The 123432-nt window shown below is 43.3% G+C and overlaps 2 protein-coding genes and 3 pseudogenes across 6 annotated transcripts; all 5 read right to left on the bottom strand.

Annotated features, from left to right (window-relative positions):
• Window positions 1–11927: 11927 nt before the first annotated feature.
• On the bottom strand, window positions 11928–63293 carry Nxpe3 (neurexophilin and PC-esterase domain family member 3). 4 transcript variants are annotated; one of them, XM_029470553.2, is made up of 6 exons: window positions 63155–63293; window positions 57699–57928; window positions 32917–33671; window positions 27878–27951; window positions 18370–18576; window positions 11928–13441 (listed from the first exon to the last, which is right to left on the bottom strand). In XM_029470553.2, exons 2-6 carry the CDS (start codon window positions 57789–57791, stop codon window positions 12891–12893), a joined length of 1680 nt encoding a protein of 559 aa, XP_029326413.1. In that variant the 5' UTR covers window positions 57792–57928; window positions 63155–63293; the 3' UTR covers window positions 11928–12890. The 4 variants fall into 4 exon arrangements, with proteins under 4 accessions (XP_029326413.1, XP_085688333.1, XP_085688334.1 ...); XM_085832207.1 differs by lacking the exon at window positions 63155–63293 and adding an exon at window positions 62795–63129; XM_085832208.1 differs by lacking the exon at window positions 63155–63293 and adding an exon at window positions 61975–62318.
• Window positions 49050–49757, bottom strand: LOC115029572 (inhibitor of nuclear factor kappa-B kinase subunit alpha pseudogene; annotated as a pseudogene).
• LOC147000658 (inhibitor of nuclear factor kappa-B kinase subunit alpha pseudogene) lies at window positions 49983–51339 on the bottom strand (annotated as a pseudogene).
• Window positions 63294–67978: 4685 nt separating the features above from the next.
• Window positions 67979–102896, bottom strand: Cep97 (centrosomal protein 97). 2 transcript variants are annotated; one of them, XM_021184899.3, is made up of 11 exons: window positions 102684–102896; window positions 98374–98516; window positions 95550–95708; window positions 92914–93015; window positions 90895–91008; window positions 90036–90202; window positions 87179–87343; window positions 86322–86446; window positions 82441–83215; window positions 79933–80008; window positions 67979–74315 (listed from the first exon to the last, which is right to left on the bottom strand). In XM_021184899.3, exons 1-11 carry the CDS (start codon window positions 102724–102726, stop codon window positions 73620–73622), a joined length of 2565 nt encoding a protein of 854 aa, XP_021040558.1. In that variant the 5' UTR covers window positions 102727–102896; the 3' UTR covers window positions 67979–73619. The 2 variants fall into 2 exon arrangements, with proteins under 2 accessions (XP_021040558.1, XP_085688260.1); XM_085832134.1 differs by having other exon boundaries at window positions 101998–102742.
• Window positions 102897–108685: 5789 nt separating this feature from the next.
• LOC110311981 (large ribosomal subunit protein uL5 pseudogene) lies at window positions 108686–109213 on the bottom strand (annotated as a pseudogene).
• Between the last annotated feature and the right edge of the window lie 14219 nt (window positions 109214–123432).

The following is a 123432-nucleotide window of genomic DNA, read 5'->3' on the forward strand; positions in this document are numbered from 1 at the left end:
TGATTGATGAAGACCCCTGTCCTCACAAGCAAATGACCAGACAGACAAAACTAGTTGAAAGTTTTGGAAGGCAGTTCTCCCACTAGGCTGCCAGACCCAATGACAGAGTCTAGATCAAACCAGTCCCTAAGCCTGATTCCACATCTTCTAAAGGGTGGGCCTACCAAACCAGCTATCGATTCCGTTACAGTCTGAACTGCCTCCCCATCGACACAGAATTCCTATGTTGATGCCCTACAGTGTGGGACTTCAAAATAAGACTATATTTGGAGACAGGCTTTTGCAGAGATGAGATAAAGTGAGGTCAAAAGGAGCCCTATACCAATTAATGTAAAGAGTGTCTTAAAAGACAACAGGGATGTGCACAAACCAAAGGCCCTGGGCAGGGGCCCTGTGCACACATATGGAGAAGGTTCCATGTGCATTGAGCAAAGAAGCCTCAGGCCAACTCAAACAAGCCTCAAGACAAGTCAAACTTGCTGAGCCTAACTCTGCACTTCCTGTTTCCAGAACAGTGTGGGAATGAACCTATGGGATTTTGTTCTCGTCGGTTGGTTGGTCGGGTTTTGTTGTCATTGCTGTTTTTGTTTTTGTTTTTGGGGGTGTGTATGTGTGTGTACATGTATAAGTGTACCTATGTATGTAGTATGAGTGGAGGCCAGTGTATCAGTCTTGGGTGTCATATCTCAGGCACCATACACCTGGGGTTGTGTTGTGTTGTGTTGTGTAAAGGATCTCTCTTTGGCCTAGAGCTCACAGAGTGGACTAGGCTAGTTGACCAGCAAGCCCCTTGGACCACTGTCCCTGCCTCTTCGTGATAGGATTATAATCATGACGGCCATGCCTGGCATTTTTTTTTTTTAAGATGGATTCTGGAGACCAAACTTGGGTCTGCATTGTTATGTAGCAAGCATTTTACCAACTGACCTTCTGTGGAACACTAAATTTCTGTTTGTTTGAACAGCTAAGTCTGGGAATGCTTCACTGTAACAGCTCTGGTAACGAAGCCCCAATTCCAGTCTATTTATATCCTCATGATACACATTAGACAATGGCACATTGATTCTTGCTACAAGCTTTTATCCAAGCTAAAGTTCTTGTCTATAATATTTTCCAACCTTTGGTTGAAATCATAGGGTTTTCGAGTAAAGCAGACTTTGGTCCAAATCCCATCCAGTCACTTACTAACCACCTACTTTTCTCATCCTTAAAATGGATATTCAACTACTTTTGGTCAGTGTATCTGTTAAATGAGGTCGTATATATGATATGCTTAGCACACCAATGATGTTTTTTGTCATTATTATTATTTTTCAAATCTGTGTTTAATACTTGATAGTTAAATATTCTGATGTCTTTGGCTCACTGGCCCAACTTGAAGAAAACCTAAGAAAAGGGGACAATCTTGAAATCAGGTTCGGAGTCCCTTCCCACAGGGCTTCGGCTCAGTGAAAATGGTGGAAAGTTGGTGTGGTAAGCCATGGGGAGCCATTCAGAATTTCTGAGCAAAGTGGGAACAACAGAAGTAGCCGCTGAATGCAGGTAGGTAAGTGGGACACTGTAACAGTCAGAGCCATGAACTGGGCTCCTACCCACAGAACTGGAAAGAGGATGCTCTTCAGGGAAGTGAACCAGAGGTGCAATCCATGGGGCTGACAATGGACTGAATAACACAGAACAGAGTCAGGCCCCGGCAAGGCTGACAGTGTACCATGGACAGAAATAAGGAAGCCACCTTATTTTATTTGTGCTTCCCGTTCTGCCTCTGGCCTGCATCTCACCTCTTCTCTGCAATGGATCAGAGCAGTCACTGTCCCACCAATTTCAAGAAGGCCTCTCACAGTCAGTACGTAGCCTACACAGGAACTTTTACAAAAGGCTACTAACATTTTAAAAGAGAGGCTGAATTCATAGCTGGACCGGTAGATTTGATAGGACCATACCTGAGAGGATGTGAAACCAGGCTTTGGAACTGGTTTAATCTGGATTCTGTCAGTGGAACCAGCAGTTGAGCAGGAGAAATATTTTCCAAATTTTTCAATGATTTTTTTGTCTATCTAATTATTTATTTGAATGGAGGGGTGTCTTCTTCAATAAGTTCACCTTATATGCACAAATTTTGGGCTACCAAAAACTTTGGAGCTTAGACAAACAGTATATTGAAAGTGGTCCATGAATGTTGCTACCACATGGTACCTCCTGCATTACAAGCCAACTGTAATCTGTCACTGTGCCCTAGATATTTAATTAGCGTTGCGTGTAAGAATCTCTCTTATCTTAATTCTGGATTCTGTTCAACGCCACAAGTAAAAAAAAAAAACAAAAATGTTTTCCTTGGTTGTTGAAGAGCTATCAAACTTTGGCACAGGATGACAAGCCTGGAAGGCCCTGATCCAACCCCGCCTCTGCGATCAAGTTTGATCTGACATGACACTAGCGATTTCAAGGGTCAATTCAGCAGCCTGACCCAGAAAACTGGATTTTCAGATTCCTCTAACCCTTGTCTCCCATCTCATATTGAACCCACCTTCTTTGTCCTTAGCAGAGGTAAAAAACAAAAAGCCATCACAGGTTGCTGAGTGCTGGCCATGGGCAGCTATTCTAACTAGAAAATGAGCCATTTTCACTGTTTCTCGAATTATGGAGGATTCGTGAGAGAGAAACTCATGGACCATCTCTGTGTTATGAATGTGTAGATGAGGAAATGGGGGAGTAAGAAAGGAGATGGAGTGAAGTCAGAGACACCCAATTCCCACACTCTGGGTTCTCTCCATTCACCTGCAGATACAGGCCTAGCCACTTGCATCCATGAGTTGCCCTGTAGCTCTGGCCCCTTTAAATCTCTGGGAAACCTCCCAGGATTTCTTTTGAATTTGGTATTCTGGTGACAAGCGGTCCAAATGTTTAAAAGGATCCAGTGTATATGGAATCCAGCACTTTAGCCCAGTGGTTTTCTTTGGTACAATTTCCAGCCGTCCACTTGGTTCTACAGTGCGGGTAGACTTTAAGGAAGGTTTTATGTCTCAATCATTGTGGGGCTGAATGCAGAATCACTGGGCAGAGTCTCTATTCTTAACTCAGCTATCAATCGTTGACTTACACTCACGATGCGCATTAACTATTGCTTCACTCCACTCAGTCAAGCACTGCAAAATGAGTTAAGAAGAAATAGGCAGGGCTGGCCAGACAGCTCTGTGGGCAAAGGCACTTGCCACCAAGTCTAAGGACATCATTTGGAGCCCCAGAACCCACATGGTAGAAGGAGAACCCCAGAGCCTACAGGGTGCCCTCAAACTCACACACACACACACACATACACACACACACACACACACACACACACACTAAATATAAGTGTGGATATATACACATATATGTTATATACCTATAGCTATATATATATGTATATGTATATATATGTGTATATATATATATATATATGTTATAAAAAATTTTAAAGAAGAAAATGATCATGGCATAGGCACTTTGAAAACGATATGGCAAAGCTTTAACAAGTTATACACAGACCCAGAAAAATGGCTCAGTGGGTAAATCACTTGCTTCAGTGAGTTCAAATCCCCAAAACTCATAGTGAAAGGGGAGAGAGCTGTCCTCTGAATGTTGTCATCTGGCTTCCACTGTAGCATGTGCACACTCAGACAATAATAATCATTTAAGGCCGGGCAGTGGTGGCGCACGCCTTTAATCCCAGCACTAGGGAGGCAGAGGCAGGCAGATTTCTGAGTTCGAGGCCAGCCTGGTCTACAGAGTGAGTTCCAGGACAGCCAGGGCTACACAGAGAAACCCTGTCTCGGAAAAAACCAAAGGGGGGAAAATAATCATTCAAATCAGCGTCAAGAGTTATATACAAGATTACCACATGATCTGGCAATTTGGTTTCTGGGTATCCAGCCAGAAGCACTTAAACAGATACTTGTCAACACAGGCTCCCAGCATAAAGCTCATCACTTGCATGTCATGTATAATTTTACCATAATTTTTTAGATATTTTGAAATATTTAAAGATAGACGGCAAGAAAACTTGAGTAGAATCGAAACAGTCCCTTCCTTGGCAGCCAGTACTTTTAAAACTCTTGACAAAAGATGGAGACAGAAGAGAGTACAAAGAGACAAGCAACCAGAGAAAAGTCTCGAATGTCACTTGAGTAAGCACATAGACCACTTACAGCGGGGCATCTTGCTGTTGTTTTTGTACTCTTGCATGCCCTATATGTGTTCCTTACACATTCCTTTCCTGAACACGCCTCATGAGCGTTTAATACTGCAGATGATCTGATGGAGCATCTGCAAGCCCTGGCTGCCTGCAGGGCAAACAGAGGATGCCCACTGTAACAACTTAAGGTTTTTCCCTTAAGAAGGCCCAAAAGGTCACAAAGTATGAACCCCTCTCCATGGGTGCTATTCAAGATGCCAAACTTAGCCAAAATAATCAGGGGGACTGAGAGTGGTCGTAAATCACGCCATGCTTCGTGTTCTTAGCTATCCAAGTAGACTCGTTCATTCCTCCCACTTAAGTGATAGCACTGAGTCTGGAGGGAATGCAGTCTGTGAGACATTTCTGCAAAATAACCCGGTTAGCCAATATGTAAACGCTCTTCCTTATAGCCTCATGGAGGCTACCTATGAAAACAGATCACTCAGTCAGCTTATTAGCTCACTCTGAAACATCAGGGATGGTGCAGACACACACGTGGGTGGGGTTACCCAAGGCTCCCTTCTTCATAGGGAGCAGCAGTGGATGCTGTACTAGGGGGAGGCAGAATGTCCTCCCAACGTTGGAGAAGAAAAGGTCCTGAGAGGGGCAAAAGGAAATTGGTGACAGGATAGCTACTCTACAACCTCTGTTATTGTTTCCAAAAAGAACACAGAAAGTAAATGGCCAGCTCTTATCAACTCCTGAGGGCAGGCAGCCACTCTCCTGTGGCTCCACTCTCTGAGGTATAAAACACTTCCCTGTGGTCTCCTTCATATGTGAATTATCATGGTGGTTATCAAGAAGAACTCCATCAGTTAACTGTGAACAGAGAGTATGTGGTAGCCAAGACTCAGCAAAGAAGTAGAAGAGTTCTTGGGGAAAAGCTGCCTGCTCCTAATTGACATATTTGTGTAACTGGCCTGGTGGCAAATCTAGGTTCTGAATTCTATCTGGGGGACACTGAGCCAACAGCTCAGTTCTCCTGGGTCTAGGAAATATAGCTGAGTACACTGTACCTCAAATGGTAATGTGAGGGAAAGCTGAGCTCTTGCAAGTTCAGCTCCTAAAACAAGTGTTTACAAATATTCAAGTCCAGTATTTGCTCCATGAGACACTTGGGGGTGGGGGGGGGGGGCTCACAGTTCCAAACTGAAGGGACAGAAAGTGCTTTGATCAGAAACCACAGATGTGAGCTCAAATGAGTTTCTTCACCCACCCACCATTCAGACGTGATGCTCTCTGAGCCTGTGAAAGATCTCATAATCCTGAAACTGTCAGTCAGCTGAGGGCTGGATTCCCCTCTTAGATGTGCTCATGGCCGCCTCCCATAAAAACAGTGGAAATTCAAATATTTGTTTAAAAAGAAAAACACCAAAAACGTTTAGTTCATAAATCATAATTAACTGCTTGTAAGTAAACTTCAAAAATTGGTTAAATTAAGAGCTTTGCAAACCTTAGAACTCTCCAAAAAAAAAACATCCATTTCCCATACTGACAATACCACCCAAGACAGAAGGAATGCTTAGATCCCACTTAGAAACATTCACCCGCTCACCCTCGGGACTTCAGCATCGAGCCAACGTCAAAAGGTGAAGTTCAGCATGGGCCTCGGGATCTTCTTGGGAAGCTGAGGGCAAGAGACCAAGAGGCCACCAGATCAGTGTCAGTCCATAGCCAAAGGGAAACAGACTTCAGGAGTGATTAATACGTGGTCTCTGAACAGTCAGAAAGCATCCCTAGAGATCAGGGTCCACGGAGACTGCAGCTTCTAGGAAGGTTACTGTCTGTGTTCTAAGAACGGGATCTTTGTCAGGACAAAGGGGAAAAAAAGGGACAGGTTTGTCCCCTTTTCCTTCATAAGCCAAAAAGGTCAGTATCTTAATAGCAATTATGCTGACCCTGGCCCTGCCTGTACCCTAGGCAGAATGCCACCAAGTGCATGATTGTGCACTGACTTCCAACGGGGACTCATCCTAGATTGACTTCTGTCTCTTCAGGGCTTGTCACCTGTACCCTGACCAGCTGTGTCCCTAACCTGCAAAATGTTAGAGAGGTGCTGGAGGGAGTAGAAAACACATTGTATTCTCAAGTCAAATAAAAACATGTTTCCATGAGATGTTGCTTAAGCTTTTCTGTATCAGGGATAACTACTGTAGTGAATGGGCGCTGGACATTTTTTTCTATTTTGTTATCCAAACAACCTATTGTCCAACAGTGGCTCTCAACGCTCCTAATACCGTGACCCTTTAGTACACTTCCTCAAGTTGTGGTGACCCGGGACCATAAAATTATTTTTGTTGCTACTCCATAACTGTAATTTTGTTACTGTTATGAATGGTAATGTAAATATCTGATATGTCAGATATCTGATAAGTGACCCCTTCAATAAGGTCATTCAACCCCTCCTAAGGAGTTGCCACCCACAGGTAGAGAACCATTATACTAAGAGAAACAAACAAACAAACAAACCATTCCACCCGACCAGGTACTTGTTTCTTTAGAAGCCAGATTCAAATTAAGAGTGTAATGCCAAGTTCTTAAAATTTACATAATAAATGTCACATCCTCTCTGGGCCAGCCCCTTTGCCTGATACAGTCAGTTCACTAGGGCCAGCAGCGTAGAGAACCTCTAATCCATCCCATCTAGAAATGTGCATTCACGTGGACAAATCTCTTAAACTTTTCAGATCAATTGTTACGAAGCTATAGGTTCTGCCAAGCCGTCCTCAGCTCAATGGTTTCTCTCATTCATAAAACGGTCATTCATAAATTTTAGTTTTATAGAGTAGATATGAGAACTACCTAGGATATGCTATCAAATACTTCAACCTACTCAAGATATATTTTTCCATAAAGAGGCAGTTTCGTTTGTTTTGTTGTTTTTTGGGGGGGTTTTGTTTGGTTTGGTTTGGTTTTTTTTAAACAAGGTTTCTCTGTATAGCCCTGGCTGTCCTGGAACTCACGCTGTAGACCAGGCTGGCCTCGAACCCAGAAATCTGCCCGCCTCTGCGTGTGCCACCACCACCTGGCAAGAGGCAGTTTCATAAAGCCAAGTGTGGCGGCGCATGCCGTTAATCCCAGCACTCAGGAGGTAGAAGCAGGAGGATATATGAGTTCGAGGCGAGCCTGATCTACAGAGTGAGTTCCAGAACAGCCCAGGCTACACAGAGAAACCCTGTCAAAAACAAAACAAAACAAAAACAAAAACAAAGCAAAACAAACAAACAAAATAAAAGCCATACACAAAACAAAACCTGTAGCTTCATGTTTACCTTTATGAGAAAGTATACCTTTAAACCCACCCATCAAACCTCCCGGAAAGCTTCCACCTTAGGGTAACCACCATTTTCCATCACCAGCTAAAGGTAAATTCATACATCAGATATACAAAGTCAAGAATCTTCATCACCCATCACATGTACCCTCCACTGGTATCCTAATTCTTCCTGGGCCTTTAAAGGCAAACAGATACAACTCAAGCTATTACCAAAATATCAAAGCATCCGGCGGCATCCCCAAAACAACAAACAAACCACTGCCCCACAATATTTTGCCACAAAGCAAATGTTACTACTTTATAAAACAGCAGACATCTAGCTCCCAAGGAAAGAGCATGGGAAAGGAACCGGTTGAGGGCAGCTTAGCTCTTTAGATCCCTTTTCATATTGAACATCAAATAATAAAAGTATACCTTTGTATTTGAAGATTCAAGTCACACAAATACGTAAAAGCAATTCAACTGTTTTCAGCTGTAAGCAGCGATAATGCCCCCCAAGTACGTGAGAGCATCAGAAGACTGATGGGTTTCCTTTTGAGGTTACATGATAAAGAACAGTTAAGCAGCCTCTTTCTCTAGAGCTCGCCGTCTGACCTCGTGGCTGGAGGAGGCCAGTCCTTGGCTCTGGCCTCCTTTATAGCGCTGGCTTTCTTTTTTGCCAGCTAAGTGGGCAGAGGGGGCGGGGAAGCCCAGCACGCCTAAAATACACCCTATGCTCATCCTCGGGTTCGATCGGGGGTGCGTGGGCACCGAGAAGGGCCGGAGGAGGCGAGGCGGGCAGCGAGGACTAAGTTTGTGGACTTTTTCCACACGCTGGAAATTCCCAGGCCAAAAAGACACCGACCCGAGTCCCGGACATTCCCCGCCAGGGCCGTCCCCAAGACCCGGACTGGAGCCGCGCGGAGGACTGCGGCCCCGCAGGGCTGTTTTCAGGACTCCTGTCCCAGTGTCCCGGGAATCTAGGGGATTAGGCCTCCTCGTTAGAGTCGCCTCAGGAACTTTCATGTTTTCATTGTGGCCTCAAAGGCCTGGAAACGGACCGGTCTGGAGGATTACTTCCCCGGGTTGAGTTTGGTGGGCATGGCAAAGCGGCATCTCTGTTGTGTGTTCCTAATCTGCACCATAAATGAAGCAGGGCTCCTTAACTGAATGACTGCAGGCAAAGGTGATGGGGAAAGTGGTCCTAACTGCTGGCGAGCCATTGCACAACACTGAAGGGGTTTCTCCTGACAGCATGCAGTTTCGCTGCTCGGTTTTGGAACCCTCATTACAGTGATTTCAGAACCGTTTTTCTTCTTTTCTTTCATCATGTCCAGGCATTCGTTGTCACAGTCTAGTTTTGTGATTATGTAGGAAACACCCCCTGTCCTATTGGGGCAGCAAGAATGTTGTGTTCGTCTACATCATCAGTTCAGATCCCTAAAGCTCAAGAGACCTGACTACCTCTCGTTTGATTAATTAAATAATAATAATAATAATAATGGAAATTCTGTATGTGTGTAATGCATCTCAGATAGAATATTTTAAATATCCTAAAATGAGTTTCTGGCTATGTAAGTAGATGTTATACTTCATTGATTATTATCACATAGAGAACGATGTGTTAAAAGTCTGTACAGGTTTAGTACAGGTGCAATATTTTCCCAAATGTTTGCATCAGAAGCTGGCTGAAGCCAGTGATATGGAGCCTAGAGAAAAGAGGATCAATTGCAGATGGTTAAAAACAAAACAAAACAAAAACCAGAAAGAAAGCCTATCAAAATGCCAATATTCACTGTACTTGGCTAGACTGTATCCTTAATTAAACCTGTGTAGCTTTTTTTAAAATTATGAGTCCCTTTTTATTTTTTATAAGAAATATGTATTTAAACACTTTTATCTGGCATGCTGACATTCACAAGCATATGGGACTAAATAATCTATAAAAATTTTTTCATAAGTTTCAGAAGCCCTTATCTGAAGTCCATGAGTCCAGAACTGTAAGATTTTAAATTATTTTAGGCTCAGGAATATTTATGTATGTATATGTATGTGTGTGTATACATATATGTGTGTATATATATACATATATATGCATGTGTGTACATGTGTGTATGTATGTATACATGTATAGATTCACATGCACATATATGTATATAACTCATTAATGCATAACAAGCTTAAGTAGGAAATGTATGCCTTATATATACTTTACATATATAAACTGAAGAAAATCTTATATAACATTTAGTATGTCTGGCTTCTGAAAATTATTTTTAAGGTTTTTTTTTAATCCTTATTGCATGTATTTGGGTGTTTTGTTTTGTTTTTGTTTTAAGACAGTGTCCCACCAAGAAACTCTTGGTTAGTATAGAACTATACAGACAAGGCTGGCCTTGAGTCCACAGAGATCTGCCAGCCTCTACCTCCCAAGTCCTGGGATAAAAAGCATATGCTACACCTGACCTTTATTCTTTGTGTATTTCTGTGTGTGAGTGAATGCCACATGGATGCAGGTACACTGAGGCTCTGGATCCATCTAGAGTGTCAAGTACTGGTGGTCTTAAGCCACTTGGCTTCGGGGCTGGGAATCAGACTTAGTCCTCTGGAAACTCAGCAAGCACCCTGAACTCCGGGCCATGTCCCCATCCCCACGGCTGTCTTCGGAGTGCGACCCATCCTGTAAGGTGAGGTGAAGCTTCTCTTACCTGTGATGTCAAGTACTCAAAAAACTTTAGATTTGGGAGGAATTGGGGTTTTCAGATGAGAGACGCACAACCTGCGTCTAACTGCTCTGGGAAATATTTAAGTAACGTTTTAACTTCTATCAAAATTTCCACACTGGAGTGTAAAAGGCCAAAGAGAGATAAAGGTGGCTGAAAGGACTTCAGGAGACCGTGCTATCAAATTGTCAAGACCTTGTGCAACCAAGCGGAAAGGCAAATACTGAAAAAGGTCACGAGGAATCAGCCATGGAGACCCATCGCTGTGAACCAATGGTGGGCGGTGCTTGAAATTCCACTGGGAAAGTAACCCTTGCGGTTCTGCCTCCCAAAAAGCCGCCCACGGAAGTGCTGAGAAGTCTCAAAACCCAGCACATCCTTACACAAGTCAAAGCACTTGTAACCAGGCAGGGCACAGACTCTCTGTACCTGAGTTCAATTCCGACTTGAGTTCTTCCGGTACAGAAATGGAGCTAGTATCCCCTAAACTATCAAATCACCGCCAGCGTTAAGCGCTTGATAAAGCCTTGGAGTAATAGATAAGCAACGTTACTTCTCTAGATCGATCTTTTCGTTGTCACTGTTTCTCAAAGTGTGGAGCCCTACAACTGCACTAGAATCTCTTGGCATTTGTCACGAAGGTGATTAATTCCATAATCCCTGGAGGTATGGTCCCTAACTCATTTTTATCAAATACTGCAAACTTGAGGACCATTTAAAATAGCTTTTTTGTTTGTTTTTTGTTTTGTTTTTCGAGACAGGGTTTCTCTGTGTAGCCCTGGCTGTCCTGGAACTCAGTCTGTAGACAAAGCTAGCCTCAAACTCAGAGACCCACCTGCCTCAGCCTTCCAAGTGCTGTTATTAAAGGTGTGTGCCACCACGCCTGACTTAAAATGAGCTATTTAACCAGGCTGATTGCACAGCCTTATAGGTCCAGTTACTGGAGAGGCTAAGGTAGGAAGGAGGAAAATTCAAAGCCTGTGTAGGCAGCAAAGCAAATCAAGACCAGTTTATGAACTTTTAGAGACCTTCCCTTAAAATTTTAAAAGTTTAAGAGACAAAAGGATGGAAGGAAGGACGGACAGACGGATGGGCTGGAGGTTTAGCTCAGTGGTACACTCCATATCTAGCACAGTGCCCCAGTAGGATCAAGCTTCAGTATTGCAAAAACTAAGCTAGCATAATACATTTAACTTCACTGGTCCTAAACACCAAAAACAATTATATTTTATACACTTAAAACAAAATAGTTTATAAACTTAACGGTCCCCAAGAGAAGGAAAGGGATAACTTAAGTCCTTTGCATTAAAAGCCCAAACTATCCATTTCTGAAGGGTGTGTATTTTTCTTGCTTTAGCATCTGTCTTCATTTCCCAAGCAGGCCCAGTGTTTATACAGGTCTGTTCAAAGAAAGCAAAAGTAACTTATAACCTCTCATAATGCAAAAACTACTTATTAGATGATCCTAAATTTAATTTAAAACCACTTAATATTAATAAGACAAAGTCCAATAAAATGACCAATCTTGTAATCTTGGGGGTATCCAGAAATGGGCTAGGAATGTAATTCAGTTGGTAGAGCAACTTCCTAGTGTGCACAAGGCCCTAGGCTTGAACCACAGTCCAAAAAGCCAGAAGGAATAGCAGCTAGCTCAATAGTGGCTCCTTACATGCAAGCATGAGACAGACGATGGGTATGCAGACTTTATGCCCAAGTCAAGAAATACTTGTCATGAGTTTTAATATCTAATTTTATTAACTTCTGATCTGGTTTCACGTCTGATTTCGGCATATATTTCATGACAGCCAAAAAGCAAAGGGAAACAGCTGGAACTGCTGAGGGCAGAAACCCTGACGACTTTCTGAGAGTGAGCAGCATTCTTAACGTAAAAGTCAGTTCTGAAAACCCACAAGCTTCAGGACATAAAAATAAACTTCTATTTACACAGTCGCTTCCAAAAGTGGTTATTCCAGAGTAAGAATTCATCACATAAAACTCAGCTGAATCAAGTAAGAAATAATTCTCCAGTGCCCATACCAATCCAAAGCAGAGCCTGGGTGCTCTTTCATTGAACTTCTTTCGAGATAAAAGCAGGAACTTGATAATATCCTCATATAAAATTCTGACCACACACATTGGCCTTTACAAGTAATTGAGAAAATAAATAAGTCAATAGAAACTCCTGAGATACAACAGTCTTCATTGTGGCCACAGGAACCTCTAGCAAGAATCCCTCTCTATTCCTGAGGAGGGCACATTCATGAAGAATGCCCCTCAAATGCCCTTTATCGAGTAAGTGGCAAACATAGCACTGCCAACCAAATCTATCCCTTCTGTTTACATCAAAGCATCTCTTAACTGGCATCAGCATGGTCATCTTCACCCCCCAGAAGAAGCCAGTTCTTAACCACTCATTAGCATCTTTGGTTACAAGGGCAGTAATACCGTGTGCAGATGCAGTAAGTTAGATCTCTAGGATGGCTAAGTCGAGACGGAAAAATCCTATAGGTAGCTACAAACGCAGCCTACACTGCCTAAGTTCATTACCAGTCATTATGCAAAGGACAGCTCTTTTCTGAAATGGCAAACAAGTTGAGAGTATCCATTTCGCAATGGAGTTGATCACAGATTTTCTATGCTGCAGGTCAATTGGAAAGGTCACTGAACGTGATTGCTCCAGTGTCCTTGAGGACAGCTAGGTCTCCAAGGGGCATACGTAAGATAAGAACATGTCCAGCTGGTTCTTCACGATCACTTCATCTGGATGCAGTTTGTGGGGTAGGTGATGAGCCAAGGTCATCTCCCAGGCATCAACAAGGTAGACTCCGACCCCTGAAAACATCCTCCGAAGGACAGTGTCCAGCTGAAAGTTGTACCAGTCACTGTTGTAAAGGCTCACCTCAGGCCCCAGCTCTTGGGCATTGCCTGTCCGGATGACAACCACTGTCTTAGGACTTCGGTCCAGGAGTTGGACCACTGCCCGCCTGATGTTCCTGAGCCTCCGGATGTAGACTTCCAAGGGGAATGTGCTAAAGTGAGACCATACGGCTATGGCCACCACTGTGTTCTTCCCTCCCACGATCCTGTTCAGTTCATTTGCCACATAATGGAGCTCATTACTGAAGACGCTCGTGAAGCGGATGGGTGGACCATGACAGCGGTATCTGAGCAAGATGTTGTGTTTCTGGTCCACTGCAAGGAAGGGACCAACGTTCTTGGGACTGCCCAAATTGAACTCCACTAAATCTGAAACAAGGAAAAAATATCAAATTCATGAAAACATTCCATCTAAACACGTTCATTCTAAATATCCAAGTGGTTTTGCAAACAGTTTTAAAGATAGAAATATGACAAAGAAGCTCAGGGGGCGTTTAAGAGGAATACCTATTGCCTGTATCCCATTGTGAATCAATGGATCTTTAGTCTAGTGCCATAATTATTCAAATCACGCCAAAGCATCCCATAATAAGCAATATTATCAGTGACAGTCTACACATGTCTTAAGATGATTACCTCCATTAAGCCAAGAAATCTTGCTATTTGCATGGATGACTGAATATTTATTTAAGAGTGCAGTTGGCACTCATATTTTATCCTCCTAACCGATGAGTAGTTTATCTTCTAAGACAGGGTCTGTAACTTCTGTTTTATGAGCACATTTCAGGAACCACACATATCTTTTTGAAAATGCTGCCATTTCATATACCCAGAAGAAATTCCAACTGGTAATAAGAACACATGCTCCACTATGTTCATAGCAGCCTTATTTATAATAGCCAGAAGCTGGAAAGAACCCAGATGCCCCTCAATAGAAGAATGGATACAGAAAAATGTGGTACATTTACATAATGGAGTACTACTCAGCTATTAAAAACAATGGATTTATGAAATTCTTGGACAAATGGATGTATCTGGAGGATATCATCCTTAATGAGGTAACCCAATCATAAAAGAAGTCATTAGATATGCACTCACTGGTAAGTGGATATTAGCCCAGAAACATAGAACACCCAAGATACAATTTGCAAAACACAAGAAAATCAAGAAGAGGGAAGACCAACGGGTGGATACTTCATTCCTCCTTAGAATAGGGAACAAAATACCGACGAAAGGAGTTACAGAGACAAAGTTTGGGGCTAAGACAAAAGGATGGACTATCTAGAGAATACCCCACTCAGGGATACATCCCATAATCAGCCACCAAACCCAGACACTATTGCATATGCCAGCAAGATTTTGCTGAAGGGACCTTGTTATAGCTGTCTCACATGAGGCTACGCCAGTGCCTGGCAAATACAGAAGTGGATGCCTACAGTTATCTATAAGATGGAACACAGGGCCCCCAATGGAGAAGCTAGAGAAAGTACCCAAAGAGCTGAAGGGGTCTGCAACCCTATAGGTGGAACAACAATATGAACTAACCAGTACCCCGAGAGCTCGTGTCTCTAGCTGCATATGTAGCAGAAGATGGCCTAGTCAGCCATCACAGGGAAGAGAGGCCCCTTGGTATTGCAAACTTTATATGCCCCAGTACAGGGGAAACACCAGGGCCAAGAAGTGGGAGTGGGTGGGTAGGGGAACAGGGTCGGGGGGGAGGGTATAGGGGACTTTTGGGATAGCATTTGAAATGTACATAAAGAAAATATCTAATTAAAAAATAAATAAATAAATAAATAAATAAAAGAAAATGCTGCCATTTGCAATAGCATGAATAGGCTCAGAAGGATGCCATGCTAAGTGAGATAAGCTCAGCATAGGAAGAAAAACACACCACAGCCTCTCTTCTGTGTAGTAACTGTTAAGAGTTTAACACTCAAAGAGTAGAAACTCACCAAAAGCTAGGGAGCTTGAGAAGCAAAGGGAGAAGTCAATCAAAGATACCTATGCTAATGAGGAAGGCCCAGGCTGTGAGACCTAGCACCCTGAGCTACACCTCGAGTCACAGCAGAGTGGCCGTGGTTAATAATAACATACTTCAGACTCTCCCAAAGGCATCCCAAACGTTGTCACTGCCAATAAATAAGTATATGAAGTTACAGATATGTAGTTAGCTTAATAAATCATTCTATCCACAGGTCCCAAGGTACCCTCTAAATACATGTACTTATTTATCAATTAAAACAAATTTTTAACCCAAGAATGATAGCATATGTCTGTAATACCAGCACTTGGGAGGCTAAGGCAGGGGAATTACTGAGTTTAAAGCTTCCCAGGGCTACAATGAGAGATCTCACCTCAAAATAGGTAAACAAATAATTTTTTTTAGAAAGTAAAATAATCTAAATTATACTCCTGAATTAAAAAAAAAAAAATCAAGAAAGCAAATTCCTTGTTTTTCTAATAAGAAAAAGAAAAAAAGTGGTTCTGTTTCTTATGACTATTAAGTTTACCCCCATAGTGAAAACCTTACAAGAAAACTTGTCTAACATAAGAAATAACAAAGTTAAGTGTGTGTGTGTGGGGGGGGGTGTGATGGCACATACCCTGAGCCTTGCACCAGTAAGGCAGAGACAGATGTATCACTAGGATCATGAGGCCAGCCTGGTCTACACAGTGAATTCCAGGCTAGCCAGATAATGATAGCATATCTCAGATAAAAGAAAAGAAAGCAAAGTGTGTGTTTGGGGGCAGGAGGGGTCAGCAGCACAAATTAGAAATCTTTTCACTCCCTCCCCTTAAGTTGTGTTTCATGGCCCAGTTCCTACAAAATCCACACTTACCCGGGAAGCTGAGGCAGGAGGATTCCTCACAAGCAGAGGCAGGCTGATATATAAAGCAACCTGCAGGCTAGCAGGAGTACACAGCAAAGCTTGTCTCAAACTAATTGCATAAATACAGACATACAGACAGACATACAGACAGACATGCATACATACACAGTAAATGTTGATAATGCAGTTCTGTTCACACTTCCTTCCAAGTCTACTGTGGTCAGTTCCCTTCCACGGGTACCATAAATCAGCCAAGACTTACAGGCAATTCTGAAAAGGACACATCAGACTAGACTATTCCTATATTCCCGTTAAGGGTTAAGGCGGGCTTCACTCTTTCCTCTCTGGCATGCCAAGCTGCTCCTCTAGACTCTTCCGCTTGACTGACTCACTACTATTTTGCCTCCAAAGTTGAAGTGAATAAAAGTTCACACTATCGTTTACTTTTGATAAAGATCAGGCACCCACACAAGGCTTTATTTTATCAAATGAACATCTGTCTGTCAAGGGTCTTGTGGAAAATGATCAAAACAATCCATGTGATCATTGCTATTAATGGAAATATCAAGCTACGTCATCAGAAATTATGAAGAGGCGACTGCAGAGGCCTGGAAGACCTGCGAGGTCAGCACCAAGGCTTAGCCAGCATCGTGCCACACACTGCTTCCTCCAACAGATTTGTAGTTTAGCCTTCACTAACTAGAACTCAACCATATCTGCTTCCATGAAAAAAAAAAAAAAAAAAAAAAAAGCCAGAACTGACTTTCTACCTTTGGGGGTAAAAAATCGACTTCCTTTTCTTTAAAAAAAAAAAAAAAAGTAAATTAAAGGGCTAGAGAGATGACTCAGCCGTTAAGAGCACTGGCTGCTTGCTCTTCCAGAGGTCCTGAGTTCAATTCCCAGCAACTACATGGTGGCTCACAACTATCTGTAATGGGATCTGATGCCCTCTTCTGGTGTGTCTGAAGACAGCTACAGTGGAGCCATAAATAAAATAAATAAATGTTTAAAAAAATGATTTTTTTTAAAAAAGTAAATTAGAAATGATGAAAAGAGCATCCTAAGCAACTCACACACAAAACAATGAGAGTTTATATTAGAATAAAATAAATAAATAAATAAATAACCTCTTTTTACAGGGCTGGAGGGATGGCTCAATGATAAAAGCACTCACTGCTGTTCCAAAGATCCTTAGTTCAATTCCCAGCACCCACCTGGCAGCTCATGACTGTCCGATGCCATTTTCTGGTGTGCAGACATACAAGCCAAGTATTTGTATACATAAATAAATAGATCTTTTTAAAAATTTATATATATCTATATATGATATATATAGATATATATAGATATATATATCATATATATATAAATATAGATATAAATATATATATTTATATATAATATATATATAATATATAATATTATATATATTATATATAATATATTATATATATAATAAATATATAAAATATATATATATAAAATATATATATATATCCCCACACAGGCTGAGGAGATAGCTCAATCAATCAGTGCTTTCCCTACAAGCACAGAGACCTGAGGCGAATCCCGGAGGCGAATCGGGAAGGCGGCGCACATGCGCATATCCACGGAGCAGGGAGGAGCCGGGGAGGTTGCGTCAGCCAGGTCTCTCAGGCCAGTGAGAGGCTGTCTCACAAAACGAGCTGGACAGAGCCAGAGAACAACACTCAAGGCTGACCTTGGCCTCCATACTCATTCCTTCACACACACCCACTTCCGCCCATACGCATCTACACAAAAACATACAAATAGTTCCCACAACAGCATCTGATCCTTAACAGGTAAGGACACACACTTAGGGAAAGAAGACAGTGCCTCCTGTGGCTGAGTGGTAGGACTCCAACCAGTACTGTCTTACTCTGGATCTGGAGGGTGGATCTCAGAGCTAGGCTAAGAATGCTGGGCCTTGCCCACAGTCTCCAAACAGCAGCCATCTCTTTCTCAGTGAGAGGCCCCAGGGATGCCTTTGCTACAGATACACATTTGGCTGCTTCCTTCCAGTAAACTCCTGTACAGACCTAGAATTGAGCCACATGGAACTGGGAAAGAGACAAGCAGTCGTGGCCGACCAGAAGATTAGCGGTAAAGGACACCTGTGAGGCGGCACGGTGCTGTTCTGCTGTCCACTCTGACACAGAGAAGGAAGCCCTGGGGAGTGCGTGCCTCGTCCAAGGTCAGAGAGAGTCAACAGTGTGAACCTCGTGACAACGACAACATGGTGCCTCCACCAAAGCAAGACTCTGCGGGCACCCAGACGCTGTCTGTCACACATCTCTCAGGGAGACAGGAGACGCTTCTTTACGGAGAGATCGCCTCCTCACCTGACTCCTCTCTTCAGGCTCAAAAAATTGAGTCTGTTCATTCCCAGTACGATTTCCCACATACTGGGGACAGTCATGAAACCAGAAGCAGAGTACCCACCTGGAACAAATGCAGTGAGGTATTCAAACCACTGCCTGATTGTCGAGTCACCGAACAAATACACCATTTTTCCTTGCAAGCATTCCGTAATGTTGTCGGGGTCATTAAAGTGGCGCATCTTGAACCTCCTGGGCCTCCACTGGTTTTTGTAGAAATATCCGGAAGGAAAAATTCCTGAGCCTTGAGATACTTCTAGGTCATCAGTTTCTACAAAGAAAAAGTGGGGAGGGGGAAGGGATCTATCATAAGATTCTGAAATTCATCTCCAAAAACAGATACGAAAATGTTTCCAAAAAAGAAAAAAAAGAGAGAGAGAACTATACCCACATATTTGCTGGCCTGGAAGCTTTAGAGACAGGACTTCCTGTTGTCATAGCTTGAAGAAATCCCAGGCTTTCCCCCCTACATACTAAAATGGGAAGATGAGCAGTGGATGTGGGGGCAGTGGAGGGCACCGAGGACAGCAAAGAACACTTAAGGCATTCCCTCTGTGTACGGGTGTGTTCAGTGAAGTTCAAAATAAAGGAAGGCAAAACCCAAGGAAATGCAAGCAAGCATTTACACAGTGTTATCTCATAACGGAAGCAGTTTTTAATCCCAATGCCTGAAAACCAAATGATAACTTAATCTCACACACACATATATATTATATATGTTATATTTATATGTATGTATATATGATACACACACACATATATATACAAATTTTAATATAGCAATATTAACACAATGCCTTCTGCTCCATTAAATGTTCTAAATACAAATTTTAATTCGGAGAACCACCATTGTCAAATACAGAGAAACCAGTGCCATGTAATGGATGGATGGACCATGTTCCACAAATGGTTCAGGTCTCTAGGAATCAGAGGCAGCACTAAAAAGCATCAGCAACAGTGAACTCACATTGTAGCTCAGCTGCACATTGTAACACCAGCAGAAGAACACCTTTGGAGAGAGGCACTATCTCTCCACCTTTACACCTCCCTTGGGAGATGCCACCCTGGACGTAAATGCACCCTGGTTTCAAATCACATGGTAATAGCTAGTGTGCCTTACAAGTTAACTCTATTCTGGGCTCTGTCTGAGGAGCTCACACACATGATCTGATGTAGGCTCTTGCAACCTCCTTAAAGTTCCTATCAGTGCCCTGGCTGCTCAAAGGAGGCAGCTTAAGCAAGGGCCCTGAGCAGAGGTCATGAAGAGATGCCGTCAGAACCAGAACCCAGCAGTTGAGCCCCACACCCAGCTTCCAATTACCACTTCAAGGCATTTGAAAAGAAACGTGCTCAGAAAGGCCAGCCATTTCTTTCAGCTTTTCCCTGAGGACATAAAACTTATTCCTTTTCTAATAACTCAAATGTGTTGTAATCTCCAAGTAACACCAATCATTTCGCGACATTTCCTTACACACCCCGGGGTTCGGCACCACTCACAATGCAATCATTTCAGTCATCAGTGAAGCCACAATCGGAATGCCAATGCTGTAGCAAATATGATTAGAAAGGCAAATAATAAACATTTATTTGACTTATTCAGGAGTAATTTCCTCGGCTAGAAATAGCAGGGTATACTCGGGAGTTACAGCTCCAAAACTCAGGAGGCTGAGGCAGGAGGATGGCTTGCTCTCAGAAGTTCAAGACCAATTTAGGCACACAGCATGACTCCATGTCAGAAGGATGCCAAAAGAATCCCAGTGAGAAAATAAAACCCCAACATGATGTCAAGTGTTGATTCGCCTCCAGCTCTCAACTCCTTTGTTTCATTATATTATTATTGCATTCAGTGTGTACACATGTGCGCATGCGTGCCACAGAGAGAGTGTATGTGTGTCTGTGTGTGTGTGTCTGTGTGTGTGTCTGTGTGTGTCTGTGTGTGTGTGTCTGTGTGTGTGTGTCTGTGTGTGTGTGTCTGTGTGTGTCTGTGTGTGTGTGTCTGTGTGTGTGTCTGTGTGTGTGTGTGTCTGTGTGTGTGTGTGTGTGTGTCTGTGTGTGTGTGTCTGTGTGTGTGTGTCTGTGTGTGTGTGTATGTGTGTATGTGTCTGTGTGTGTGTCTGTGTGTGTGTGTCTGTGTGTCTCTGTGTGTGTGTGTGTGTGTGTGTGTGTGTGTGTGTGTGTTTTACAGGAGTAGGTTCTCTCCTTCTGCTGTGCAGAAGCCAAGGGATCAAACTCAGGTCATCAGGCTAGACCGTCAGGGCTTTTCCAGCTGAGCTGTCTCGCCTGCCCTCCTTGATTTAATGTATCAAAGCTGCATAGCCAGAGACCTGCAGAGAACGCACCTGGGGCACAAAGAAAATATTTACTGGAGTGAGAATTAAAAGTGATTTTGAAGTTACAATTTTACCCCTGGTAATTTGGCAGATTCAGTTATTTTGTGTCAAATACATGTTAAAAAGAAAAGTATATATCACACAGGAAGCAATTACCATTTCCATGAGAATGTTAATTATATTTACTACCAGAGTTTAGTCAAGCAAAGCAAATCAATTACTGAACCTGACATTCATTCTTTAAATGTAGGATGCTGTTTAGGAGCGAAACGCACGTGCCTCTAGTGCCCCCTTGCGGTCAATTTGTACAAAAGTGTCTCCTGACTCATTTCAAATGATCGGAAGGTGCTTTAAAAGTGTTATTTTGGGGTTTCCCATGTACTACGGGTATTTCCTCCATAGGGGGCACTAATCAATATCTATCCCCCACACACAACAGTCCCAAAGACAAACTAAGATTCGACTCTATCAAAGTTCACCCTGCGCAACCAATGAGTTTACTGGGTCTACTTAAAGACCGTGGATGAGGGGTTACTGACAGGAGTGTGTGTGACCCTGAGGCACCACACTGGAATGTCTTCACCCAGCGACAGGAACTGGCTTCCCAGTAGCAACCGATGGAGTCCAGTTGTTCTCATCGTCTTCCCCAGCCTACGTACTCTAGCCCCACCAGAGACCCCAAAGGTCACTGGCAGCTAAGGCAAATGGCAAAGAGAACTAGCTGGTGGCTCAGGTGAGTTTCCAAAGACGCTCCCAATCAATCCCTCCTCCTGTGAGAGAATGCCAACAAACTCGGCTGCAGTGACCTTATGCAAACATATGATGATGGTAATTTCTTGGGGTGGGGGGAACAGCGCCATACAACTCTACATCATCCAGTACCCTAATGAGGGTTATGTGGACCAAAAACAGAACAAAAATAAGAGGGATCAAGGCTGAGAAATTTTCCTCAATAACCTATAAAGATGAAAGGATGGCAGCGATACCATGAGAATTAAGGGCAGAAATTTGGGTACCATCTCATCAAGATAAGCAAGTTCCTGCATAAAGGAATGAGTTCAATTTGCAACAAGGGTGGGATCCATCAAAGACCCTGCGTCATTTAGCTGTGAGTGTGTAGGGACCACAGCACAGAGCCTAGTAACGATTCATCAGTCATTCTAACACTGGGGACATCTGCCCTCCACCAGACTCTTGCCTTTGATAAGCAGGTCTACTCTGACTAAAAACAGTTTCTTGCTTTTGACTAAAATGACAGCATTTGAGTGTTGGTAGCAGGGCAGTCTCGGGCCATACACTGCATTCTAAATATGGGGAAATGAATTAGCTTATATATAAGTAGTAAAACTTGTAGGAAAGAAAGCTTCAAAATATAGAAGTCATAGAAAAACAAGAAAGGGGCAAAGGTTATGAATTCTTTCACATCGGTCTAAAACTCTTCCCTGACGATGTCATTCGGAGTCTGGTACAAAGTGATTATGTGCTGTTGCCCTGTTTAGATGTGTGTGTGTGTGTGTGTGTGTGTCTGTGTCTGTGTCTGTGTGTCTGTGTCTGTGTGTGTGAGCACGAGTGTGTGTGTGTGTCTGTGTGTGAACATGAGTGTGTGTGTATGTGTCTGTGTGTGTGTGTGAGCACGAGTGTGTGTGTGTGTGTCTGTGTGTGAGCATGAGTGTGTGTGTCTGTGTGTGAGCATGAGTGTGTGTGTCTGTGTGTCTGTGTCTGTGTGTGAGCATGAGTGTGTGTGTGTGTGTGTGCTGTGCATGCTCATTCACACTGATCTCTTAAGGCTGGGGTGGGGAGGATACAAAGTGAGCCTATGACATCTTATGGAGTCAGAAAGAAAGGAAGTGCTTGATAAGAGATGAGCATAGCAGCGATTAAAACAATGAATTTGTGAAATTCCTAGGCAAATGGATGGATCTGGAGGGCATCATCCTGAGTGAGGTAACCCAGTCACAAAAGAACACACATGATATGTACTCACTGATAAGTGGATATTAGCGAGGAAGCTCAGAATACCCAAGATACAATTCACAACCCACATGAAGCTCAAGAAGAAGGAAGACCAAAGTGTGGATTCTTCTTAGAATGATGAACACAATACCCATAGAAGGAGTTACAGAAACAAAGTTCGGAGTTGAGACAGGAGGAAGGACCATCCAGAGACTGCCCCACCAAGGGATCCATCCCATATACAACCACCAAACCCAGACACTACTGCAGATGCCAACAAGAGCTTGCTGATAGGAGCCTGATATAGCTGTCTCCTGAGAGGATCTGCCAGTGCCTGACAAATACAGAAGTGGATACTCACAGCTATTCATTGAACTGAGCACAGGGTCCCCAATGGAGGAGCTAGAGAAAGGACCCAAGGAGCTGAAGGGGTTTTCAGCCCCCTAGGAGGCACAACAATAAGAACTAACCAGTACCCCCAGAGCTCCCTGGGACTAAATCACCAATCAAAACACACGGAGAGACTCATGGCTCTAGCTGCATATGTAACAGAGGATGGCCTAGTAGGACATCAATGGGAGGAGAGACCCTTGGTCATGTGAAGGTTCTATGCCCCAGTATAGGGAAATGCCAGGGCCAGGAAGCAGGAGTGGGTGAGTTGGGGAGCAGGGGGAGGGGGGGAGTTTTCAGAGGGTGTCTTAGTCAGGGTTTCTATTCCTGCACAAACATGATGACCAAGAAGCAAGTTGGGGAGGAAAGGGTTTATTCAGCTTACACTTCCATGCTGCTGTTCATCACCAAAGGAAGTCAGGACTGGAACTCAAGCAGGTCACGGGGCAGGAGCTGATACAGAGGCCATGGAGAAATGTTCTTTACTGGCTTGCCTCCCTTGACTTGCTCAGCTTGCTTTCTTATAGAACCCAAGACTATGAGCCCAGAGATGGTCTCACCCACAAGGGGCCTTTCCCCCTTGATCTCTAATTGAGAAAATGCCTTACAGTTGGATCTCATGGAGGCATTTCCTCAACTGAAGCTCCTTTCTCTGTGATAACTCCAGCTGTGTCAAGTTGACACAAAACTAGCCAGTACAGAGGGGAAACCAGGAAAGGGGATAACATCTAAAATGTAAATAAAGAAACATCTAATAAAAAAAGGTAATTAAAAGAGAGGGAGGGAGGGAGAGAGAGAGAGAGAAGCATAGATCAAAGGGATGAGGAACAATGGCACAGGCTGGAAATCCTGGCGGCAGCGGGGAGGCGGAGGCAGGCAAATTTCATATTTGAGGCCAGTGTGGGTTTACAGAAACCAAACCGAAAAGGTTTTCAATTGTCAAATTAGGAACAATTTTTGGCACATACATATACACACAGAGAGAGAAATAGTGACTGAGTTTAACTGAGTCTTATCTTAAAAACAAAGTAGCTGAGCACAGTGATGCACACCTTTGGTCTCAGCACTTTCTGTGAGTCTGAGTCCAGCCTCTTCTACATATCAAGTTCCATGAAAGCCAGGGCTACATAATAAAACTCTGTCTCAAAGAAAGGAAGGGAGGGAGGGAGGGAGGGAGGGAGGAAGGGAGGAAGGAAGGAAGGAAGGAAGGAAGGAAGGAAGGAAGGAAGGAAGGAAGGAAGGCAGGCAGGAAGGCAGGAAGGCAATTAAATTACAAACAAATATAATGGCAAGTACACAGTGCTGTAGACAGGAAAAAGGATTATCCTTCTTCACACCAGCGTTCCAATCAACACATCTCGAAAGGAATGTCATAGAAACCATTGCTACAGTTAAATCCAACAGAAGCTGACGTGAACAGGTGTGGTGATTTGAATATGCTTGGCCCAGGGAGTGGCACTATTAGGAGGTGTGGCCTTGTTGGAGGAAGTGTGGGCTTGAAGCCCCTCCTCCTGCTTCCTGGAAGCCAGTCTGCTCCTGGCTTCCTTTAGATGAAGATGTAGAACTCTCAGTTCCTCCTGTGCCATGCCTGTGCCGTGCTTCCACCTTGATGATAACAGACTGAACCTCTGAACCTGCAAGCCAGCCCCAGTTAACTGGTTTTCCTTTATAAGAGTTGCCTCCGTCATGGTGTCTCTTCACAGCAATGGAAATTCTAACTAAGACAGTAGGGAAAAGTTTAAGTAGAAACAGAATGTTCGCATAGAAAGAAAAACAGAGACTCTCAATAGGGTCTTACAGTGCCACCTCTGGACGTTGTGGACCAATGGGAAGGTCTCTCTCAGTCTGAGCTCCTTGGATACACAAAGCAATTTTTTTCCTAATTATATACCTGCTACAGTATGACTTTCTTACTCAAAGCCAGACTAGCCTGTACCTGGTAATTCTGAGTTTCTTTCTCCCACCACCAACAACAACAACAAAAAAAAACTTCCCCTGCTAATTTAATCTGTCTTCTCTCTACCCAAAATCGTACATCACAAACCCATACCACTTTCTGGCTGACCTGGAACCTGTTGATTAGAGGCAAACTATAAAACCTCTGCCTGATTGGCTTCAGAATAAAGTAAATGGGACACGTGGGTAGATATGAAGCAATGCAGCCATGAGCCCCTCAGTACTGAAGCCGAGCTACGTTTGACTGGATCCTGAAATCTTTGTGCATGTTCTGTCCACACTGGATAAGGAATCTCCCATTATTAAAATTTTGAAGAATGGGGGGAGAGGGGGAGATCTGGAAAGATAGCTCAATGGTTAAAGAGTACTGGCTGCTCTTCCAGAAGTCCTTAAGTTCAATTCCCAGTAACCACCTGGTGGCTCACAACCATCTGGAATGGGATCCGATGTCCTCTTCTGGCTTGCAGGTGTACACGGAAACAGAGTACTCATATGCATAAAGCAAACAAATCTATGAAACAAGCAAAACAACTGATTGTCAAGAATGGGGCTGGGTGTTGGTGGTCAACGCTTTTAATCCCACCCCTCGGGCAGCAAAGACAGGTGGATCTCTGAGTTCAAGGACAGCCTGGTCTACAGAGCAAGTTCTAGGACAGCCAGGGCTATACAGAGAAGGCCTATCTCAAACCTCCCTTCCCCCCCCCCCCAATTTTTTTGAAGAACAAAAAGCTCCTCCTAGTAATCACCCTACAGACACCTGGGAACACACGCACCAGGCCGGCTTGGAAGGAGAGAAGGATGGGTTCATTTGTAAGTAAGCGTTTGAAGTGCGGTGTTCCTGAGAAATACCACGTGCACTACACACACACCCCTACAACTGGCAAGCCATCCGGCTCAAGCAGGAAGCACACTCATCAGGAGACTAAGGCTTCTCACATCTGCCAGTGGAAGCCGGACTGCATATGGTTTACGAATTTTATCTATATCATATAATTTCTTCATGAATTCTGAACTAGATGCCAGTGTTTTAAAACATATAACTATCACATTTTAAAACTCAGATCCTTTGGGGGGTGGGGGGAACAAAACAAAACCAAAACAAACAAGCAAAAAGCCTTAAGATGCAGTGAAGAAAATCTACGGGTGTGGCCGCAGTGGGTTTGTTTGTCAGGAAACGAAGGACCACACTGCCCCCTTGAGGTCGTCCTGGCTCTTGGATTCTTTCTGCACAGCTTACATCTATCTAATAGCCTTCCACTGGGTGCATGAGTATACTACACCCAGTTCCTGTGGCAAAGAGGATGGCAATTTATGCAGTGTGGGAGACAGTTGCTCTCAATAACAACAAAGCTCTCTCTCCCACCCACACAGTGTCTCCTAGCTCTCTAAATTTACTACAGCCAAAGGCTCTGCACTCCTCCGAGTTTCGCTCTATGGTTTTGGTGCTTTGAGACAGAGTCTCACTCTGTAGCCAAGGCTAGCCTGCAAGTCATGCTTATAGTGCAGGCTAGCCTTGAACTCAAAGCAGTTCCCCTCCCTCATCCTCCCAAGAAGGGCAGATGTAAGCCGATGCTCCCAGCTTACTCTTCTGTCAGTACCTGAGCCAGTAGATCAGAACCACATCAACTTGTGATTTGTTTGTGCTTGTGTGTCAGTGCTCACCACAGACTGAGCCCTCGGCCATGGGCATGCTAAAATTGGACACTAACCTACTGAGTCAGAAGCCCACTCTCTACTCAAGTGCTTAACACTTTCCAAGACAATCTACATACATGTCATGATTATCCATAGAACACCGCCCGTCAACAGAACTTTTTATATACTGCCGAATATGATGAAGTTGCTCTGTGTGTGATTCTAAAAGCTGAGGGTGGTGGGTTTTGTTCTTAATTTCAAGTCATTTCTGGTTTTTTGTTTTGTGGGTTTTGTGGGTTTTTTGTGTGTGTCTGTGTTTTTTTGTTGTTGTTTTTTGTTTGTTTGTTTGTTTGGGTTTTTTTGTTTGTTTTTTTGAGACAGGGTTTCTCTGTATAGTCCTGGCTGTCCTGGAACTCACTTTGTAGACCAGGCTGGCCTCGAACTCAGAAATCCGCCTGCCTCTGCCTCCCAAGTGATGGGATTAAAGGTGTGCGCCACCACCACCCCGCTCATTTCTATTTTAATAGCCACAAAAGACTAGGAGTTTCCACAATGGATAACACAGCTCTAGAACAGTGGTTCTCAACCTTCCTAATGCGGTGACCCTCATGTTCTGGTGAGCTCAAACCATACCCTTATCTCATTGCTACTTCACAACTGTAATTTTGCTACTTTGTGAATCATAATGTAAATATCTGGGTTTTTCAATGGCCTTGGACAAAACCCCTGTGAAAGTCATTTGGCCCCCAAAGGGGTCGAGACCCACAGGTTGAGAGCCACTATTCTAGGGACTGACTCCTGAAGAGACAAATATAGAGTGTTTAATGGAAGCAAAAGAAGAGAGCTTTCACATTAGCATACATAGCAAAACCCAGAATTAAGGACACACGCTCTAGCTGATTTTTTTTTAATTAAGCTTTTAATAGTTCCAGATTATACTCAGAAGTACCCATGGCACATGAATGGGTTTTATATATATATATATATATATATATATATATATATATATATATTGTACAACAATCCCCTTAACAAAAATGCAACATTGGGCATGTCCAGTCCATTGGGCTGGAGAGATGACTCAGCAGTTAAGAGGCCTTGCTGCTCCTGCAGGGACAAAGACAGGGTTCCTAGCAGCCACATAGCTGACAGCCCAGCTCCAGGAGATCTGGCAGGCTTGCTACTTACCTGCCTCCTGAGGGAACTGCATCCCTGTTCGTACACATGCAGAACGTGCAGGGGAAACACTCGGGACACAAGGACTTTATTAAAGAAAGGGGAAATGACATCAAGCTCGTTTGTCTTTACCTTTCATTCGCCTGGAAATCACAGTCACCCAGTCAGGCCCACTGGAGTTGATTGGCATCTTGATATTCACACCACTTTAGAAGGAATTAAAAAAAAAAAAAGCACATGCTTAGACTGAGATTCAGGGACATTTGTCAGCAGTTGTGTGTCTTTACCTGTAAGTGAAAAACTACATATGCTTTCACCGAACATTACCCAACATGACTAATAGTTAATAAACTATGGCTCTTGAGTGAAGTTATATAAACTGAAGATGGATTTACTAAGTATGCATTCACTGCTGTAAACACACACATGTATAAATAATTGATAGAGATAGATAGGTAGGTAGGTAGGTAGGTAGGTAGGTAGATAGATAGATAGATAGATATCCAAAATTACTAACTTCAGATTGAATAACTCCTTTTTCCCTTTGGGATCAGAGAATGTCTAATTTGTGACCACGTTTTTGAGGCCACAAGTCCACAATGAACTAAGTCACCTGTTATACTTCTTAGATGTGCCCAGAACTGAGAGAAGTCCCTTGGAGATGACTGCCCTGAAACAGGACACAAACAGTACTTTCTTCGATTGCAGACTCCTTGGTGTCTGTTCCCCTTACTGTAACATAGATCCCTCAAGGGCATGAGTGGGGCTTCTCTACGTCACCTTCCTACCTTTAGACCATGGACCAGAGTCTATGCTCAGTAACTTCTTTTAAGGAACTGCATGGGAAACTGCGGAACAACAAAAGCCAGCAGCAATGAATGGAACTCCAGAAACACTTATTCCAGAGCCATTGTCAGGACTCTCAGACCCATTCAAAGCAAGCTTTAAAAATGGAGCTTGTTCATTCTATAGAACATTAGTAAGCTTCTTCTATATTCTGGGCACCGTTCTAGCCCTGGCTTACGTGGCAAGATTTCCACAATCTCCTTCCTAATTGGAACGGACATTCTAAAGGAGGAGACAGAAAACCAAGTCATAAAGGATCTATCTATTCAGGGATGGCCACACTGGAGGATAACGGAATTTCATATCTTAATAGACACTAGATGACCTTCAAGAGGGCACATATAAACCACTCTGATGAGCTTGAAGTTTATTACACAAAAATAAATGAAAATTTATTCCTCCTTTCATATGAAAATGCCTGAAGGATAGTTTTCTCCATAGTTTTCCTTCAAAAATACTGAACCTCAATTTAGTCAATATTTTAGTCAACATTCTACACAGTATCAGTATTGAAATTGTCCATATCATAAAAAGCAAAAGAGATGAAGAATCTTCCTAGATTTAAAAGGTGACCAAGTATTGCGGTGGTTGGAGTAGGGATGCCCCTCCACCCCCCATAGACTCATGTGTTTCAATGCTTGGCCCACAGAAAGTGGTACTATTAGAAGGTGTGGTTTTTTTGGAGTAGGTGTGGCTTCCTTCTAAGTTGTTATAGTAAGTGAGGTCTCTCAGGCCCAAGCTACCCAGGGCAATACGCAGTCTCCTGGGCCTGTTGTTCAAGATGTAGAACTCTCAGCTCCTTTTCCTGTATCACATCTGCCTGCACACTGCCATGCTCCCTGCCTGCCATGATGATAACAGACTAAACCTCTGAAACTGTAAGCCAGCCCCAATTAAATATTTTCCTTATAGGAATTACTGTGGTCGAAGTGGAGGCTCACAGTCAGCTACTGGATGGATCACAGGGCCCCCAATGGAGGAGCTAGAGAAAGTACCCAAGGAGCTAAAGGGGTCTGGAACCCTATAGGTGGAACAACAATATGAACTAACCAGTACCCCAGAGCTCGTGTCTCTAGCTGCATATGTATCAGTGGAAAGAGAGGCCCATTAGCCGTGCAAACTTTATATGCCTCAGTACAGGGGAATGCCAGGGCCAATAAGTGGGATTGGGGGGGGGGTTATGGGGGACTTTTGGGATAGCATTGGAAATGTAAATGAAATAAATACCTAATAAAAATAACAAAAATTTTTAAAAAAAGAGTTACTGTGGTCATGGAGTCTCTTCATAGGAATAAAACCCTAAAAGACAGTATAGAATGTGATCACAGATTAAATCAACAAAGGAGGTTACTAGGAAAATGTAAACACGAAGTAGGATCGCTGGCCCATAGTGCTGTGTTAATGACAAATGACAAATGTCCCAACTGTGCTAACTGTATTAGGAGCGCATGCTGGACAGTCCATGCTCTAAAGAAAAACAAATATGGAAGTCACTAACAACTGAGAATCTCAAAGAAGGTGGGTAGGTGGTGGTAACATCAAAGTATTCCCAAAGACTTAAGGCAGCTGGAGAGGGTGTTGCTTGCTTACCTTGTGATTGGTTGCTTTGGTTGGCGGGGTTTATGTGCAGGGATGCATGCATGTGTATACGTATGGCAGGAAGGCCAGAGAACAGCTTCTGATAAGATTTCTCGCCATCCTGGGGCTCACCCAGTAGACAAGAGTGGCTGGCTTGAAAGCCCCAGAGCTTGCCTTCGCCACCCCGAAGCTGGGAGTGCACATGCTCACCACCACACACTCAGATATTGGTGCACTCTAAAGACCTAACCTGGATCCTTGTGCCAGCAATCACTTACAGACCAAGCTTTTCTCTGTTGTGTGCTATCTTGTTTGACCCCAGGCTATCCTTGAACTCCCAACCTCTTGCCATGGGCTTCTTGAGTTTGGGTTACAAATATGAGCCACTATGCCCAGGGTTGAAAGAAAAAAAGCATAGATCATGTTAAAATAAAAAGAGAACTTCTCAGTGAGGGTGTCATTTTGAAATTCCTGCCCTTACAATAGAATCTTTAAGGGACAGTTCTTCCCAAGACCGAATTTTCTCTCTCCTGAGGGCAAAAAAACAAAGATTCTATCACCTTAATTGTCGACCTATTATTTGAAGATCCAAATGCCAAAGCTATCCAGGTGAGGTCACTGTCTGTAATTCCATCACTTGGAAAAATGAGAGGATCACCACAAATGTGAAGCCAGCCTGGGGTACATAGTGAATTCCAGGAGAGCTTGGGCTACATAGTGAATTCCGGGACAGCCTGGGCAACAACGAAATCCTATCTCAAAACAAACAAAACAGCAGCAATGCTTTGTAATTATTTTAAAACCTAAACAAGGCTTTGAGCCCAGGACAAAAAACGAATGTGAATACAAACACACTCAGGACACTTAAGGTAGCTCAAAACAGTATGCCCAAAGACCTTTAAGATTGGTTATCTTTTTCTTCGATAGCTTCCTACAATGGTCTACTACTTTAACAGTGTGAACGGTAATGAAATGAAAATTAATCACTGGGTATCCATAAAATGGAAGCTACCTCAAACACTTTCCCAAGCAAACATCCCAGGTCGAGAGTTTTACAGTGATCCTACTACAACCTACAATGTGCTATTAGCCCACCGCTCCCGGGACTGCATAGAAGGGTGGGCATTATTTTTTCTTTCTGTAGTAACAGGTTTTTCCGATCACTAATAGTGGGATTTGGTATTAGGGATATCTCTGAATGTTTCAAGATTCAATTCTCTCTCTCTATCCCTTTTATCCCACTACCTCCCACATGGAACTTGGTCAAATTATAATGCTTCCCTTTGCTCCCTTCTTTGCCCTCCTTCTTCTTCCTCCTCCTCCCTCCTCTTCCTCCTTCTCCTCCTCCTTCTTCTTCACGGGAGCTGCATCAGACAGACTGATGGACACAACTCCAGAGAGGGGCAACTGGATAATCTTCATGTGTAAGTTCATAGAAATGAAACAATCTGCTCTTACTCACTAAAAAATAGCAATCTGTGCATCTAGACACAAGATTTAAAATGTGTAAATACAGTACACATATATTTTTAAAATAAATTTAATTTTAAAAAATTAAAAGAAATAAAACTAAAACCCTTGGAGCTTGGCAAGACTGCACGCCTGTAACTTTGATCATTTACTAGGCTGGGTTGGCAAGATGGGCTTTCTGCCAGTCTCGATTCATATAGTGAGACTCGGTCTTAAAAATAAATAAGTAGGCTGGGCGTGGTGGCACATGCCTTCAATCCCAGCATTCGGGAGGCAGAGGCAGGCGGATTTCTGAGTTCAAGGCCAGCCTGGTCTACAAAGTGAGTTCCAGGACAGCAAGAGAAACCCTGTCTCGAAAAAAACCAAAATAAATAAATAAATAAGTAAATATAAATAAACGTTTAAATTTGTGTGTGTATGTGTGTGTGTTGGGTTCCCCCCCCCCCTTTAGTTTCATTTTCAGTTTTTATTCAGCAATACAAAATACTGGTCTTCTAGAGAATGATCCAGTAAATACATTGAATGGGCTCCCTCTGCTGGCCTGATGAATAAATGCATTGGCGTGAGTTCACTGGCATAGTGACACCTTGTGGCAGAATGACGGGGCCACAAGCTAACTTGTGGAAAAAGGAAAATCAGTTTGAAAAATCTGAGACGCTCCTATACTGCTTCAACATGATATTTCTCCTACCAAAATGAGTGGCCATAAAATGTTAACACTTCAGGATTTCTAATTTAATTCAACAAAAATGGCTCTCTACCGCAATCTTACAAGTAAGCATTTCATATGGAAATAAAAATATTTATAGGGGAAGATCCAGAAGGGGGTGGGAAAGAAGAAAGAATATATATCAACAAAACATTTTGGATTGAAAATTTAGATTTTCAATTTAAAAAAGAAAATATTTACAAAGGCTGGAGGGATGGCTCCGGTTAAGGACACTTGTTGCTGTTACAGAGGACCTGGGTTTGATACCCAGCACCCACAGGGTAGTTCACAACCATCTGTGAGCCTGTCTCCAGGGATCTCATGCCCTCTTCTGACCTTTGTGGGCACCAGGCATGTACATGGTACACATACATACATGCAGGCAAAACACCATACACAAAAAACAGGTCTCTAAAAACATTTTATATATTCTTTCTAAATAATTATCCTTTTTGACCAGGTAGTTTTATGTCAGACTGACAAGAAATGAATACGTACAGGAGGTTCCTAAATGTGGCAGAGACAGTGGGGAGGATCATTACCCGCCAGAAGCAGGAAGGCGTCGTACCTCTGAAAGAAAGCACTTTCGGCAGCTGTGAGAAGGCCCTTCGTGTATCCGCCCTTGAAGTGGTTGATTCTGCTGCTGCAGGGGAGTTTCTTTGGTTTGAAGCAGAACCAGGGCTCTCCGGTGGACAGATCCGTAAAGTTGCACAAGGGAAGACTTCCAGGAAGACACACATTGCACTTCATTGTTTCAGAAATCCTTCCCGATCGGAAGAGACTCTTGAAATAGACCCTGTCTGGTTTCTCTTCCTGCAGGCGCTGAAGGACTCTGATCCCTTCACTGGGGTGAACCAGAGATATGGACACTCTAACTCTGCCTGGCCAGAGCAAAGTAAAAAACACCTTGTAAAATCCATTCTGGTAGTCTACCACGCGGCCCACGGCGCCGGCCTGCAGTTTAGGCGAGTGTATTTTGGCCTGCAGGTAATCTCCGCCATACTTCTTGGGCTTCCCTCGAAAATCTTGCACATGAACCAGCACCTCCAGCCGGCTCCCCACCCTGAAGAAGGTTGCAGAGTTCAAGATGACGAAGTAGCTGGAGGAAGGGTCCGTGCTCCTCACAAACGGGACCAGATCCACATCAGGCACCTTCCACTTGGAGGCAGCAAGCAAGGCATCCTCCTCTAAGCGTTCCTGACTAGACAGGGTCTGGTGCTCATAGCCGCAGTACGCATTCCGACTGAAGTCTGTAGCCTGCGAGGAAACATACTGTCCGCTGCTGTCGATGAACGTCTCTGATAGCGTCTCATGGTCCAAGTACTAAAGAGAAAGACAACAGAAAGCACCGCTACAATACTACAATATTAGGCAAACGCATCTCTGCTTCAGGTTAAATGTGTATAAAATCAACCAATTAGACACTGCTTCAACAACCACAGCCTGCAAGTTTCACAGTGATTGTAACAAAATAAGATTAACGACAATTCATAGAATGGTCTCTATAGTTTCAGAAATATTACCTGTAGTAGCTGTATGTGGGTTCCTACTGTAAATTACCACAGAAAAACTTCCTTGAGCTTCTACCATGGAATGGAGAAAAGAACTTTTTTTGTTTTTGTTTTTTTGTTTGTTTTTTTTTCGAGACAGGGTTTCTCTGTATAGCCCCGGCTGTCCTGGAACTCACTTTGTAGACCAGGCAGGCCTCGAACTCAGAAATCCGCCTGCCTCTGTCTCCCGAGTGCTGAGATTAAAGGCGTGTGCCACCATGCCCGGCAAAAACCATTTTTTTTTAATAATGTAGGTTTGTATTAATCAGATAAGAAACGACTTTTCCAAACCCTAAACCTACCTGGGAAAGGTAAAACCTCCAGCCTGTCCCAGGGATAAGAACCAACTAGTACTAAATAAGCCCACACCAGGGGCAACGTGCTCACCAAAGGACTCAGCTAAATGCAGACTAGCTATGCTCCTCCCCACACACGCTACCAACTGTCCTGCAAGCCCTCAGAGCACGGCTCCTGTCACCAAGCTCATCATGTCTACAATTCAAGGACAAATTGCAAGACAAATTACATTTTTTTAGAATTACAAAAAAGGGGGGCTGGTGAGATGGCTCAGTGGTTAAGAGCACTGACTGCTCTTCCGAAGGTTCTGAGTTCAAATCCCAGCAACCACATGGTGGCTCACAACCATCCGTAATGACTCCCTCTCCTGATGTGTCTGAAGACAGCTACAGTGTACTTACATATAAAATAAATAATAAATAAAATCTTTAAAAAAAAAGAATTACAAAAAAAAAATCAGAATTTGAAGAGCGGCAACCTCAGATCCAACGAGAATGCTATACTTCTCAAACTGGAGCAACAGGGAATGCACAGCGCTCGCCTCCAATGCACAAGGCCCTCACTTCAATGCTTAGCAACACAAAAGCCTAAAACAATAAAATAAAAATTTTAATTAAGCAACTAAGTCTCAGGCCAATGCCTCAGTTAGCCACGCTGACCCGTGGTTACACATGTGGTGGCTCCTAAGGCTGTGCGAGGCTCTGGGGACCTGCAGCAATGGGTAAAATGTGTCATGTCAGCATCTCAGGCTCTGACCACAGCAGCCTGCAGCTGCTGTAAAATGGGATTACAAAAGTGGATGGTGCTCCCTGCTGCTCCCTCCAGATGCCCAAAGCTCTGCTTCTTCACAGAGGTGAGCAAGGTTCCGGGTAAGATCGGAAGACAACGGTAGACGACAATGGGACTGGTGTGAATGTAGAAGAAGCTTGTGAGAGCTACACATTAGGGCAATCCATGATACTGGGGTTGAGGGCAACCCACAACACCATAACATCAGCCTGTGGCCACTAAAATGCCAAAAGATATTATCTGGGCCACTGAGATGGCTCGCAGGGTCAAGGTGCTTGCCACCAAGCCTGATGAACTGAGTTCAATCCTCAGAACCTACATGGTAGAAAGAAGAAGAAGAAAGAAGAAGAAGAAAGAAGAAGAAAAAAGAAGAAGAAGAAGAAAGAAGAAGAAGAAAGAAGAAGAAGAAGAAGGAGGAGGAGGAGGAGGAGAAGGAGGAGGAGGAGGAGGAGGAGGAGGAGAAGGAGAAGGAGAAGGAGAAGGAGAAGGAGAAGGAGAAGGAGAAGGAGAAGGAGAAGGAGAAGGAGAAGGAGAAGGAGAAGGAGAAGGAGAAGGAGAAGGAGAAGGAGAAGGAATGTATAAAGACTAAGATGGCTGGGTGTTTTCAAAATGGGAAAGAAAACTGGGTGCTGTATGTAAGTTATGGAGGTTTGAGTAAGTTACATAGGCACGTAAAAGACAATTCTAGGAGATGATATCAGTAGGATATAAACATTTCTGAGATCAAATTTCAATACACTGATATCAGACCACTCTTAAAGCAGTGCGGTTACTGACCTGCCCTTAGTCATCAGTCACAGGAACTAACTTAACACTAACGGATGTCCCATCAGATACATTTAAAAGTGGTTTCTATCCAAGCTTCTCCACATATTATGTAGCAGCTAAAAGGACCAGACTGGTGTGACTGACAATGTCCCAAGGTACTTAGGGACAGTTCTCAAACTATCCTGTATCCATGCCAAGTCACCTGTCCTCTTCCTCGAGGGAGCCATGGTGACCACACTGGGTGGATTCTGGTCAGTGTCTAGTCAACACAGAGTCAACACACAGAAAAAAAATGTCCTCAGTGTTTCCAAATGACCCTTGGTCACGCAAGGTCTTTGATTCATTCTTCAAACAAGTGAGAAACGGAAGGCTCAAGGAGGGTTGACCGACCCCTTATGGTCCAGATCCTAATGAGATTGACAGTGAGAGAAGAATGAGGTTACTTCTGACACTTGCATTGTCATAAACACTCCAATAGGACAACATAACCAGATGTTAAAATGATACATATGTTTCTCTAATAGTCCAACGGATAGTCCTGAAACAGTAGACTTCAATCAATTTGAGATGTTATTTGAACAACAATTTCTCATTTTTTTCTTTTTAATAAGAAAAAATGGCTACAGGATTTTATCCTGTACAGAGAGATATAGGACATCAGTATTCTTGGCTCAATTTCAACATTACAGTGTCTCTCTGCAGCCACAGAAGGCAGACTCACTACTGTTTCAACCGTAAAACTCAAGGGGCAGATGGGGAAACAGTGGAGCAAGCTCCCAGAGGTAAGACTTGAGTGCCCCTCCTCCACTCCCCACCCTAGCCCGAGACCACCCAGGCCCGGGTGGCCACCTGCCCTGCCCAGTGTAGCCATGATCAAGGCTATCCCCATCTTCAACACCGTGGGTAAGCTGTAGCTTTCCAAGTTCTGCCAGCCCTATAGTGAAGAAACACAGCAGCCAATCATCAAGGGGACTTTGCACTTGGTGTCTCCATGAGATCAAATGGTTGTAATTCCCCAAGAGGACTATTAGCTGGAGGACTTGACAAACGGGTTTATAGACAGTATGCTACACTACATTTTGTCTTCTATGTGGACTCCTCAGAAAGTGAACTTGGCATTTTTAGATCTAATTCAGATATTAGATGGTAGACAAACACTAGACAAATGTTTTGAAAATGCCTGTGACCTGGATTCAATATTCCAGGTAGTTAAGATTCACAATATTCTCGGGGAATTAGTGATGGGGGTGGGGGTGGGGGTGGGGCTGGAGACCAACATGAATGAGGCCGTTACATAAACTGATGCAGCAGATGGGAACCAATACAGAGACTCATAGCCAGACATAACACATAGAGACAGACCTTGGAGAACACAGCTCTAAATGAGATGTCTCCATCAAATCCCTCCCCCTCAGAGCTCAGGAAATCCCCATGAAAAAGGAGGCAGAAAGAGGATGAGAGCCAAAGGAGATGGAGGACACTGAGAAAACAAGGCCATCTAAATCAACATAACGCCCATATGAATTCACAGAGACTGAAGCATCGAGCACAGGGCTCACACAGGTCTGCACAGGGCTCACACAGGTCTGCACCAGGTCTTCTGTGTAGGTCTCTGATTCTTGTGCCCTCTTGTGTGCTTTTTCTTCTGTTTTGACTTTTCCAACTTTAATGTGATACTTTTTGTTCTCTCTATTTTATTTTGTTATATTTTATTTTTTAAAAATGGATGGATGGATGGATGGATGGATGGATGGATGGATGAGGGACAGATCAATGGATGAAAACCTAGCCATTAGGGTAAAAGTTAACAACTGACCTGTCACTTATACCTGCTGGGAGAGGGAAAACTCAAGTTTTTTCCAATGGAGTGACATTGGGTATATCAATCACTCCATTACAGACCTCATGTTCAGGAATAGTTGACCAACATAAGACAGACTCTATAGAGTAGCATGCATGCATTCCTGTCTGCTTCCCTTCCTTTCTTCCTCTCCTGGTGTCTCTACTCCTAGACTCACATGTACATATATACAGTCACACATATACACTTAAGTTTTTAAAAATAAAATATTTTAAAAATTTGTTGAAATGACTGCAGCTGGAATATACTATATCAAGCAAGGCAACCCAGTCTCAGAAAAACAAAGCTCACATGTTCTCTCTCATATGCAGGTCCTAACATTCAGTATTTGTATGTATGGAAATAAGGGATCTTATGGTGAGAGTGGATCTAGACTATGAAACTACCAGAGAACAAGAGGCTTTGGGGACATGAAAGCAGATGGAAGTCTAGTGGGGAGTGAGGGACCAAGGGAGAGAGTGGGGATGGAGAAGAAATGGGAGAAAAAAAAAAAACAGTGGAACCAAATATCATTTGGGAAATGCCACAGTAAAATCTAATGCTTTGTAAGCCAATAAGAAACTAAAAATTTAAAAGCCATATGATTGATATTGTAAAAATACATAAAGTATCTATAAATAAGGCCATGCTCAAATAAGTTTGTTTTTTAAAGATATATTATTATATATAAGTACACTGTAGCTGACTTCAGATGCACCAGAAGAGGGTGTCAGATCTCATTACAGGTGGTAGTGAGCCAGTATGAGGTTACTGGGATTTGAACTCATGACCTTTGGAAGAGCAGTCAGTGCTCTTACCCACTGAGCCATCTTGCCAGCCCTCAAATAAGTTTATCAGAGAAGTAAGTCTCCCTGCACTTCTCAGGGCAGGGAGTTTGCTTTTTCAAGACAGGGTTTCTCTGTGTAGCTTTGGCTGACTTGGAATTCATTAGGTAGACCAGGCTTGACCTCAAACTCAAAGAGATCTGCCATCCCCTGCCTCCTGAGTGCCAGGATCAAAAGTGTGCATCACTACCAACCAACGTCCCTGCACTCTTTCCTTAGGTACCCTGTATATACCACCTCACATTATCTTTTTATTAGGTACCCTGTATATACCACCTCACATTACCTTTTTATTAGGTACCCTGTATATACCACCTCACATTATCTTTTTATTAGGTACCCTGTATATACCATCTCACATTACCTTTTTATTAGGTACCCTGTATATACCACTTCACATTATGTTTTTATTAGGTACCCTGTATATACCTCCTCACATTATGTTTTTATTAGGTACCCTGTATATACCATCTCACATTACCTTTCTAATTAAAGTTGAGCCTGTACATTTTAGATAGTTATTAAATATGTTAACTTCAAGACGAACATAGTCAGGAACAGAAACACAGAACGTTAATGAGATTGAGCATTGGAAGACTGCCAGACTTCAGCGCCTTTGCAGTCTCACCCCACGCTCATCACCAGAAACAGAAGTATTTGAAATTCACAGCAACTCTCTGTCCCGGATCCTGTGACCTCTGCTTTGGACAGGAAGTAGTTTACCCAACTCCACCCAAGCCTCCCTTATTGTTTCCAGCCTGGGAACTGTCTTCCAAGAAACTGTTTCCAAGAAAGCAACAGGGCTAAAAGGGACTTTCCTAACACTCTTTCCTGACTATACTAACCTTATCAGTCTGCTTGCCTGGTTGGCTCTCTCTCTCTCTCTCTCTCTCTCTCTCTCTCTCTCTCTCTCTCTCTCCCTCCCTCCCTCCTTCCCTCTCTCCCTCTCCTCTCTTCCTCATCTATCCAAGATCTATAGACTAGCCGTGTTCTCTATTGTTATGTTCATGCTGTTTGATGTAGTTAAAACCCAACAGGGGTACAAGCATGCCAACATGAAGGTGCTAAAATCTGTTCCTCTCTGCAGTCTTACAGGGTGGGCTCCATCCCACGGTCTCTTCTTTCACTCGTCCATACACAAACCTTCTGGATCCCACCCTCCTTCCACCTTGGCACCCTCTACCTGCTCCAAGAGCATCTATGTTCTATGCTTCTCTCTCTTTCCTCTTCTTCTCCAGTCTTATTTCTTCCCCCTCTTCAGATTGAAGTTTCCCTTCTGTCTCCAAACAGGCTATTAAAAACAGTTAACAGACTGAGTGTCCCACCTGAAGCAACTTTAAACAATAGAGCCAAGATACATTAAATTATGACTTTTGGAGGCATTGAACATGAGACTGTAAAGAAGTACCGTGGTCCTCATAGTTACTTTTTGTTTGCTCCTTGGGAGGTTCCAGGCTGTCGCTCAAGGAGGAAAGGGTGGAAGTGGCTAAGTCAAAAAGATGGAATTGAAGAATGTTGCTTTAAAAGACCAAGCAGAGGCTGAAGAGATGAATCAACGGGTTAAAAACAAAAACAGAAAAAGAAAAAAAGAAAGAAATCACTTGCCACAAAAGCCTAAAGAACCTGAATTTGACCCCCAGAACCCACATAAAAATGTAGTGATAGCAACTGTAAACTCACGGTGGTGAGATGGAATATGGAGATAGAAAAAAAAAAAAAATCTGCCACAAGTTCATTGGCCAACTAGTCAGGAGTCCAGAGAGGGGGACAGAAGCAAGAGAGACCCTGCCTCAAAACAAAGTAGAAAACAGACTCCCAAGCGTTGTTCATTGACCTCATATATACACGCAAATATACACACATGTATACACACACACACATAATTTGAGGCTAGATGACCAGAATTTACAAGACAGAGTAATAGCTTCAGAAAGATAAATATGCCATCCAAAAACTGGAGTATCCAGCAGAGGACAAATGAGCACACATAAGAAACTGAAACACCAGGGCTGGAGATCAGCGGCTATGAGCACTGACTGCTCTTCCAAAGGTCCTGAGTTCAATTCCCAGCAACCACATGGTGGCTCACAACCATCAGTAATGAGATCTGATGCCCTCTTCTGGTGTCTGAAGACAGCTACCATGTACTTAGATATAATAACAGATAAATCTTGAAAAAAAAGAAAAAACTTTCTTTTAAAAAATTTTAAAAAAAAGAAAGAAAGAAACTGTACAGTGGTGGTGGACAATGGTAGTGCATGACTTTAATCCCAACACTCAGGAGGCAGAGGCAGGAGGATCGCTCAGTATGAGGCCAGTCTGATCTACAAAGCAAGTTTCAGGACACACAGGGCTACACAGAGAAACCCTGTCTGGAAAACAAGAAAGGAAGGGAGGGAGGGAGAGAGAAAGAGAGGGAAGGAAGGAAGAGAATGGTGAACGGGGGGAAAAGAGAGAGGGGGAAAGGGAGGGAGGGAGAGAGGGAGAGAAAGCAAGGACTGAAGGAAGGAAGAAGGAAGGAAGTTGCTGCACAAAGAACCACATAGAGGCATAGTGGAGAACACTAACCTAAGCTCACGTGGGGCCAGTAACAAAACTTGTTTCCACCAGCTAGATTGGTAAACCTCTTACTCACAGCTGTGGGCTAGACTGCAAGTCTTAATGGACTCATCATTTTAACACTGGGCAGAGAACTAGAAAAAAAAAAAGCACTCAAAATAATGGCCATAGCCGGGCGTGGTGGTGCACGCCTTTAATCCCAGCACTCGGGAGGCAGAGGCAGGCGGATTTCTGAGTTCGAGGCCAGCCTGGTCTACAAAGTGAGTTCCAGGACAGCCAGGGCTACACAGAGAAACCCTGTCTCGAAAAACCAAAAAAAAAAAAAATAATAATAATAATAATGGCCATGCTGTCACCAGGTTGACCACAGAGGTTCTCATTGAAATCGGGAATGTGCTTCTGGCCAACAAGGTACCCACTGTCCCATATAACGTCACTGATCTGGGCCCAGGAAGAACTCCACCTTTGTGAGCTGCACTAACAAAATGCCACAGACTCAAATGGGCACTTATCTCCCTATAGCTCTGGACGCTTACACTGATATCAGAAGATGGACATGGTTAGGTTCTGGACATTTTCCTCCTTCCAATTTATAGAAGGAGGGGTGCAGTTTATGGGCTCAAGCATTCCATAACTACTCTCTTTTCCTTTCTCTGAAAGAGCATCACAATCCTGGGGTGGGGGTGGGGCAAAGAAGCTCTTGATTCCAGGTCTAGCCATTACCACAAAACCTTCAGAGGCACCACTGAAATTCCAAGAAAATTACAACTGATCAAGACTGGAGAGAGAGCAGAAACGAACGAAGCCACAAGACTGAGAAAGTATATCCCTCTTCACCTTCAGATGGATATTCCAGCAGGTGTATGGCAAGGACAGTACCTACAACATGACATGACATGACATAACAGAACAGAACAGAACATAAGAGTAGACACAGTCCTGCCACAGTATGTCAATGTACTATGACATCAGTATCCTATTTGATCATTAAGAAGAACAAGCTGTCTTGGGATTCAGTAAGTCGAAGAAGAAGAAGAAGAAGAAGAAGAAGAAGAAGAAGAAGAAGAAGAAGAAGAAGAAGAAGAAGAAGAAGAAGAAGAAGAGGAAGAGGAGGAGGAGGAGGAGGAGGAGGAGGAGGAGGAGGAGGATGAGGAGAAGAAGAAGAAGAAGAAGAAGAAGAAGAAGAAGAAGAAGAAGAAGAAGAAGAAGAAGAAGAAGAAGAAGAAGAAGAAGAGGAGGAGGAGGAGGAGGAGGAAGAAGACAAGGAGGAAGAAGAAGAGAGGAAGAAGACAAGGAGGAAGAAGAAGAGGAGGAAGAGGAAGAGAAGAAGGAGGGTCTGTTTACCCTGTGTGGACAGAAAAAAAAAAAAGGTAGCCCATTGCAAGTTAGAAAGGGGGACCTGAACTGGCTGATAACTTGAGTAAGAGCTTCTGGCTCTTAAAACCAAGAGAAATAAATGCTTGTTGTTTTAGGAAAACAAAAACCAAAGAAATCTCATTTCATTTTGTCATCAGAAATAATGCAAGGAAAAAGATGGTAGAGTAACCACTTTAAAGCACGTAAAGGAAAAAAATCATCTGAGAGGCTACACACTGCATTATTCCTATGTCATAGCATCCTGGAAAAGACAACAAAGCGCCAGTCTGCTGTTCAAGAGAGAGAAGATTGAATAAATATATAAACTACTGGGCACTTTTAGGTCAGTAAAACTCTTTACCATACTCTAATGATGAACACACCATTTGCCAAAACTTACAAAATTATATAACAGAGGGTATAACCTGGGCTGAAAAAAAGGCTCAAGAATCAAGAGCACTGGCTGCTATTCCAGAGGACCCAGGTTCAATTCTCAGTACGGCTCTCTGCCATCTTTTACCCCAGTTCCTGGGGATCCATCACCCTCTTCTGGCTTCCAAGATACACACACAATACAGACATATATGCAAGCAAAACTCCCATACAAATAAAATTTAAAAATAAAATAAAATTTGAAAAAGATCTGATGGGGAAAAAAATTGACATTGGCTAGTAATGTGCCCACACTGCTCATCACTGTTACCACTGTTACCAAACGTGAACAGAAGTCCTTTGCCCCACCAGATGCAACTCCAGCCACCAAAACATCAGTCCCCAAACTCCAGAGGAGAATGCCCATCTGGATCAGAGGCCACCCCAGCCATCAGAAGTACAGCCCCCAGTTCACGTGAAGACCCTCCCCCTCTACTCAACCACAAGCCATTCTGGCCAGAGAACCAAACAAGAAACAGAAACCAAGGGACAAAATACCCATCCAATGAAGACAAACTCAGAAATCAGCACCTAGACCTATAATTACTTCAGACCCATATGGCTAGATGGCAGTATAAAAACAGAATCAACAGCCGGGCGTTGGTGGCACATGCCTTTAATCCCAGCACTCGGGAGGCAGAGGCAGGCAGAGTTCGAGGCCAGCGTGGTCTACAGAGTGAGTTCCAGGACAGCCAGGGCTACGCTGAGAAACCCTGTCTTGAAAAACAAAAAACAAAACAAAAAAAAAAAAAAAAAAAAAAAAAAAAACCAACAAAACAAAACAAACAAACAAAAACAGAACAGAATCAACAATAGCCAAGCCAATATGGTACCACCAGAATCCAGATATTCTACTACAGCAAACCCTGAATATTCCAATACAGCTGAAGCACCAGATAATGACCTTAAAACCAACTTTATGGGGCTGGAGAGATGGCTCAGTGGTTAAAAGCACCAACTGCTCTTCCAGAGGTCCTGAGTTCAATTCCCAGAAACCACATGGTGGCTCACAACCATCTGTAATGGGATCTGATGCCCTCTTCTGGTGTGTCTGAAAAGAATGATGGCATATTTGCATACATAAAATAAGTAAATAAATCTTTAAAAAAAAAGCCAACCCAACTTTATGAAAATAATAGAGGTCCTTAAAGAAGTGAATAAATCCTTTGTAGGAATAATGTTTTGTATGCTGTGTAAAGCTTACCCTTGGGTTATTCAAATGCTGATTTCTCTGCCCTCAAATCTTGTTTCAATTCAAACACTGCATTGCTTATACCAAGAATCTCCTGTCTCAAGTTTGGGTGAACAGCTCTTACCATTTATTCCCTGCCTTGTCAATAAATACTGATTAGCCAATGGCTGGGCAGAATAGAGAATAATGTAGGATGTCCACTAGTGAGAGGGAGGGGAGAAGGAGAGCAGATGTTCCTGGAGGATGGAGGAATCAGCTCCATGAGGCCAGGGAGGTGGGGAGGTGGGGAGGAATAATAATATACAAGTATCATGAGATGGGCCTGGGACGTAACCAGATTAGCATAGAGGTGCAGCTTTAAATAAATAAATCTTGGTTTCTCTGTGCAGTTACTGGGGACTAGCATAAGGTAAAGAAAAAGAAATAAAGCCATCAGATTAATTCACTATCCACATTTATATTAAGAATAATTCATTATCAATCCTTTAAAGAAATGGAGGAAAAGACAAATAAAAAATTGGAGGAATTGAATAAATCCCTTAAAGAAAACCAAGAGAAAAAAAAAAGAGAGAGAGAGAGAGAGAAAGGAAATGAATAAAACTGCTCAAGACCTGAAAATGGAAAAACAAAATTAAAGGAATTCGGGAAATGGGAAAGATCTAGGTTAGTGAACAGGAACAACAGACACAAGCATCAGCAGCAGACGGCAAAAGATGGAAAGAGAACCTCAGGTGTCGAGGCTACAACGTGATGGCACTGGCTAAAGAAAATGCTGACTCTAAAAAGTACCTGACACAAAACATCCAGGAAATCTGGGCCACTATGAAAAGACCAAACCTAATAATAGGAATGGAAAAAGAAGAGTCCATCTCAAAGGCAAGAAAATATTTTCAATAAAATCATGGGGGGAAAATGTCCTAATCTAAACAAGGTGATGCCTAAAAACCACAAGAAGCTTACAGAACACTGAATAAACTGAACCAAAAAAGAAAATTCCCCCACTACATAATGATCAAATCTCTAAACATACAGAACAAAGGAAGAATATTAAAAGCTGCAAAGCCAAGTAACATATATCAGGCAGACCTATTAGAATGACACCTGACTTCTCAACTTCTCAAAAGCCTTAAGGACCTGGACAGATATCCTGCAGACTCTAAGGGACAGTAGATGCCAGCATAGACCACTATACCCTGCAAAATATTCAATCATCATAGATGGAGAAAACAAGATATCCCATGATAAAGTCAAATTTAAACATTATCTATAAATCCAGTCCTACAGAAGGTTCTAGTTTTCCTTCTAGTTAGGAAAACTCCAACCCAAGGAGGTTAACTACACACACAAAAACACAGAAAATAGATAATCTCACACAAGCAAAACCAAAAGGGGGACACACACACGCGCACACACACACACACTACCACCACTATCAACAACAACAAAATACCAGGAATTAACATTCATTGGTCATTAACTCTCAACTCCAAGGATTTAATTACCTAATAAAAAGACACAGGCTAACAGAATGGATGCAAAAACAGGATCCATCATCTTTCTGCTGCATACAAGAAACATAATTCAACATCAAAGATAGACATTACCTCAGAGTAAAGGGTTGGAAAAAGATTTTCCAAGCAAATGGACCTAAGAAACAAGCTGGTGTAGCCATTCTAACATCTAACAAAATAGACTTCAAAACAAAATTAAAGTTATTCAAGTTGCCCTGGTGGTGGCAGCACAGATTCTTTGCTACTCAACCCAAAGTCCTGTGTACCCTTAAAAAAGCCACACACAGCCGGGCGGTGGTGGCGCACGCCTTTAATCCTAGCACTTGGGAGGCAGAGGCAGGCGGATTTCTGAGTTCGAGGCCACCCTTTTCTCCAAAGTGAGTTCCAGGACAGCCAGGGCTATAAACCCCGCCCCCCCCCAAAAAACCATACACATACACACACACACACACACACACACACACACACACACACACACACACACACCACACAGCCTTATATTTAATATGTCTTACTCAGCTCAATGGCTGGGCCACTTCAATCCTCCACATGTCTAGCACACACCAATATTCCTGAATTATTACTTACTAAAACCTATATTCCATTATTCCATTCTGGCCTGCAGCCCTCCTGGGCCATCCATGATCGCTGTCTATCTCAGGCCTGGACCTTCTCCTTCCCCAGCATGGCAGTTCTCTCTCTCCTCCCCTCTCCTCCTCTCCTCCTCTCCTCTCTCCTCTCTCCCCTGTCCTCCCCTCTCCTCTCCTCTCTCTCTCTCTCTCTCTCTCTCTCTCTCTCTCTCTCTCTCTCTCTCCCTCCCTCCCTCCATGCTAAGGGGCATGGGCCCTCAGCAACTTACATGCAGATGTGCAGATTCCCATGTAATTTTAGGGACTGAATCAACATAAGTAACATTAGACCCAATCCATAATAAAAAATAAATAAATAAAAATAGATAGGGAAGGACGCCTCATACCCATCCCCCCCCCCAAAAAAAAAAGCCACCAAGATGATGTTTCAGTTCTTAACATCTATCTATGCAGTGGCTCCCAGGTTCATAAAAGAAACACTAATGCTTAAATCACACATCGACCCTCACACATTGATAGTAGAAGACTTCAGAGTCCCTCTCACCAAAGGACAGGTCATCTAGACAAAAATTAAACAAAGAAATATTGGCGCTAACAGATGCAAGGAACCAAATGGACCTAACATATCAACAGAATATTTCACTCAAATACAAAAGAAAATACCTTCTTCTCAGCACCTCATCAAACATTCCCTAAAATTGACCATATATTCAGTCAAAAAGCAAGTGTCAACAGATACAAAAATATTAAATAACCCCCTGCATCCTATCAGATCACCTCGGATTAAAGCCCAATTTCAACAACAAAAAAACTGAACAACTCTCTCTTGCAAGATTCCTCACGACCTCAAACCCAGGATCTCTGGTGACTCATCTCTTCTGCCTCCAATTTCTGTTCTGTTCTCCGCTTCTATTTTCTCTAGTGTTCTTTCCTTTCTTCGGCTGTTCTTTTTCTACAGTGTGCTCAATGTGTAAGAGCCCACTCTGTGATGTCATTTTCTCTCCCAGGTACCCAGGTTACAGGCAAGAAGTATGGTGAACTTTTAGTGAAGGTTTAAACAATGGAGATCTTGCTATTCTGCTAGAGAGTCACCTTGACTTTCTCTCGTTATCCACTCAGTCTAAAACCCTTCCGATCCACTTTCCCCTTTATCCCAAATTCCTCATTCTTGGCTTCCATTTTGGCTACCCGTCTTTAGGCTGTTTCCTCTTATATTTTTCCATGTTCGTTTGAAATTTTTTTAATTTTAAAATCATTTAATATGCACAGTGAAAAACTAGAATATAAAAGCATTTCACATTTTTTAAAACAAAAATAACACCTTCTAAATTATTTAACATAAGGCAGAGATCCACAGTCTTTTATCTGAAACCCTTAAGTCTAGATGTTTCAGAATGAGACATTTTCAGGTTTTTAGAAAGGTAATTCATACTAATCAACCCTCTAAAGAGTCTGTGGCAGCACATCCCAATAATCCAACACAGTAATATTTATGCAGCAGAATCAATGAATATTCACACTAAGTAGGATAAGCAGATCCACTGTCAGACCAGGACAGATCCAGAAGCAAATGAATGTTGTTATCAAGCTTAGGAAAATCTTGTTTTCAGAACTCTTTGGATTTTGAGACTGTAATTACAGATAAAGGAATGCAGACCCTTTGAAACTTGTAATGACAAGACATAAAAGATGGTTTAAACAAGTAACCCGGGAGCTAGAGAGATGGCTCAGAGGTTAAGAGCACTGACTGCTTTTTCAGAGGTCCTGAGTTCAATTCCCAGCAACCACATGGTGGGCTCACAACCATCTGTAATGGGATCCAGTGCCCTCTTCTGGCATGTCTAAGAGAGCGACCGTGTACTCATATACATAAAATAAACAAATAAATCTTTTAAAATAAATAAATAAACAAATAAATACACAAACAAGTAACCCATTTTGACAAATGCAAAAATAATACAACCTTCAAATACACTATAAATTAACAGGCATCTTCTCTTTGATATTATTAAATGTACACCTTAAATACATATAGCACACAACACAATTCATTATGGTCAGCTGATATCAAAGGCACATATGTTCAACCCCTTACATAAGAAAAGGACTCTATTAAATGTGCAATTAAAGATGGGATTCATCTGGGGCTGGAGAGATGGCTCAGTGGTTAAGAGCACTGACTGCTCCTCCGTAAGTCCTGAGTTCAAATCCCAGCAACCACTTGGTGGCTCACAACCATCTGTAATGAGATCTGACACCCTCTTCTGGTGCATATGAAGACAGCTACAGTGTACTTACATATAATAATAAATAAACGTTTAAAAAAATGGGGTTCATCTACTCCATGTGATGCCAAGAAGAGCACTTGCTGAGAGCAACCCAAGGAGGTGGGGCTTAGTCTCCAGGAAGTGCAATTTTACTTGTGAGCGGTCTCTTCCACAGAAACTCCATAGATAAACTTTACTTACAGTGAACACTGGGTGAATTTTTCATCTCTGTATACTAATACCATGTTGGGCCTTATGCCTAAATTTTAGTCCTTTAGAAGATTATCTTCTTCATCATTTTAAACTAGTAGTATTTTTCCAATTTTATAAGATAAGCAGGTCACTAATGATCTCCCTAATTAGCTGCAGTGTCAAAAAGAATAGTTAATTTTACTAATTTATTATAAACTCCTATCTGTTCAGAAATCACAATTATTAAAAAAAAAAAAAAAAAAAGCCAAACACCAAGCTACTGTGCTTGGAAAGTCACTGGTAGTTTCTGATCACAGCCATCTCCTCCACAGACCGGTATGCGAAGATTGGCTTCAGCAAGTAAAGATGACGTTGGCGTAAGTGCAGGAACAGCTTCGTAGGCTCGAGGACGGTGAGCGAGTGTGGAGTCACGCTGCTGACCGACTCCAATCAAGACATCATCCTACCGTTCTGGTCCTCATTGGCTTCACGAATAACAGTACTGAAATTTTCTTCTATCATTTGTGCTAACGTCTCTCTGTCAGAAGATGGTCACCGTCTGCTAATGTAGGAGGCAGCCATGCTGATACTGGAGGGGTTACTGTGCCTTCTAGACTGGATCCTACAAGAGAGCGGGCAGAACTCTGTGGACAGGCAATTTTAAGGAGGTGCCAAACTTCTTTCTGCCTCTTTCCCTGCGTAAACACGACAGTATGGTCAGCTTCTTTGGTGTTGCCGAGGGCCACTTCCACCTCGGGGAGTAGACCAATAGTCTTCCGCTCAAAGCCCAACAACTTGCTCGGGTGACCAAACAGCCCCTTGAGAACACACACAGCCCTGACTCTGCACGGTGTACACAATGATCCTCTCTGGGCTGTCACTGCTGGAGGGATCAGTAGGTCTGTGCTTTAGCTGCTTATAGAGCTCAATTGGCACACTGTTCCAGAGATTCCATCAACATCTTCCCTAGGGCTCTTCTGCAGCTCCATGATTTCAGCGTGCAAAGACATAATTTGATCCTCAAGGTACCCAATGACACCAACCTCAGAAGAGCCAATGGCCTTTGCTTCCATTTCTTCCCATGCTTTCAGCATTTTCTCTGAAGCCTCTGTAAACGAGCCCCCAATTAAACGCTTTCTTTTCTTTTCTTGTTTTGTTTTGTTTTGTTTTGTTTTCTGAGACAGGGTTTCTCTGTATAGCCCTAGCTGTCCTGGAACTCACTTTGTAGACCAGGCTGGCCTCGAACTCAGAAATCTGCCTGCCTGCCTCTGCCTCCCGAGTGCTGGGATTAAAGGCGTGTTCCACCACGCCTGGTGCAAACGCTTTCTTTTATAAGTTGCCTTGTTCAGTATCCCATAAGTCATCTGCTCACTATATCTCTCCAAGTCAAGCCAAATGCTTTTGTGAAAAAAAAAATACAAAACTCCAATTTAGCTTTGAGTTGCTGTGATGCTGAGATCAAAGTATTCTTCATTTTTCTCAAGTTAGCATTATATCTAAGAAGACTTAACACTGCTGCTCTTTGTCCCTGAAAGAGCCTGCTGTAGTCTTCCTTTAGCCCAGATACATACATAGTGCACTGCTTCAGCCCATACTTTCCACAGCTGTATAGTTGGCAGCTGTATTTTGCTATCTTGTACAATATAATTTACACAATCAAATAAACTTCTGGAGGCAAATGGTCCTTCATATACAGTCTTACTTTTACCAAACAAATAAACCATGTAGCTATCACGGCCTCTCACTCCATCTAGCACACACTGAGGGGCTGGTTTCTGTGGATCCAGAGAAATTCCTGTCTCTGACAGAACTCCTTGAGAACCTGTATTTATTCCTGTTTGACGCTCAGTTCGAGACTGTTGTGAAGGAAGACATTCATCCATGGTAACAGAAAAGAAATGATTTTTGCAGAAGTCATAGTTAGGATGTGCACTATCTTTACATTGAGAATGTGATCCATTGATACAAAACATCTTGGCTAATGGGTCCCCCCTCTCTGCTGTAGGTCCCAATTCAGCATCAATTGTAGCCAGCTTTCCACAGGCTCTACCATTAAACTACAAAGTCTGTTTGGCTGAGGTAATGGTTACTAAACAGAACTTCTCCGGTCATTTCACATGCAAATATACACTTTGGATCTTTCTTCGTAATCTTCTTATGCCAGGTAAATGGATGCAGGTGCTGCATAAAGGGCCTATATCCAGCAGTACATTCAGACACCACGGTCGGTCCCAGAGCTCCAATAATCCACAGTGGCTGTGTATGGATTATCTTCAAAGAGCCCTGGGGCCAAATACTGCAATGTTCCCACAAAAGATGTACAGAGACTTCCTTGATCAACATCTTTGGCATAACCCAAATCAATTATTTTATGTATTACCTTCCCACCACCATCCTGAAGAACTGTATTTCCAGGTTTTAGATCTGATGTATAATTTTGTTTTCATGCAAATATCAAATCCCAGGTGCTATGTCACTCAGTAAAGAAAGTATCTGGCTTTCTTTAACTCCACAACAACGTTCTGGTTTGTTGAGTCGCTTCCGGGAGGTCCCCTCCAGAACAGTCCTCCATTGCTAGAAGAGGCACATCGTTAATTAAAAAGTTCAATCCCTCGGGAACATCACAGGCCTTTACAACATTCGCATGGCTCAACTTTTTCAGGATCTGGATTTCATGGCACCATCGCTCTCTGTTTTTGGTACTTAGCTCTAAGTGACAAGACTTAATTGCTTTTTTGAGAGCAAGTTCCTGTGCTGGTACAGACAGTACCAGGCCACTCCCACATCTCCCGGGGCCGCCCATGCCCGGCCACAGCACCGGGGGAGGGGGGCCCTCCATGGGGCAGGCGCAGCAGCTGCCTCCTCTTCTGAATTTTTATTCTGGACTCCTAGCCAGAGACTCCCCAGCAGGTTCTATTCGGGCTCCTACTAATTAGGAGTGCAGAATGATCAACAAGTTTTTGACTTCAGGTTCCCAGTACAAGGAAATAGTCTGAGGATCAATTTGTTCATCCTTATGAGTCACTCTTACCTCCCTTCCACCATGGCAGAGGACTGGAAATTCTCTTTAAGGGTCTAGAGAGGTGAATCAGAGGTTAAGAGCACTGCCTGCTTTTTCAGATGAACCAGATTTGATTCCCAACACTCAAGTGGTGGCTTAGAACTCTGTAACTCCAGTCCCAGGGGATCACACACCCTCTTGTGGCCTCTCTGGGCACCATCCACACACATGGTGTACAAACACAGGCATGCAGGCAAAACATCCATATCAGCATAAAATAAAAATATCTAAATATGTGTGTCTCTATTTCAATGCTATTTCTGTCTGTGATGTCTAATCTTGGTGGTCACCTTGACTACCTCTGGAATCAATTAAAACCCAATGGGCTGAGCACATCTGTGAGGTGTGTTCTTGAGTGGATCATTTGAGGTGGGAAAACCCACCCAATTTGGAGCATTTACTGTCAGGAGACACATACTAAATGTGGGTCATACTTTCTGGTGGCAGCCTACACACAAGAACTTGGAACAAGGAAGCTTTTGGGTTTTGCCTGCTTGCTCTCAATCTCCTGCTGCTTAGGTACTCCTTAGCTGGTGCTAGAATGTTCTTCTTTAGGATTCCAATATAGGCTGAGACATGAGCTAAACAACTACTGACTGGGCTCCTGGCCTTTCTGTTGGGAGATAGCCATTGTTAGACTACACAGGCCACGGCCTATAAAACACTCAAGTAAATCTCCACATATGTAGGCATGGGTATGCGTGTGCGAGTGTGTGTGTTTATGTGTATGGATGCACCTGCGCCACAGTGAGCATGTGGAAGTCAGAGGACAGCTTGTGGGAGCCAGTTCTCTTCTTCAACAATGTCTATTCTGGAAACTAAACTAAACTCAGGCCATGCATATATACATATATATATACACATTACATATTTACATATATAATATATACTCATTCGTTCTATCAGTTCTGTTCCTCTAGGGAATCCTGACTACTACACTGTCCTTGGAAATAACATTCATCAGCTGGATGTTAAAAAACGATGGCATGGCTCTGCAATGAAGCAAAATAGAGCCATGAAGCTCATGTCATAGAGCAGATGTGGTTCAGAGAACATGAAATACAAAGTAACACTTTAAAAAAAAAAAAACCACACTAAATTTTAGTAATATAGAACTGGAATGAGGAAGGGCAACATAGGAACTCTACTCCCAGTCAATTATTTTTCTATAATTCTAAAACTATGTTAAAACTAAAGGTAATAAATATTTAAAGGCTATATAGAATTTTTTTCTAGATTGACCAAAAGTGAACACATTGATCACCAACAAATCTGAGCCACATGTAATGTCAAAGGCAGTCAAAAAGAAAGAAACTGTTAAAAGACTGAAATACAGATCCACAAACAAGATAAATGCTATTAAAAAGGAAAGTTGTTATAAATACTTCATAGTAGGTTTTATTATCCCTAAGGACAACATTAAACCAAAATTTTAAACAATAGGGGGTATATAACATGCAGAGGTAAAGTATGTATCAACAGCACAAAAATCACAGAGGAGAAATGAAAATCAACTGTGACACGGTGCATATTCTACAGGAGGTGGAACACCATTTAACCACAGAGTGTGATTTTAAATATATATTGCAAGCCCTAAAACAATCACTAAAATAACAGGCTTACTCCTAAGAAGCCCACAAAACAATAAAATGGATTAAAATAATTTCTCAATGTGAAACAAAGCATAAAAAGGAAGAGAATAAGGTGAAAATGAACAACAAAATGGTATAACGACATCCTCTCAAAAAAATACATTAAATATAAAGAGTCTAAACATCCCAACTAAAAAGCAGAGGTTGATGGAGCACAGTGGGTCACACCTGTAATTCCAGCATTTGGGAGCCTGGGCCACAAAGATTGCCAGGAGCTTGAAGCCATGTTGGCTGTATAGTGAGTGTCGTGAAAGTTTAGACTGTAGAGTGTGATTCTAGCCAGGAATGGAAATTATGACCCAGCTAACCAGCTGGGGTCTGCCTGTAACTAGCGGGGAGGCAGCTTAGGTTGTGGCTAAGCGAGTAGCGGGGAGGAGAGAGCTCCCATTTCCTCTCTTTTCAGCACATGCACAAGCTCTACCAGTCATTATTACTACACCACACAAGTATAATTATTAGTCATGATTGTAAGAATTCAATATAGATGAATCTTGGAAGACCTGATGCGAACAGAAGCAACCCAGTCACAAAATATCCTATGATCCCATTGTGTGCAGCATCTAGGCTCATCAAATCCATAGAGGCAGACAAATTGATAATTACATGACAGAGGCTGAGGGGGAAGAAGGAATGGGTAACTGTTTAACAGATCCAGACTTTCAGTCTGGGAGGACAAGAATGAAGTTCCAGAGACAGACAGTACAGTAGCTGTACAACGTGAATGTGCTGCAGCCCACTTTGACTGGCTGGAGTCGGGAAGATAGATGGCTCTTGCCATACAAAGTCGAGAACCTAAATTTGAATCCCCAAACCCGAACGAAGCCAGATAAATAGCAGCTGTCTGTAATCTCAGCAATCCTGCAGTGAGATGGAGGTGGAGACAAGAGACTCCTCCTCAGGAGATCACAGACCTGCTAGGCTGGTGTCCACAGACAGCGAAGTACAACAAAAGAGGCCCTGATGCAAACAAAGTGGAAGATGAGGATCAATATCCAATATTGTCCTCTGACATCAGCATGCATGCTGTGGCAAGCAGCATTCACACTCAACACACACACACACACACACACACACACACACACACACACACACAGATTTATCAAGAATAAAAAGGTGTTGTACGTGCCATTATGTTATCACGATACCTAGTTGTATACTTATAACTCGGATGGAAGGCACCGTTGATACAGTGCTGACCCTGCCATTTCTACAGCAAAACATGAGAACAGTGTAAGCAAACGAAAGGAATTAATTCCTAGACATTACGCTTTAACCTTGAACAGAATCAAGATTCTTCGTGTACTTACAAAAAAATAAAACTAAAGGACTCTGTGTCCATTTCACAGTGAGAGTAGGTGTCTTGTTCCCCAACACAAAGCAATTTCCAGCTGAAGAAAGGAAAAAGCCTACGTACAGGCTCAGCCTCTAGAAATCCTTGTGCTGATAACCCAAGTAAGCAAAGAAATGCCTTGCTTGGTTAAGACTTGCATTGTAAAAAGCACCATAAGCAACAGAATAAAAGGGTTAGCATGTTTTCTGTAGAAACTGTGCCACAAATTTGATCCTGCGTGTGTCCAGCAGAGGAAGCTGGAAAGAGGGGGATTCTTAGTGTCTCGGAGACGCTCAGTGAGGGAGGGGCTCAGGAAGACGTGGTCTCTGCCCGTCAGCCATACAGAGGTATTCAAAACAGACTTACCAACTTCCTCCACTCCAACTGTCCTTCAGCTAGTGGCCAGGCCACATGGTCCCCTCCTTCAGGAAGCCAATCTAAAGCAGCCATAAAGTACCCACTCTCCTTGCTCTCCACGGAAAAAGAAGGGTTTCCGATGGTGTGGCTTTTGTCCTGATGCCCCCACCAACGCCACCCCAGTGTCAGGTGCAAGGACGGGTTAGAGCACTTCCCTGTGAGCGAGGACTTAGAAACTGTGGTTTCAGGGTATGGAATGTCAAGCTAACCAGCTGGGGTCTGCCTGTAACTAGGGGGAGGCAGCTTAGGTTGTGGCTAAGCAGGTGGGGGGAGGAGAGACCTCCCATTTCCTATCTTCTCAGCACATTCACAAGCTCTACCAGTCATTATTACTACATCATGCAAGTATGATTTTTATTTATGGTTGTAAGGAACATTTTGCTTTTGCTTTTGCTTTTGCTTTTATTGAAAACAGGCTAAGTAGTGATGGGTCACACCTTTAACCCCAGCACCAGGGAACCAGAAGCAGACACAGACGAATCTCAGTAAATTCAAGGCCAGGCTAGTCTACACAGTGAGTTCCAGGACAGCCATGGATACACAGAGAAACCCTGTCTCAGGAAAACAAACAAAAACAAATGAAAACACCCCCCCCTGCACCCCCCATATAACATATTCCGATTAGTTTCCTGCCAAGGGCCTTCCAGGAAGACCAGCAAAGGGCTTTAGAACTCATGGAATGTGGCACATGCAGCACGGGTGTGTCTCAGATTAGCATGGCCCAAGCACTGTCCTGAGGACTTCATGCTGTTAAGAGTTCTGCTCAGCTGGCTGCCCTCACATCCCTCTTAATCTAAGAACTGTATGAAAACTCTAAGGGGCTTCCAGCCCCTCACTGGACAGTATCTTTTGCACTCACAATAATAATGTTAGATCTCTTCCAGGCAGTGCTACTAATGAATGACTCAGTCACCACCCTATGAAAGAACTTAAAGATATAGATCGTCAGCAATGACCACCACCCTTAGGTGGGAAAAATAAAATTGTAAGTGAAGCTAAGTTGAGATGTAGAAAATCTTAGGGAACAATTTGAAGTTCAGAAAAGAAGACTCTTAATAATCCTTTAAGCAGGCTGGCGAGATGGCTCAGCGGTTAAGAGCACTGACTGTTCTTCCAGAGGTCCTGAGTTCAAATCCCACAACCACATGGTAGCTCACAACCATCTGTAATGAGATCTGACACCCTCTTCTGGTGTGTCTGAAGACCGTGACAGTGTACTTAGCTATAATAATAAATAAATCTTTTAAAAAAAAATCTTTAAGCTAGGGATTTTTTTAATTCAGGGAACAAGATCAACGGCAGCCCTGGCTGACGTGACTCTCACTGAGGCTGGACTGCTGATGACTGACTTCTTGTACCCATTTTTGCCCTCAGTTTCCTGATATGATTTAATAAGAATTGCTGATGAGTAAATATTCATTCTGAGGATTGAAAGTAGATATGACTGATTGTTTTTTTGTTTTTGTTGTTGTTTTTGTTTTTGTTTGTGTTTGGTTTTTTCGAGACAGGGTTTCTCTGTATAGCCCTGGCTGTCCTGGAACTCACTTTGTAGACCAGGCTGGCCTCGAACTCAGAAATCCACCTGCCTCTGCCTCCCGAGTGCTGGGATTAAAGGCGTGCACCACCACACCCGGCACTGACTGATTGTTTTTATATGAAAGTTTAGATTTGTGATTCTTTTAAGATTCTTCTGAGATTACTTTTTTTTTCAAAGTATTTATTCTATGTAAGTACATTGTACCTGTCTTTAGACACCAGAAGAGGGCACCATATGTTACTACGGATGGTTGTGAGCCACCATGTGGTTGCTGGGATTTGAACTCAGGACCTCCTGAAGAGCAGTGCGTGCTCTTACCTGCTGAGCCATCTCACCAGCCCCAAGATTACTTTTAAAGATACATAATAAAGTGATTATTCCTTCCTTTGTAACCAGATATTGCTGTCTGGCAGTAAGAGAAACTGGCTGAGAAAACTCCCTTGCTCGCTCACACTTTGTTAATCTATAACAAGTTGCTTAGTTACGAATGTACATGGGTTCTTGGGAACAATGTGTTTTCTTTATCTGTACTCTGTAATAGTTTCTCACGCAAAGGTATTGGGGAACAGACTGTTGTTTTATAGTCACTCACGAAAAGAAAAATAGAATGTAATCACATTGTAATTTCTATGCTGGTTGAAAGATTTTGCTGGGATACATAAGCTATGGGAGAAAAAATAAAGTATATATTGGAGTTTGCTCCATTCACCAACTATGTGTATGTGTGTGTGTGTGTGTGTGTGTGTGTGTGTGTGTGTGTGTACACGCACACACATATATATACATATGCATGTGTGAAATGCTTGGAGCCTGCTTCTTGGAACTTTGTTCCATCCATTCAATGTGTTAATATGTATGTGTGTGTGTGTGTGTGTGTATGTATCTGTATGTGTGAAGTTACTGGAGCCTGCTTTGTTTCATCCACTCAGTGTGTGTGTGTGTGTGTGTGTGTGTGTGTGTGTGTGTGTGTGTGTGAATTTTCTCTCTTTCCTTTTCTTTCTCCCCAGCCCCTAAAGACTTAGAAAAAAACGTTCAGGGTTTTCCCCACTGGCCAGAGGGAGCGCTGGCCCCAGCGAAACAAGTTTTGCTCCCTCACACAGAGAAAAAGGTCTACTGACTATTCCTCTCCTGGCTGGCTTGCACATGCCCAGATGTGAGCACTCACCTCCACCTGAGTGACATTGACGACCAACACCACCACCATCAGCACCACAAACAGATAGCAGAAGACTCGTAGTTTGAAGAAGTTGGTCCACATTGTCCGGCTGTGTCCTGATGACCCATGGCCGACACCACATTACTTTCGCCGTCAAAGCTCCATGTCTCTGTTCACTCTGAGCCGTGAATGAGCATCCCGTTTAACTTGTGGCCATTCTGCCAGTCCTCTTCAGAGTTCTGTAGAGGAGAGACTGCAACAATTCAAAAGGCATGTTCTGTACAATAAACAAAAGAAATGAAACTCTCACCAACTGCAACAGAAGTTCATTTCCTTTCATCGGCCTTATCCAAGGTCCTGTCACAAAAACAGAGGAAAGGGCCTGGGGACAGTCAGATAGTATCTCCTGGGGACAGTCATATAGTATCTCCTGGGGACCTTAATGCCTCCTCTCTAGATAATTGTTTCAGTTTCCTTTTTCAACTCTACTCAGAGATGGTAATTGTTACTTTATAACTATGTTACTTATAACTTTTAATAGGAAAAAAAAGTTTTCAAACTCAGACACTGTGAAGTAAAAGTAAACATTAAATTTCTAGAGTCTTTTTTAATTGATCCTTTGTGAATTTTTACACCCCAATGATTTTACTTTTATTTTACATGCATTGGTGTTTCGCCACCATGTGAGGGCATCAGATCCCCTGGAACTGGAGTTACAGACAGTTGTGAGCTGCCGTATTGGTGCTGGGAATTGAACCTGGGTTCTGTGGATGAGTAGCCAGTGATCTCAATCAGTAGCCATCTCTCCAGGGCCAACTTTCCAGAGTTTAACTAAGTAAAATCGCCTCACTTCCCTTACAGGTTAAGTTATACACAGTACCATACTCGCAATATGTCAAGAGTGTTAGGAGGAGGCCTCGTGTTAGTCTAAAGAGTTCCAATCAGAACACTCCGCCAACCACCCTGACCCACAGGAAAGCCAGACTACCACAGTCTCCACAGTAAGACAGAAACCAGCCTTTGGTTTACAGGTTCCCACAACAGGTCGTCTCTGTTCTCCTTCATCAGTGACAAGACATAGGAAGAAAGACACTCACCCTGAAGATGTGTGTGTGTGTGTGTGTGTGTGTGTGTGTGTGTGTGTGTGTGTGTGTGGCGTGGGGAGACAGCTTGAAGAATTTGTAAGAGATCCTGATTCTTTGATCACAGATGTTTCTTGGTAAAGGACTGGAGTCTTGTAGCAAATTCAAAATGTTCTCTCAGTGGCTGGTTGTAGGCTGTTTTTCCTGCGGTTGGGTTTGGGGAGTGGGGTATTTCTAATCAGTACTGACTTCAATTATTTCATCACTCTGATAATATCATTTTTATGACATTTATGAGATTATAACTTCTCGTTTTATAGCAGAAACAGATAGCTGCATATCTTATTTTTGTAGAAAAGTAAACAATAATACACAAGTTTTTCCAAAAGGAAAAACCAAAGAACAATTGATCTAAACCCTTCCAAACAATATATAACTATAACTATATATTATATAGCTATATATATTATATATTGTTTATATATATATAAACAATTCACTAGAATATATAGTAATTTCTGTGGAGAATCTTTTTTTTCTTGTAAACCATGGGAATTTCTGATTCCAGAATGGATTAGTTTTTTGTATTAATGTAAGGACATTTTGTTACTTTCTGTAAAACAAAAATTAAAGCATCCACACTGATGACAATGTATACGGCTTTAAACTCCAGCTATGCAGGAACTGGAAGAATGTCAAGCAATTTACTTAGTTATTAAACTTTTCAGGGAAAAAGTCTTAAAGGGCTGCAAGAGTTCTCTCATCTCTAGTCATATAGTCTCTCTCTCTCCCTCCTCCTCCTCCTCCTCCCCCTTCCCCCTCTTCCCCTCCCTCCTCCCCCCTCCCCCCCGCCCCCGCCCCCTGTACATTTCCACCAAAGGACACGTAAAGAGGAAGTAACTGTTTCTGTTTTCGAAACGTGCGTTATAGGGTGAAGGTTCCAGTTAAGGGACACCTTGAATCGCTTTCCAGCTTGGCTTTTGCCGTTGCCCTCTACAAATGAATTCTCTTTATACCTTAGTGAGCCAACACCTCTTCAGTATGTCCACAGCTTAGGCTTGAACTTTGGCGTTGCTTGCTTGGAGACCCTTGTTAATATTTGCAGCCGTCTAAATATGCATGACCCAGAGAGTGGCATTATTGGGAGTGGGGGTGGGCTTTGAGACCCTCCTCCTAGCCACGTGGGAGTCAGTTTTCTCCTATCTGTCTTTGAATCAAGATGCAGAACTGTCAGCTCCTCCAGTCCCATGTCTGCCTAGACTCTGTCATCCTCCCGCCTTGATGATAATAGACTGAACCTCTGAACCTGTAAATTAGCCCCAGTTGAATGTTGTTCTTTATAAGAGTTGCCTAGAGACTGCCATATCCGGGGATTCATCCCATAATCAGCTTCCAAACGCTGACACCATTGCATACACTAGCAAGATTTTGCTCAAAGGACCCAGATATAGCGGTCTCTTGTGAGACTATGCAGGGGCCTAGCAAACACAGAAGTGGATGCTCACAGTCAGCTATTGGATGGATCACAGGGTCCCCAATGGAGGAGCTAGAGAAAGTACCCAAGGAGCTAAAGAGATCTGCAACCCTATAGGTGGAACAACAATATGAACTAACCAGTACCCCCACCCCCTCTGGAGCTCGTGTCTCTAGCTGCATATGAATCAGAAGATGGCCTAGTTGGCCATCAGTGGAAAGAGAGGCCCATTGGTCGTGCAAACTTTATATGCCCCAGTACAGGGGAAAGACAGGGCCAAGAAGTGGGAGTGGGTGGGTGGGGGAGCGTGTGGGGGACTTTTGGGATAGCATTGGAAATGTAAATGAAATAAATACCCAATAAAAAAAAGAACATTAAAAAAAAATGTTGCCTTGGTCAGGGTGTCTCTTCACAGCAACGGAAACCCTAACTAAGACGATGTTTATGTATACACTTTAATCTTCATTTCTTATCATTCTGCACTGAAATGCAGACGAGCTGACATCATCCTCTGAACTTAGAAGGGATTCATCTAAATTATAATCTACTATTTAATTTTTTAATTATTTTTTAAATTATTTTTATAATTTATGTGTATCTGTGTGTCCATGTATACCACAGCGCATACACCTGTGGATGTCAGAGGACAACTTATAATAGTTAGTTCTTTCCTCCCATGGGGGTCCTGGAAACTGAACTGAACTTTCAAGGCAAGAAGGTTTTCCTGCTGGGTAGCCACCTCCAACCCTCTTCTGTTATTTTACTGGGTATTTTCTACACCAGCTACTGTTACTGTTCTTCTCATTCCTCAGTTATTTTGATTTTCCCCTGGAAAGCCTGATCAGATTTACTCTCTTTATTGTTTAGAGGTGGATCAGAAAGAATCCGTTTTTTACAACGCCACTTTCTGCTGCCTCTTCACTGTTCCCTCCCAGACTCCAGCCGAAAGGTTCAGCTCTACACAGACACTGATAGTGGCTCCAGTCTGATAAAGTGTGTGCCAGTGCTGATAAAGGCTTCCTTAAAGTACCTACTGCACCGGGAGCCTTTGGCTGGAAATCAAACACACACTATTATAGACCTTAGTGAGAGACGAGGGTATACATTTAGAAACAGGTAAGACACATTGTTTAGTGTAAGCTGAGGGTAGTTGCTACCTTGTAAAGGTAGGCTCTTCAGTGATTAGAAGTGATAATTCTGTAAAAAGGAGCCAGTGAGGTGACTCAGCAGGTAAAAAGTGCTTTCTGACCAGCCCAGCAGTCTGGTCCCCCAGGAGCCACAAGGTAGAATCTCATTCCAGCGTTTGGCCTTGGCCTTTGCTCTCTGCAAATGAATTTTCTCCTTTTCCAAACTCAAGTCTAAGTGAGTTTGATTTTTTTTTTTTTTTTTTTTTTTTGGTTTTTCGAGACAGGGTTTCTCTGTGTAGCCCTGGCTGTCCTGGAGCTCACTCTGTAGACCAGGCTGGCCTCGAACTCAGAAATCAGCCTGCCTCTGCCTCCCGAGTGCTGGGATTAAAGGCGTGCGCCACCACGCCCGGCTGCAAATGAATTTTCTTTACACCTTAGTAAGCCAACACCTTTGCTGGGTCTGCTCTTCGTATGTCTACACCTTAGGCTTGGATCCTTTGGCATCGCTTACTTTGAAACCCTTGATATCCCTTAGATACAGTATACAGTATACAGTCAAGTAGAAGAACCACTAAATAGAGTGGCCAGGGGGTATTGCTTACTTCAGTTGAGGGCCAGTGGTACTAAAATGAACTTTGAATTGTGCCTTGCCATGGTCTCTCAGGACAACTGGATTCTGGAACACTAGGATCAACCATTCCCTCTTCAGTGACCTTTCTTCAGCTCCTTTCTCAGTAGCAGATTACACACTTGGTCAACCCAGAAGAAATTATGAAAACAACAGACATGGAAAGAAGACAGTAAGCCCAGTCAAAAGGGGACAGAGCCCTCACACTGCTGGGTAAAAGTATGGTGTGCCCTCCCAGAGAGGAATCAAACAGTCAGGAGGGTCCGGGCAACCTGCCAGATTCTAAGACACCCTAATAATCCAAATGACACATAATGCCTACAGGAAGAGAACACAATCACCAGGCAGTGCGGTTCTTTTATCCATTGGGAACACGGCAATAATCTATTGTTGATGAAAAGCACGGGGGGGGGGGGATTACACTTTCATATACATTTTTGCAAAATCCTGCCTCACAACCTCTCTGAGCACCACCGCTCTTCTGAACTTGAGTCAAGCAGGGACAGAACACAAGCCAAGATCTCAACATCCCACAGAGGACTGTCACACACTCGTTCCTCCCTGCATGACTATTCTGATGCCTCCAAAACTGCAGCTCAGTAAAGCCTGGGTAGTCCAAAGTATGACGAGACAACAAGATAAGCAGCTGGCGCCACAGCAGCGATGAGACTGGCGATAGGGACCAAGTGCAGTGTCGCCAAGCTCTCTGCACTGGGAGTGGAAAAAAGAAGAGAAGTAAGGGGTGGGGTGGGGGGGAGGAGAGGGGCCTGATTGCGCTCTCGGGTGCAGGTCACCTGAGGTGCCTGCTACCAGGCGCTGCGGCGCTGCAGCAAGTGGAGAAACTGAGGATGGAGATGTTCAGGCTCGCCCTGCATCCTCTCTGCAGCGGCTCGGATCATCCGGACCTTGGCAGTCGCAGCCCAGGGCTGAAGCTCTGCCTGCGTCTTCGGTCGGGGCCTCGGCTCCCGGGCTCTGGAACGCAGTTGGGACTCCCGGGGCCGCAGCTCCCTACACCGGGCCGGGGACGTTAGGGACCCGAGGTCCGCGCGCGGAACACAGGGCTCTGCAGCTTCGGGGCGCAGGAGGCACGCCGCACCCGGCGCTCTCCGGACAGGCTCCGCCCCGCCGCGCGCTTAGTCGCAGCTCGCACTCACCCGGTCTCCGGTCTCGCTCGCCGCTCGCCCTCCCACGGGATGTGGACGCTCCGATCCGGGGCCTCCGCGCCAAGCTGTTCTCTCCCCGCTTCCTGACCGCGCTACGGCGCCTCACCCCCGACCCCCGGCTACGATTGGTCCGACTATGGGCGGGGCGGGGCGGAGCGGGGATGTTGACTGACAGCCGCGCAAGCTGAGTGATGTGCCCAGTGGCGAACACAAGGAGTTGGCACTGCCTGTGCTACCCGACCGCCCCAGGGAGCTTGGGTTCGGATGACTGTGTACCTCTGGAGATACACTCTAACCCGAGGGCTGGACCCTTTTGGAGACACAAATACAGATGACCTTCGGACATCAGCCTTTCCCCGGAGCGTCCCCTCAACCGGTTCTCTTCCTGAGAACTAACCACAATGCTGGCCTAGCAGTGGCGGAGCTGCTGGTACCAGAGAAACACTGCTTGCCAAACGTGAGCATAGAGATAGCAGGGTCTTGAAGCTTCTCTCTTTGAAGTTAGTCTCTTGGCAAAAGCGCCAGGATATTCCACCCAAACCACCCTCAATGCTGGATTACCCTAGTTTGGACGTTTTATGTCAAAAGCAGCTTGGTGAATCTGAGATACTGAGAGGAGTTTCTAGAGGACAAAAAGGCCCGTGTGGGACAAAAGACGTTCCTGGTTTAGAGCACAGTGGGGTTGGACGTACTTTTAACCTAAGCAAAATGCTGGGGGGTTGGGGGGAGTCTGGGGCTGGAGAGATGGCTCAGCGGTTAAGAGCACTGGCTGCATGCTCATCCAGAGGTCCTGAGTTCAATTCCCAGCAACCACATGGTGGCTCACAACCATTTGTAATGAGATCTGACGCCCTCTTCTGGTGTGTCTGAAGACAGCTACAGTGTACTCATATACATTAAATAAATAAATCTTTTTTAAAAAAAGTTTAAAACAAAAAGAAAAAGTTTGCCCTCAGACTTAGTCCCAAGTTGAAGTAGAATCGATATAAATTACAACTGTCATTAATTATCATTATATTTATTGACAATGGAGCTATAAGAGCCTGAGGTCAGGAAGAACAGAAGCAAAACAACTGTCTTCAGGGCATAAGACCACTGTGTTCATGAACGCAGAGCACCTGTGCTTGCCTCTACAAGACTTGAACAAAACCAACCCACCAACATTCTCACATGGCAGGACAAAGGGTTCATGTGTGCATACACACGCGCACGCACATACACACACACATTAACTGAAGACCCAATGACGGCATCTGGGAGCAGGAGATACTGTGCAAGGCTCTGGGCTTGATCCACCCCACCCCCACTCCTGGCCCCCCATCACCATCAGCTAGCTGAACATGCTTCCATTTCCTGAACCCATGCACTGAGCAGCAGTGAGGGACAGAGAGCAAGTGGCATCGCTATTGTCAGTCTGCCTATGCCTTGAGGTTGAGACCCTGGTGTTACAGTCCCTTTTGTAGGCCTTCATCAGCATCCTTAACAGACAGCCATGTACACTACAACTCTCAGTCTGGGGTCTGAGACTGTCAGACCCTGAGGATTTGCTACATCTCTGGTTCCAGGGATGAGCATGTTCCCTTTTGTGAGGGGGGTTGGTTTTTTACAGCCTTTTTCCAGCTTTAAGTTCTGGTTTCTCTATGCCCACTTCTCTTCCTGCTCTGGGGTTGCTTCAGCTCATCAACTGCTTTCTTCATATGTTCAGGCAAGCCATTGCCTAAGGCTGACTTTTTCACAACTTGATAGCTTTTGCTGGCCTGAATGCTGGGTGGTTGCCTCTCTTGAGGCTACCTTCAGAGACCAGGCCACACACCGAAGCTCAAGAGTAATGGCTCAGGAAATGGAAGCATGTTCAGCTAGCTGATGGTGACAGGGGCCAGGGAAGCAGGTGGAATGGATCACACCCAGAGCCTTGCACATAACAGCTGGCATAATGGGGCACACCTTTAGTCCCAGCAGAGGCAAGTGGATGTCTGTGGTTTCAGAGGCCAGCCTGGGTCTACATAATTGAGTTCCAGGACAGCCAGAGCTACAGTGAAACCCTGTCTCAAAAACAAACAAAAGAAAGAAAGAGAGAGAGAGAGAGAGAGAGAGAGAGAGAGAGAGAGAGAGAGAGAGAGAGAAAGGAAGGAAGGAAGGAAGGAAGGAAGGAAGGAAGGAAGGAAGGAAGGAAGGAGGGGAGGGGAGGGGAGGGGAGGGGAGGGGAGGGGAGGGGAGGGGAGGGGAGGGGAGGGGAGGGGAGGGGAGGGGAGCTGGGGAGGAGAGGGGAGGGGAGAGGAAAGAGAGAAGAGAAGAGAAGAGAAGAGAAGAGAAGAGAAGAGAAGAGAAGAGAAGAGAAGAGAAGAGAAGAGAAGAGAAGAGAGGAGAAAAGAGAAAGGGGAGGGGACGGGAGGGGAGGGGACGGGAGGGGAGGTAGGGAGGGGAGGGGAGGTAGGGAGGGGAGGGGAGGGGAGGGGAGGGGAGGGGAGGTAGGGAGGGGAGGGGAGAGGAAAGAGAAAAGAGAAGAGAAGAGAAGAGAAGAGAAGAGAAGAGAAGAGAAGAGAAGAGAAGAGAAGAGAAGAGAAGAGAAGAGAAGAGAGGAGAAAAGAGAAGGGGGGAGGGGAGACCTACTCAGCACCATGCATTGTGGCAGGTGGAAGACATCCAGAGGCCCACCTGCCTATGTCCCAGCCCTCTGTGGTACCACTACAATGTCCGAGTATGTGATGGCAAGATGGGAAAAGGAAGGGAAGGAGGAACAGCCTGATGTGAATAATCTGAGATGTCACCTAAGGCTATGGTGAAGTCCCAATCCATGCTGCCAAGAGAGTCAGACGTCGGTGTCCATGTCTATAGCCCATGTTACTACCAAACAAAGGCTACGTAGACATTTCGGGTCTGGTCTGAACCTTGAGACCATATTGATGTCCAGGACTGTCCAGAATTGGCCCCACCCCTTGCCTGGAGCAGGAGAGCTGGCCCTGGTGGTGTGGACACAGGAGAGCTGATGGGCAGCCAAACTCAACTCCCATCCGGGCCCATATCCAGAGCTTTGAGCTGGCCCACCTCAACATCTACTCTATCTATGAACTGCTGGAGCATGTGAAGGCCTGGTCCTGAAGGATCTCCATGACTCAGGGCAATAACAGGATGTCCGAGAGTAGGCCCGTTGAGGATCCAGTATTGGTAGTGTAGCAGAAGCCAGAGGCCTCCAAACCAGACCAATGACTCATTACATTGGACATTTGCAAGGAAAGGTGTTCAGACACACTGCAGCTGCCACACACAGCGAGATGATTTTCCTTTGTTCTTCTTTCTTTTACTGTTTGTCAGTTTTCTTTTGGGGAGGAGGTTGCAAGGTTGGAAAGCAGATAAAAGGGACAGGGAGATGAGTGGGATGCGGGTGCATGATGGGAAATACACAAAGAATCAAAACAATTTTTAAAAAAAGAAGAAGAAAAGGGAAGGAAAAGAAAGAATATGGAGAGTAGGTAGGTATCATATGCTGGGCACAGGAAAGATCAAGGATCACCAGCCAGAGGACATCCATTCGTGAGTACGAAGGGCAGGCACCTTCAGAGGCTAAGGCATGAGTTAATATACCTTCGACATACCTGTGCCTTTATTCTCAGCTAAAACTTTTTGGTCCTCTGCTGACAAGATGGCTCAGTGGTTACGAGCCCTTGCTCTAGAAGAGGACCTGGGGTGAGTTTCCAGCACCTCCACACGTGGTGTTTCACACTATTGGTAATACTGTGATGCGCAGACTCACATGCAAACTAAACACCCATTTTTTTCTTTTTCTTTTTCTTTTTCTTTTTCTTTTTTTTTTTTTTTTTTTTTTTTTTTTGGTTTTTGAGACAGGGTTTCTCTGTAGCCCTGGCTGTCCTAGAACTCACTCTGTAGACCAGGCTGGCCTCGAACTCAGAAATCCGCCTGCCTCTGCCTCCCGAGTGCTGGGATTAAAGGTGTGCGCCACCACGCTCGGCTAACACCCATATTTTTACACAAGTAAAAATACATCTTTAGAAAAGCAAACACTAAAACCATCATCCAAAAATTATTTATAAAACTTTATAGCACAGGCTGATCACGTGCAGAGGCATTTCTGTCCATGATTTTAACATGATCTAGAGCTAAGCATACCTAAAATATGTCCATCGTTTCTTTTAAATTATGACTTTACACTGACAGTGTTCAGGAATGTACTTCTTTCTGTTTGTTTTGTTTTGTTGAAAGGGTTTTGGTGTAGCCCTGGCTGTCCTGGAATTCACTCTGTAGGCCAGGCTAGTCTTAAACTCAGAAATCCACCTGCCTCTGCCTCCCGAGTGCTGGGATTAAAGGTGTGTGCCACCATGCCCAGATAGGAATCTACTTCTTAACTGAGCACATTTCTAAATGAACTCACCCTCAAATGACTCCATAGAGGTTCCTGGGATAAACTCCCAGTGCTTCTTTTGTGGAGAAAGGACAATGCTTTGGGAAGGACTCTCATGCTTTCTTTCTTTTTTTTTTTTTATTTTTGTTTTTGTTTTTGTTTTTTCGAGACATGGTTTCTCTGTGTAGCCCTGGCTGTCCTGGAACTCACTCAGTAGACCAGGCTGGCCTCGAACTCAGAAATCCACCTGCTTCTGCCTCCCAAGTGCTGTGATTAAAGGTGTGCGCCACCACTGCCCGGCCCATGCTTTCTATATACGATGTCAATACTCTAAATTTTCTGAAGTAAAATTGTTCTAAACTTTATCTACCGATTAACTGTGAGCACAATGAGCTAATCACTGAAATAACCAGATATCACACCTAAATGTATAAAGCTTTTATTTCAAATTAGACAGACTCAAATACAAATGAAGAGCACAATATAAAATAGAAAGCCTTCATAAAACAGACGTCAGCCACCTTAAGTCTTACTGTTTATACTAACATTGAAAAAAAAATCAAGAAATAGTGCAAAATCAAATTATTTTTAAACTCTTCTTGCCGACACTAATGATATTCTGGAACACAGGGCTGCGATGTCGGAAAGTGGTACTGTGCTTGTCTAGCATGCTAGCACCACACACACAAATTATTACAAAACATCCAAAGAAATGTACTAACAAGGCCACTCTAAGGAGTAATGCCCTCTATCCACTAAAATTAATAAAAAGAATTAAAGTCCAGTGCGATTCCCACCCATTAACAAGAAGAAGCGCCTTGTCCTATAAAGACGAGGGTCAGTTTCTCTCCAGGACTATGAGGCCCACCTTGTTCACATGATGCTTAACTGCAATATGGCACAATAGACTTTATCACCAAAATTCTCAATTTAAACGTTTCTGTGCCTATAGTCCCAACTACTCTGGAGGCTGAGGCAAGAGGATCATTTGGGGCCAGGAGTTCAAGACCAACCCTAGACAACATAATGAGACCCTCACCTCAAAAAAAGAAAAAAAAATTGAAAATGTTCCTTACAAACTACTTCTGCTTCACTTCAAGAACAAGGGCGCCACAGCTGGGCATGGTGGTGCTCGCCTTTAATACCAGCACTTGGGAAGCAGAGGCAAACAGAATCTCTGAGTTCTAGGCCAGCCTGGTCTACTGAGTGAGTTCAAGGACAACCAGGGCTTTTTAGACAGACCCTGTCTCAAAAAAATAAAAGTACTATGTATTTAAAGTTAAAAACATAACTACAATAAACTTCTTTTAACACAGATGTGGCAAAATAAAAATATACATTAATCCCAGCACTTGGGAGTCAGAGGCAGGCGGATTTCTGAGTTCAAGGCCAGCCTGGTCTACAAAGTGAGTGCCAGGACAGCCAGGGCTACACAGAGAAACCCTGTCTCGAAAAAAAAAACAAAAACTAAGACAAAAACAAAACAAAGAATATACATTAAACAACCATATAACTGAGCCTCATTTTTCTTTATGAATGGGAACTAAACCAATGACTACTTTCCCCTTCCCACTTCAGGAAAAATATATATTATTATTAGAAATCCAATCTTAATATTTTACATAAAAAAAAACCAAGGGAGATAGTATAATATTTAAAGCTGTATATTCCTGAAAGCATTTATGAAAAGTAGAAGACTTGCCATAAATAGATGACAGAAACGTTATGATGCTTGTGTTTAGGAAATAATCTAAACTAAATCCAGGGAAAACATACACTCGAGAACAGCACCGTATAATCAAAGAACAGGGTTATTTACAAATAAACAACCATGTGGCCAAACATTTTCTAAAACATGCATATATAGTGTCCTATATAGCTAGACATATAAGGGCAAACTATCTGAATACTATCAGCTGTCATGATTAGATCTTTCTCACACCGGAGTGTAAAATTCTTACCATCTGTTGCTCTATAAAAGGCAACATGAAGCATCAAATTCAGTATTTCTTGAGAAAATTTTATCTACTTTGGTCATCTATAAGATTAGCTGTTATCAAATAAATGATTAAGATACAGTGATTCTTTCGTACAGTTTTAACTTTACTATTGCTGTTGATGGCCCAGGTTAGCCCGAATCTCACTATGTAGCTGAAGGTGGCCTTGAACTCTCAGATCTTCCTGCCTCGGCATCCCAAGTGCTGTGACTACAAGCATGTATCACTAAGGCTGTGATGCTGCATGCCTTTAATTCGAGCACTCATTAGGCAAAGGCAGGAGGATCTCGGAGTTAGAGGCTAGCCTGGTCTACAGAGCCACGTCTCAAAAAACAAAAAACAGAAAAAAAAAAAAAAAAAACGAAGTGTGTACTGCCATTTCCGACTGCTATTATTGCTTCATACAAACAATTTTAAGAAAGTCCCATTTGTTTTTTTTGGAGAACATTCATTCAAGGTTCTGAAAGATTTAGCTGTTTGCTACAACTCTGCCATTAAAGGGCCTCTCTTAAAAGCTGTTTTTCCTGTTTAAAATGCAGCAACTCACTCATTCCTGTAAAGATGAACAGAGACGGTGATGGAAAGCTTGAGATATGCAAACATGTTTCCAGTTTGCTGCTGACTACCACAACCTTACACAGGCTGGTTATCATCCCTGGGTTCTGTTTCTTCTTCAAAATAAAATAGTCAGTCCCTGCTATAAGGCCAGCATCTCTTTTACATTGTATAATAATAATAGTGATGATAACAACAACAACAATAATGGCAATAATCTCAAGATTCCTTCTGATTTTCACATGGTATGACGAGTTTTTTGGGGGGAGGGTTTTTTGGGGGGAGGGGGTAGGAGGCTTGGGGGGTTGTTTGGTTTGGTTTGGTTTTTTGAAACAGGGTTTCTCTGTGTAGACCAGGCTGGTCTCAAACTCAGAGATCTGCCTGTATCTGCCTCGCACAGGCTGAGATTAAAGACATGTGCCACTATTGCCTGCCTATATGGTCCGAGTTTATGCTTCTGCAGTAATTCCAAGTGATAATCAAATACTCCATAATATGAGAATGTATCGGAGTCAAAGCAGCACAGCTGAACAAAAATCTCTCATCAAAAAAGCCAAGTTCAAAGTTCAACTTCCCAGACTCCCTAGTCTGTTCCCTTCCCAGCCAGGCTAATAAATAATCCAGAGTCAAATAAATTACTATCTCTTAGTTACATAAGTTACCTTTAAATTATATAAACCAATAAAAATACGTTAGGTCTCTGCCTTAGTTTTCCTACATTCTGGCATATTGCATTTTCACCAATATTCAAGATTCTCTGCAGCTCGAAGCAGGTTACTTCACATTCCCATACTTCTAAACTGAGATAAAATAAGAGAGAGGTAGAGCAGAATATGAATAATTAGCATATTCTGCCAAGTTTTTCACAAAAAAAAAAAAATATGTTGAATGCCATTTTCAGACTAGAAAGCCAGACAAAAGAACAATAAGTTCTGCTGACAGTGTCTATCAGACGAAATGGCTGGATCTGCCATTACTTAAGAAAAGGAAGAAGCAACTATACCAGAACCTCGCTCTGGGACGCTCAACCGTGGCGCTGGAGCCACTTTTCTGAAATCAATGGGCCGTGAAACAGTTTTGGTGCTACCGCAGTGAAATGCTTTTCTTTACCTGTGGGCAGCAAATGAGGCACTTAACTGTAAAAATAGAAAAATAAGAAAAATTCTTATTGCCTATTGAAAAAGGAATAAAAAAGGTAGGGTTGAGGGATGGCTTACAAACACCTGTCAGCTCCAGGTTCAAGGGAGCTGACACCCACCTCTGGCTTCCTCCAGCAGGCACACACACACATAAATACTCTCCCTTGCACATTTACACACACAAATTCTCACACACAAACACACACACTCTCTCTTCTCTCACACACACATACAAGCTCTCACACATACACAGCACACACATATATACTCTCTTACACATGCATACTCTCACACATACACACATATTCTCATACACAAACACAGACACTATCACACACACAAACACACACATACAAATTAAGTATTTGTAAAGAAATGCAAAATTATAAAAGGTAATTATTATTCAGAGTTAACTTTTCAGTTTTAGTCAATCAAGCATTCAATAGTACACATCCATACTAGAGGAAATAGTTTGAACTCAAGACTTGCTCTGTTTATAAAACCCAGAAAACATGTCCTTGTCAAAGGACTCTGGATTTCTGAGAATGAAATGCAAGCCTTCTCAACCTGAGTGCTATGTAGTTATGAATTCAGCTCTCCATAATGTAGAGCTGTTCTTCTCAGCAAGTACCACGTGGTCCTCAACTCTATTCTGGAAGGACCAGAACTTTTGCTTTTATATACTTTCAATTAAAGGGCTCTAATGGCTTTAATAGAATAATGGATGATATTAGCACCTACTTTTAGAGAACTGTCAGAATTTTAAAACAGTTGCTTGTCCACAGTTGGAACAATCAGATCTGTGCTGTGCTATTTAATGACAGCAGAACATTCTAAGAGATATAATGCCAAGCCCCTAAATGTCACCTTTGATTGACAGGTAGCCCTTCACATTCAAACACAATATTATTATTCCTGAAGATTTTTTTTATTATTTTCTTTTCTTTTTTCTTTTCTATGGTTGTTGTTGATGCTGCTGCTTTTACTGTTTTGTTGGGGTTTTTTGGTTTGTTTTGAGACAAGGTCTCACATGGAGCCCTGGCTGACCTGGAACTCACTAGTAAACCAGGTTGTCCTTGAACTCATGGGAGCTGCCTGTTTCTGCTTCCCAAGCACTGGGATTAAAGGCATGTGCCACCAAGCCCAGCTTGATTGATCTTTTCTTAGTCACCAGTAAATTGTCCTTCAAATATGGCACTTTTCAGAGATTAGATAAAAAAAAAATTCTTTAGGAAAAAAACAACATTTGCAGTCTATCAGGATTTTAAACGTTCTTCACTAAGGGACAAAGGTCACGAGTGAAATAAGGACTGAGACACAGCTCCATGGGGCAGAATTTACCCAGTATGCACAGGGCTGTAAGTCCTGTGGTCCACAGACACACACACACACACACACACACACAGTGTAGCTTTGGCTCTTCTGGTGAAGTATATATAGAAATAAAGCAAGAACATAATGATGAATACATATTGATTTCTTACAATCTATTTCTTCCCAAAGTACTGGCACATAAATGTCAATAGCCTAAAAGAGTACATAATGAAAAGAGACATTTGAGCAGCATGGTTCCAAGTGACTAACTCTATGTCTCCTTTCTCCATATCAGAGGGAAAGATACTTGCCCAAGCAAGCTTGATCTTAATCCTGATGGAACACCTTTCTTCAAAACTGATCCACAAATTAGCTAATGTTGGTCATGAGGCAATTTAATCACCCACTTAAAAGTCTTGCACTAAAAGATCTGGGAGTTAGGTGAGCAGCTCAGTGGCCGGGCACATGCTTACCATTCTCCAGGCTCAGACTTTTAACTGCCAGCACGCACGCACGCACGCACGCGCACACACACATGCACACACACACACATGCACACACACACACATGCACACACACACACATGCACACATACACACATGCACATACACACTAAACCTTATTCTCCCTAAGTGTTCTTATACAAGAAGACTTTCCTTAACACAGAGGGTGGAAAGCCACGGTTTTAGTCCAAGGAGACTGCCTGGGAAATTTCACTTGTCCATAGCCCTCACCCTAGCCGTGCCTTACATATTCCATCCCTGACCATGTGACTAACAAGAGCCAAGTTCTTCTACTTAAATCACCAAAACTACTGCAAGGAACTGTTCCTGAAAGGCAGTACGGATGTAAAGGAAACATTATTGGTATAATTATTAAGAAATAAAGTGCATATGCCTTTTAATATCAATATTGTTTAGTACAGTAGTACAATGAAAATGAAGATGTAGTTCAGTAGCTAATATCCAAAAAGTGTGGGACAAGGATACAAGTTGTATATAAATAATAACAAAATGGGGGAAAGGGTAGCTCCCCTGCAAAAGAGACACTTGAAAACATAAGAAAATCGAATTGAAATTCGGGTCCCCAGTAAATCAGACAGGCTGCACACTCACATGCAACCCCTGAAAGGCAGCGTCACACTCCGGAAGCTGCCCTTGGGCTTCTTCGTTTAACTGACAATTCTCTGGCGTCTGGCTAATTTCATCCTGTGAAGTAGAAGCCACTCTATGACTCTCACTGTCAGAGGAGGCGTCTAACCTTTCCGGAGAACAAGCGAGGTGACGCTTACCGTCTCCTGCCACATCGTCAGAATCGGCCGCCTCTGCGGCATCGTCCAGCTGCTGGACCGAGGTTAAATACTGTTGGAGCAATGTGTTGTCCTGCTCGCTGGCTGAGCTCTCCCTACTGCAGTCACTGTGCTCCTCGGCTGTGGCCTCTGAGTCCCGGTCTTTGATGCATTTCACCGTGTCAGCGGAATTCCCCAACACGGAGTTTTCGCTGCTTTCTACCGAACTCTTTTCAAAATCCAAAGAATCCTGCAGACAGGGAACTTGCTCTGTCAGGGAGGAGTGAAACCCAGAGTCGGGAAAGTCTGGCGCTGATCTCCCTTGCGCAGCTTCGTCCTCAGCAACGAGCCAATCCGAACTCTGATCCGAAGAGGGGTCCTGATGTTGTGGAAATAACGGGGGCTTGGGTGACACCAGAGTGCTTGATATAGGAGGCCCATCAGTCTGCCAGGAAGCCAGACGCTGTTCCACTGTCTGCTGCCAAGCTTGTAGAGATCTTACCTGGAAACCAGGACACACAGTTTTAGTAGAAAGTAAATAGCCTGTCTTTTTAAAATGTCCAGAGCTTTCCCCCCACAGAAGTCCTGCAGTTGCCTGCATTCATTACCCCTCCAACCCCTTCACAGGGCTGACCCCAGCCTAATTGGGCAGGCACAGTGTTTTATGTCCTTGGTAGCAAAGGGTAATCCCCAGCACGAGAGGAAGGCCATAGCAGTTCTGCTTCAGGGGAGAAATACGACAGCATCTTTCTTACTAACAGGTCGATAATGTGCAAAATATAGACAACATCTAGTCGATAAGGGCCGATTAGCACCTCTGAGTCTAAGTGCATCTTCTAAAATCAGTCTATTTTAGGTATAGATGCAGACATGGGGTTTCCAGTTATTTTAAAATGTAGTATTTATAACTTTCTAAAATGACTAAAAATACCCCAAGTTCTTGACAATATGACCCTTAATACTTTAAAGTTACAAAAATAATTTGAATTTTTTACTATAAAAATTGCAAGCTGAGCGGTGGTGGTGCACGCCTTTCATCCCAGCACTTGGGAGGCAGAAGCAGGCAGATCTTTGAGAGTTTGAGGTCAGCCTGGTCTTCAGAGTGAGTTCCAGGACAGCCAGATCTACACAGAGAAACACTATGTCACAAAGCAAACCAAACAAGCAAACAAAAAACAGCAACAACAAAAAAGCAAGGGTGGGAAAGGACTCAGCAGTTAGGAAGACAAGCTATTCTTGACTGTGCGAGCGCAGGTCACAACTGTACACCCACGCAGCAGGTCACATGGTCTGTATCTCCAGGTCTGAGGCTTCCACATCCACTTGTGGCCCCAAGGGCACCATACACACATAGGTCACATGCATACACTCCGGCAAAACACCCCATACCCAGAAATTTTTATTTTTTTTAATTGCAGCTGGTATAGTGCTTGCCTAGCATACACGAGGTGCTGGTTCCCAACCCCAGCACTACATAAATCAATGGGGCACACCTGTAATCCCACCACTTGGGAGATGCAGGCAGGAGGATCAGGAGTTCAAGGTCACCCTTAGCTAGAGTGAGTGTGTGGCTAGCTTGGACCACATGAGAACCTATCTCAAAAATAGAGTAAGATAAAATAAAATGAACTAGATGAAGATAGCTGGGGAGAGGAGAAAGCCAAATAGGGAAGTTTTAGTTTCACTTTGACTACTCTCCAGGGGAGGTTCTGGTCTGTTTTTTATAGTGAGACAGGTTCTCACTATACAACTCTGTGCCATCAAGGTACTTTCTGATAGTAGTCTAAAATGTATCTTTTCAGATTTTTTTTCTATATATTTTCAAATATGTATAGTTTTCATATATATTTTCAATTTTTAATTTTTCTTTAGTTCTGGAGGGGGGCACATACAGCCTGTAGGAGCTGGTCCTTGCCTCTCATCATGCGGTCCCAGGGTCCAAACTCAGCTTGGCTAGCTTGATGGCCTACAGCTTCATCCAGTGAACTAGCTCACTGGCCCTCAGAGAGCTCTGAAAACAGTGCTGCTCAACCTTCCTAATGCCCTTTCATACAGTTGCTCGTGTTGTGGTGACCCACAACCGTAAAATTATTTTCACTGCTAATTTGTAACGGTAATTTTGCTACTGTTCTAAATTGTAATGTAAGTGTCTTAGCCAGGGTTTCTATTCCTGCAGAAACATCATGACCTAGAAGCAGGTTGTGGAGGAAAGGGGTTATTCAGCTTCCATTTCCGCATTGTTGTTCATCACCAAAACTCAAACAGGGCAGGAAGCAGGAGCGGATGCGGAGGCCATGGAGGGATGTTAACTTACTGGCTTGCTCAGCTTGCTTTCTTATAGAACCCAGGATTACCAGACCAGGGATGGCACCACTCACAATGGGCCCTCCCACTCTTGATCACTAATTGAGAAAATGCCTTACAGCTGGATCTCATGGAGGCATTTCCTCAAGGAAGGGTCCTTTCTCTGTGATAACTCCAGCTTGTGACAAGTTGACACACAAAACCAGACAGTACAGTAAATGTCTGATATGTAGAATACCTTATATGCAACTCTTGTGAACAGGTTCTTTAATCCCCAAGGGGTAGAGACCCACAAGTTTTAAACCCAAATGGATGTTGAATTCTACCTTTTGAAGTTATTATTTAGCATTATCCTGAGGATCTTTCCAGTCCATATTCCTACTTCATCCATTTTAATTATCCCATAGTATTCTGTAGTACTGTTGCTTTCTGTTATTTTTATAATTTAACCAGTTCCTTACTAATGGTAAATTTAAAAAAAAAATCTTTAAAATTATCTTTTAATTTTATAAGTTGTATATAATTATAAAAACTTATTTGTTAAGATATGTCTAAGAAATTATTACTAGAAGTTTTTAACAGAGCATTTCAGTATTAGTAATACTGTTATTTTTTAAAGTTTTTTTTGTTTTGTTTTTGGTTTTGTTTGTTTTTTTGTTGTTGTTGTTTTTCGAGACAAGGTTTCTCTGTATAGCCCTGGCTGTCCTGGAACTCACTTTGTAGACCAGGCTGGCCTCGAACTCAGAAATTTGCCTGCCTCTGCTTCCCGAGTGCTGGGATTAAAGGCGTGTGCCACCACGCCCGGCATTTTTAAAGTTTTAGAGTACTAATAAAACCAAAGCCTCAAAATGACTTCAGTCGGGGCTGGTGAGATGGCTCAGCGGTTAAGAGCACTGACTGCTCTTCTGGAGGTCCTGAGACCACATGGTGGCTCACAACCATCTGTAATGAGATCTGACACCCTCTTCTGGAGTGTCTGAAGACAGGTACAGTGTACTTATGAATAATAATAAATGAATCTTTTAAAAAAAATAATGACTTCAGTCTCTGCCCCTCGCAGGCTGAAGCACTCAGGAGAGCAGGCCTGGTGGAGGGGCATGGGTGAGTAGTGGGAGCCATGTTGTCTCTCCTGGGAAAGGTGCATGATGTTCTGGGAATGCCCTCCTGGAGGCAAGGCCCTTGGAGCTGTTCTCCCACCTGGCAAGGCCCAGTGGGAACGATATCCAGAACGTCTGCTTCAATCCTAGGGAGAGGGGGCCTTGACTCTTGCTTACTTAAAAGTTAAGAAAAGACATGACTGACCAAGGCCTTTATAAATCCCTTACTAGATGGTCTCAAAAACTGATCTGTAAAGAAAGACGAGGGGTCTTGGAAACATCAACTACTTCTGAGGACTCAAACCTGCCAGTATATGGAAGAGACAGAACGTTTAAGACCTATTAAGAGAAGATAGAGCCTAAAGTGGCAGGGCCTAGAGGTCAACAGTGCATTCTCAGGACAAGTTAGTTCATTCTCAGGACAAGTTAGTTCATTCTCAGGACAAGTTAGTTCATTCTCAGGACAAGTTAGTTCATTCTCAGGACAAGTTAGTGCATTCTCAGGACAAGTTAGTTCATTCTCAGGACAAGTTAGTTCATTCTCAGGACAAGTTAGTGCATTCTCAGGACAAGTTAGTGCATTCTCAGGACAAGTTAGTGCATTCTCAGGACAAGTTAGTAAGTAAAATTTTCTGTGCTCTTAAAAGAAACATAAGTTGGATAGATTTGTCTTTGCCTTAGGTGAGGGGAACAGTAAAAGTCGATGGCAAAGTGTTAATTCTTAGTTTCTACTCTTTATGGAAAAGTTTTATATGAAGGACAATCCTATAAAAGTTGACAGATTATGGCATAAAGACAACTTAAAATCCATTGTGAGCATGTTGAATCAGAAAATAGAGAGGTTATACTTCTGTTAAAAGTTTGGATTCGGGGGCTGGAGAGATGGCTCAGCGGTAAAGAGCACTGACTGCTCTTCCAGAGGTCCTGAGTTCAATTCCCAGCAACCACATGGTGGCTCACAGTCATCTGCAATGGGATCCGATGTCCTCTTCTGGTGTATCTGAAGACAGCAACAGTATACTCATATGAAGAAAATAATCTTAAAAAAAAAAAAAAAAAAAAAAAAAAAAAGCTTGGATTCTAATTGTCTTTTACTTTGAAACTGCATGTCTGCTGCCAGCCTGTGCACAATTCACACTGGATGTGCCTGCCTGGATATAACTATTTGGCTTGCAATACAATATTTAAATCATTTGGCTTACAATATTCAGGTGCTTGACCATGACATAATCATTTGGATTATAATACTATACTGCTTAGCTATGGTAAAAGGCTACTGACCACAAGGAAATAAGGGGAACTTAAAATGAATTTTAATAAATACTTGTTGAGATTTTTGGATAATGATTAAAGAAAAATCTGAAACTGCATGTTTGAATGCTCTAAATTTCTGTATAAGTAAATTATATAATGGAGCTATTCGGGGCCAATTGCTTGACGGTCAACCAGTGGTCAGAGTCTTTTTGCTGACTCCAAATCTCTGTCCTGAATTACTGAACAAGGACTCTGGCCCCGAGGACAAAGACAGGGAGAGCTTGCCCCACCCCTCATCTGTCTTGAGATGGTGTAGGTATGATGCCCTCTGGCCTCCAGCCTCCTCACCCCTCGACACAGACGGTCACAACAGAGGGTGAGCTGACCCAGCCCCTCACTGGCTGGAGCACGGTTGCAGCACTCAGGAGAGCAGAGCAGGCCCTGTATCTCACCTGGGCAGCACAGTAGTGCTGGCCCTGGTGGAGGAGGCCCAGGCGACCCACCCCTACCCCAGGGCAAGAGTGCAGGAGAGCGACCCAGGCCTTGCTGCAGCACTCGGGAGAGTGTGCCCTGTACCAGTGGAGCTGGCTGTGGAGGCGTGAGTACCAGTGAGCTAGCCAGAGGACATGAGAACAGGAGAGCAGACCCTGCCTCCTGCTGATGGGTGGCCTGGATAAAGCAGTGCAGCAGAATAACCCTGGTGGCATGGCCAAAGGAGAGCCAGGCAGCTACCACCCAGGCCCAGATCCGGGGCTTTGAGTTGGCCTACTCCAAAATCTTCATCATCTGAGAACGTTGGGGCACACGAAAGGGCCAGTCCTATTAATCCAAAGCTGCAAGATCCCCAGGACATAAATAATCCAAGAGGAGTCCTGGTGAGGACAATATTGATGGTATCCCAGAAGCCAAAGACCTCAAACCAGACTAATGGTGCACTGCAGTGAACATTTGCAAGTGACGATGTATGGAGAGAAGGGACACACAGTGGGACACACTGTGACACACTACAGCTTCCACAAAATGTTTTCTTTTTTCTTTTTCTTTTTTTTAAAGATTTATTTATTATTATATGTAAGTACACTGCAGCTGCCTTCAGACACACCAGAAGAGGGCATTAGATCTCATTACGAGTGGTTGTGAGCCACCATGTGGTTGCTGGGATTTGAACTCAGGACCTTCAGAAAAGCAGTCCACTGAGCCATCTCTCCAGCCCCACAAGATGTTTTCTATGCTTTGTTTTGGTTTGTTGTTTTGGTTTGTTGTTTTGTTTTGTCGTTGTTGTTTGTGCATTTTTTATTTTCAAAGGACCACAGGCAGATCTGAGGGGACGAGATGAGTGGGAGTGGGGTATATGTGAGACTAACAAAGAATCAATAAGAAGTTAAAAAAAAAATAACTTTGGTCTCACTGGCTAGAAATTTTCTCTGTTCACAGATACTAGAGGAATTATCAGTAGGGGTTTACCTCGTTCCAAAGGAACCTGACAGCCTCTTCTTGCACAAAAGTCTTCACACGTTCTTCATCTCTTTCTTTTCTCAACCTACAGTGATTCAAAAGATTCATAAGGAAGAGCACTTTGATTTAAATGTCCTGTTAAAACTACTGAACAAATGCATTAGAAAGAGATTAATATCCTAATAACAACTGTTTCCACTTTTATTTAAAACCATGCTTCAAAACAGAAGCCAAATAAGATGTATCTGAAATTGAAATTCATGTATTCATTGTATAAAGTATTGCCGATGGGAGAAATGTTTGTATGAGTGTGTGTATGAGTGTGTGTATGGGGGCTGGTGAGATGGCTCAGTGGGTAAGAGCACCCGACTGCTCTTCCAAAGGTCCAGAGTTCAAATCCCAGCAACCACATGGTGGCTCACAACCATCCGTAACGAGATCTGGCGCCCTCTTCTGGAGTGTCTGAAGACAGCTACAGTATACTTACATATAATAAATAAATAAATCTTTAAAAAAAAAAAAAAATGAGTGTGTGCATGAGTGTGTGTGTGTGTGTGTGTGTGTGTGTACATACGCCTATGTATTAAACATCTCTTTATCTGCCCTTCAATTCCCAGCCAAACACAAGTTAATGGGAGGCATAGGAAAGACTGGTTAGTCAAAGCTTCCAGTTAATGATCACACCTCAATACTCAGGATCCCAGATGAGCAAGGTTCTCTCTCCTAAGGCATCAGCAGAACTAACGCAGCAGCCATCACTTTCTATTTGCCCCGTTCCTGACACTCCGGTATCACAGCCTTCTTCTATCTACTCTTTACTCTCATAAACCTCCGAGATCACTGATGGCATCTCCATTCTTAGGCCTATTCCAAGGCAAAGGCTTTCTTAGCTGCCCGTTACCATTCTGAATATCACCCTACTTTATCCTGAAGCTTGTTTTGTGTTTGCTTTTTAATTTTTGCAGGACTAGAACTAGAAACCAGGATTCTGTACATGCTAGACAGAGACTCTACCCCTGAGCTATACCTTATCCTTTCTCAGAACTTCCAACACCATTAGACACTTTCTCTAGACTCTCCAAGACATTCGATTGTGTCATCTGACAGCCCTGAATTGTAAGCGGCAAACTCCCTTATAGACTATCTTTCTTTGAACTTTTCCTTAGCCAAAACAGACCCATTTGTGCAAACATTGTAGCTCTCTGAAGCAGAAGCCTTTTTTTCTTTTATACAGCAGGATCATCCAACCGCTCCTCTCTGCTATTTCCAAGTGACTCTTCAACCTAACTTCTTGTCCTGGTTGAGTTCTTTTGCAACTTGAAACTGGCTTTCATCCCCCCACACCATTAAAGCCACTCTCGGGAAACTTACTGCGCAGTGAAGAGTAACCCGTAACAACTGGGATGTAGGATGTTTGTGCCCTGCATGTTCTGGATACAGAACAGGGAGGACAGCAACCTCCAAGCCTTGAAGTATTTACCAGAAGAGACTCTGTACACCTGAGGTATTGAGTTGCACCAGACTTACGCTAACAATGTGATTCCTAGTGAACACCCATTTCACTCCCCTGGGGCCCTCACACACATGTACCAGTTTACCTCCAGGGAACGAGAAATCTGAAAAAATCAGTCACATGAGCACACAATTCTTAAATAACCAACCCCAATAAAGACCATGCCTGAAATGCTCAGGGAAGCACCTCTGGTTGGCGCCATCACACATCACAGTGATGGGAAGGAGGTAACTGGAAGACGGCACCTGGAGGCCGCACCAGTCTCCTCTGTGATTTTCCCTAGTTTAAACTGTATGTGTCTGCTAAAATAAAGTAACTGGGAACAGAGCAATTAATGCGTTCTGTAAGTTCATTTAGCAAATTATGGAACCTGAGGACGGTCTTGAAGGTCACCACCTACAGTCACCAATAACAACCACTGGCTAAATCTAGCATCGCTTTCTCTACCCTGCAAGAAGCACCTCTCACTTCTCCTGAAATATTTTGCCCCACTGCAACTGAATATAATAAACTCTCTCGGCTGTTCCTTCTCAGGCTGCTTTGCTACTTTCTCCTAAGCAGCCCACAATAAACATCACAAGTTGGAGTATTAATGAACCCCTAAATGTCACAGGCTGGCAGTGAGGCAATCAAGTATGTCCTGGAACTGCCTTTGCCCCAGAATTTCAGTCCCTTTGGATGCCTGGTATTTTTCTTTAGCTCTTATGTCAACTACCTGGTTCTATGTGGGTTTCCTTTTGCCCCTTGTCCAGTTTTTCTACAGTATCTGCTTCTGTGTTGAGAATCACAGATGTAGTCACTCAGTATCTTTTGTGATATTACACTTATATACTTTGGCTATACACTAATTGCCATGCTGGGAAGGGAGATGCATATGATGCTCTGTACTCTCAAAATGCTTTCAGTGCATCACAGGAGATGAGGTACAGCAGCAGTGGCTGCAACACAGCTCTAAAACAACTTCAGAACCTGCCACCCCAAGCCAACAGAACAGCACAGCCTACCTCCGCACTTCATCTGTTAGGCAGACAATGTGCTCCTGCATTCTGCGTAGCCGGATTTCATAGCGCACCCCTTTGGCTTGCTGATTGTAGTTCCTGGTGTAAAAGCCTCTCCAACAGGCCTGAAGCTTAGTGGCAGCTGCATTCAGTTTCTGAAGAGTGACTTTATCTTGTCCCAAAGCAACAGGCCTCTGGGTCAAAATTCTACAGGGAAATTTCTCTGAAGTGGCAGGAGACATGGCTTCTTCACTGTTTGGTTCCGAGTGAGACGCACTGTGTCCAGCTGACTCAGGGAGAGATGTAAGACTGTGGGCATCCTCCTTCAAGATAGCACTGATGATCACTGACTTGGGACAAGGCAGCAGCCCAGTTTCCTCATTTACTTCTGTACTGATCTTACGTTTCAGCATTTCAACACAACTCTCACTCATATCCCATAAAGACTTTTCCTTGTCCTTATCCAAGTCCTGGTTTTCCAGCCCTTTTGTGAACTCATCTGCACCATCGTCATCCTCTAGGCCCAAGTTAATGCCCTGTAGCCTCAGCTCAACAGTGGGAGATACTGGAGACAGTCCCGAAGCAACTGGCATAAAAGTGGACTCCGAAGAGAGCAGACTACAGTTTAGTTTGTCCTCATCTGTCTGTATGTCTTCCAGGTGAAGGTCATTCCGAGAATATCTTGCAGCGTGTGCAGCAGCTGGGAAGTTATTCTTAACAGCGTATAACTGACCATCATTACTGCTGATACCAACCCAAGAGTTGATTTGCAGGACAGGTTCTAGAAGATTCAAGGGAATCGTTGTTGAAATCACCAAGTATTCGAAGAGCCTTCTTAATTGTATACTTAAAACATTTTATCTGCTGAGCCATCTCCCTAAGCCCTTAGTTGTAGACTTTTAATGACATTTAATCCCTAAAATATAGTAAAGTACAATAAAAACCGTTTCCTCAAACATGACTAAGATGTCAAACCAACATTTTTTTTTTTTAGATTTATTTATTTATTATATGTAAGTACACTGTCGCTGTCTTCAGACACACCAGACGCGTCAGATCATTCCGGATGGTTGTGAGCCACCATGTGGTTGCTGGGATTTGAACTCCGGACCTTTGGAAGAGCTAAGAGCTGTCGGGTGCTCTTACCCACTGAGCCATCTCACCAGCCCCAAACCAACATTTTTAAGAAAATTAATTTCTTGTCGCTGGAGAGATGGCTCAGTGGTTAAGAGGATTGACTGTTCTTACAGAGGTCCTGGGTTCAATTCCCAGCACCCACATGGAGGCTCACAACTGACTATACTCCAGTTTCAGAGAATCTGATTCCCTCTTCTGGCCTCAGCAGGCACGAGAAATGCTTATACACATGGACATATAAGCAGACAAGATACACATAAAGAAGTTAAATGAATTTTTTAAGTTAAAAAATAATAATTACAGATTAAAGGGTGGGAAGGGGCACGCCTTTAATCCCAGCATTTTGAGAGACAGAAGCAGTAGATCTCTAAGTTTGAGGCCAGCCTGGTCTACAGAGCAAGTTCTAGGACAGCCAGGGCTACACAGAGAAACCCTGTCTTGGAAAAATGGAGAGTGTGGGGGAGGGAGAGAGAAACACTGACAGGAAAATGATTTTTTTACAGTAGGAGTGGTGGCAGTTCATGCCTACAGTCCCACTTGGGAAGCTGAGGCAAGAGGACTTTCCTGAAGTCAAGGCCAGCATTACTATGTCTGTGCAAAGAAAACTGTCCATAAAGTGTTTTTTTTTCTTTCTTTTTAGTGTGTGTGTGTGTTTGTGTGTTTGTGTGTGTGTGTGTTTGTGTGTGTGTGTGTTTGTGTGTGTGTGTGTGTTTGTGTGTGTGTGCAAGTGGCCCCAGAAGAGTGTATTGGATTCTTTATAACTAGATAACTAGAGTTACAGTTGGCTGTGAGCAATCTGATGAACTTTGGGTGCTGAACTTTAGTCCTCTGGAAGACCAGAAGGCACTCTTATTTTTTTTTTTAATTAAAAATTTTTATTGACTCTTCGTGAATTTCACATCATGCTCCCCAATCCCATTCGGCTCCCTGTCCCTCCAATCTACCCTCCATCCTTGTAATCCTCCCCTAAAAGAAAACAAAAACTCAAAAAATAAAAATAAACAAAACATCTCAGTGTGTCACAGTATGTCACACAGTATGTCCTTTTGCCCAAATAGCTTTATTTGCAAATCTTCATTGCAGTGAGGCATTGGTCTGGTCCAAGGCCTCTGACTTCTGCTACACTATCAATACTGGATCCTCCCAGACATCCCCACTGCTGTCCTGTGCCATGGAGATCACAAAGCTTCATATCTACAGGACTGGCCCCTTCATGCACTCCAGCAGTTGACAGATGAGGTGGATGCTGGAGTGGGCCGACTCGGAGCCCTGGACCTGGCTCTGGAGAGAAGCTGAGTTGCTCAGCCTACAGCTCTCCAGGGCACACATCAGTAGGACCAGTTCTCCCACTTAGCCCAGGCGAGGAGTGGCCTCAGCTCCCCTACTCTCATGCCCTTAGGCAGGCTTTCCCACACCCACATCTCCAGGACAAGCTCTACTGTGTTGCCCAGAAGGGACTCTTAACTACTGAGTCCTATCTCCAGCCCTACAATAAACAGTTTTAAAAATCAGAGATATGAGGCTGGGGTTATGATTCAAGCATAGAAGACTTGCCTAACATGCCTAAGATCTTAGGCTCAATCCCCAGTAACACACACACAAACACAAATTAGGAATATGGGCTCAGTGGTACTTACTGCACAAGCCTAGAGACCAGAGTTCAATCACCTAAGCCCACATAAGGTAAAAAGAAAACCACTCCATAGAGATACCCTGTCCTCCACACATTCTTCACGGCACACATACCCACCTACACGCCACATACAGGATAATAGGGTTTGGTTTTTATTTAATTATAGTGGGGTTGCAGAGATGGCTCAATGGTTAAGAGCACTTGCTCCTCTTCCAGAGGTCCTGAGTTCAATTCTCAGAACCACATGGCGGCTTACAGCTATCTTTAATAATTTGATGCCATCTTCTGCTGTGCAGATAATGATGTACATAAAACATTCATATACATAAATTACATGAATAAATCTTTTAAAAATGTAATTAGCAATATAATGTCCATATACACATATCTGTATGCACATAAATGAAAAATGTATACATATATAAAATATATATATGTGTGTGTACTCACACATATATGTATATATGTGTGTTATATACAAATCAGTATCAAATGATCACTAAAGTTAAAGTAACAGAATATTACAAAAATACATCATTTTCAACTAGGCTTAGTGGCGCAGGTCTGCTATATCTCAGCATTTAAGAGGAAGAGAGGGGCTGGGGAGATGGCTCAGTGGTTTAGAGCACTTGCTGCTTGCAGCACTTGCAGAGGGTCCAGGGTTCAGGTCCCAGTACCTACACGATGGTTCACAACTGTCTGTGACTACAGTTCCAGGGGATCTGATACCCTCTTCTGACTCCTGTATGCATGTGATACACATACAAACACTCTCACATTCATACATACATACATACATACATACATACAGTAAAAGAAAGAAAGAAAGAAAGAAAGAAAGAAAGAAAGAAAGAAAGAAAGAAAGAAAGAAAGAAGGAAGGAAGGAAGGAAGGAAGGAAGGAAGGAAGGAAGGAAGGAAGGAATCAAATCAGGAGGATATGAAGCAAGTCTGAGCCTAGCCTGAGGCTACACAGTGCGTTTCAGCCCAGTCACAGCTACATAGAGAGACCTTGCCAGAAACTGACTAATGTTTTATGACCCAGCAAGTCAAATGGACTGCAGAGACGTAGTGGAGCAAGTTGTTCTTAGGCTCTGGGTAGAAACCCAGCCTCCTTACCACTTTCCTGGAAGTCTTGCCCGGGGCTTGAGCACTCAGGCGCACGGTGCACCCTTGTCTCCACAGCAGCAAGAGGAGACAACTCTTCATCTTGGCTCTGGCTCATCAGCTGCCTCTGGTGAAACCTAAAATCCAATAATAGTGCTGCTGCTGCCATCTAACACAAACTAAGCTTTTTCCTGCTACTAAGATAACAATGGTAACAGAAACTTAAGTTTACCAGGGGTATCTTTAGCCATTGGCGAACAATAGTCTCCTTTGAACACTTTGTGGAAAAAAGGTTCAATTTTTTTTTAATTGTTAAACAAAAATGGGGACGGTGACCATGCCTGTAAAGCCAGCACTGTGGAAGTGCAGACAGCACATTCAGCCGTTCCAAGTCACCTTCTCTACATAATGAGTCGGAGGCCAATCTAGCTTACATGAAAAGACTCTATCTTAATCTATACACTTAATTGTTCACCCACCTTATATGAACACAATTTCATATGCAAAAATATTGAAAGATGGGATCTCCAACAAGGGAAGTGATTACTAAACACTTGTGGCCATGTTTGTTAATATTAGCACTTCATATGTACATGAGGCCTACATTAAAAGGCCAAGTACTTTTCTTCAGGTGTTAAGGCTCAAATCTAGGGCCTCACACATGCAAGGCAAATCTACCAAGGCTATATTTGGTGTTGACAAATAACCCATTCTTCCATCATTGTTTGGTAAAGCAACTGCCAAGGAACAAGCCACACTGTGTAACTTAGCTTCTCTGCAGTGACACGAGGCCCGCATCCAGATGTGTGTCCTCTGCTACAGGGAAGTCACCTCCAAAGCTCTCAGCTGCCACAAACAAACGGGCTTACCTCTGTTTGCTCAGAATCTTCTCGAGTTTGGCATCCTCTGCAGTTTGAAGACCCAGTGCAGAAATAAGAGGACAGACTGTAGCCAGGTACTGGACAAGCTGGATGTGCTGACCAGGCCGATACGATCTCCCCTTGCCTTGACTATAGAGCCATTCAGCCTTCAGACTGAGGAGGAGGAGGAGGAGGAGACAGCACAGGGGTCAGAGACATTGCTAAGCAACAGTGATCTTCCTTTAGCATTTACTTAATAAAAACCAATAGATATTTTTCACTAAAAAAAAAAAAAAAAAAAAAAAAACAAAAGCAAAAACAAAAACAAAAACTCAGGGCTGAGCCGGGCGTGGTGGCGCACGCCTTTAATCCCAGCACTCGGGAGGCAGAGGCAGGCGGATTTCTGAGTTCGAGGCCAGCCTGGTCTACAAAGTGAGTGCCAGGACAGCCAGGGCTATACAGAGAAACCCTGTCTCGAAAAACCAAAAAAAAAAAAAAAAAAAAAAAAAAAAAAACTCAGGGCTGGAGAGATGGCTCAGCAGTTAAGAGCACCGACTGCTCTTCCAGAGATCCTGAGTTCGATTCTCAACAACCACATAGTGGCTCACAACCATCAGTAATGGGATCTGATGCCCTCTTCTGGTGTGTCTGAAGACAGCTACAGTGTACTCACATATATAAAATAAATTTAAAAATCTTTTAAAAAATCAACTCAAGTATTACTTATTTTAAGTTAATTTTGAGAGATGACGCGTGTGTGTGTGTGTGTGTGTGTGTGTGTGTGTGTGTATTCCCACACGTGCATGAATACTCTTGTGTATGTATAGTAGAGGCAGAGACTGTAGTTGGGTATCTTCTTCTATGGCTACACTTTATTTTTTGAGACAAGGTCTCTCTCGAAGCTCACCTTTTTGCTAGGACGGTTGGCCAGCAAGCTCCAGCCGTATGCCCATCTCCACCTCCTCAGCAGGATTACAAACAAGGTACAATCCCTGCTTTCTGATCTATATTCCTAACTAACTTCCCTTCCTCTTATGTTCTCATTTGGTTCCAAATATTTTTAAATTATTTTCAAAGAAGCAATGAGTGTTCTCTCCATTTACTTGGTCAAACAGAAGCAATCCATAAGCTCTTAATGGAAGTTTTAAAACACATAATTGGTCATTTTTTAAAACTGTTGAGTATTGGGAATTAAATATAGTTAATGCTTTATTTCCTCACTAAACACATTGCTCATGATGTAACTAACAACAGTGACAGAATTTCACCATTTTGTAATCCTTAATGAATGAATGGTTTGGGTCCTGGATCGTTTATAGTTACCAGTAAGATAGACATTCCAGACTCAGTACAATCTAGTAGTGTCTACAAGGTAGTCTTCCCTTTAAGACCTCAAAAATATCTGGCCACAGTGGCACAAGCCTTTAATCCCAGTATTTGGGAGGCAAAGGAAAACAGATCTCTGAGTTCCAGGTCTACATAGTAAGTTCCAGGACAGCCAGGACTATGTAGAGAGATCTTGTCTCTAAATAAATAAATAAATAAATAAAACCGCAAAACTGAATCTGATCACATCTTCATATCCAACCACCTATGTAAACATTGATAAAAGGGAGAAGATGCCAAACACACAAGAAACTGTCTGAGAACTACTCAGTCAGCATAGCCAACCTATAGAATAGACTGGTGCTTTTGTTTCATTTTGTTGTTGCTTTTGGAGATGAAGTCTCAAATAGCCAGGACTGGCCCTGAACTTGCTCCATAGCTAAAACTAGCCTTCCCTGCCTCAGGCTTCCAAGTGTTGAGACACCAACTTGCTTGGTATTCTAAGATACTAAAACGGATCCCACAGTACTGGAGTCACAGCTGGTTGTGAGCTACTCTGTGGACACAGGGAATGGAACCCAGTAAGGACAGCCAGTGCTCATATCTACTGAACCATCTCTCCATTCCCCACCCCACCCCCTTTCTTTCATACAGAGTTGAAACAATGTATATGTAGTTGAGCATGGTTTTGAATTTCTGATCTTCATGCTTCCATCTCCTCCGTGTTGGAATCACAGGCATGTACCACCATGGCCAGTTTTATGAAAAACCAGGGCTTTCAAATATTATCACAATGAAATAGAAGCTTGCTAGCCAGTAATCCACCCATTTTTACCACCCTGTTCCCCATGCTGGGGTTACAATATGAGAAGCTATACTGGGCTTTTTATGTGGGTTCATCTTTAACGATATTTAATGATATTTTGATATATCCAGTTTCTATGTGCATTCATGCTCAGGTCCTCATGCTTAGAGAGCAAGAACCTCAAGCATGGTAGGCAAACACTCTTATCAAATGAGTTGTATTCCCTAGCCCTAAGTTAGTCTTACGTAGCCCAGGCTGTTCTAGAACCAACAGTGTATCCTAGGGTGACAATGACCACCTAATTCTTCTGCCTCTATTTCTTAAGTACTAGGATTACTGGTATGTGCCACCACACCTGGTTCCCAGCCTATTTTCTGTCCTTTCTAGGAAAGGAAGGATAATCCTAAATAGCCAGCAAACACTCTGGGCTACAATGACACCAGCATTTTTAATTTCTAAACACACTCTAACTAACTGGTTAGCCAGATGGTGGTGGTACACACCTTCGATTGCAGCACTTGGGAGACAGAGGCAGGCTGATCTCTATGTTGAAGGCCAGCCTGGTCTGGTCTACAGAGCAAGTTCCAGTACAGCCAGGGCTACACAGAGACTCTGTCTCAAAGTAATAAAAAAAAAATCAAAATATCAACAATCTGTAGTAAACTAGAAATTCTAGAACTATTCTTTTCCAAAGTCTCTTGGTTGGTACCATGTTAAACAGATTATGCTATCTACCTTTCCTTCTGAGAAATCACGTATCCATCAAGTACTCTGAGGTTTAGACACCAGCTGACGATGAACGGCCGATAGTCAAACCCTGGAATGGACGGGGTTGCCATCACACAAGGGTTGTTCATGATTGACAACTGCTCCAGTTCACTTAAAGAGGCCAAAAACGAGATCTGCAACAAAAGACACCATTGTTGAGCAAAATGAATGTCCAGTGTCAAGCACAGGGATCCGATGACTACATAACTTTGGCAGCATTCGAGAATATCACAATTTCCCTCTTGTTTTAAAGAGCATCAAGCCATACTCTACTCTTAGTCACTGACATCTAAAACTCTGAAGCCCTGGCCATTTGTCCTTGCTGAGCAACAGGAAAGTATAACACTATTCCTAGTTATGAAAACCGTATTGGCTTTTTTTGTGACAGGATCTCGTTTAGCCCAAGCTGACCTTTAGCTTCTAATCTTCCTGCCTCTATTTACCAACTGCTGATGTTACAGACATGCAAGACTTCACCAAGCTTGAGAAAGCCCTATTTGAAAACATACTAGCAGCCAGGGAAAGGTGGGCAGGTTGCCTTGTTGACCCTATAAAGTAGATGTCTCTCTCCTGCCAAGCACCAGCGTAACTGCAGCATTACCACTGAAACTCGGCCTGATGACCTGCCAGGGTAAGGAAAAGTAGAAAGGAAAACAAGGACACTCCAGAGCCATGTGTTTCACCATAGCAGCGTGTCCTCCCAAGACGGCCCCAGCCTACAAGTGAGCTCGAGACCCTCCCCTGCCTCTGCTGCCCTTCCCCCTTCCTAGATCCCACGGGCTCCTTGACTTCTTCCTGAGTCCCACCGAATAGCTGTAAATTTTACCTCATTTAAGTCTCGGATTTCATTTTCTGCCAAAGACAATATAGAAAGATTTCTGGGTAGATAAGCAGGTGCCATTCTAAGAGAAGTGATGATGTTTCCATGTAAAAGCAAGGTCTTGAAAGAAAAAAAAATTACAAATCAACAAATCATAAATAAATTAACTTGACAATGCCAAAACGGCACCTGCAAGAATAAAGAGGTCTGTTGTGTTATACTTCTCAGCTCACATAAATCAAAGATTAACACTTAGAAGGCACCTAAGTGGTCTCTGGCCCAACAGGACCTATAACTTACCCAAGAACATGTGGCTGATGTATTTAGCTCTGCTGTAATGTGCTAGCATGTTTTACAATTTAAGTTAATATTCAAAGCAATTTCCAACACAGCTATTCCTTTCCTTTTAAAATATCAAAATAAAGAGTAGCTGGTGGCACATGCCTTTAGTCCCAGCACCCATGGGGCAGGCTGATCTCTGAGTCCAAGGCTAGCCTGATCTATAAAGGAAGTTAGGGAGGAGGATGAGGGGGAGGAGAGAGAGGAAGAAGAGGGGGAGGAGGGAAAGGAGGGGGAGGAGGGAGAGGAAGGAAAAAGATGGGGAGGAGGGAAAGGGGGAGGAGGGGGAGGAGGGGAAGGAGGGGGAGGAAGGAAAAGGAGGGAAGAAGAGGGGGAAGGAGGAGGAAGGAGAAGAAGGAGAAGGAGGAGGAAAAATGAAGAAGAGGAGGAAGGAGGAGAGGGAAGAGGAAGAGGAAGAAGAAGGAAGAGGGGGAGGAGAAGAACAAACAAACAAAACAACATATCAAAATAAGGGCTGGAAGCTAGCCAATAGTGGCGCACATCTTTAATCTCAGCACTTGTGATTAATGTGATCCCAGAGTTTGAGGCCAGCCTGGTCTACAGAGCAAGTTCTAGAATAGCCAGAGCTACCCAAAGAAACCCTGCCTTGAAAAAGTATATAAATAAATGAATGATAGCTAGCTGTCTGGAGGGATAGCCCACTAGATAAGAGTGTTTGCTCTACAACCAAGAGGACCCGTTGTTGAATCCCCAGCACCCACGTAAAAAGCTGGGCATGGTGGCTCATACCTGTACTGGGGGGCAAAAATAAGTGGATTGCTGGCCAGTCAACAGCTAAAAAAGTGAGCTTCCAGTTCAGTGAGAGACTATTTCAAAGCAAGAAGGTAGAGAGGGATAGAGGAAGGCACCCAGCATCCTGTTCTACACGGGCGTCTCCATCTAACCCATCACCATGGACCACACCCACATCCACCACACCCATATCCACCACACCCATATCCACCACACCCATATCCACCACACACACATCCACAACACGCACGCATGCAGGCACACCATTCCACGGGGAAAAAGGATTAACAAAAGGAAAAATGAACAAAATATCCAATCCTCTTTTTGAATTTTCTTAGCATTTATTGGGACAGCTGGTTACATCAAATTGTTTAAAATTATTGTTGCTATAAAATGATTTCTGCTCAAGATGTAGGGAAAATAGAGCTTCAGACTCCACTTCTAAGATTTGAAGGGTCTATCTTGTGCTAATAACATTCAATTAAGCAAAAATACAGAAAAAACTCAATACTATGATTTTGGTTTAGATTTTATTATTTATATATTTTATGTATGTAGGTGTTCTGCCTACATGTATGTTGGTGTACCCATCATGTGTGTGCCTGGTGCCTGTGGAGGTCAGAAGAGGGAATTACACGTCCTGGAACCAAGATTACAGATATTTGTTAGCCACAATATGGTACTGGAATCAAACCCAGGTCCTCTGGAACAGCAGCCAGTGCTCTTAACCTTTGAGCCATTTCTCCATCCTCCATGTATTAAGTGAAATTAATTTTGTTAATTAAGTTATACTTAGTACTGAAAACAGCATCTTTGAGAATAAAAAAAATAAACACATAAATAGATACACACACACACACACAAGGAGATGGTATTTTGAGGAATTTCTTCGATTTGTGATCATTTTTAAGAAGTTACAGAAACCCCACTTACCTTCAGAGATACCAGTTTCGACACATCACCTATCTGGGGTATGTTATTGTCTGATAAGTCAAGGTGCTGAAGAGCCGTACAGCTATTGACTTGCTCCATAGTCTATTACAAGAAAAGCATCGCGTTACTCAGTGCACTTCATTTAGTTAGTTATTATATGTAAGTACACTTTTCAGACACTCCAGAAGAGGGCGTCAGATCTTGTTACAGATGGTTGTGAGCCACCATATGGTTGCTGGGATTTAAACTCCCGACCTCTGAAAGAGCAGTCAGTGCTCTTAACCCCCAGCCATCTCTCCAGCCCCCTCAGTGCACTTCAAATCAACTGATAAAACCGTTCCCTAAGTCTTTGCAGCCTCTGCTCCCTCTTGTCAGCAGAAGCACAGCAGCAGAGCTGATGGAGAAGGGAGGAACGGAGAGCAACATTTAGAAGACAGCCATGTTACAAACTTTCAGGGCTACCAAGCAATTCCTAACATCGAAAACATCTACAACCCAAAGAGAGTTCAGTGTCATCTGTTACTGGGGAGAATTTACAAAATCTGAATGAAGTCAAACAGCCTGTTAAATCCTGGCTCTGTGGTCGGGAAGGACCAGAGCAAAGGAGCATCTTCTAGGCATTACGGGGCTACTGCACCCACGAACACACAGCAGCTATGGCTATCTGTACAAGAACCGCTCAAGTGCAAGCCAGTTAACACTTAGCATAGAGGGAGAAGAGGTTCCAAGCCCCACCCCTGGGCACCTATGGACAGACAGTTAATGGCTTCTGAGAAAGGGAGAGTCAGTTTTCCTTAAGAATGGCCCTTGGGGCTGGAGAGATGGCTCAGCGGTTAAAGAGCACTGACTGCTCTTCCGTAGGACCCAACAACCACATGGTGGCTCACAACCATCTGTAATGAGATCTGACGTCCTCTTCAGGTGTGTCTGAAGACAGCTACAGTGTACTTATATATAATAATAAATAAATCTTTAAAAAAAAAGAAAAAGGAAGAGTGTGACCCCTAGTGAGTCAACCACAAACCAGTGGACAGCCCTACACCCAAGAATACATGGACAACATAAATTAGACTCAGTTGGTTATTTTTAAAAAGAAATAGAGAGACAACATCAAGTTTGGTAGGGTGATGGGTATGGAAGTGACAAGAGTTAGGGAAAGAGTGGGAGATGAATATGATCAAAATATGCTCTAAGTTGTATGAAATTCTCCAAGAATGAACTTAATTTTCTTTTAAGTTTTAGGCTCTGCAACCTCTTAGATGTATGAACTGGGATAGGTTATTAAGGTCTCTGGGCTTCAGTCTTCTTCCTGCATAATAACTACACCTACTTCACAGGCTGACACGAGCTTTCTACAGACAAGAAGCTTAGAAACATACAGAGCATAAGGTAGGTGCTCAGTAAAGGCAACTATTACTGTAATTACTATACTTAAACTTAATATAATGCCCTCGTCACCTCATCAGAAAATAACAGAGAGCAAGGAAGTTTGGTTTTTTTTTTCTTTTTTGGTTTTTTCGAGACAAGGTTTCTCTATATAGTCCTGGCTGTCCTGGAACTCATTCTGTAGACCAGGCTGGCCTCAAACTCAGAAATCTGCCTGCCTCTGCCTCCCAAGTGCTGGAATTAAAGGCATGTGCCACCACTGCCCAGCTGAACAATGATTATTAACATCCAAAGTTACATAGTTCCTGGGTGGCAGAAACAGTCGATAGAATCCAGATCTCTTGACTTTCAAAAACTTTTTCCTATGTATCATTAAAAATGTTGACTCTAGCTGCATATGTATCAAAAGATGGCCTAGTTGGCCATCACTGGAAAGAGAGGCCCATTGGACTTGTAAACTTTATATGCCCCAGTAAAGGGGAACGCCAGGCCCAAATAGTGGGAGTGGGTGGGTAGGGGAGTGGGGGGGGAGGGTATGGGAGACTTTTGGGATAGCACTGGAAATGTAAATGAAGAAAATACCTAATTTTTAAAAAATGTACTTAAGGGGGCTGGCGAGATGGCTCAGCGGTTAAGAGCACCAACTGCTCTTCCGAAGGTCCTGAGTTCAAATCCCAGCAACCACATGGTGGCTCACAACCATCAGTAATGAGATCTGATGCCCTCTTCTGGTGTGTCTGAAGACAGCTACAGTGTACTTACATATAACAATAAATAAATCTTTTTTTTTTAATGTACTTAAGGCCTCTCTTGCTTCTCTAGCCCTCTCACTCTCCTTCTCCCCCTCCCTTCTCCTCTCTCTCCATGTGGTGGCCTCCCCCCCCACCCCCCACCCCGCCCCTGCCGCCCCGCCTGTCTTTCTACAATAAAGCTCTAAAACCATGAAAAGAAATGTGCTTAGCGGGGAGTATTTCCTCCCCATCATGCTAGCATCTTATTTACTCTTTCAAGTATAATACAGATTCTCTGTTAACATTTAAAACTATACAGACTATACTGTAGTATATGTGTCAAATGGAGGCTTTTTAAAGTTTGGGTTGACACCAGTTATAGAAGTAAACAGTCTCACTTTTTAGTTGACTTATTTCTATACTTGCCAAGTTTCTTTTTCATAGAGAACAGGTACAGAAAACAACAATGACAAAAAAAAAAAATCTCAAAAGTTAATTACCAAGAAGAAAGCCATTCACCTTCAGATTATTGCCCGCTAAATTCAGCCACTCCAAATGGACTAGGTCCTTCAGGCCTTCCACGCAGCCAATACTATTATGAGGTAAATTTAACACTCGGAGTTGAGTCAGTTTGGCCACACCCATCATCCGTACCAAGCGATTGTTAGCCACTGACAACTGTGAAAGAAAGAAGAACATTATTATTCCTAGAAACAAAATATGTATCTCCACACATTATTAGTTTTACATTCTGGTAAATGGTCAAACATTCCCAAATACACAAACCTAATGTATATTTTACACTTATTATACACATCTATTACCTACAATATAAGTACTGGAATTTGTTGTTCAAATCAACAAAACATATAGATAAAACCTGTGCGGGGTAACCAACTGACACCTGACCACAGGAAGGAATTCCCTTGTGGTCATGTAAACCCAGTCCAAAGCCTGCAGCAGGGATAGCATGAGCCTAGAAAAAAGCTCCGGATGGCTTTTGCTAATGGATAGACTGGACCTATCACACAGTCTTCTGACTGACTGCATATTCACCCCCAGAACAATGCTGCAGTCAGCGGTATTCAGAGAAGCATCTTTTGCAGTGGTTGGTAGTGACTGCAAAGACTCAGAACTGGTCACAGTGCTGGAAATAAATATCTGCCAAATGCCATCCATAAACGGGACATCTAAAACATCCCCTCTGAGGCTCCAGGAGGGCAGTGGAAGAAGACTAGAAAGAATGTAAAGGCAGGAGGAAAGAGGGAGAGAGGTCTGGAAAAGTGACTTCTGAGTATCACATGGCTGCTGTGCTCTTGAACTCAAAGCAGCAATCTCCATAAGCTGCTTGAGCTCCTCTACAAGCTTGAGGTGGGGAGAGGATCGTGGAAGGCTCTACCTTCCAAGGATTAATCCTGCGGATTAACAGACAGCGGCGGACAGAGAAGGGAAAGACACTCTCTTCAGAGGAGTAGCCACGGGTAAGGTGTCTATGCTCCTGTAAACGGAATCTCACTCATGTCCCTCATGAAATTCACTTGGTCCCAAAAGAAAGGTGGGGGAGGAGGAGGAGGAAGAAGAGGAAGAGGAGGAGAAAAAGAAGACATGAGAAAAACAGGACAGGCCACTTGAGATTAAATGGGATTAAAGGGAGTGGAAGAAAACAAGAGTGGGTAATGCAGATGAATATGATAGAAATACATGTAGAGACATATTCAGAAAACTGAAACCCAGTCTCATGCATAATCACTGTATGCTTTCCCATTTTTAAACTACAGGTAAAGCTGAGGAAGACTTCTGTCAATTTTTAAAGACATTTGTGTGTGGATGGTGTATGTTGGGGTCATTGCATGCGTATCTGTATGTGTATATGTGTGAGTGTGTGTGTGTATATATGTGTGAGTGTGTGTGTGTGTGGTGTATGTTTGTGTGTTTCATTCTTGTGAGTACATGAGTGCACAGGCGGCCCATCTCTACACAGGCTAGAGCAGCACTATGATATCTCCCTCTATCCCTCTCTGCCTTATTGCTTTGAGACAGACTCTCTCACTGAACTGGAAGCTCATCATTTTGGCCAAATTGGCTGGCCAGCTAGGTCTCTGGATCTGCTGGCCTCTCCCCTCCAATGACCAGGTTAAACGTAGACTACATGCCTTGGTGCCCAGCTTTGTACATGGGTGCTGGTGATCCAAATTCAAGCCTGTGTTTGCAGAGCCAGTGTTCCTACCACTGGGCCATCTCCTAAAGACTCTAACAGATCGACATCCTGGAAATATAAGCTCCACAAAAACGGTCTTCAGACCGCTTCAGTCACAAACCAGGACAATGATAGGTATACTAAGAGGGACCAAATGCACACTTCTTGTTGGTTTGGTTTGGCTTGCTGCGGTAGTGTCGATAAACGTAAGATCTTTGAGTATGCTAAGCCTGTACTCTGCCACTCAAGCGCATCCTCAAGTCGAACACTCTTGGATGAATAAACTCTTTAACCCAATACAAAGTAAAAATTAGGTTAACGCAGTATTTTCTCAACGTAGAATGTTCTCTTTAAAGATATGTATTTATTTATGGCAATAGAAAGATGGCTCAGCAGTTTAGAGCATAATTGCTGCTCTCCCAGATGATGAGAGTTTACTTCCTCTCATGTAAGTCAGGTGGCTCACAACCGTCTGTAGTAACTCCAGCTCCAGGGAATCAGATCTCCCCTTCTGGCCTCTGCCTGTACTCATACACATGTGGCATACATTCATACAGAGATACACAAATATACATATGTAAAAAGTAAAATAAGCTGGGCAGTGGTGACGCATGCCTTTAATCCCAGCACTTGGCAGGGGATCTCTGAGTTCGAGGCCAGCCTGGTCTACAGAGTGAGTTCCAGGACAGCCAGAGCTACCTGAGACAGAGAAACCCTGTCTTAAAACACCAAAATAAATAAAATAAAATAAAATAAAATAAATTTAAAATATGTGTATAGAGAGAGCAAGACCGTGCATATGTATGCCTTCATGCATATTTGCAAGTACCCTTGAGCAAGAAAACACGTGCAAACGCCACTAGCACCTTCTCAAAAGTCAGTTCCCTCCTTCTACCCGTGGCAGGGATCAAACTCAGGTCTTCAGACCCTTATACAGGCACTCCCACCTACTGAGCTGTCTTGCCAGCCCGGTTTTCATTTTTTAACAATGCTTCCCTTTCTAGTCCATTGTCAGTGTAACGCATGTAGTCATCTTCAGAAGCTAGCATATAAAACTTTAAGGCGACATTTACTGCTTCCGGGGCACGTCGAGTGACTTTTTGGTTTTGTTTAGTAATAAATTAGTCTGATGTAACCCATACCCACCTGGATTAACTGTTTGCATTTCTCTAGATTCTCCAGTTTAATAATCTGATTTTTATCCAGAATCAAGGTGTGGACATCAGCTTCACAGGGTAAGTTGGCACCTAATTTCTGCAGCCCTTGGCCTGACCAGTTCACCACTGATCCTTGAGAAGAGAAACATCTTGTTAGAAAGCAAAGATGACAACTGAGCTTAGCATTTCACACCGAGGAGAGAAAAATACGTAAACACATTTAAAACTATACCAGAGCACACAAATATCAAGAATTTCAACCAATAGTAATCCAGAGCTGTAATACTACATTTTTTTTTTCTCCAAATTTACGAATTACAGGCTGGGATTATATAGCTCAGAAACAGAGCCTTTTCCTAGCAAGCCCTGAGTGTACTGTAGTATTTAATAACAGCATTCAAAAAACAGGACTGCTCAAAAAAACAAAACAAAAAACAAACAAACAAAAAAACAGGACTGAAGTTTCTTTTGAGGGGTTTGGGGTTTTGTTTTTCTGGGTTTTCTTTTTTTTTTTCTGAGTTTTATTTTAATTTTCTGAGACGGGTTTCTCAGTGTTTCCCTGGTTGTCCTGGAACTTGCTCTTTGGACCAAGCTGGCCTCAAACTCAGAGATCCTCTTGCCCATCTCCCTAGTGCTGAGATTAAAATGAAGATTCCTTTCCAGTGAGCCCTGAGGCCTGCAGATGTCTCCTGTCTTTGAAGGGGGCAGAAAATTAATGTCCTTGAAGTGTTAAGCTGTGGGAAAGAGACAACTGGGGCCAGCTTGGAAAAATAACCAAATCAGTCAGTTCTTCCCAGATCAAAAAGGTCCTTTCCCAGTCGTATGGTCCCTCCTTGCTGTCAGAACAAACGTTCTCAGTTTTGAATGCTAGCATTCCTTTACCTCACACCCAATCATGTAAGGCCACGCTTGAAAGCCCCAGCCTATCCTTTTCCCATATATATACCCCAATCCTCTAGACTCCAGTGTTGCATTCCTAACCTGCGGAGCAGGGAAGGTGGCATCCCCCGATAAGACTGTGTGTTTACATCTGTGATCCTGCTGAGAACTGGGCATAACAAAAGGAGGGTGCCATCACCTCCTGGCTAATTTCCCCCTTTTTTTCAATCTTTCAATTTTTTTCTTTGTTTTAGATTGGTTTTTGTTATTGTTGTTGTTGTTTGGGGTTTTTTTGTTTTGATTTATCTTTTGCTGTTGTTTTCAGACAGGGTCTGATGCTGGCTAGGCTAGCATAAAATATGTATCCAAGGCTAAATTTGAACTCCTGATCTTTTTTCCCCCCAACTCCCAAATACTGGAATTATAGCTATCATCACATCAGACCCTAAAACTTATTTTTTTATATAGAGATCAAAATGTTTATAACCTAACTTCAAGTACATCTTCAAGAGCCCAAAGTTGTGTGCACGGGAGTGGTGGGCAGTGTCTATCATGCATGCCCAGGGAAGCCGGAGGAGAATGCTGGGTGTCCCGTTCCATTACTCTTTATTCTCTTGACCCACTCTCTCAGTGAGCCTGAAAGCCTAGCACTGGATTGGAAGTCAGCAACCTCCATAGCACTAGGTGCTGAGCTTTTCCATTGACGCACTAGGTGCTGGGGCTTTGCCCATGGATGCTGGTGATTTGAACTCCAGTCTGCACACTGTCACTTCGAGCGTTCTTACCCACTGAGCCATTTCTACAGCCCTCACTTTGTTTTTCAAGGCAGGGTCTCTCACTGGCCTGGAGCTCATCAAGCAGAGTAAGCTGGTTGGCCAACAAGCCCCAAGACTCCACCCATGTCCACCTTCCTGGCACTTGAGACCACAAGCTCCTGCTACCAAGCTCCACCTTTTACTTGGGTTTTGAGGATGGAACTCGGGCCCTCATCCTTGTCACAAACAGCAAGTGCTGTGCCAACTACTCTCTCCCAGCAACTTCGAAGTCATTTTGAAAATCACAGTGTAGATAATTAATCAATGGAATACAGTGATTTTCTGATTTCACAAGGTTGCAGGCAGCACTAAATAAAGCACTTGTAGCACAAAGTCAGACTGTAGCCCCTACCCCCCATCCCCCCACCTCCCACCCCCACCCCCCAGCTAATCACAAATCCAGACTGTAGCCCCCACCCCCCAATCACTTCGGACAAGTTTCCTTCTCTTTATATCATTTATTTTTCAAAGTCTGAAACACCCAAAATTAAGGTGTTGGCGGGTTTGATAACTGAGACCCCTCTCCTAGAGGCTGGCTGCCTCCTCGCTGTGTCCTCCCATGTCTTTCCTCGAAGAGTCACCCTCTTAGCCTCTCCCCTCTCCATTTCTTCTTTGAGTTAACTTTTCTATTCTACAAGACATAGATGACAGCCAGGCGATTTCTAAAGCGCCAGCCTCTCTTCACTTTCAAGGTCAGCTCCGTCTATATAGTGAGTTCTGGGACAACCAGAGCTACATACTGAGACCCCCTGTCTTGAAAATACAAAGCAAAACAGCTAGGCAGTGGTGGCCTTTAATTCCAGCACTCAGGTGGCAAAGGCATCTCCTTGAGTTCAAGGCCAGATTAGTTTTCTGAACCAGTTCCAGGACAGCCAGGGCTACACAGAGAAATCCTGTCTTGAAAAACAACGGGCTGGAGAGATGGCTCAGCTGTTAAGAGCACTGGCTGCTCGTCCAGGTTCTGAGTTCAATTCCCAGCAACCACTTGGTGGCTCACAACCATCTGTAATGAGGATCTGATGCCCTGTTCTGGTGTATCTGAAGACAGTGACAGTGTACTCACATACATAAAGTAAATAAATCTTAAAAAAAAAAAAAAAAAAAACAGGCTGGAGAGATGGCTCAGAGTGGTTCAGACTGCTCTTCTAGAGGTCCTGAGTTCAATTCCCAGCAACCACATGGTGGCTCACAACTATCTGATGACCTCTTCTGATGTGTCTGAAGGCAGCTACAGTGTACTCATATAAATAAATAAATCTTTTTTAAAAAACTATAAATAAAGTTGTTTAAAAAAAAAAAAAAAGTGGATGAGCCACGTGCACAGCTCACACCTTTAATCCCAGCACTGGGGAGGCAAAAGCAAGAGGATTTCTTTGAGTTTTTGACCAGTCACAGCTACATAATGAGACCATGGCTTTGAAAAAAAAGAAAGAAAAAGAAAAAGAGTGAGAATATAATATAAACATTGTTCTACATAAAAACATGAGATAATGGGAGAAAGGCATCCAAAATATCATCTGGCTCTTTGGGAGCGGGGGTTGGGGTGGGGGTGGGGAGAATGGCTCTGTAAATGCTTATTGCTGCTGTTGTGGGTCGTCTCGGTGAGCTAGGAAGGTTGAGGAAAGAAGCTATCAGAGGGGGCGGGGCCTGAGTAACTGCCAATTTGAATTTTTCGATCAGACTGGGGCTACCTTGGGATGTAATTTTTCGGGTCTGCGCTCCTAGAGGGTTTCAATGCTTTTCGGTTTTCTTATCACGTGAGGCGTCGTGAGCCCCTTCTTCAAGACGAAAACTAGACTGTCCTGGAAAAGCGCACCTAGTGTCCGCACACAATTCCCAAGTGTCGACACATGTTTTAGCCGAACTCCTCCCCGTAGGAACTCAAGGGTCTCCAGGTTATGAGCCTCAACTCTACCTACCCTGGTCTGCCCCAATCCGGCCAGCTGCTACCACGCCTCAGAGTGTAACCAAAACAAAAGCTCTGAGGTCGGCGCCCCACGGAGGCATCTCCCAAGCACAGGCGCACCCCCCAACCTGCGCTCTGCCAAACAAAGACCAAACTCGAGCCCGGGACCCGGCCTGCAGAATGATCGGGGAGCAACGCGTGTCTGGATCATTCTCAGATTCTACCACGGCTACTGGTCACTTCCAAAGAAGAGTTCAAGCAGACTATGATGCGGTTTCAGATGAGATGCTTCCTGAACGTTCTCGGACGAGAAGGAGAGGCACGGGAAATAAAAAGGCTCTACTAATTTCCTGTGGGCACACGGAACTCAAAGTAAACGTCCCAGAAAGGTCACCGCAGTCCGAAGCCCACTGCCCAGTCAGGCTTGGGAGAGCGCGGGACAGGGGCGCCGGGCACCGCGAAGGCTCCTGGGGACTGAAGTCCCTTATTCAGCCTTCACAGTAATGTTGCGGGACTGGACCAGACAGCGGGACTACAACTCCCAGTAGGAAGTGCGCCTCCGTGTTGCCTACAGCCCCTCATCAAAAGAACTGGTCCAAAACTGCACCTCTAAACCCAGGCTTTCTCTTTACACCAAGCAACTGTTTAATATGACTTACTGAAGTAAACTTTGGAATTTAGGGGTAGGGATCATCGTACCTTCTCCCTGAGCCAGAGCCCCGTCGACTTGCGCCACCGCCATACTTGCCGCTTGTTAATGACACCAGGCAACCGTCTTCTGCCGTTCTGTAGAGCATGTAGTCAGCAGTGGGGCGCTGCAAACTACAACTCCCAGGATGCACAGCACTCAGTCGGCCCAATTGGCTCCTTGATGGGACTTGCAGGCTACAATGTGGGAGGTAGAGCTTAGAAGACCCGGGTTGACACCTAAAGTTGATCTGGTGAGCAAGCTGTATTGTTAGATAAACCATTTCACTCCAGGGCCAGGTGTTTGAGAAATTCGACACTTTTACCACCTGGCACATTATAAAGACGTTGTTTAAAACTGATTTTGAGAACTCATTGCCAGAAGTCTCTATGGCAGCTACCCATTTTGACAATTCTGAATTAAGTTTAAAAGGTTTTAGCTTCTCTATAGGAATGACAGTGAGATATTTTGAGATAGTCAAATGGATACGTTATATTTGCAATTTACCCAATCTTACCTAATTAAATAGATTTAAAGCCTCAGAAACTGATATGTTTGTTTTAAATGGTGGTTCTTACACATTGAACAGTTTGGCCAAGGAGTATATTTGATAAATACGTACCCAGAACTTTTTTCCAGAGTATTCAAAAAAAGTTTAAAATAGCTTCCAGAGTCAGGAATACTTACTTTGCCTGATTGGAAGGGCACAGGCTGATCCGTTTTTTATTTAACTATGAACTCAGTAATTGGGAACTAGAAATTACAATCTTTGGACAAAACTTGACAGGGGAAGTGAAATTAAGCTAGGGTTTACAAGGTAACTCAATCGTACAAAGGGGGCTCCACTTTCTTTCATCAACTGCTCAACATACTAAAAGCTACTCGTGGTGTTCGAGAAATTCAACACTTTTACCACCTGGCACATTATAAGGACATTGTTTAAAACAAACTGATTTTGAGAACTCATTGCTAGAAGTCTCTATGGTAGCTACCCATTCTGACAAGTCTGAGTTAAGTTTAAAAGGTTTTAAGGCTCTCTCTGAAGTCTGAGCATTCCTGTTCAGGAAAATTCAGTAACGTGGTGCTTCTAGCTTTTCAGGCTCAAAATTCTAATAGCATTTCCTCTTTACCAATTCCCTTTGACATCACTGCCCTTAAAGACCTTTTCTGCTTCCCATTGCTTTAGTCTAAAGATACTTTTCTATTTCTGAAGAAACACTAAGAATTCTCCCCTTCCTTTTAACCAGTAGACACCTTACTTGGAGAACAGTCTTACAACTTTATATGTCTGAAAACAAAGCAAGCCAGGCATGGTGGCCCAAATTTTAATCCCAGCAGTTGGGAGGAAGACTATAATGTTAGATATTGGAAGAGGCAAGCAGGAGGATGTCTGTGAGTTCAAGGCCACCTTGGTCTACATAGTGAGTTTAAGCATAACCTGAACTATGCAACAGAGAGATTCTGTCTAAAAACAAAACAAGTACACATGTGTACACACACACACATCAGACACACCAGAAGAGGGCATCAGATCCCATTACAGATGGTTGTGAGCCACCATGTGGTTGCTGGGAATTGAACTCAAGACATCTGGAAAACCAGTCAGTGCATAAATTAAAACAATTGGAGAGGATGAAGAGACAGCTTAGCCAATAGGGAAGTTTGCTGCCAAGACTGATGATCTGAGTTCAAGTCCCATAACCCACACAGTAGAAGATGATCACCCACTCCTGAAAATTGTGAATTGTGTTCTGAGTTCCACATGTGTGCTACCTCATTCATGGAGAGAGAGAGGAAGAGAGAGAGAGAGAGAGAGAGAGAGAGAGAGAGAGAGAGAGAGAGAGAGAGAGAGAGAGAGAGAGAGAGACTTAGAAAAAAAAAGGGCCAAGTGTGATAGCCCAAACCTGTAATACTAGAACTCTAGTGGTTAAGGCAGGAGAGAAGTATGCCAAGTCCAGCCTTGGCCACATAGAGGCACGTTGTCTCAGAAACAAAACAAAACAAAACAAAAACAACAAAACAAATAACAACATCAGCAAACAAGAATAACCCAGAGAACCCCTCCACAGGGTGATCACATACTGGGGATGACCATGCAGTTGTGTCCGGCTTTTCATCACTGAAGAGTGTTGTCGTTCACAAAGTTCACACGAGAAGCACTCTTGTCTTGTTCACCGTTTTTGGTTTGGGGTTTCTGAAACTGTTAGGGATCAAACTAGGCTCTCTTCATCTGAGGCAAGCACTTAACCACTGAGATACATCCCCAACTCAAAGAAAAAAAAATTTTAAACTTTTCTGGTTTTTTAGGGGTTGTTTGTTTGTTTGTTTGTTTTTACAGAAGCTTTGCAATTTTATGAGGTCTTATTTGTCAATTTTTTTTAATTTATTTTTTTCTTGGATATTTTCTTTATTTCAAATGTTTTCCCCTTTCCAGGTCTCCCCTTCAGAAACCCCCTATCCCATCTCCTGCTTTTTAGGTTTTTTTGAGACAGGGTTTCTTTGTGTAGCCCTGACTGTCCTGGAACTCACTCTGCAGGCCATGCTGGCATCAAACTCAGAAACCCGCCTGCCTCTGCCTCCCAAGTGCTGGGATTAAAGGCATGTGCCACTACTGCCCAGCCAAAGGAAGCTTTTCTTAAGAGGAAGAGGAAGGGGCTGGTGAGATGCTCAGATGTTAAAAGCTCTTGTTTCGCTGAGGAACAAGTCCCTGCAGCCTCATGGCAGTTCACAACTGTCTGTCACTTCAGTTCCAGGGGATCAGATGTCCTTTTCTGATGTCTACAGGGAACCATGAAAATGCAAAGTGCACATATATACATGCCAGCAAAACATTTACACACATAAAATAAAAACAAATATTTATACAAAACTGTTAATGTTTTTAATGAGGAGAATTGTGTCATATATTTTGAGTTACGAGAAACAAAAAAGAAAAGAAAGGAAAAAGGACAAGATGCTAAAGAGATGTTTTAATGGTTTAAGAGCACTGGCTGCTCTTATAGGGGACCAGAGTTCAGCTCCCAGCACCCACATGACAGCTAACAACCATCTGTAACTCCAGTCCCAAAAGATCCAACACCTTCTTGTGGCCTCCATAGGAACTACAAGCATATAGGGCACAGACAAAACACTAATACACATAAAATAAGAATAATAAAACCACACGTGCACACACTCACACACACACATGAAATGATTTAAGTGTGCTTACAACTTTACATCAGGCTGCAGTCACAGCTCTATGACAGCACTTGTGGCTCACTGAACACAGGCGGGCCCCCAACAGTCCTGCTCTTACTTCCTTAATCTCCAATTACTTTTCCCACCACTGCAGCCCATAAGTGACGCCATGCACCTTCCTCAAGGAAGCAGACTCAACAAGTGGGACGAAGTGATACATCCTATGATCACTGCACATGAGAGGCAGAGGCAGGCAAAATCTCTGTCCCAGCCTTGTCTACATAGTAAGTACCAGAATAGCCAGGGCTACATAGTGAGACCTTGTGTCAAAAAGAAAACAGAAAAGAGAGAAGGGGGGCGGGGGGAGAAAGTAGACTCAAGGCTTGTTCTCCAGGCTTTACACACATACACACATAGATGCCTAGTGAGTAAGCGCTTACTGTTTTCACACAAGTCATCGTCTCAGAGGTAGGTCTACTGTATGGCGCCTAGATTGGCCTGGTTAAGTGACATTCAGTAGAGCTGAGGTAAGGGAAGGGAATATTTGGTTAGCCTTTGTTTCACTGGATTGCTTCTTTGTTTGTTTGTTTGTTTGTTTGTTTGTTTGTTTGTTTGTTTTCCTGTGGTGGGAGTGATCACAACAAGGCCTTAACATCATGGGCAAGCAATTTACCATTGAGCTACATCCTCAGTTTATAGGAAAGGGTTTTTAAAATATTTATTTATCTAATGTACATGAGTAACACTGTAGCTGTCCTCAGACACACCAAAAGAGGGCATCAGATCTCATTACAGATGGTTGTGAGCCACCATGTGGCCGCAGGAAACTGAACTCGGGACATCTGGCAGAGCAGTCAGTGCTCTTAACTGCTGAGCCATCTCTCCAGCCCTATAGGAAAAATTTTAAGACAAAAATGGAGAGGATTATTTCTTATTTTAAGACAATACTTCTTAGTCATAATGATTTAATTACAGAAGCAGTGTCAGTCAGAGGCTGGACAGACAGTTGCTGGACAAATGCCCTGGTAGAAGTTCTCTGTGTACATAGTTGTGGTGGTCTCAGTGGAAGCTCTGTGGTTCAGTACAGGACAAAGCAACGAAGGTCCGTTGTGGGGAAATTATGTTCTCTTGTCCAGGGAATGAAATCTTTGACCTGACATTCTAGGTGGTCAGTATCAAGTAACCCTTCAAGAAGGCAAGACCGGCCGGGCGTGGTGGCGCACGCCTTTAATCCCAGCACTCGGGAGGCAGAGGCAGGTGGATTTCTGAGTTCGAGACCAGCCTGGTCTACAAAGTGAGTTCCAGGACAGCCAAGGCTACACAGAGAAACCTTGTCTCGAAAAACCAAAAAAAAAAAAAAAAAAGAAGAAGGCAAGACCACCCTTCAGGAACTTAAGCCATGCTTAAGGCTTCAGTGAGATAATAATTTAGGGAGATAATTGCTTCCCAGAATTCCCAGCCCCTAGTACTGTTGTACTTTTGCTTACGGAGCACAGCCGTGCAGCTGTACAAATGGACGTGCTTCCCTGTCTACTTTCTTATTTCTCTTATCTAAGCATCTTTTTCTAACGCTCTGGGCTTCACACTTTTCCTAGAGCTCCTCTCCCCTCTATATGGCTGCTCATCGGCCATGGTGTTGACTTCCATGCCAACCTGAGGGCATGACTTCTTCTCTCCCTCTTCTCCATCTCCCTTTCCGGGGCAGGTGCTGATATTACAGCTTGCCTGCTTTAGAGTTTGTCTCTCTTTCTTTCTTTCTTTCTTTCTTTCTTTCTTTCTTTCTTTCTTTCTTTCTTTCTTTCTTTCTTTCTTTCTTCCTTCCTTCCTTCCTTCCTTCCTTCCTTTCTTTCTTTCTTTCTTTCTTTCTTTCTTTCTTTCTTTCTTTCTTTCTTTCTTTCTTTCGTTTTGTTTCTTGGAACTCACTGTGTAGACCAGGCTAGCCTCAAACTCACAGTTCCACCTGCCTCTGCTTCCCAGCTGCCTGGATTAAAGATGTGCACCACCAAGCCCAACGTTTTTCTTAATGGCACGTGTGTAGGCTGCAAGGTAAGTCCACCACAGAACAATCATGGGCACTCTTAAAGTCAAACACCAAGTCTGCATTGCTAGCCAGCAGCTGCAGGGAGAATCTGCTCAAAGCATGCAGTTCTGGGCCTCACTGTTGTCTTTTATGCACATGAAACACATCCTGATTGACACAGTTCAGTTACCAATAACCATTAGTGCAACCCCACCGCACACACACACACACACACCAACCAAGTAGTGGTGTGGTGCCTGTGGTAGGCAGGAGAGCTGGCCCTGCCCTTCACCAGATGCAGCACTTGAAAAAGTGGACCTTGCACCCTGCCTGGACTACACAGTAGAACTGGACCCAATGGCAAAAGCAACGATTGGCCAGCCTCAAGTGGGTGAGAGATGGCTCTCGGGAGACTGGGCCCCTCACCTCAAGTGGGCAGCGTAGTAGAGCTGGCTCTGGTGGCACGAGTGCAGGTGAGCTTGACCTAAAGGCACGAGGGCAGGAACATTGACCCTGCCCACTTCAGCTTCAGAACAGGCTGGGGTCATGCTTCAGTGTTGTCTAATTGTCCTTTTCTCTTTAATCCTCCTCCCCACCCACCCCCAGAGAGTCTGTTGACTGCCTGAGCTTACTTGGTTAATTTTGCTAAGGTCTGGAGACCTGTTTCATGTACATATATTTGTGCTTCTTTTACTTTGGGTCCTCTGCTATTTCTTTTCTTTTGATTTTTTTTTTTTTTTTGGTTTTTGTTTTGTTTTGTTTTTTACTTTTTTTTCATTTCTGAGAAAATTTTATTGGCCTTTTGGATAAAATTTATTTTCCAGGAAGGATGATCCTATCATGCTCCTGCTGGAGCCAGCACATGGCCTCCTCTTTGCTGATTCTGTGGCCCCAGTGCTGCCTGTTCTGTGTTTCCTGTCTGGGATGCTGAACCCTGGCCTACCCAGCACCACATAGAAGTTCAGGCAGCCGTAGATACCAATGCTTGGGTCGTATTTGATGCCTAGGTCAATGTGTTCCTGAATCCAAAACCAAAGTTTCCAGTATCTGAGAAGTTATTTTTTCATAACTCATATTCCCACACCTTCAGGCCTTTCTCCAGAATTTCCTCTGCCTTGGCTCCACGGACTGTGCAGTGAACAGCAATCTTCTCATTTCTCTGGATGCCAAAGGACCTGACAGTGTATCTAGCTTTGGAAAACACCAGGGTCTGGCCTGTGTGCTGCTCCTTGGCTGCCCGGGTCAGTCTGTGTCTGCTCTCCCCGACACAGATAATGAGGCAGAGTTGCGGATGTGAAAGTCCCGCATGAGGTTTTCATTTTCCCCATGATCTTGCGCCATGGTGGAGAACAGGAAGAGAGAGTCATATTTTTACTTTATGTATATGATGAGTGTTCCCTTGGGGCTGGAGAGGTGGCTTAGAGGTTAAGAGCACTGGCTTTTAGTTCAGGGATCTTGAGTTCAAATCCCAACACCCACAGGGCAGCCATCAAACCATCTATAACTATAGTCCTATAGGATGCCGTGCGTGCCCTTAAACACTAATATACATAAACAAATAAATCTAAACAAACAAACAAAAAATGTTTCCCTGCATGTATGTCTGTGCCGTGTAGATGCAGTGCCTACAGAGGCCAGAAGAGGGAACTGGAGTCCCTGTTAGTGGGATTACAGATAGTTGTGAGCCATCATGTAGGTGTTGGGAATCAAACCCAGTTCCTCTGGAAGACTAGCCAGAGCTCTTAACTGTTGCGTTATCTCTCCAGCCACTCAAGACTTTTTCTTTTAATTTTATGTCTTTTGTTTGTTTGTTTGTTTGTTTGTTTGCCTTCGTGTATGCAAACACCCTAAATATGTGTCTGGTGCCAATGGAGGTTAGAAGAGGGTGTCAGGTCTCCTGAAACTGGAGTTACAGCAGATACGACCTGCCATGTCGGTATTGAGAACCCAAGCCCAGTCCTCAATAAGAGCTAGTGATATTAACCACTGGACCATCTCTCCATCCCTGGAGATTTTCTTAATAAACTCTAGCCACATTGTCCTTGAGGTTCTTTTTGAGTCTGTTCTTGATTTCTTTTATAAATGAGACCAAGAACCCCAAGAGGAGACTTACATACCCCTGTGACATGTGGCAGCCCTGACAGTACTTCCCAACAGTTCCAGTAACAAAAACAAGTCGCCATTTTAGGGCTGGACACCAGAAAACACACACACCAAAGGAACAGCTACACTCCTGGACTTAGCCAGAGCCATAATTTTGGAGTTCAGGAGTCACCCCACAAACCACAGAAACACCCCACTCAGTCAGACAGGGATGGTTTATTGAATGCACACCTCAAGACGGACGAATCAGGGCAACAGGTGAAAGCTGTGTGCCAAACATTTCTCAGGGCCAGCTTATAAATGCTAAAACAACAAAAACAACAATGAGCTCAAAAGTACATGCAGGAAGCGCTATCTGGTAGTCAGCCCTGACTTAAGTCATTTAAGACATAACAGTTCATATTGACCTTTAATTTGATGGGTCCTAAGTGAAGCTCATGGTTGTGGAATTTCTGAAGATTAACCAACCTCCTAAGATACAGAACATAACAGGGTGTGTAGTCAGCATGACCCTGTTCTGAGTCAAGTTATTTTTCTGTGTCAGTAACTGGCAGGTATGTTATAGCAACAATATGAAATAGCTGGCAGGCATGGAACAAAATGGCTACAGCTATGCTAAGCGGGCAGGCCTCAACAATAGCATTCTTGGTTCTGGACTGAGAATAGAGATGCCAGAAGGAAGTTCTGGTTGCTGGACCAGTTTCTTTTTCTCTCTCCCTCTAAGCTAGCATCTCTTACCAGAGGTTATACCTGACTATCTGACCAAATCCCAGCCCACAGTTTATACCTGCTGGGGATCCAATCTGAAGTTAAATCTCTGGATTTTCCCTGTGGGAATGGAGGAATCCATTCCTCTCCCCAATTCATCTCATCTCCCGTGGTTTTAGTATTGGGTCAGGAGGGGATGTTATAACTGTCTAAGGAAACACGGAGGATGCTGGGGCTGAGTGGAGATGTGACATTCTGATCGCTCTGAAGAGTAGTAAATCAGATTATTTATTGTTGTTTCCTATGAGTTAACCCATACTGGGTGTGTTGTACACACCTTTAATCCGGCACTCTGGAGGCAGGCAGATCTCTGTGGCTGTCACTGTCCACCATATGGCTGGTTGTCCGCCATGAGCCTGCATGGCTGGCTTTCTCTCGCCCTCCTCTCCAGCTCCTATCTCCCAGTGTCTGCTCATGGTTACAGCTTGCTTGGTCTGTTGGTTTTCTGTCAAATGCTAATAAAATTAAATAATAAATTGTCCTGGAACTTTCCAGTCTGTTTCTAAGTTGTTTTATTAAGTAGACTAAGGCCCCAAAAGAAGTGATTCCCCACCCCACCCCCCAGTAACATTATCAAAGAACCTTGTTTATATCAAAAGTTTTCCTTCATAATCTAGTAGCCTGACTTACTTGTGAAGGTTTATTTTATTTGTGCCTGTGTGCAAGCCACCAATGTGGATTCTGGAAACCAAACGCTAGTCCTAAAGTGCGGCCATCTTTCCAGCCCATGATTTATTTTTGTCATTATAAGGATCCTCCCAGGGCACTCCATTTTCATTCTGACAGAGCTGACAGCTCTTTCATACCTGGAATGGACTGTGAGGATTGTGGAGAAATTAGTTCATGGAGGAGGAAAGGAGCTCCAGATCTCTCCTATTTATTTAGAAAGGAGAGCCCCAAATATTAGTGGGTGAAGGTACTCCAGGAGCGCAGACTCTTCCAAGTTTACAATAGTAGCTGGAAGAGAGTTTTGTTTGATTCATCTGTCCCGAGTCACTGAGGAGGGGACACAAAAGCTAGCTGTTCCCATATGATCAAGTGTTTCAGGCACCAATTTTCCATCTACAATCAAACCTTTTTAGCTAAAATTGCCTTCTTCCCTAAAAATTAAGCCCTGTAATTTCTGAATGAATTGGAGAATTCCACTAATTAAACTTGCAAGCCTTCCAGAAAGGTAGTGTTTCCTGGCAGGCCCAACTTTTACATCTATCCCCACTGTATACTCTATCCCCAGCTCTGTCTCCCAAACCCATCTATCGGCCCCACTGTAACTGGGATGATCCAAGCAAGACAATGAAATGCGCTTTATCACGTCAATCTTCCCCCCTCAAAACCTTCCCACTTGAAATTCAACTTTCCATGGCCAGACCTGGGCTGGCCTCACTCGACTTGCCCGCATTCATTTCTGCTCGTTAGCCTTCGCTGCTTCTCACAGAGGGACTGACACAAAGAAACCTGTGTCTGGAAAAGTTAACGGGCTCATATAACAAGGACGGACTGAAAGGTAGATGAAGCCCGGAAGGAGACTTGGGCATGGGAACTTATGCCGAAGTTCCGGGAGGGGATGATATACAAAGTTCAGATAACACACAGGGAAGTCAGCACAGGACGGCGCGGCGATAACATTCGGGTGCTTGTGTTTCTGAGAGGTGCGAGGTGCACTTACTCTGCCGCTTAGGATGACCTCAAACTCAGTCCTGCCACAGACTTCTGGCATGCCAGGAGTACAGACCTTGCCACCGTGCCTGGATACATTTATGGATTCTGTAATCTACCATAGGATGAAAGTGTTTTGGTAATTAGGATTGAATTGATCACATTTGAAGGAAATATATATGGCTTTGATGTTTTCAAGTAGTAAAAGTAAGTTACGGATGTGCACATGTAGAAGCCAAAGAACTGTGGTGGGAATTGGTTCTCTCCTACTATGTGGGATTGGGCGATGGATCGCAGGCTCCGCAACAAGTCTCAGTTTTTAATAACTAATAGGCGGGCTAGAGCGATGGGTCAACAGATAAGAACACTTGCTACTCTTTCAGAGGACTAGGTTAAGTCCCCAGCACCCACATCGGGTGGCTCATAACTGCTAATAATGGACCTGCCTCAAGGGTCCAACCTCTTCTTGCCGCCACGGGCATCTGTATGCATGTGCACACATACACTTCCACAAATAAATTATAAAATGATGCCTTTAAAACAATCACAAGAGGGGCCGCAGAGGTGGCTCTGCCGTTATGAGTACTGACTGTTCTGCCACAGACCTGGGTTCACTCCCCAGCACCCATAGAGCAGCTCAAAACTGTCTGCCACTCACACCCTCACACAGAGATACATGCAGGCAAAACATCAATGCACATGAAATAAAACTAAGCACATAATTATTAAAAAAATCAAACAATTATATTTCATTTTACATAAAGTGACCTGAAATTAAGATTTCAGGGGACTGGAGAAATGGCTTAGCTGATAAGAACCAAGGCTGATCTTCCAGAGGACCTGTGTTTAATTGCCAGTACTTACGTAGAGGTTCACAGCCATCTATATAACTCCTGTCCCAGGAGATCCAACGCCCTTTCCTGGCCTCTGTAGGCACCAGACACAAGTGGTACATAGACACATATGAGGCCAAATCATTCATACACATAAAATAAAATAAAATAAAATAAAATAAAATAAAATAAAATAAAATAAAATAATAAAATAAAATAAAATAAAGATAAAAGATTTTAAAAGATTTATACATTTATTTTATGTCTATGCATATTCTGTTTTCAGACACACCAGAAGAGGGAATCAGATTCCATTACAGATGGTTGTGAGCCACCATATGGGTGCTGGGAATTGAACTCAGGACCTCTGGAAAAGTAGCCAGTGCTCTTAACTGCTGAGCCATCTCTCCAGCTCCCCCCTCCCATTATTTTTTTAAAGACTATCTTAGGGGGCTCTGGATGACTGCCACACATCAAGTCCTGGGTTTGATTTCCCAGCACTTTATAAAACCAGGCCTGGAATCCTATGTTTGTCACCACAATGCTTGTAATCAGTCGCAATGCTTGGAAGGTGGAGGTAAGAGGACTGACTGTCCGGGTTTAAATGAGAATGTCCCACCCCATAGGCTCATATGCTTGAATGCTCTGTCCAGTGTTGTTTAGGAAGAATTAACGCGTGTGCCCTTGGAGGAGGCGTGTCACAGGAGGTGGGCTTTGAGGCCTGCAGATCAGGATATAAAGCTCTCAGCCAGCGACTGCTACAGCATCATTTCTGTCTGTGATGATCCTAGATGAACCCTCTAAACTGTAAGCCAGACCCCCAGATAAATGCTCTCTTTTATAAAGCTGGTCTTGGCCACGGTGTCTTTTCACAGCAATAGAACAGTAACTAAGACAAAGATTAGAAGTTCAAGGCCATCCTTAACTACAAAGTTAAGCTCAAGATTAGCCTGGGATCATGGCTACATAAGATCCTGTCTCCAAAACACAAAATAGCTAGTCAGCCGTCGCCTCCTGGGTGGCACTAGGGGGTGATGCCTACAAGCACAGTGTGCAGAGCTGTCTTGCCTCTGCATTTGCCCCCAGAATGGGACAAACGCATTAGAGTCACCCAGAACTAGGCATAACCTTAAGACCATGGAGTTCAATGGCAGGTACACTAGGTTTTTGTCAATTTCACACAAATTGAAGTTATCTAAGTGAAGGGAACCCCACCACAATATTGGCCTGTGAGCATTTCCTTTTGTGTGTGTGTGTGTGTGGTGTGTGGTGTGTGTGTGTGTGTGTGTGTGTGTGTGTGTGTGTGTGTATGTGTGTGTTGAGACAGGGTTTCTCTGTGTAGCCATGGCTGTCCTAGAACTCACTCTGTAGACCAGGCTGGCCTCAAACTAAGAAATCTGCCTGCCTCTGCCTTCCAAGTGCTGGGATTAAAGAGTGTGTGTGTGCCATCACAGCCCGGCCGAGCATTTTCTTTTTTTTTTTTTTTTTTTTTTTTTTTTTTTTTTTTTGGTTTTTCGAGACAGGGTTTCTCTGTATAGCCCTGGCTGTCCTGGAACTCACTTTGTAGACCAGGCTGGCCTCGAACTCAGAAATCCGCCTGCCTCTGCCTCCCGAGTGCTGGGATTAAAGGCGTGCGCCACCACGCCCGGCGAGCATTAAAGGTTAAGGGCATGTGTTGCATGTGCAGAGAACCCGGGTTCCATTCCAAGATCCCATGTGGTGGTTCACATCTTCTGTAAGTCCAGTGTCAGGAAAGCTAATGTTTTGTTTGTTTGTTTGTTTGTTTGTTTTTTCCTGATCCTTAGAGCACTGGAAAGACATGTGGTGCACATACACACATGCAGACAAAACACATGCATAAAATACTAACATAAATGTTTGTTTGCTTGCTTGCTTGCTTGCTTGCTTGCTTGCTTGCTTGCTTGCTTGTAACAGGGCTTCTTTGTATATCCTTGTCTCTCCTAGAGCTTTCTCTATAGACCAGGCTAGCCTAAAACTAAGAGATCTACTTGCCTCTGTCTCCCATGTGCTGGGGTTAAAGGTGTGGGCCACCAAGACCAGTGTAAAATAAATATAAAAGAAAAAAAAGAAGGAAAGAAGAGAGAGAGAGAGAGAGAGAGAGAGAGAGAGGGAGAGAGAGGGAGAGAGAGGGGGGGAGGGAGAGAGAGAGGGAGGGAGGGAGGGAGAAGAGGAGGGAGGGAGGGAGAGAGAGAGAGAGAGAGAGAGAGAGAGAGAGAGAGAGAGAGAGAGAGCAGAGAGCAAGCCATGGATGGAAGACTTAGTAAGCAATAATCCTCCATGGTACCTGCCTCCAGGTTCTTGCCTTGAGTTCCTGTCCTGAGTTCCTTCAATGATGGACTGTGATGTGGAAGTGTAAGCAAAATAATACCTCTGTAGGGTTATATATTTTTTAAACCTTCTTTTAATAAGGGTACTTAAATGCTTTAATCTCCCTTCTAGCTCACCACCTACCAGAGGTAGTGGAAAGGAAAGAAAAGTTAATAGGACAAAGGAGAATGTGCACTTGTTTAGAAATAGATCTTTGGACCAAACCCAATCTGTGTGGTCAGGATATCAGCAGCTCTGTTCACACAAGTCAGCAACGTTGGTTTGATCCAGAAGAAACTGCAAGGCTCTGCCAATCAAGTCTGTAGAAGCTGCTGGAACAACACCAGAAGTTTCTCTCCATGGTGGTGTTTCTCTCTATGAAGTCACCACAAACAATGACCAGCAAAGAGTGGCAAGGCGAACCAATATCATGCAGAATTGTCCCCTGTGTGTTGGGTTATACTTTTTTTTTGTTATTGTTTTTGTTTTTTTCAAGACAGGGTTTCTCTGTGTAGCCATGGCTGTCCTGGAACTCACTCTGTAGACCAGGCTGGCCTCGAACTCAGAAATCTGCCTGCCTCTGCCTCCCGAGTGCTGGGACTAAAGGCGTGCGCCCTCCTTGTTGGGTTATACTTATAACCTTTCCAAACGTCATGTGTTCTCTCAAGCGTCCATTCTAGCAAAACATTGCATGCCCTTTTTCCAGGCTGCTTCCAGAAAAACATCTGTTCTCAGCAAAACATCCTCCCATGTGTCTGCTTCAGCAAAAACATCTTTTCAAAAAAGACAGTTTCCAGAAAAACAACATCTCGCAACACAACTGAGTTTCCAAATAAATTAGAAATTTCCTCTTTCTATCCCTCCTTCTGTTTAAAAGTTTGTCTTTTTCTCTAACATTATCAATTATATCAGTTATAAGAACCACAAAACTAGAACTTTACATCATACCTTAAACAAAAAGTTTATGTACAAGGTACTCAAACAATAGTCTAACAAAACAACTTTAAATTTTTGTCACTATACAATGATTAAGAAAAACAACTTTCCACCCTAGATGGTAACAGCCATAACCACATCAAGTGACCACATCCACCCTCACTTAAGGGATCGGAATGATGTGTGTGTGTGTGTGTGTGTGTGTGTGTGTGTGTGTGTGTGTGCTGAGTTGGGGTGAAGAATTCCTATTTGGGGCCCCAGGGGGAAAATTATTAGTTTTTTTTTTTAAAGATTTATTTATTGATTACATGTAAGTACACTGTAGCTGTCTTCAGACACTCCAGAAGAGGGAGTCAGATCTCGTTACGGATGGTTGTGAGCCACCATGTGGTTGCTGGGATTTGAACTCCGGACCTTTGGAAGAGCAGTCGGGTGCTCTTACCCACTGAGCCATCTCACCAGCCCTAGTTTTTTTTTTTTTTTTTTTTTTAAAAAAAAAAACTAGCTGTAGCATTTATTGCCCAGTTTCTGCATTATCCAGTTTCAGTGTTGTCTGTCTAGTCTACATATTGTCTGTCAAGCTTCTGTATGATCAGTTATTTGGGCTAGCCCTTTTGAAGTTGATGTGCATGCATATCTAACCTCTAGTTGGAAATGTCTATCACTGGGTAAAACTAGAGAGAATAATATAAACTACTTTGATGGACCTTGGTGTTTCCATCATTATCCACTCCAGGCCAATCAGTCTTTCACACACGCCTTTGCCAGCAACCCTTCTTTCCTGCTCTGGTTTGTCTGTTTGTTTACCTTTTTTTTTTTTTTTTTTTTTAACAGCAAATCCTAGTCTATGCCACACCATTTTAAAGTGTTTAATGTGTAGTTCTGAAAACAGTCTAAGATTAAAAAGGAACCGTTTTATTACAAGACACCAAAATTAACAGTAAATCTTAGTGCCATACAAAATCCACTTAGATTCTAAAGTTTCTTCACAGCTTGTTTGTTCGCACCAAATGATGTATGTCTCTTACTGACTTCCCAGAGATGACAGACCTGCTCAGAGTGACTTCATTTTGTCCTACTTTCAGCTAACCTACCTTCCCAGCCCCCACCGACCACATCCTGTTGAACACTCTCAGGCGGCTGTCATCCTGTTGAGCACTGGCAGCCTTGGGTTTTATAACATAAAACAAAGTGAAACTTCTGAACTGAAACATTTGAAACTTCTACAAGGTGGCCTGCCTCTGGCATCATGTGATGGTGGTTTTTAGCTTCATCAACTCTACTTTTCTCTGAACCAAACATTGTTTCCAACTAAAGCCTGTTCTTGACCTCCAGCAAATAAGGGGCTCTTAACCTGACTTTCATTGACTGGCATTCTCATGTCTCAATGGGTACAACGATTAAATGCCAACACTTAGACTTTTTAAAATCAGTATTGTGTGGTGTCTATCTGCACACAAAGATACTTTTCAAAGATAAACTTGGGCTGGTGAGATGGCTCAGTGGGTAAGAGCACCCGACTGCTCTTCCAGAGGTCCAGAGTTTAAATCCCAGGAACCACATGGTGGCTCACAACCATCCATAACGAGATCTGGCGCCCTCTTCTGGAGTGTCTGAGGACAGCTACAGTGTACTTACATATAATAAATAAACATATATAAAAAAAAAGATAAACTTTGGAAAATCACATATCATGACAAGTAAGCAATGCACAAATTAATTAATTTGGTGATAGGCAATAAAAATCTTTGCAATATTAAAAATTATCCTTTACTTCAGAAAAGATAGAAAGGTAAACAAAATTTATTTTTATTTTTTTAATAAATCTTTGAACCGGGCAGTGGTGGTGCACTACCCTCTTTCTTTCTTTCTTTCTTTCTTTCTTTCTTTCTTTCTTTCTTTCTTTCTTTCGATTCATTTTTTCTTTCTTTCGATTCATTTTTTTATTATTATATGAAAGTACACTGTAGCTGTCTTCAGACACCCCAGAAGAGGGCATCAGATCTCATTACAGATGGTTGTGGGCCACCATGTGGTTGCTGAGATTTGAACTCAGGACCTTCAGAAGAGCAGTCAGTGCTCTTCACCACTGAGCCATCTCACCAGCCCTCAAAAATTTAATTCTTTTTTTTTTTAAAGATTTGTTTATTATATGAAAGTACACTGTAGCTGTTTTCAGACACCCCAGAAGAGGGCATCAGATCTCATTACAGATGGTTGTGGGCCACCATGTGGTTGCTGGGATTTGAACTCAGGACCTTTGAAAAAGCAGTCAGTGCTCTTAACCACTGAGCCATCATCTTGCCAGACCCCAAAATGTAAATCTTAATATTAGGCTTTAAATCCTTTACATTTTAAATCACATGTATGTATGTATGTATATATGTGTGTGTGTAGGTGTGCACATATACCTTGTCACATGTGTGAGGAACAGAGAACTTCTTACAGAATCAGTTCTTTCCTTCCTCTTTGGGGTTCTTAGGGCTTAGGACTGGCAGCCTGAGAATTACCAAGTGATCCATCTCACAGGCTAGCAGATTTGTTTTTATAAAGGGCTGTTCTTGGGCCTGGAGAAATGGCTCAGTAGTTAACAGAACCAACTGCTCTACCAGAAGACCCGGGTTTTCACTCCCAGCATTCACGTGGCAGCTCATAACTGTCTCTAACGCCGGTCCCAGGGGATCTGACACCTTCTTCTAGTCCCTGGGATCACTGCATGCATGTGGTGTATGGACATATATACAAAGGCAAAACTCCTTTGTATAAAGGAAAAATGAAGGTTAAAATTGAAAAAAAAAAAAGAAGAAGAAGCTGTACTCATTATATTAGAAATACTGGGCTGGTGAGATGGCTCAGTGGGTAAGAGCACCCGACTGCTCTTCCAAAGGTCCGGAGTTCAAATCCCAGCAACCACATGGTGGCTAACAACCATCCGTAACGAGATCTGGTGCCCTCTTCTGGAGTGTCTGAAGACAGCTACAGTGTACTTACATATAATAAATAAATCTTTAAAAAAAAAAAAAAAAAAAAAAAAAAGAAATAGTGTCACTATGCCGGGGCCTAGCAAACACAGAAGTGGATGCTCACAGTCAGCTATTGGATGGATCACAGGGCTCCCAATGGAGAAGCTAGAGAAAGTACCCAAGGAGTTAAAGGGATATGCAACCCTATAGGGGGAACAACATGATGAACTAACCAGTACCCCGGAGCTTTTGTCTCTAGCTGCATATGTATCGAAAGATGGCCTAGTCGGCCATCACTGGAAAGAGAGGCCCATTGGACTTGCAAACTTTATATGCCCCAATACAGGGGAATGCCAGGGCCAAAAGAATGGGAATGGGTGGGTAGGGAAGTGGGGGGGGGGGTATGGGGGCCTTTTGGGATAGCATTGGAAATGTAATTGAGGAAAATACACAATAAAAAAATATTAAAAATTAAAAAAAAAAAAAAGAAATAGTGTCGCTGGGCGGTGGTGGCGCACGTCTTTAATCCCAGCACTTGGGAGGCAGAGGCAGGAGGATTTCTGAGTTCAAGGCCAGCCTGGTCTACACAGTGAGTTCCAGGACAGCTAGGGCTATACAGAGAAACCCTGTCTTGAAAAATCAAAAAAAAAAAAAAAAAAAAGTGTCAGTAAGAATGTTGTGTAAACTTTTTTTTTCTTGTCATGTATGTACCTACATGGTATCTTCAATTTTTCCTTTTAGCTCATCAAGCTGAAAGTATTTGCTATTTGGCCTTCCACAGAAGACATTTGCCACTCCCGATTCTAGAGAAAGCAAGACGTAAGCTGGTGGAAGAAGAAAGGCTTTGGGGCTGGTGAGATGGCTCAGTGGGTAAGAGCACCGGACTGCTCTTCCAAAGGTCCGGAGTTCAAATCCCAGCAACCACATGGTGGCTCACAACCATCCATAAGGAGATCTGACTCCCTCTTCTATGGAATGTCTGAAGACAACTACAGTGTACTTACATATAATAAATAAATCAAAAAAAAAAAAAAAAGAAAGAAAGGCTTCAGAAAGGACAGGCTGGCTGGGCACATAAGGGTGAGCAGATTGTTTGTGAAGAACAATAGACAAGCATTTCATGGCAGGCTGTAACAAGCAAACATCCTGGTTCCCATGCTCGCCCTTCAGAGCCAATCTGTAATATCAGATTCTTCCAGAAGAGGGCTCCCTTAGCTAGTTAATTGAGATATGGAAAATGAAAGCGCTTTAGAGTAAACGGTTATATACCTATCGCTCCGATTTCATCCTTAATAGCTTTATACTTGTATTTATCAAGTATCTACTCGTCTATCCGTTAATCGTGTTTTCAATAGACCACTGCACCTCTCTTAAAATAGGCCAGAATTATCCAGTTTCCTACTTTTTTGTTTTTTGTTTTTAAATGTTAATTATCTTTATTTTTGCAGTGCTGGGGCCTTGGGCATGCTAGGCAACTCCAATAGCATTGAAATGCATGCCCATTCCTTTTGTTAATCTAAGAAGACAGACGTAGCCTGACGGTTGTAGCACAGTCCTTTAATCCCAGCACTTGGGAGGCAGAAGCAGGCGGATTTCTGAGTTCGAGGCCAGCCTGGTCTACAGAGTGAGTTCCAGGACAGCCATGGCTATACAGAGAAACCCTGTCTCAAAAACCAAAATTAAAAAAAAGAAAGAAAAAAGAAAAAGAAGACAGACTGGACTGGGGGAGGTGCGGAGGGGGGTAGGGCCAGGGGGGCGTGTCCCAGAAGGCCAGCCATCAAAGCTCAGATCTCTTGGATGCCAACTTTCATGCACCTAAATTAGAAAGAAATGACCTGGCTGAGGCTGAGGTGGTGCCACCAGGGAGGCAGAAGTAGGTGGATCCTTTCTGATCTATGTATGTAGTAAATTCCAGGACAGCCAAGGCTGTAGAGAGACTGTGCCTCAAAACCCAAAACTGACAGTGGCGAGATTAATCATGAGATGTATAGTTTAAAAAGCAAAAAACCAAAAAGCAGGCAAGGTGGTACAGGCCTTGAATGCCAGAACTAGGGAGGCAGGGGTAGAGGAAGGGTCACCTTGTTCTACATATTGAGCTCCAAGGACACGCAGGTCTCAAGATAAGATAATAAAAATAAAATAGGGCTGAAGATGGCTCAGTGGATGAGAGCGCTGGCTGCTCTTCTGGACAGGGGTTGGATTCCCAGCACACACATGGTGGCTCACAACTGTCTGAAACCCCAGTTCCAGGGGATCAAATGCTTTCTTGGGCACTGTATGCATATGGTATATAGATATACATGCAGGCAAGATACCCTTACATGGTAAATAGGCACATCTCCAAAACTTTTAAAATATTAGATATAACAAACAAACAAACAAACAAACAAAACCCCCACAGTTGTATCTTAGTGCTATCTCTGATGGTTCCTGCCACATAAAAACACTAAGCACGTGTGTACAGTGAGAAAACATGTGTGTCCAGTTACTGCCCACCATCCCCACTGTCATTGGCATTTCCAGATGAACAGGGGAAGACAAACACTGTCAAAGGGAGTCGGGTCCATTCTGATCTGCAAAAGGGAACAACATTACTTTGCTCTCAATAGCCATCCATCTTGTAAATATTCAAGAAATTCCCTCTCTCCCTCTCTCCCTCTCTCTCTCTCTCCCTCTCCTCCCACCCTTCTCTGTGTGTTTACAACTTTCAACTCTCTGGGCTGACACTCACCACACCCTTTCCTCCCTCCCTCCTCCTCTGCACCAATCTGCCTTTGGAGTGCTTGCTTTGCCTGGTTAAATAAACTGCTGGCTTTGCAAGGTTAAATAAAAGTCTATTTTAACTGTTTCCTGAACCAATTCTTTTCTTGCAGAAAAGAACTAAAAGACCCCTTATAACACTTGGAAGTAAAAGTTGTATAGTGCAAAATGGATAAATTTTTAAATGAAAATTTCCCAAGTTTACACAAACTATAATTATCCCAGACCCCATCAAAATGTAGAATATTACCATTAACACAGAAAATGCCTTCCCTACCAAATCACTGCCTCTACCAACTAGCTCCCAACTAGCAGTTGCTATGAGTTACTATGCTTTTTGTTGTTGCTGTAATTTTGTTTTCTTGTTGGTGATTTGACTTGTTTTTTGTTTGGTTGGTTTTTTTTGGCGGGGGTGCTTTTTGTTTTTGTCTTTTTTGGGGGGGGTGTTGTTTGTTTGTTTTGGTTTGGTTTGGTTTGGTTTGGTTTTTGGTTTCTGAGTCAGGGTTTCTCTGTGCAGCCTTGCTGTCCTGGAACTAGATTTGTAGAACAGGTTGGCCTCAAAAATATTTAGATTTTTTTTTTCTAAAGATTTATTTATTTGCAGGGCAGTGGTGGCACACACCTTTAATCCCAGCATTTAGGAGGCAGAGACAGGCAGATTTCTGAGTTCGACCAGGCCAGCCTGGTCTACAGAGTAAGTTCCAGGACAGCCAGGGCTATACAGAGAAACCCTGTCTCGAAAAACCAAAATAAATAAATTAATTAATAAAAAAATTATTTATATATTTATGAGTACACTGTAGCTGTCTTCAGACACACCAGAAGAGGGCATCAAAGCCCATTACAGATGTTTGTGAGCCACCATGTGGTTGCTGGGAATTGAACTCAGGACTTCTGGAAGAGCAGTCAGTGCTCTTAAACGCTGAGCCATCTCTCCAGCCCACTTAGTTAGTTAGTTAGTTTTTTTTTATTTCTCTGCATGTATGTATGTATGTATGTATGTATGTATGTATGTATGTATGTATTCCTATCTGTCCTGGAACTGGACCAGGCTGGCTTTGAACTCACAGAGACCAGCCTGCCTCTGTTGGAATTTTACATTTTGTTTATTTGTTGTTGGTAAAACAGAGCATGTGTGTGAAGGCACGCACGTGGAGGTCAGAGGGCAGCTTCTAGGAGTTGGTTTTCTCGTTACACCATGTGGGTTCCAGGA

The sequence above is a fragment of the Mus caroli genome, unplaced genomic scaffold, assembly GCF_978045245.1.
Source record: "Mus caroli unplaced genomic scaffold, Mus_caroli_1 scaffold_17, whole genome shotgun sequence".
NCBI classification, from domain to species: Eukaryota; Metazoa; Chordata; class Mammalia; order Rodentia; family Muridae; genus Mus; species Mus caroli.

Bases quoted from the DNA above. Each gene is read 5' to 3' on its own strand.
- Cep97 (XM_021184899.3), bottom strand. From the start codon at position 102,726: ATGGCGGTGGCGCAAGTCGACGGGGCTCTGGCTCAGGGAGAAG. The intron at 95,709-98,373 runs GTGGGTATGGGT...TTTCTTTCACAG, and splicing joins AATGCAAACAGTTAATCCAG to TTGTCAGTGGCTAACAATCG. The intron at 91,009-92,913 runs GTAAGTGGGGTT...TTTTCTTTCAAG, and splicing joins CGAAACTGGTATCTCTGAAG to ACCTTGCTTTTACATGGAAA.
- Nxpe3 (XM_029470553.2), bottom strand. From the start codon at position 57,791: ATGTGGACCAACTTCTTCAAACTACGAGTCTTCTGCTATCTGTTTGTG. The intron at 27,952-32,916 runs GTACGACGCCTT...TTCCTTCTAAAG, and splicing joins GAAAGTGCTTTCTTTCAGAG to TGGTGTGAATATCAAGATGC. The intron at 18,577-27,877 runs GTAAAGACAAAC...TTTTCTTTGTAG, and splicing joins GATTTCCAGGCGAATGAAAG to AAACTGATGACCTAGAAGTA.